General features: G+C 41.5%; 5 protein-coding genes across 7 annotated transcripts; 1 reads left to right on the forward strand and 4 right to left on the reverse strand.

The window, feature by feature from the left end:
* Positions 1 to 34,873: 34,873 nt before the first annotated feature.
* On the reverse strand, positions 34,874 to 58,153 carry LOC120320408 (transmembrane protein 182-like). 2 transcript variants are annotated; one of them, XM_039370057.1, is made up of 5 exons: positions 57,477 to 58,141; positions 55,246 to 55,369; positions 48,264 to 48,362; positions 46,997 to 47,134; positions 34,876 to 35,295 (listed from the first exon to the last, which is right to left on the reverse strand). In XM_039370057.1, exons 1-5 carry the CDS (start codon positions 57,627 to 57,629, stop codon positions 35,066 to 35,068), a joined length of 744 nt encoding a protein of 247 aa, XP_039225991.1. In that variant the 5' UTR covers positions 57,630 to 58,141; the 3' UTR covers positions 34,876 to 35,065. The 2 variants fall into 2 exon arrangements, with proteins under 2 accessions (XP_039225992.1, XP_039225991.1); XM_039370058.1 differs by lacking the exon at positions 46,997 to 47,134 and having other exon boundaries at positions 34,874 to 35,295; positions 57,477 to 58,153.
* A 2,181-nt stretch (positions 58,154 to 60,334) lies between these two features.
* Positions 60,335 to 80,336, reverse strand: LOC120320406 (sodium/hydrogen exchanger 2-like). 2 transcript variants are annotated; one of them, XM_039370055.1, is made up of 12 exons: positions 79,959 to 80,336; positions 78,340 to 78,803; positions 76,944 to 77,194; positions 75,316 to 75,533; positions 74,587 to 74,783; positions 71,776 to 71,865; positions 71,011 to 71,081; positions 69,265 to 69,429; positions 68,761 to 68,872; positions 67,283 to 67,417; positions 60,800 to 60,860; positions 60,335 to 60,523 (listed from the first exon to the last, which is right to left on the reverse strand). In XM_039370055.1, the coding sequence occupies exons 1-12, from the start codon at positions 80,254 to 80,256 to the stop codon at positions 60,387 to 60,389; spliced, it is 2,199 nt and encodes a 732-aa protein (XP_039225989.1). In that variant the 5' UTR covers positions 80,257 to 80,336; the 3' UTR covers positions 60,335 to 60,386. The 2 variants fall into 2 exon arrangements, with proteins under 2 accessions (XP_039225989.1, XP_039225988.1); XM_039370054.1 differs by having other exon boundaries at positions 67,259 to 67,417.
* Positions 80,337 to 92,429: 12,093 nt separating this feature from the next.
* On the reverse strand, positions 92,430 to 97,389 carry LOC120320403 (TLR adapter interacting with SLC15A4 on the lysosome-like). The gene is made up of 2 exons (XM_039370051.1): positions 97,192 to 97,389; positions 92,430 to 94,095 (listed from the first exon to the last, which is right to left on the reverse strand). Exon 2 carries the CDS (start codon positions 94,046 to 94,048, stop codon positions 93,179 to 93,181), a length of 870 nt encoding a protein of 289 aa, XP_039225985.1. The 5' UTR covers positions 94,049 to 94,095; positions 97,192 to 97,389; the 3' UTR covers positions 92,430 to 93,178.
* A 1,515-nt stretch (positions 97,390 to 98,904) lies between these two features.
* LOC120320405 (SH3 domain-binding glutamic acid-rich-like protein 3) lies at positions 98,905 to 103,882 on the forward strand. Its single transcript, XM_039370053.1, has 3 exons — positions 98,905 to 99,130; positions 101,899 to 102,066; positions 103,697 to 103,882. The coding sequence occupies exons 1-3, from the start codon at positions 99,083 to 99,085 to the stop codon at positions 103,796 to 103,798; spliced, it is 318 nt and encodes a 105-aa protein (XP_039225987.1). The 5' UTR covers positions 98,905 to 99,082; the 3' UTR covers positions 103,799 to 103,882.
* Positions 103,883 to 105,633: 1,751 nt separating this feature from the next.
* SH3BGRL (SH3 domain binding glutamate rich protein like) lies at positions 105,634 to 130,204 on the reverse strand. Its single transcript, XM_039370052.1, has 4 exons — positions 129,840 to 130,204; positions 111,988 to 112,173; positions 110,293 to 110,373; positions 105,634 to 108,259 (listed from the first exon to the last, which is right to left on the reverse strand). Exons 1-4 carry the CDS (start codon positions 129,882 to 129,884, stop codon positions 108,227 to 108,229), a joined length of 345 nt encoding a protein of 114 aa, XP_039225986.1. The 5' UTR covers positions 129,885 to 130,204; the 3' UTR covers positions 105,634 to 108,226.
* Between the last annotated feature and the right edge of the window lie 13,642 nt (positions 130,205 to 143,846).

Below are 143,846 nucleotides of genomic sequence, written 5' to 3' on the forward strand. Positions count from 1 at the left end.
CATGATGCATAGAATAATCCAAAGCACACACTCTGGAGAAAGAGGGAGAGGTTCCTGAGGATGGGTTCCAGCACGAATCCAGAAGTTCAGAAGACTAAATCTCTGGTCCCAGGGATCGGCCCAGATTGGATCCTGCAACTCTTTTTTTTAACCCCAATTCCAGTCTCCATTGAGCATCACCCAAAATCTATTCTGGCTGTGTTTTAGGATAGATGTTCTAAATTTGACAACTGTCATCAAATATCAACACCACCATCCCTGCAAAAGGAGAGGATTGTCAAGAAGAGGCTGGCCCAGGCTTCCCCATATTATTGCAGTCGACCCATTTGCATTTAGTTTGCAAAACTTTCCAGGAGGAATCTGTCAGTTCAAAAAAAATAAAATCCAAGTCATTTGGAGCTTGCCAACCATGTTGATCTAATTATGATGATCCACTCATATCCTTCAGCTTACCCCATCTTGCAAATCAATTTTGATTTTAGCTGAGAGGACTTCCCTCTCTCTCTCTCTCTGCTCCCGGCCCCCTGCTTTTGATAAAGCAGCAAAACATCTGTACGAGCATTTCATAGGTCATGTTTTCAGGAAATTTCTTTGCTTCCTTTTTTCCCCCCTCCCCCAAGAATAATTTACAGAGGGTTTTTATTTATATATACATTGGATTTTGCTGGTTGTTTTGTCTGCAGTCAACAGAACTCTGTAGTGTATGAAAAACAGAATGCAGGCCATCAAAGTATTCTTTAGAAATAGCTAGGAAGGGGCAAGAGAAAAACTAAAACCAACGGACTGACAGACGTGATTTGATGAAGAGGGATCACATACAGAGGCAGACAGATGTTGGCTTCAGACATAACTAAACCATAATACGTTGGGTGATTTTGGTTTAACATGGTGTATGAATCAAACTACTAAGGTTTGGAAGCCATTGCTGTCGACTTTATGGGTTGTGAAAAGCAAGCATTTTAGTTTAGCCAATAAACTCTAGTTAAACAAACCAATGGTTTTGTGCAAAAAGTGAACCTAAGTATGTTGAAAGTGTCATTTAATCATAGAATCAACTCTTTGGTGGTAGCCCAGCTAAAGACAGGGGTTGGGCATATACAGTGCCAATATACACAGAAAGGAAAACAGTTTAGCTTCTTTAAATGAATCTGTATAAATGAATCTGTATCTATCTATCTATCTATCTATCTATCTATCTATCTATCTATCTATCTATCTATCTATCTATCTGGATGGATAGATAGATAGATAGATAGATAGATAGATAGATAGATAGATAGATAGATAGATAGATAGATAGATAGATAGATAGATAGATAGATAGATAGATAGATAGATAGATAGATAGATAGATGTAGATATATTTGTTCTACTAATGGAGCTAATTAGGTACACTCTATTCATGGATGACATGAGCTCCTAATTTAGCTGCCATTTGTTGGCCAAGTGAAAATTTCAAAGCACTTCTGTATGTCAAAAATTATGGCAAACCTGTTCAGAGGCTTGGTGTCACATGCCTGTGTACTTCAACACCGGTTGAAGTACAATAGACTTTTTGGATAGTCAAGAGATGCAAGCTAAGCTGATGAATCTGCCTAGCTAATTAAAAAAAAATGGCTACTTCATAAAAGCAATGATGATTGGTGAAATGTACCCAGCCTATGCTTTTTCTCCACCCGTACCTCAAGTTTATCAAGATCCCTGATTGGATGCTTGGACCAGAACTTTCCCAATTTCCAGGTGGGTTGGCTGGGGCAGGGAATGGGTGAAACAGTTTAATTCGGCATGTTTCTGTAGGGTAGGCATGTGGGCCTGTGTGTGTGCAGGTATACCAATTGAGTCCAATGGGGTTTATAGTTGGTAAGCAAATCCGGGATTTCAGCCTTGGAGTTGGATGGGATGTCACATTTGCATTCCAATCCCATCAATTCTCTTAGGCTGCAGATTCTCTTCAGTGGCTGTAAAGTAAATTATGGGACACTGAAGGTGAAAGTTGTAAATTATCAAGCACTGTCAACTTCAATCTATTCTGTCTCGTGGGTACCTGATTTGACACTGATCAGCTTGTCAGTGACTCTTGCAAAACATTAACTCTCTCTGCTACTCTGATGTCACCAGCCAGAACTGAAACCTTCTTCCTGAAATGCACTGAATATTCTTTGCTGAGTCAAATGTTTGATCTTAAGAATGATCACTTTCTTAAGTGGGGGTCAACTTATTTTCCATAGCAGCAGAAGGCAAGACGAGAAGCAATGGAAGGAAACAAATCGAAGAGAGAAGCAACCTAGAATTGAAGAGAAATTTCCTAACAGCAAGAACAATTAATCAGTGGAACAGCCTGACTCCAGAAGCGGTGAATGCTCCAACACTGGAGGTTTTGAAGAAGAGACTGGACAGCCTTTTGTCTGAAATGGTATAGGGTTTCCTGCCTGAGCAGGGGGTTGGACTAGATGACCTCCAACTCTATCCTGTATTCTAAGATGAAGGGGGTTAGATCTTAGATTCTTGAGTCTCATTTCTGTCTGTTTGGGAGTGGTTTGAGTCCCATTAAGTTATAACATTGTCGGTCAGGGTTTGGTTTAGCACATTGTGTGAAGTCCACACTTATTATTGGTAAACCACAGTTGACAGTTTTAAAGACTTGGCCAAACTGGAGTTTATTCAACCAAACCTGTCTAAACAAACCATTCAGAATGCAGTTAAAAATCACAAAAATCTCTTTTTATATGTGAGACTTTCAAACACGGCTTTTATAAGATGTTTATTATAAAACAATATTCAATGTATTTCAAACAGCTTGGAAAGGACCGGGGTACTTAAACTTTACAAGATGCTTGTGGTTCCTTGGGGGAAAAGTACACAGGGGCATTCATTATGATGGGTGAAAATGGCAAGATAGCATGTGTACATGTGTACATACAATTGTCTTGGTCCTTTGTTACCTGCATTGCACATGCAGATCACGTAAGTCTATCATTTGGAGTTTTCCAATATCTGAGGGGCTGCCACAAGGCAGAAGGGGCCAGGTTGTTCACCAGAGCACCAGAGGGAAGGACAAGAAACAATGGTTGGAAACTGATCATAGAGAGAAGCAACCTGGAATTAAGGAGAAACGTCCTGACAGTGAGGACAATCAACCAGTGGAACAGCTTGCCACCAGAAATCGGGGGCGCTCCATCATTGGAGATTTTTAAGAAGAGACTAGACCTTCACCTGTCCGAGACACTGTAGGTTTTCCTGCTTGAGCAGATGGCTGGACTAGAAGACCTCCAAGGTCCCTTCCAGCTCTATTCTATTCTATTCTGAATTCTGATTTACTTTCAGAAAACTGAATAACGATGTTCAGGTTGGGGAAGGCAGAGATTTGCAAAGATCTGGTTCTTCAAATGTTTCTGGCATTCCTCTGTTCTTGAAGAGCATTCAGTTGCTTAAACCCTTCATAAATCTCAATGACAAAGACTAGGAAAATATCCCACTTCAATTTTTCAAGATGATTAAAGAGAAAGATGATAGATGCTTGCCTTTACATAACTTAATCAACTTCTTCTATTGGGTCCTTTGATTTGAATATGATGAAATGATTTTGGAGACCTTCCTAAAGACAGCCCATAAAGACACAATTTCTGTTTTGATCCAAGTCTTACCTTTATACTTCTAAGAAACACACACTATTTATCATCAATGACTTACTCAATCGCTTCGAACCAGCTTTGTCTCCTTTCGCTTATTTTAAGAAGTTTCTGGCATGTTCAGGAGAAGGTCACTTCTGCACATTCACTTCTCTTCAGATCTGCACAGTTTTCCAACAACTAGTGAATAAAACAATCAGTGGAGGATCATTACAAAATGAATGTAGCCCTAAAAGTCCAATTAATCTCTGTAGCAAGATGAAGAAGAATGGTAAAAAGAGACTCTATAGTCAAGCATCCAATTGTTTTCTAGTTTGGAAGAACAGAAAATAACTGTTCTGCTCAAGCCAGTTGTTCATTCAACTGGTTAATATGTATATGTTACTTATATGTAAAGGTGTAGGTCTATACATATGTTGTATATAGTATGTTTAAATGTCTGTTATGCATGTGTCTACTTTGAGAGCAAGCAACTAAATTTCATTTTTAATGTGTGCTGTTGTGCCCACAGTGAAAAATGACAATAAAGGTTATCTAATATCACACCTGCAGCAGTTGGGGGTCAAGCAGTTGCATCCCGTTCAGTTGTGAAATTAATGATCCATGATGAAGAGAGGTAGTTGAGAAGGAACTGGATGAGCCAATGTTAAGAGGTCCTGCTATATTGGAGTAACGTGTGAACGGTCTCCCATAGAGCCAAGTCTTACTGTAGGTGGAAAAGCAAGTTCTGTCCTTTGAAAAGTAAAAAAGGGAAGGGGCACTTTTTCCCTGCTCCAAATGTGCAAATCTCACCGTCTCTCTGGAGGAAAAAAATTGCACATTTGGGCTCAGATAAGTCAGCTTCTGTGTTTGCCACCAAGAAATCTCATCCATTTTCTACCGGTAATGACAGAGAGAAGAAGGGAGGGTGGGCAACCCTTTGCTTTAATTTTCAATTGGGCTGCCACTGTGAAGATCCAATTTAAATTGCATCAAGGGTGCAATCCTTTGAAGTCAAAACCAATGATGCAACATTGTTCGCAGGGCATCCCTAGGTTGGCAGCTCCGCAAAGGAATCAAACCTTCCCCCCCCCCCCCCGTTCCATCTCTGCAAGCGCGGAGAATGCAAAGAGAATGGAAAAGGATTGTGTTCCTGGATGGCAACGTATCCCAAATCTCGTTTAGAAACCTGACACAAAATAATTTGCCATAATTGCCTTTCCATGACTAGATGGCAAAGCAATAAATGAAGATAACCGCGTATAAAATGACGGATTAAGAGGCAGACTTTAGGGCAACATAAAATAATTGGAGGACTTTATTACGGCTTGCGACCACTGTGTTTTTAATGGGAGAGGACGATGGTGTGTTCTCACCACAGAGACAGAAAGGTAAATTAATCTTTATGTTTCATCATCAAGCAGTGTAAACATGACCAAGCTTAATTACATTATAATAGATTGCTAACTGCCTGTCCCCAAATGGGGTGCTTGCTTTCCTGCAACTGATTATACTCAAAGTTATCAGCATACCAAAGCCAGTTCTTAGACTATAGTTTAAAAAAATAGGACTCCCGCATCAGGTGGATTGACAAACTGCCAAGACTTGAGTTAAGTTCAAGGCAAAATAAAAATGGCAGAAAGAGGTGAATAGCTGAATAGCTCTTTTTCTTGGTGCAAATCGCCATTCATTGGTGATTTGCCCCAATGTCTGTGGAGATTCTCCATCATCCAGGTCATGCTGGTCCCAAATGTGCTTTTCTAAAAGGCAGCTGGACTTTCTTGGTTGTTTCCCTTGAAAACGTTTTTGCTGCTTATCCAAGAAGTTTCTTCAGTTGAGTTCTACAGCATTCCAGCTTCATTTCAATCACTAGATCTCTTCCTAGCAGGCTCTTTTAAACCAGGAAATGGAGGCAGACAGGGTGGCTGCCCAAATCCATGTTTGAATAATGATAATATACATTATTAGACTTATTAAGCAAAATGTTCCCTGAGTGATAAGGTTTTGAGATGGTCAAAGTTGCAACAAACAAGCAATGTGTCAGCCCTAAAAGGAAGACCTCATCTGTCATGACTTCATAATATAACTGTTCTTCTTGGGTAAAAGTGTCATAATGCACAAGTTCTTTTGACATCATTGTAGCTTGTTACAGATTCCCTATCAAGACATACCTCTGTTCTCTGAGCCCACTCAGAACCAGGACATGCTTACCCTGCATTTTGAAATACCACAAACTCAAAATGCAAGACTGACATGCGTTCTTGCTCACAGTATTTTTCCCCAAGCTATCGTGCCTTGCATTTCACCTTACTATCTGCCTACACACTGTAAAGTTATAACCCAAGGAAAGCTTATAGGCTCAAAGAACCAAGGAAAGCATATGAAATAACTTCCGAGTAGTGCTTTTATTATTTGCTTTAGACTCTGACCAGACTAAAGCAATTATCTGCCATAACTATAGATATAGTTTGTGAATTGCTAGGGAGGGTCCAACTTTGCTCTCTTCATGTCCACCAGATGTTCTAAGTTTGCTACGTCTTTTCCTTCTGGGAAAGGGTCTTCCCTCTACAACTCCAGATTACTTTCCATCATATCATTTGAGGAGGAGCTTTAACGAACCCCAAGGCTGTGTACAGGCCACCTCAAAGAGGGAAAGGGACTTGTGTGCAAACTCAAATCATTTCAGAAGGGGCAAAGCCAGAGAACCCAAGGAGTCAGATTTCCTCCTAATAAATTGGGACTTTGTCAGCATCACAATCACAAGCTTGTATCTTATTCCCCACTAAGCAAATTGCAATTAAAAAGGAATACGTTGAAAACATCCTTGGGCTTAAAGTTCTTCAGATGTTGTTAGAAAAGAGATATTTTAAATGTAGCTCAGATTTGTTGGCACTGACTAAACAGGATATGAAACGTTGAGTGAATGCTATGAAATGTAATGGATGAAACATTTTTATATATATATAATGGATGAAACATTTCTGGGGCAAACAGATTACCTAGCTGGCACTATCTGTGTATACATTTTGCCTCCTGACTTTAACTTTTTAATTATCTTTAATACCTTCCAATAGCATAAAATTCTATCAGCCAGAGAGGAAATTAGGTAGAATTTAACAATCGTTATGGTGAAGTCAAGAAACATATTCTTAACATTTCCATACGTGCCATGCCATCAGATTTTGCATGTGTGCACAGATGACAGCCAGGCATTGATCTCTGTGGCCAGAGGGAGAAACATTGCTTTAATTTATTTTGAAGTCAAGGTGCTTTTTCCAGCTTCTTTGAATAAATTTGTTTTGCAGCCAACAGATGCTCAGAGAAAAATATGACTTAGTCGTGTACATGCCAATAACCATTGGGGGGGAGAGGGGGAGGAGGGGAACCCTTCACAAATAAAATAAGGAGCTAGATAAAGGAGAACATTTCAAATTGGCTTCCAATATTATTTCGCCGTCACTTTTCCCCAGTAACCTTACAATTATTTATCATTTGTGGGAAAATTCATTAATATATAATGATGCCAAATGAACATCAACCAATGCATTGGTTGAATATGATAAAAGATTATACACAACAATCCAGACCAGCACTAAAATCTGCCGTACTCAGCATGTTCCAACTTTATTATTATTATTATGGATCATCGCACAGTCAGCCAGATGTTCAGACTGGATTTGGCATTTTGTCTACCTATCAAGTCCTTACCCAGGACCTGGGATAGGCAAATTTGGATGTTGACGGTATTACAGATATCGTCGCAGGATGGAAGCAGTTCTTAGTAAGGCCGTCTTTTGCAATTGACTAATAGCAAATTTGTCAATGCCAATGGTGTTCAAGTGGTGCTCCAGTTGTTTTGGGATTGCACCCAAGGCGCCTATTACTATTGGTACTACCCTTGCTTGCTTTTGCCTCAGTCTTTCTATCTCTATTTGTAGGTCTTTGTATTTTGCTATCTTCTCCAGTTCTTTCTCGTCTATTCTGCTGTCTCCAGGCACTGCCACGTCCACTATCCAGACTTTTTTGTCATCATCATCATCATCATCATCATCATTATTATTATTATTATTATTATTATTATTATTATTATTATTACTATGGATCATCGCACAGTCAGCCATATGTTCAGATTGGATTTGGCATTTTGTCTACCTGTCAAGTCCTTACCCAGGGCCTGGGATAGGCAGATGTGGATGTTTGATGGTTACAGGTATCATCGCAGGATGGAAGCAGTTCCTAGTAAGGCCGCCTTTTGCAATTGACTAATAGCAAATTTGTCAATGCCAATGGTGTTCAAGTGGTGCGCCAGTTGTTTTGGGATTGCACCCAAGGTGCCTATTACTATTGGTACTACCCTTGCTTGCTTTTGCCACAGTCTTTCTATTTCTATTTGTAGGTCTTTGTATTTTGTTATCCTCTCCAGTTCTTTCTCGTCGATTCTGCTGTCTCCAGGCATTGCCACGTCCACTATCCAGACTTTTTTGTCTTTCTTATCGACAATTGTTAAGTCTCGATATTATTATTATTATTATTATTATTATTATTATTATTATTATTATCCAAAGTTTTCATCCTTCATGCAAAACAGCCTCAGTCTTTGTACTTGGTTTTTAGAACCTTTGAAATTCTTTTGAAATTTCTCTTGTTTATGGTTTTCAGTTCAAGGTATTTCCATCGCTCTGAAATGATAGTACTTTCCTAGATGTTCCAGCTGAAAGAAAAAAGGAACTCTCCCAGGTGGTATACTCCATAATGCTGTCTTCTCATGGGATACAAGAAGGATAGGGAGTTAGGAAAGCTACCAAAAAAAAAAAAACCAACCTGTCAAGGTGACTGAAGTCTGAACATTCACAAAGTTAGTAACAACCCTTCACCTTCACAATTTGAACTTGTTCACTCAACTACACACTGCCTCCATAAGTCAAGAATATTCAGATCCAGAGTTCCAAAGATTATCAAAAAAGGGACAAGTATAAATAGCATTCCTGACCCATCTGAATAAAAAAGTAAATAATAACAATAAATACATAGCTTTTGCATATTGATTTATTTTTGCTATCTCACTTTTCCCTCAATTATTATTTTTTTTAAAAAAAATCCTAATTTCTTTCAACAATTCAATTTTTTCCTCTGCAGTTAAATAGGGAATTTCAATCTGTGGCTGCAAATATTCTAACAGGCCAATGATTAGAAGAAATCCCCAAATATGTATTAATAACAAATATGTTCACATAGTATCTGTGTGGATATATGAGTAGAAGAATCTTGGTAAGATGCCTAAGAACTTGATGGAGAGAGCATGAAACATCATCGCTGAAGATCAGAGAAGATACTCCTCAATCCATAAACATCCAAGTGGCCTCAACGGCTCTGTAAAAGAATGCAAATGACCAGCTGTCTGCAAGGAATATAAATCCTTCCATTCCCCACCATCCAGTCAGAGCTGAAGAAGCTTCTGGGATGAGATGCGAAATGTCTTCAAAGAAAAATCAGAAAGTCCAGTTGACTCTTGAAAAAGCACCTTTGGGACAACCATGACCTGGAATGACTGAGAATCTCCATAGACATTCCTCAGTCCACAGTATTTCATTGAGATTCCAACTGACCTTCTGCATTTTCAAGATCAAGAAATCCACAAGAGAAGGTTTAATAAATCAGGTCACTGAAACTTTGCTAAGGATTTATTCCTGGAGATAGCTTTTTCTACTGAACGTCTTCTAAAAGTAGACCTCAATTTACGGCCACAATTGAGCCCAAAGTTTCTGTTGCTACCCGAGACAGTTGTTGAGTTTTGACCCATTTGATGACCTTTCTTGCCACAGTTGTTAAGTGAATCACTGCAGTTAACAAGTGAGTGACGCAGGTGAATCTGACTTCCCTGTTGACTTTGCTTGTCAGAAGTTCTCAACAGTGGATCCCATGATCCTGGGACACTACAACTGTCCTAAATATGAGTCACTTTGCCAAACATCCAAATTTTGATCACAGGATCACCCAGTTAGAGGCTGCCATAAGTCATAAGTCACTTTTCTCAGTGCTGTTGTAACTTCAAACGGTCACCAAACAAACTGTTGTAAGTCAAGCGCTATCTCTACTCAGGATGTTCTGCCGTATTCAAAACATCTGCTGAATTTAAATGCCAGCAAGCATCACTGTGTTCCTGCACTCATAAATGCTTGTATCTTTCAAGTGGTTCAGGGAACCTCTGGAGAACAGAAAATGAAGAGAATGTTCTCTTGTACACCACAGACTCCAGAAAGGTCCTGTTCGTCTGATGCAAAATTGCCATTATTTCCCCCAGTATGATGGATTGGTTCGGCGCCCACCGTGGAAGGGATGCCTCAATTGGCAAAAGCAAAGCAAACAACTGATACGTTACTTGAGAGGCCTGCCATCTTACACTGACAGTTCGTGGTAATGGAATTTAATGGTTGGGGGGGGGGAGAGTTGAGAGAGAGACGCCTTATAATTTGAGCTGAATGTCATTCAGTTCATTCAAACTGGGAATCGGGGACATTTGTAACAAAGGTTTTCAAACTTCTTTTGAAATCAGGAAGCTGCTTCACACAGATAAGAAGGAAGGTTTAAGGATTCTCTATCAGAAATTTCAAGGTTTTTCCTTCCTACCCCACCACCCACCCACCCCCATCTGCTTTTTCACATTAACTGGTAATTATCCAGAAAGGCACATAATAGCTCCAAAATGGCAGAAGCTGACAAAAGGTTTCCCTAAGATATGTAAATTGTCAGTGATAGGCAAGATTCAACAGAATAGCTTTCTACAGCACAATTATGTATGCCAGTTTCATATGCTTTTAGGAAGGGAGGATAGCATGAGGCTTGGCGGCTGCTTATCGCATGCGCTGCACATTAGCTTCGCAACCATGCACTAAGAAAATATGGCATGCATATGCACACAAACACACATATAGTGTGTGTGTATATATGCACACCCATGCAAACATATGCACAGATACATACATACACTCAAGCACACACACACACACACACAAATACGCACACGCACGCATATGTACTTCCACAATTCAAAGGTTTTCTCTCTCCTAGCAATTATATGCTTTCAATAAATACACAGCTTACCTGCTGCTGTTTTTAGAAAAGTAAACCCCTTAATTTTTCTCTTCTTCTTTTTTTTTAAAAAAAAAGGATAATGGCAATAACACTTAGACTTATATACCACTTCATAGTGCTTTATAGCAGTCTCTAAGCAGTTTACAACATCCGCATGCTCGCTCAACAAACTGGGTCCTCGTTTTGCAGACCTCGGAAGGATGGAAGGCTGAGTCAACCTCGAGCCCCATTAGGATCGAACTCCAGGGTGTGGGCAGAGTTAGCCTGCATTACAAGTTTCACCCCACTGATTGCATTTAACATGTGAATTTGCTCTTCTTTGAGCTGGATTAGCCCCTGATGGCTAACTTTCCTGATGCTATCCGGAGCCTCTGTCATCTGTGCTTGGCTTCTTGCACACAATTTTTCACCAGCCTGGCCCTCAGATTTTTAGGAATTCCTTATAAACAGCCTAGTCCAGTCACAAATGTGGAGAGGGAAACTCACATGTGTTGCTTGAAAAGTAAGATTACAAGTCTACCAACTCAGTCCCAAGTTCAGGGGTATCCGGTTCCAAAACTGAGAAAGACACACTGAATCACTTCAATATTGTTTTTTGTATTGTTCCTCGCCTATAGATAGAAAACTTGCCAAACTAAAACAAACTACTTTCATCGTTAAAGATATACTCTGAGAACTTTTGAGGAGAAGCTATCTTGCTCCTCTTTGATGTCTTTTGCTCCTCTGGAATGCAGCCCCTCCCTCCTGGAAATCCATACTACATTCCACTACAGGGTTTTTCTTTTGGACTAATTTTTATGCATCCATTTAGTGAGATGACTCTCTAGAAATATAGCACCATTTGAGTATACAAAGGCCTTGAGAAATTCCAAATGTTCCTGATCCATTTAGTGCAGTGGTTCTCAACTATTTTAATGCCGCGACCCCCAACTGGTCGTAAGTCAAGGACTGCTCAACCGGTCGTAAGTCGAGGACTACTCAACTGGTGCAGCACCATTTGCAGAATGGGACTTTTGGCGGGCTCAGCAGGGCAGAGACAGCCTGGACAATTCCTATTGGCTTTTGAAAACCAATAGAATTAGACTCTATTCAAGAGAGTCTATTCTATCGGCTTTCAAAAGCCAATAGAATAAAAGGGAGTAGCACAGCTAAGGAAAAGGGGGGGGAAATGGCGGACTGCATTGTTTGGCGACCCCCGTGAAATGGTGGTTCGACCCCAAATGGGGTCCCGACCCACAGGTTGAGAACCACTGATTTAGTGTAAAACAACTCCTTGCGTGCTGTATATTATTTGTAATTTTATTGGGTTAGCTCTTCTACAACATGGTAACTTGGGAGGGGGGAAGGTTAGCCGACAGTGTTACATCAAATTAGAATAGAAACCAAAAGTTATATTACAGCATTGCAATAACAGTGGGGGGGGGAAACCCCCAAACATAGCAATAATGCCATGTTAACGAGGACTAGGAATAAAATTAACCAGAGTGAAACTAAGAAGCTTATTTCCAGCTACAGTAAGAATCTCTTTTTTGATAACAAGAATGACTGACTGCTTACTCTTGTACTTGCGTAACTGCAGCCTCTTTGGGAAAATCACTCTGAATGTGGTCTGTTTTAATCTTCCAAAATAATCACTGATTCTTTTGGGGGGAGGAAAAATTGTAAATTCCACTAGTTTCTTGTTTAAACCACAAGCTAGTTGAGTTCCAATGTATTTTATGATCTTGTGGCTATAATTTCTCTCCAGTACTAATACTTTCCAGAAGTCCCTGTCTGTATGCAAATAAAGAAGACTCAAACACAACCCTGAATTGCATTAAATGTCAGGTCAGAGAAGACCTGGTTTTGGATGCTTGGTTACTGAGTTTTTGCTGGGACGGGAAAGATCTTTTGAAACTGGAAAAGTAAGGAGGAATCAAAAAGAGAAAATGTTGTTCCATATGAATAGGTTGAGTTTTCTTTTATGCACTAGAGATCTGAAAAGAAAGACGTGGATATTTCAGATTAGTGCCAGGGAAGACATTTTCTGCATTTTCCTTATAGTCACACTCATGTTTATAGGGAAAAATTGCTTTAGAACTTCAATCAAAGGCGACAACTTCAAAGAATTTTCATGGTAGGGTCTGATGTTCTTACATTTATTTAGTGGCAAGGCGGGCAAGAAACATTACAAAAAAAAAGATGTTGAGACTTTGGAAAAAGTGCAAACAAGAGCAATTAAGATGATTAAAGGCCTGGAGACAAAAACATATGAAGAACGGTTGCAGGATTTGGGTTTGGCTAGTCTAGAGAAAAGAAGGACTACGGGCGATATCATAGCAGTGTTCCAGTATCTGAGGAGCTGCCACAAAGAAGAAGAGGGGGGGTCAACTTATTTTCCAAAGCACCAGAAGGCAAGACAAAAAACAATGGATGGAAACCAATCAAGGAGAGAAGCAACCTGGAATTAAGGAGAAACTTCCTGACAGTAAGAAAAATTAACCAGTGGAATGGCTTGCCACCAGAAGTTGTGGGTGCTTCATCACAGGGAGGTTTTTAAGAAAAGATTTAGACAAATCACTTGTCTAAAATGGTATAGGGTCTCCTGCTTGAGTAGGGGATTGGACTGGAAGACTTTGAAGGTCCCTTCCAGCTCTATTCTGATTGATTGATTGATTGATTGATTGATTGACTTGGAAAATAAAGTCACTGTGCTGATTCAATTCAGCTAGTTTCTTTGATCAATGAAAGAGACCTCTGTGCATGCACAGAAGCCTCCTGTAATATCCAGCTTGAGTTTGGCAACCAGGCCAAATCATCACTTTGAAAGAGAAAGTCAGAGAATGAAAGAGCTTTACCACTTGGAGTGAAATTTGGTTGAATTCTTTGATGCTTCATATCACTGCACTCTTGAGGGAAGATTCCAATAGCTCCATCTCCTAGGAGGTGCTTTGAGGATCACCAAAGGGAAATTCTGACTATAAGAACTGTGAAGATGTCAGAGCTTCTTCAGGCATGCTAATGTCTCCAACTTGAGACATTTTTCAGGTAACCTCTGAAAAGTTGGTGATTTGCCAAGAGTTATTGTAAACATAGTAAGTTGATGGACCAACGACATGATTTGGTAGCTTGCTTTACCAATTTTTTTTTCTAAGCAAAGATTCTAAGCCATGCCTTGTTAAACAAGCTATGTTTGGCAAGCTTCACATACTACAGTGTACCTGAATTTACAAGCTGTAGTGTCTATCCTCATTAAGCCACAATCAAATAAATTACCATTGTAAGGATTAGTGTGCACTGCTGTGTTTCCAATCAGTATAAAACAGCTTTCTATAGTCAGTAGAATAAAAATTGCTAAATTAGAGAAGAAGCATACAGAAACTAGGGGCAAGAACCATAACATATATTTAGATGTCTCACTTATACGCTATTGGATTCTCAAATGATACTGATAGAATATCTTCTGAATATAATTTCACTGCTACAGATAATTGGAAAAGCTCATCTTCCTGCAGGAAATCAAGGGAACAAAGTTCAAAATGATGGAAAAGGAAACTGGAAAAGACCAGAACAAAGATATTCTTGTCAATACAGGTAGTTCTCAACTTACGGATATGATTGAAACTAGAATTATGGTCACAAGTTCTTATAGTCATAAGTCAAGTCACCATATGACCAGACTCAATTTTATGACATTTTTATAGTGGTTATAGTGGTTAAATGGTTATACACAGTTGCCTAATCTGAATTAATCCATTGGAAGGAGGAGGAATTATCTGGGTACTTTACCCCAATTTTCTACAAGTCTTTGCAGCCAATAAACCTATTTTTCTTTTTTTGGGGGGGGGACCAGTGTCTTTAATCTGAGAAATCTAACTATCTGACCATCTAATTTAGGGAATTTCTCTTTTTCCTTTTCTGACTTCAGATTTAAAAAGAAGAAAACGTTTTAAAAACACACACACACACAACAGCACTGACTGAACCACTTCTATCCTTCTAATCATTAAAATGCCTGATGTCTGATTCCATTTTCAAAAACAAAATTGATTTTGTTTTAAAAAATGTAATAACCATAGTAATTCTGATTCAAGCCTAGATCTGATCAGAACGTTTAGCAGCCTATCTCAAGCAAGTCCTGTACCTCTGACATGTTGTAAAAGTTAATTATAAGGACTTTTTGTATAAATCAACCTATTAGTGGCACTCTACCTTTTTCAGCTAAAAGAATATTTGCCTTGGATATATTATTTTTCTTTATAGTTATCTATTCTAGGAGTTGTATTTCACTTTTGTTTTTGTTTTTTTAGAAAGGAAGAGAATTATATATCTTTATTTGTGTTTGGTTAGCTGTCTAGATTTTCAGCAACATAACGCCAGATCTTTTTTAAAAAAAATAGAATTAAATGATTGACTGTCAACCCTGAAATTTCAGCCATCCAGCATGATATTTTGTCTCCAAGCATTGGGACACCTTTGTACCTGGCTGAAAGAAAGGGCATGATGATGGATATCATTGATGGCTCAGAGTGAAAATTTCAAACTGGCAAACTTCCTTGAAAAATGTCCTTAACCAAAGAGTTTGTTTTCCTTTAATCTGTGAAAATGAAGTTTACATGTTAGGTTGAAAATTCAGAAGGAGGTTGATACTATTTCACACCATGTCCCAGAGGTACTTTTTCAAGAGGCAACTGGAGTTTCTTTGTTTCCCCTGAAAATGTTTCGCATCTCATCCAAGAAGTTTCTTCAGTTCTGACTTCTTGAATGAGAAGCGAAACATGTTCAAGGAAAACCAAGAAAATCCAGCTGCCCCTTGAAAAAGCACCTTTGGGACAACCATGACTGAGAATCTCCACAGATATTTTGCAACATGAAATCTTAAATTCTGCCAAACAGTATGGAAGATGTGGTATGAATCATTTTATGTCCTTTTGGCAGTGATCGTCAGAAAATTGGGGGTTACACACACACACACACACACACAAACAAACAAACAAACAAACAAACAAACAAACATTGTTTCATTTATGTTTTCTGGAATCAACCCCTTCTGGAACTGGTTTCCTGGATTTCTGAAATTTGTATCCTTCCAACCCTGATATTTACAATTTCATTTGTAAATTTCTTTAGCTGCCAAACTGCTAAGCTAGACAATATGCAGAACTCGTATCCTGCTCCAGTTATGGCATAGTTTGCAATCAGTAGAGAGAAGGAAATAACATTTAAAAGAAAGAGGATCATTTGCAACAAGAGTAGGTCAATTAGTAAAATAAGATGAGCACAAACGGTATTTCAAAATTCTCCATGTTTATAGGCAGAGGAATCAAATCATTTCCCTAAATTTGTCCAAAAGACCATTTTCAGTGAAGTTCTCTTGGGAAAGAGGGAATACCTCTTTTTCAGACTGCAAAATGCACCCAACTTGGGAGGCTGAAGAGTGATGACAGATGTGATTTAAAAAATAAAATAAAATAAAATCTCCAGCAGCAGCAGCAGCAGTAGCCTATGCTACCTTTGATGATCAAGACACTTTAGAAATATAGTTGAAAGAAACTCTCAGGCACCCAGAGAATAAGGTAGCGAAACAGACATTTCTCTCGCAGGGAAATTTTACTTCTGAGAAATTTCAGAGTAGACTCTGGCGCACTATTAATTTCAATACCACTTTCTGCCTTCATCTCTGTTCCTTTTTTTTTTTCAGTGAAGTTGTTCCCCTGAGGCAATGCACACTGTCAAAGAGAAAGATGGACAAAACACAATGATGGTGGACTGATAGACATTCAACAGAATCTTCAGAGGCAAAGAGAATCTATAACATTGCCTCTGCTTTAAGCTGTAAGTGTTGCTCTAAAGCCATCTTCTTTGTATACCTCTGAAAACTCAAATACCAGATTACACAAAACTGAAGTCTGTGAAAACAAGTTTCTTGTGTTTAGCATCTAATTAGCCTCCGATGTGCTGCTTTCTGCATGTAGACAGTGACATCAAAGATGGGTCTGTATCTCTTCCCTACAGCACAGTCAGACAGATAGTCAACAAGAAAGAGAGAGAATTTTCAATTACCCAGCCCTGTTCAACTTGGAGTAATGATATATCAACTTTCTTTCTCCCTTGAGTGCTTAAGAAATAAAATATCTGCAGTAATTTGTCACTGCTGTTGTCAAACCTAGCATCATTTCATGTTAAATGAGTTTGTATTTACCTAAACACCAATGACTATTGGGTCTAAGCCCAAAGACGAGATCCAATAGAGGCCAATCCTTTATTTGCTTACACCTAACAGACAGAATCTTGCCAGATTACATAGAGATCCAATAGAGGCCAATCCTTTATTTGCTTACACCTAATAGACAGAATCTTGCCAGATTACACAGAGATCCAGTAGAAGCCAGTCCTTTATTTGCTTACACCTAATAGACAGAATCTTGCCAGATTACATAGAGATCCAGTAGAAGCCAGTCCTTTATTTGATTACACCTAATAGACAGAATCTTGCCAGATTAAACCTATAACTTCCTAATCTAACAGATTTCCTGTGGGAGATTTTAGGATATGGTACCCTGAATCTTTTCCTCCCCACTCAATTGAGGACTCCTCAGTTTTTTTGTTTTCAGCCCCTCTTTAAAATGTGTTGTCTCCTTCTTGGGGAGTTGTGATGCTTCTGCTGGGCATTCCTCTCCCAATCTTTGCTGTTTGGGCATTTATGGGAGTCAAAGTCCACCCATCTTCGAGTTGCTAAAGTTGAGAAACCCTGGACTAAACTAGAATCCTATATGGATGTAACTTGTGAGTAAGCTCCACTGAACTGAGCAAGGTTCATCTTGACGTCAAGATGTGCTACTTGGTATGGAATCAGCACAAAAACCATATGCAATGTCATTTCGTTTTGAATTAAGGGTTAGATTAATTAAGCGCCTGATATAGAATTATACCCCGTGTGTTCAATAAGTTCCCTCATTAAAGAGGACAATTCTACACTAGCCTTTAGGGAAGGTTATTCAGATTTTAAGGAGGAGAGACGTGTGGCTCTGGAGTCACAGGTTGTGTAACTTTGCTTTAAGGGCAGGTGCCAAGTTGCAGACTTGTACAGGATTATTAGATGGGTTAGAATAGCATTTAGTTCTAAACATGCATACTTTCATCTATGGCACACATTTGGATGGAGCCTCAGGTTTCCTTTTTTTTTTTACACTCCTGTCTCTTTCTCTTTCAGATACAGATACACACACACACACACACGTACACACACGATCTCCATATGCAAGAAAATTGCAGAAAATTTCTTCCTTTTTCTTCCTTTCTCCCATTCTATGCGCTTAAGGCTTTTTCTCACCCTTCTGCACCCAGCCCTTACATTTTCACTAGCAAAAGGCATCTGTGATTTAGCACCCTCCTCAGGGCTATGAATCACCAGTCACATGCCTCACCCCTAGCGCTGGAGAAATGCAACACAAGCTGAATTTTTATGTACGAATTTGTTCAGTGATTCTAGGCAGCGCCTGTTTATGAGAAACGGGTTTTATCTCTCCCTTTCTGCTTTTCTCCTCCGCCTGTTGATCTTTAAGGTTTTTAATTTATTGCACAGTTACTTTTATGGTGCAGCTGACATGTTTTGTGAGAAGGGAGAGGAGGAACAAGGGAAGGGCTGCTCTGTAAAACTACCATTTTGGATCTGGAAACATCCTTCTTCTTCTTCTTCTTCTTCTTCTTCTTCTTCTTCTTCTTCTTCTTCTTCTTCTTCTTCTTCTTCTTCTTCTTCTTCTTCTTCTTCTTCATCTTCTTCTTCTTCTTCTTCTGCTTCTTCTTCTTCTTCTTCTTCTTCTTCTTCTTCTTCTTCTTCTTCTTCTTCTTCTTCTTCTTCTTCTTCTTCTTCTTCTTCTTCTTCTTCTTGTTACCGATGATGCTTAAGAAGGGAAGCAACTAGAAATATAGCCACGGATCAATGCAGTCAAAGCTCAGCTCTTCGCAATTCTATCCAACACATGCTTAGCTCTCGTTGTAATTGGTGGATTAAAAGCTCTGTTTACACCCTGTCTAAGTCGTCCATAATAAATGGAGCAGCAGAATTTGCTTCCCCACCAACAATCCTGGGCTTATAGGAGGATGCATCCCAAACACCGGCTCATAATAACCACAATGACTAAATTTACCCTTCACCCATAAAATCTTGGTTTGCTTAACCATGCTTTCTCAGATAAACCAGGGGTCACCAACCCCTGGTCCATGACCGGACACTGGTCCACATCCCATTGGGAACTGGGCCATGCAGGTGGCGGGGAAGCATGCGAGCATGTGAAGCTTCATTTGTGCAAGCAAAGGGCATGTATGCAAAACCATCCCCTCTTCCCCCCACCACCACTTCTGCAACTGCTGCTGGTCCATGGAGCCAGAAAAGGTTGGGGACAGCTGAGATAAACCCTAGTGACTGGTTCATAAGTCATGCTAAATCAAAGAGAATCAAACCTACATTATCCTTCCATGCAATATGCATAAGAATGTTGGAAGTCGTCAACTTTCTTGATACACCCCATGAAATGTCTTCCTAGAATATGGTGGTGAAATATCCAGACTGTTATTTTGATTTCCCACAGGTCACTGGCACCACATTATTTCAAACCTTCCAAACAGTGTAATAAATTTAGATTTGGGGCAGGCAGGCAGCCAACAGTATGGAGCAGCTTTGCCTTGATTATTTCTCTTCAATCCTAAAGCCAGTATGTGGGAGAAGTCCAGATATTAACCAAAGAAACAATAGGAATAGCACTTAGACTTATATACCACTTCACAGTGCTTTCAAGAACTCTGTAAGCCAGGGGTGTCAAACTGCCAGCCCATGGGCCAGATATGTCATGGCGAAACTGCACCCACCCCATTCATTATTTATTTATTAATAAAATTTATATGCCGCCCAATCCCTAGGGACTCAGGGCGGCGTACAAAATTAAAACAATAAATATAACAATAAAAATGAGTGCATTTTTGCTGGCAATGGAAAAAAAATGTCGAGATATGTCGCAACACATCACGTGACGTTGCGCGTTTGACACACCCCTGCTCGAAGCGGTTTACAGAGTCAGCCTCTTGCCCCCAACAATCTGGGTCCTCATTTTATCGACCTCAGAAGAAGGGAAGGATGAGTCAACCTTGAGGATGGAACCCCTGGCAGTCAGCAGAATTTAGCCTGCAATACTGCATTTTAACCACTGAGCCATCACCACTCAAGTAGACTAATTCTACTTATTTCCTTAGAACCAAATACCTTTTAATGGAGGGACTAATTGCTAAGGAACAATCTTAGAAGCATCATAATACATATGAAGAATCTGCAGGAACTGGGTATGCCTGGTTTAATGAAGAAAAGGACTAGGGTTGAGTTGTCAGCAGGCTTCTAATATTTGAAGGGCTGCCACAGAGAAGAGGGAGTTGACCTATTCTCCAAAGCACTTAAGGACAGGACAAGAAGTAACAGATGGAAGGTTATCAAAGAGAGAAGCAGCCTAGAATTAAGGAGAACTTTCCTGACAGTGAGAACAATTAATCAATAGAATGGTCTACCTCCAGAAGCTGTGGGTGCTTCATCACTAGAGTACCTCAAGAAGAGATTGGACAGTGATTTCTCCATGATGGTATTGGGTCTCCTGCTTGAGCAGGAGATTGGACTAGAAGACCTTCAAGGTCCCTTCCAACTCTGTTATTCTGTTACTGTTACAATCCAGCCTTAATGGAATGCCATTCAAACTTGTCACCAAGAATTGTGTGTAGAATTGTAGGAGAGACTCATCAGAGGTTGATCTTCTGGGACAAGGACCTGAAGATGTTGCTCCTTGGTGGCCCCTGATTTCCAGAAATTCTACACTCAAAAAATTGGGATGGCGGTGAAGAGATTCTCCTAGTATCCCACCAGAGGCTAAAACCAAACAGTTTTTAGAAACCAATCAAGTCTGGTTCATTCAGCTATAGAATTTTTTTTTTCTAAATTTTGCTCTAAACATTTTCAGACATGACCATGTTGGGTTTGCCATTCTTCTCAATACATGCACTCTTTTTACAAACATCTTGCCATTATAGAATGGCTTGATTTTGTATCTTATTTTCATGTACATTTTTATAATTCCCAATGTGTATACTAGAGGAAAAAAAGATGAAATACATCTCAAAATTCAGAAAACTACAAAATTTCAAATGTTCACTGCTATTCCACTCCATCATGAATAACTCATCATTCACAATTTCCAATTCAGATGTAACAATTACTCTCCATCAACAAGATTTATATGATAAATTACCTTCCTTTGTATTTAAAAACTCATTTTCTTCCTTTAAAAAATGGAGCTCCTTGTTGAGTTTCCAAAGAAGTAAAACCACCTTCCAATTCAATAAGTTGCATTATCATTCATCTCAAGTTGAGAGGAGATATATATCTATATATCTATATCTAGATAGATAGATAGATAGATAGATAGATAGATAGATAGATAGATAGATAGATAGATAGATAGATAGATGGATATGGATATAGATATAGATATTGTAAAATGAATGTCTGACCTTGCTTATAGCCAAAAGATGTTGGTTTATAATGCAATACTATTTTAATAAGTTTGTCTTGTTTTTTATAAGTACACCTTCCAAAAGGAAGAATCAAAAGAGCTCAGAGCTCAGACAGCTTATACTATAAGCAAATATAAGGTAAAAAGCACAACATGCAATTTAACTCTTAAACTTACTGAATTTCACTTATCAAGGAAAGCAACATAAGTATAGTAGGGACAAGAAACCACAACCTGCACTTTGCACAATATTAAAATATTAAAAAGAAAGGGAATGGGAAAGAAAGGAAGGAAGAAAGGGAGGGAGCGAGGGAGGGAGGGAGGGAGGGAGGGAGGGAGGAAGGAAGGAAAAAATAGAAAGGAGGGAGGGAGGGAGGGAGGGAGGGAGGGAGGAAGGAAGGAAGGAAGGAAGGAAGGAAGGAAGGAAGGAAGGAAGGAAGGAAGGAAGGAAGGGAGAGGGAGGGAGAAAGGGAGGAAGGGAGGAAGGAAGGAAGGAAGGAAGGAAGGAAGGAAGGAAGGAAGGAAGGAAGGAAGGGAGAAAGGGAGGAAGGGAGGAAGGAAGGAAGGAAGGAAGGAAGGAAGGAAGGAAGGAAGGAAGGAAAAACACAGAGATATTTTGCAAATTTGTGAGGAATGCAATTATAATTAACATTAGGATAAAATAGTGACTACACCCAGGAAGGGGGGGGGGAGAAAGAAGAAAGAACTTAAAGTATGGTAGGAACACGAAACTACACCCAGCATTTTGCACAATTTGTGATGAATGCAATTATAATTAACATTATGATAAAATATTAAGTCAAGATCATAGCGTGTTGATTGATCCTGATTAGCTGTATTATCCTTAATTAGAAATCACACCATCTTTCAGTTGGGGCTGGCATGTTTTGCTTCTGATGTCGCTTACAGCCCTGACAAGGGGAGAAGCGGGAGTCTGCTTTCCTGCCCGGCTTTATTTATGCATTTAATTGAGGCAAGGGATGGCTGTAAATACAGCAGAACAGGGCAAGCAGTAATTACAGCCTAACACTGAGAAATCTGCATGTAGGACCAGCTCAGCCATGCAATAAGTTAATTCACAAATACAGAAAACAGAGGAATTGGTTATCGTTGTTTGTATATACCCATCAGATGTCTGCTGGATATACAGTATGTAGAATGAGGTGGAAAGCTACTAGCAGAATAACAGAACAACAGAGCTTCAAGGGACCTTGGAGGTCTTCTAGTCCAGTGGTTCTCAACCTTTTTAATGCCGCGACCCCCAACCGGTCGTAAGTCGAGGACTACTCAACCGGTCTTAAGTCGAGGACTACTCAACTGGTGCAGCACCATTTGCAGAATGGGACTTTTGGCGGGCTCAGCAGGGCAGAGACAGCCTGGACAATTCCTATTGGTTTTTGAAAGCCAATAGAATTAGACTCTATTCAAGAGAGTCTATTCTATTGGCTTTCAAAAGCCAATAGAATAAAAGGGAGTAGCATAGCTAAGGAAAAGAGGAAAAAATGGTGAACTGCATTGTTTGGCGACCCCCGTGAAATGGTCGTTTGACCCCAAATGGGGTTCTGACCCACAGGTTGAGAACCACTGTTCTAGTCCAACCTCTTGCTCAGGAAATAAACCCTATACCATTTCAGGCAAATGGTTGTCCAGTATCTTCTTAAAAATCTTCAGTGATGGAGCACCCACAACTTCTAAAGGCAAGCCGTTGAACTGGTTAACTGTTCTGTCAGGAGATGTATTTATCTTTAGTTCTAAGGAGTCCTTGATTAGTCCTTGATTAGTTTCCATCTGTTGCTTCTTGTCCTGCCTTCAGGCTCTTTGGAGAATAGCTTATCCAAGAAGCTTCTTGATGGATGGTGGGGAATGATTGATTGAAAAAACTTTTTGGATGAGAAGTAAAACTCTTTAAAGAAAAACAAGAAAGTCCAGTTGCCTCTTGAAAAAGCTCATCTAAGATATTTAAGTGATTGTTCAGTTTCCACAATTTATCACTTTGGCTAATGCTATTTGAGGGTTGGGATGTCAGGCAGACAAGCAAGCAGAGCCACTTAGAAATAGACAAAGTAAGCAACTTTATTGTTCTCTACCTAATTTACAAGAATCTCCCCAGACTGCTTGCTTTCCCATGGATCTTGGAGAATGTCAAGCTTATGCCTCTTACAACTGCACAAAGATTCTAAGTTAGGCCCTCACTTGACTCCTCTTCCAGTCTAGCTTGCAGCTTCTCAACAGGGTAGACGTTATGTTAAGCAATATATCTAGAGTTCTAAACTAATAGTATTTCTAAAACACTTTTACTATCTATTTCTCTTTGCATACACTACAGATAGTCTTTGACTTGCTACCATTTATTTAGTGATGGTTTGAAGTCACGATGACATTGAACAAAATGATTTGTGATGGGTGCTCACGCTTACAACCGTTGTAGCATCCCCACAGTTGTGTGATCAAAATTTGAGCCCTTGGCGACTGGCATGTATTTATGATGATTGCAGCATATACTGGTGTTATATGTGTCTCCCTCAAGTCCACTCTTCTGCCAGTTTCCTTCTGACTTTCATTCCAGCACTACCAAAAAGCAAAATACCAGTCTCCATTTCAGGAAACTTCAGATGGGTTTTGTTCATTCACGGGCTGTGCAAAACTTTAGCCTGGGAAATTGATCAGATCCCTCTTAATTGGTCCAATCAGTTTGAACGCTTCTGTTCATGAGCAGAAACAGCTTTTTTTCCTCCAAATTACATTGATTCAATTAACTGATTCAATTCAAACGGCTGCATTTTCTGAATGACTCAAATTGGATTCTGCCTGATTCACACAGGCTAAGAAAGCACCCATTTATTGAAAAGCAAATCCATGCTTGCTCTTCCTAAAGTGTTTTTCACTAGCTTAGCATGAGTTAGTCTTGTTTCTTCAACAGATGGACCTGTTTCCAATCAAGATCCCCTCATTTTTATTTTTTAAGATTGCTTCTCAAGTCTATACATAGTTCAGAGATGTTTTTATACATAGAAAAAAGTAGAATGTGAAAGGAATGTGAAACTTAATAGGCTGGATGAGATTTATTGATTAACTATTACTTTCATGATTATTGCTATTTTTAGTGATTATAAGTGTTTAATACTATATTAACTACTGTTATTTAATATTTGTACCTGGACGATAGTCTGCTTGCTAAAGCATTGAATGACTACTGTACTTACGCTAACTCTATTTCCCAACCCTACTTAATACCCATACTGACCCTACCCCTAACCCTAACCCTTTCTTACCCTTATAAAACCTAATACAATTTAATAAAAAATACATAGAAAAAAGTAAAAAAAATGCATGTATAAGTATACCTCTGAATCACATATGTGTGTTTTTTTTATATATCCTATCTCTTGTAAACGGGAAGACCAGTGACAAATATATTCTTCTGCCTTTAGTTAGTCTCTTGATTTAATTTTATACTCCCCTTAATGATTTTCCAATAATTCCTGGTACGTTAATTTTGTTTTTCTTCTATAAATGCTTCTTGTGCTGAGATCACAGAGGTGTTTTCCAGCACAGTTTGGGTTTATATCTACTCCACATTCTCAATATGGAACTTCTAATAAAATGGTTTTTAGAATCCACATTAACTTGAACCTTAACCCATGCCATCCAAATCTCAGGTTGTGACTTCCAACTCTCAAAGTTTTTTGTTTCTCCGCAACATTCATTCACTCTTTCATCCAAACCAAATAACAAGCTGCAAAAGGTTCAAATCAGGTAAACCAAATCCCCTTCTTTCCTTTCCATCTTGTAATACTTTATATTTAACTCATGATTTCTTTCCCTTGCTGTACAAGTTTCATCTTTGTTTCTAAAGCAATTACTTAAGCAGGTTTTTTTTTAATTAGCATTTCCAAAAAAGAACTTCAAAGGAGAGTGTGAGGAATCTTTTGCTATTTCTTCTACAGTCTTACACACACACACACACTTTAATTAATTTTAAATGACTGAGAAGTGCTTCATGCTCTAAGATCCTGAAACCACCAGCATCAGCTGACACCAATGTTCTCAGCCTTGTCTTTTGCAGATGCTATGACAAGTCTTCCCTTTGATGTCTTATGAAGTTTCATGGCATAGGCTAAGGCACTACAAACTACAAAGGGAGTGATTTTTCTACAGATGAGCATATAGCCTTAGGATGGGCAAAGCTGCTAGTTCCATAAATGCAAGAAATGTGTGCTGTACTTTAAGGATGCCAGAACCAGGACTATAACTCCCTAGATCAAGAAAGTATGGAGTAATCACACCCAAATCAAGAAAGAAAAAGGACTGAAACAGATGGAAATGTGCTAGATTCATCATAACTGTTTGCACAGCTCGCAGATCACAAGAAGCCATGTTATATGGTTTATTGATCAAACTATGACTGAATGGGTTCACCCATCACAAGGAGCCATAAACTATGGTTTTCAAGTAACAATCACTGGATTCCCACTACAGATCACAGCTTACAAACCACAAGAGTGGATTCACACTAGGGCCAAAGTGAAACACACTAAGATAGTGGAACACGCCAAGACAAAATCAAATCACATCACAGTTTAGCACAGGGAAAGCTTTCATTTGACTAGACCTTTTCTAGTAGGGGAAGCCAGGTTTAATTTGTACCTCTTGCGTTCAAACGTCTATGTGTGTATATATATATATATATATATATATATATATATATATATATATATATATATATAGGTCTTTGGGTGTTCGGGTTTTCTCCCGCGTAAAATTGGAAGTGTCTTGGCAACGTTTCGACGAAGTCACATTCGTCATCTTCAGGCTGGTGTTTTTAGCTTCTTGCTTTGAGCAGCTGCTCAAGAAGCTAAAATCACCAGCCTGAAGATGACGAATGGGACTTCGTTGAAACGTCGCCAAGACACTTCCAATTTTACGCGGGAGAAAACCTGAACAACCAAAGACATATATATATATATATATATATATATATATATATATATATATATATATATATATATATATATATATATTTACTATTACACTATCAGAAGAGGTTTGGTGGGATTTTAGGAATGTTCAGATATGGCTTTAAGAATTCAATCCCTATGAACAGTTGGGGAAAGAGGTGGTAATAACATTTAGAAGTCCAAGGCTCTCTTAGAGCCTTTGACATAGCATATTTTCCTAAAAGAAAGACTATGGGTTTTTTTCCCCAGTAAAGGGGATTATCCACAAAGATTTGCTGATAATATGATAGTGAGACTGATTATGTTTTTTTCCTTACCAAATCTTTCCTTTGCAGTCGTTCTGTCTGTGTGTTGTGTAAACTTTAATTTAGTGTATCTTCTTTTTCAGGAAAGGAACAAAAAGCGATTAATTGAAATCAGCACCATGGAGAGTTCCATAGAGAACTAGGGAGCGGTCTTCCAGCATTAAACTGGAGCACATTGATAGCTGTTCTCCAACTTGATATCCTTTAGCCATGCAACATTACAGTTCCCATTACTTCAAAACCATAAAATCAATGACAACTAAACTGGGAGAGAGGGGAACTGCAATGCAGTCATTAGAGGGTATCAGTCAGTTTATAGACAGGGTGAGCTGCCTTATATAATCTGACAGTGTAAGATTTTGCTGAACATTATCTGCAATCCTTTGGCTTCTTCAATGGAATATAACTCAACTAAAGAAAGATTGGAGAAAGGGGTAATCAAAGTTACTTCTCCTAAAGCAAGAAGGGAGCCTGCTCATTACTGTTGTCATGGAGACCTCTACCTACAGTTTGGGAAATTGGTTTCCGATGATCTTCATGGATCCACTGAAGTTTAGAATAACTAAGGGGGCTCAAGATTCATGACCGTAGCAAAATCTGAGTCTAAGAACATAGTGACCCTCCTTTCCAAATAGCTTTACTTTAAAAGTTTTGCGTATAGGGTCTATGAGATTCCTATTGCTTTCCTTTATACAATAATTGTACTGATGATGCCACCACCATCTTAACACAATAAATGAAGCTCAAGCACACCTTCCAAAGAAATGGTAAAGAAATTTCAAAGAAAAAGAAATAGGAAAACAGAAACCACCACAGCATGGAAAAATAACTGCCAGGACAGATTTCTAGACGATATTAATCACAAACTCAACTCTATCTATTGCTTCTTAACGCCTTGAAAACTTATTCAAGTTAAGAGTCAGGCTGTCCTAATTCCACTATTCTACACAATTGAAATGTCCACCACCATTTCCTTAATATGAATTAAACAAATGTGCCCCCAAAACGCACCAGTAAGTTTCATTTGAACAATTAATTCTGTCTTGTTGGATTTTCCATAGATTCTATATCTGTGTATATGAATGCATGTTTTTAGCATGTACGTTTTAGGGGTAACTGCCAGGAGTAAGAAAAGGCTTGGCAATAATCTCAAGTAAGAAAAAAGAGGTGCTATTTTAATGTTTATCCTACCCTTCCAGTAATATTTAAGAGGAGTGATAATGCCTCTGACAATTTGCTCAACAGTAGCAACTGTGAGAGGGACCTCGGAGTCCTAGTGGATAATCACTTAAATAGGAGCCAGCCGTGTGCTGCAGCTGCCAAAAAGGCCAACACAGTGCTGGGCTGCATTAACAGAGGGATAGAATCAAGATCACGTGAAGTATTAATACCACTTTACAATGCTTTGGTAAGGCCACACTTGGAATACTGCATCCAGTTTTGGTCACCACAATGTAAAAAAGATGTTGAGACTCTAGAAAGAGTACAGAGAAGAGCAACAAAGATGATTAGGGGACTGGAGGCCAAAGCATATAAGGAAAGGCTGCTGGAATTGGGTATGTCTAGTTTAATGAAGAGAAGGACGAGGGGGGGGGCATGATAGCAGTGTTCCAATATCTCAGGGGCTGCCACAAAGAAGAGGGAGTCAAGCTATTTTCCAAGGCGTCTGAAGGCAGGACAAGAAGCAACGGATGGAAACTAATCAAGGAGAGAAGCAACCTAGAACTAAGGAGAAACTTCCTGACAGTTAGAACAATTAACCAGTGGAACAACCTGCCTCCAGAAGCAGTGAATGCTCCAACACTGGAAATTTTTAAGAAGAGACTGGACAGCCATTTGTCTGAAATGGCATAGGGTTTCCTGCCTGAGCAGGGGGTTGGACTAGATGACCTCCAAGGTCCCTTCCAATTTTATTATTATTATTAACTTTTAGAAAAGATGATAACCAATAGAAAATTCTACCAGTTTTCTGCAGTCATCTTTGCTTTGAAAAAAACATCAAAGTCACAATAAGTAATAGAAATACCAATCACCACTGCTCTCCAGAAGATTTATTTCTATAGCCACTTACAAGGAGAAAGCATTTTAATCAGGTCACATAACAGAAGGAAAGTGCTCTCCCTGATAAGGGGGAGAACCCCAAATGAACTAAAAGCATTGGGATAAAAAAAAAAAAGCTGTAATCAGACGTGAAATGAACTGGCAGTTGAATTAGCATCTAATTGCTGATTTCCCATCTGATCTACAAATCCATTTAAGTCTGAATGCTTTGATTGTATTTGATTTCGCTCCAAAGAAGTCAATAGAATTTCTTGGGGTTAAATCTGCATATGTAACTGGTTTGCCTATGGATGACTATATTGTTAATGTTTCTCTCTGTATCCAGCACGTTCTAAGAAGTACTCAATACTCAATGTTCATATGTATTTCTATTGTTTTTAATATCCTATTCATGGTGTTTTAGAACTTCCATTTTCCATTGCTAATGGGGATTATTGGGAACTGTAGTTCAGCAAACCCATGAAGGTTTTCTGTTTCTCCTACTACTTGAGAAGACTTGAGTTATCTAACTCAGGAAAAGTAGTTATTACGAGGAATTGGGAGATAAGAAAAAAAAAATCCCTGTCTCCTTTATTGTTTGAACTTCTCTGTTGCTCTACACAAATATGTTATATTTTATGAATAAATAAGGTAGGGTAAAAAATAAAATTAATTATTGGATCAGGCATAGGCTAAATGAGCTAGTGTATTTACTCAGGATTCCAAAACACAATGGAGGGGAAATCCAGTAGGAGACTGTGTGAAGAAGAAGCAATGGAAGGCTACATGAATATTAGTAAATTCTATGTACTCTGCTTTAAAAGTGTGATTTGCAAGACCAGTTAAGTTTCTTCTTCATCCTTGAGTATTTGGGGTAAACATATTACAATTTTTCCCTACCAATTGCCTTCCAGAGGAAATCTAACTTGCTGGTGCAAGATGAAAGAAAGAATCCACATTGTTCTCATCTGAAAGTAAGCATATTTTCATTTGGTGCATAAGTGTTGTGTGTGTGTGTGTGTGTGTGTGTGCGCGCGCATTTGTGTGTTATCCTGTTTATGAACAAATATATGTGCATTTATTGATTTGATTTAGAACCCACTTTTTATACGGAATTCAAGGCGATATACATGACATTCTCTCTTCTCTTTTCTCCCCATAACAACTCCATACATGGGTTGAGCTGAAAAAAAGTGACTGACCCAAAATTACCCACTGGTTGAAGGTGGCTTAGAATCTGGGTTTCCTCATTTGTAGTCCAATACTTAAGGTACTACATCACACTGTGTGTGTGCATGTGTTGCACTTGGGTCTTCTAAAGATTTCTTGCAGGCTAGTGAGTGGATAGCAAATCAAGCAGAAAGGGTTGCCAAGAAAAAAATGGAATTATTCATTGCTAACTAGAATCAAATGCTAATGGGGGGAAAGTATCCTTGAAGAGAACCTTGACTTCAATTCATTAGAAGGAGATCAAATCAGTTTTAATTATGCAGTTTTGAAAAAGTACACTTATTAGAATCAATTCCAGCCTGACCTCTTTAGCTTTTGATATTCCAGGGATGCCTCCCACTTTGACACAGTTGATATCAACATGCAGAAGGCGAAATCCAAATTTGTGATACTCTATCTCACTCCTTTTCTTCTCCCTTTGGGTTCAAACCCACTCCAGAACTCTAATTTTCCAGCCCCTTTGCTACATACGAAGGCCCAGACCATGACAAAGTGAAATCAGTTCTCCTAGATGTGTGCCAAGTTGGAAGCTGAATCAGCGGATATAATTTGTCTAGATGATCCTTCAAACATTGAGGCAATAACTATGACAAAATCAACAGGGTGTGGACCAATAGATATTGACATCAAATCGAAACAGCAACTTTAAGACTTGTGGACTTCAGCTCCTAGAATTTCCCAGCCAGCATTCTGGGAATTGAAGTCCACGGGTCTTAAAGTTCCCAAGGTTGGAGACTTCTGCTCTAAACCATTGTCTTTCCCAGAGACAGGAAGGAGATAGAGAGAGAGATTGAGAGAGATATAGAAAGAGAGAGACAGAGACAGAGAGACTGGGGGGAAGGGGAGAGAGGGGGGTAGATAATAGATAGATAGATAGATAGATAGATAGATAGATAGATAGATAGATAGATAGATAGATAGATAGATAGATAGATAGATAGATAGATAGATAGGGATAGATAGAAGGAGAGAGAGAGAGAGAGAGAAATACTGTAGATAGATAGATAGATAGATAGATAGATAGATAGATAGATAGATAGATAGATAGATAGATAGATAAATAGATAGATAGATATAGGAGAGAGAGAGAGAGAGATACTGTAGATAGATAGATAGATAGATAGATAGATAGATAGATAGATAGATAGATAGATAGACAGATAATGAGAGAGAGAGAGAGACAGACAGACAGACAGACAGACAACAAGACCCCAATATATAACTTCAGACAATTAGAACAATGTAAAGTTCTTCATATATTTCTTCATATATCAACATGCAGCTTGTTTTTTACACAATGATTCTTTCAACATAAATCATTCTTACCTTAAAAAAACCACAATGCACACAGGTCAGTTTATTTCTCCCCCCCCCCCCATATGTTCTGTATCAAAGGAAAGTGGGGATAGAGTGGGGATTTACACATTTCCATTGGTACCAACAATATTTGTATATTTTGCGACTGTTCCAGAAAGAGGAAAGTTTCGTTCTGAACCTTCAGAGGAAGGAACAGATACATTACCCATTTCAGTTTGGTAAAAAGAAATGTTCTCCATTGAACCATTTTATTTTACAAATATTAAACCTGGGTTAAATGTGATAGTGAAAAATGTTACATCTGCAGAGTAACAACTTCTGGCTTCTTCCAGCTGCTGTGTTGGATAAAAAGGGACATACAAAAAGGGTGATGAAGGATGCTCGGATCACTGTGAAACTCAGCACAAATTATCCCCTTAGGAGAGAATGAGACATTGCTTAACAAAATTAATTGACCATTTTATTGATTCAGTGAACAGATCTCATGCTAAAACTTATGCATCAATTAACACACTGAGGTGAAAAAATTTTATTCAAATTGGATAACATTTTAGCTCATATTATAATTGCACTTCAGTCAGCCATCATCTCAACTTCATGTAAACTTTTTCATGTAAAAATATTTCTTTATGTTCAGGTTGTTTGATGGAATCAATTAACAGTAAAGTGCTGTAAATCTTCTTGGGTTCCTGAAATCTCATATTTTACTCTATGCACCTCTTGAAGTCAGATTGTTAAAGGTTAAAATTTATCCAAAGGGGAAAAAAAACTTACAAAGTGAAATTATCCTGCAAAAACATGAAAACTATCAATTTTATCCAAATTTTCCCAGCAGGGATGCCCTCCAATGTGTTGAAATTTACAATCTTTGGAATTCTAACTGTCATCTTTGTTGGTTACAAATCTGGGATACTGTATGAGAGAATTATGGAATGTGATGTTTATTATAGCCAAAAGATACCATTCGGAAAAGTATTGATATAATCATCAAATCATGGCACTGGAAGGGACCTTGGAGGTCTTCTAGTCCAATCCAGTCCAAGGCAGAGGTCCTTATACCATCCTGATCAAATGGTTGTCAAGTCTGTTTTTGAAAACCTCCAGCAATGGAGCACTTCACAACTTCAAGAGGCTAGCTATTCCATATTCTCAATGTCAGGAAATTTCTCCTTAGTTCTAGATTAGATCTCCCTCTGACGATCTTCCACTCATTGCTTCTTGCTATTTCTCTTCACCAACATTTTACAACGATAATAAACAAACTGTGATATAACCAGAATTGTAGGCGGTAGTCTTTTTACACTATTTTTTTTTACTCCTTCAGCCTATTTTTCTCCTTAACTCTTCTGTGTATTGCTTGGAATGAGAATGGTGGATCCAAAGTTTCAGTCCAAGATTGTACAAAAATTATTTTCTTGTCCCAAAGTTACTCAGTGAATTTCCATGATTCAGTGAGATTTGAACATGATACAACACCTTCACCACTAGACTACACTCTTTTCCACTGAATCTAGAAGGGCTATTTCCATGAAGAATGATATGATGATAAGAATGTCACTTCAGTTACAAGGGCAATGAGTGAACCACTGGGATCCCTAGAAGTTAGGGATAGGTCATCAATTTGGAATATTCTTGATAGTTTGGAATAAATTGTCTCATTTTCAGAATATATTTTTGAAACATAAATTCAAATCTATTTTCGTGTTTAGTAGGATATAAACTGACGTGATGGCAACTAATCAATCAATCAAGAATGTCACTACAATTTGTGTCTTCATGAAACCATAGTTAGATGCATAAAAAGCTGCATCATAAATCTCTGTATATGGGATTAGATTAGAGATAGAATTCATTTGGTGTCAATCGAAGAGTAATCCAATGTAATATGAAGCATGGTTAATTTTATTTTTATAAAATTACACTGTGCCAGCTAAACCTTGTTTTGCTTCACGTGAAAGAGTAGCTCCACTCAAGCTTAGGATATCGTACTGATAGCTCAATTTCCAAATCAAAGTCTTATTTTTGCCTTGCAAACAGAACATCTGTTCACACAAGCAAGAATTCCTTCTTTTTTATCTTCCCGAGGTAATGTAATGCATAAAATATTTAAAAGATATGCTAAAACTATCCTTTTATATTAGAATGACTTTAAAAAATCAATTAGCATTTACAAATAGAGCTAATAGCATACATCAGCCCAGCCAGATTTGATTGCACTTCACAAAAAAAAAAAACCACCAAAATGAGACTTAAAATTGAAAACTTATCACTGTGCTTGAAAGAAATTTTGAAAACAAAGCCAACTTTTCACCAATCTGCCATCAGGATCAATTTATGTCTCTTCAAGTCACTTCACATTCATACATGTGCTTCAGTTCAGTTTCAATCAGGCCAATTATTATAAGCATCTATTACGCCATTTTTTTTTCCTTAGCTATTTCATTACTGTGAAACTTTGGCTATTCTGAAAGCCCAAAAAAACATAAATACTGTTGTGAAGAAGACAACACAAAGGAGAATATTTGTAGCTCAAGGTTGAAATGAGGGGTCTTTGGTGTTCTCTGAGCTTGGTTGTTTTCTTGCAGATGTTTCATTACCCAACTAGGTAACATCATCAGTGGCCCCGTAATGAAATATCTGCAAGAAAGCAACCAAGCTCAGAGAGCACCAAGGACCCCTCAGAAGAAGCCATATATAATCTTCTCATCCAACAATAAAACAGATGATAATGGATTACTCGGAGACAGGAGAACTGAGTCAGTGCATAGATTGGCATCATTAGGAACCCATCAATTCTCACAATCTTTGTTTCATGTCTCCCTCTCATTGCTAATGCAGGTTCATCTGCTCTCTGCAAGCTGGTAAGCAGTAAGGGGAATATGAAAAAGTAGACAGATCACTTTCATAACTCTAGAAAGGGGTAGCAATTGGGATCTCAGGGCAAGGACCCAGGAAATGTGATGGGACTCTCTGATATATCTAGAATCTCTCAGCATATATCTAGTAGGCTAGACAAAGGCTGTCATAGTTTGGCCATGTCATGTGAACTGACTCACTTGAAAAAGCCATCATGCTGGGAGTGATCAGCAGAAAAAAAGGAGAAGGGGGCTGCCCTAGGACCCATTGGCTGAACACCATGAAGGATGACACCAGGATGACCATGGAGGATCTGAAGACGGCAATGTGGGATAGAAGGGCATGGAAATGCTAATCCAGAGAGTAGCCAAAGATCGGACATGACTGAATGGCTGATGATGATGACAAGATAGCTGTAGCTTGGGCTTGATTGATGTCAGGCCAAGCTCAGAGGCAACACAGAGAAATCCAATAGGGTTCGATCCTTTATTTGTTTACACCAAATAGACAGAATCTTTTTTTGAAGGCAAAGTGATGGAGCACCAATAATCCAAGTCTCCAATAATTCCAGTTTCCAGCCAAGAAATCCAGGAACCATCAGACAGATTTACTTGAAAATCCCAAACCTACTCAGAAAACAAAATTGCTTACTTACTTGGCTCCTCTCAGAAATACTTATAGAAATCATGACCATTAAAAAAAAACAATGAAACAATGTAAATATTAGAATCTGTGTGCCTAATCTACTATTTGCCACTTGGGAGATTCCACACCATTACTTAATACCCTTGGCACAATATCACTCGTTCTAAAAATAAATAGGAAAAACATATGTCTATGGAGATTCTCAGTCATCCAGGTCATGGTTGTCCCAAAGGTGGTTTTTCAAGAGGCAACTGGACTTCCTTTGTTTTTCCTTGAAGACGTTTCGCTTCTCATCCAAGAAGCTTCTTCAGTTCTGGTCCAGTTCAATTCAGTGCGCAGAACTGAAGACTCTCCCTGGATGAGAAGCAAAAGGTCTTCAAAGAAAAACAAAAGAAGTCCAGTTGCCTCTTGAAAAATCACCTTTGGGACAACTAAGAAGACAGTTCTCCTTCCTAGGTGGTAGCTAAGGAGCATCCTCCTTGCCTTTACTCAAGCTCCTTTAGGATGGTGTGTCCAACCAGATAGAAGAGAAGACCTGAACTCAGCACTAATGGTATCCCAGCAGCCACAAACATAAAAGACCAGCCGTAATAAACAGATAGAGGAGTATCATCTGGGCACCTTTCACTTCTTTCCAGTAATATGTATTTACGGAGATCAGCCGCAAATTCCTTCCACACCACAAACATAAATACGAGCACGGTAAATAAGCTTCCTGTGTGACAAAATGAGAGAGAGGGAGAGAGAGAGAGAGAAAGAGGAAAAATCAGAGAGAAGAAAAAATATATTTGACAGTGACAGTGTAAAACATCCTAGCAAGAGAAAAAGTTCCATTCCCTGGATGAAACCAACAGAAAATTGAAGGTAGTCCTTAATGAAGGTTATTGGGACTGGCAACTCTGTCGCCTAAAGTGCAAGATCACGTGACTGTGCTGATTTATAACAGTAGTTCTAGCAATCCCAGTTGGCATTGTTAGATGAATCCCATGCATTTACAATGTCCCACAGTCACAGGGTTGCCATTTGCAACCTCCCACTGGCTTCTTGGAAGCCATCAATGAAGATCACAAGTAGCGATCACATGACTGTGGCATGTTATGATGACCACAGCTACAGAGAGCAATTGTAAGTCCCCTTGTTCTATGCTGTTACAACTGAATGAATGCTTATTGATGAAGGAATCCCTGTACATACCACTAGTTTGATTGGTGACTGTTTAGCTAGCTCCAATGTTTCCCTTTCATTAAAGAAGCTTTAAACTTGGACAAGTTGGTTCCTGTCCTCTGTAAAAAAAATGCCCCAGATCTGCAAAAGTTGCCAGATGCTTTAAAGGGGTGACAGAATTGAAGATCCAGTGTGTACATTCAATTTATGAAGCTTTTGAACCCTATTTCAAATCAAAGGTTTATTTTTTGACACGACTCTTCCTGTTGGAGAAAACCATAGAATCAGAGAAGTTAAAAGTAGTCACTGAGACCCAGAATGGCTTCATCTGCTCTGTGCTTGCTCCAAATATGTTATCCTTATCTGCTGAAATGGATATGATGTTAATTTCTAGATTTAAGTCTCTACTCAACCAAGTCTCTGCTGAATTTATGGGGTCCTTGGTGTTCTCTGAGCTTGGTTGCATTCTTGCAGACATTTCATTACCAAACTAGGTTACATCATCAGCGCTAATCACTGCTTGAATCTAGTCACTATCTTTTAGCCCAATCTGTCTCAGGTATTCATTGGTGAAAGGGTAAAATGAAGAGAAATGTATACACCCTCTTGGACCTATAGTGGAAGGGCAAGTTTAAAGGCAGTAAATAAATCAAATTAGGATGGCTTTTCTCACTCAACTTTATATTTGCTGCAAAGCTATAGATGCACAAATCACCTCACATAAAAAAAATTAGAACAAATAAAATGCCAAAGCCAGTTAAAAGCACCCAAAAGTAGCATGAAGAAACAGTTGGCCAAAGCAAGCCTTTACAGGATATAAGGTAACTGTCAGCTAATCTTCTGCACTTGAAAATAAAAGCTTACTTCAGAATTTCAGCTGAGTAGCAGAATGATCAAATGAAGAAAATTCCACAGAGATTATTAAAATGAGCTTATAAGTATGAATTGTATAAATTCATATTTCCACACCTTTGCTTGTCCTCATTTTTTTTTTCATTTGGACCACATTTCTTCCTATTGTGAAGCAATTGGGATCATTCTAAAAAATGCGCTTAAATTATTTTAAATTGTGCCTCTTTTTCATTGCCATTTTGCTTGATCCCACAGATCTGCATCAAACTCTGTTTTTACATTTCTTATATTGCTGTCTTTGTAGCTTTCTGACTTCTGAGATTTTTATACATACCGGTACTTACATACATACATACATCCTCTTCTCCAAAAGGTCTGCATTGGAATTTGTTTGATCCTGTGTGTTTAACTCACAATTTTCCCTCTCCTTTGTCATTTGCAAGATAGATGTTGTTCTACAAATATTGGGCCAAATGGATGTTGTTGCAATTTTGGATTTTTCTTTTTTATTTAGTGTTATCAATCGGTAATCTCCACCTCACCTAGCATTTTCCTTCCTTCCAACCAAAAGCATTTTAAAAACTTGCACAACAGGACAAAGATAACGAAAGCCTTCTTTTCAACAAGATCTGGTTTTCTGTAGACATCACGCTTTTGGGGGGGAGAGGAGACTCATGTCCTTATCTGACATCTCCAAACTAATGTAATTGGCCCTAGATAGGAGTAGCCTTGAAGACACTCAGAAGTTAGAGTTTATACATTCATCTCCTGATACGTGGGAGCTTCTATAGCAAGTTATATCTATTTTGTGCAACCAATGTAGGTTGCTTCCAGTCCAGTTCAAAGTGTTTGTTATTATGACTAGGTAATAATAAACACCCTTATTGAATCTCCTCCCCATGTAATCTGCCTGTTGTCAACGCTGCTAACATCGGATGTTCTTACTTTGACAATATATGAAGATGCAGCCATTTTCCCTTTAACCTGTGTATTACTTTTAGAGTTAGAATTAAATGGTGCTGGAGGGGAGGGGGAAGAATGTGTATGGGGATTAGTTAGACATAACAATATCTCAGTAGAATATTCTTCAAGGTTGTTTGAAATAAGAGACAATAAGAAATGGCCGGGTTATGGAACTGGAGGGAAAGTTCGCACTTCAAACTAATTGGAGATTAATGACTGTTAATTGGAGGAGGGAATTATGCTTCGATACTATGTGTTTAGGGGAGGAGAATTCAGATTTTGGCCGCACCTATGTACATGCCGAAGCTATGTTGCTCAATTAAAGATTCTTTAAGGTAAACAATGCCTCAAAGTTCTTTGAAGAGTTTCATCTTTCGGAACCGTGACACCTGTCCCGTGTATGTGAGCCTGGGAAAACAGGGAGTGAAGGGTATAGTTCAAAGCAGCTCATCTTTATGGTGGCCCCAACCTATGGAACAGCTTGACCCCCAAGCTAAGGTTGTGTCCATGTTATCTTAACCTTTTAGAATCAAAGCAAGATACTACTGTACTCCTCCATGAAAAATTTGGGGAGCAAGAGATAACAGTTCTTCTTCATGCCAGGTTTTAATTTTGCAATTGTCTTGCTTGACATGAGCTGCTAATTGTGGATTTAGCCTATGTACTTGTGAGACACCCAGAATCCTATCTACTTTAATGGATAGGATAGGATAGGATAGGATAGGATAGGATAGGATAGGATAGGATAGGATAGGAAGATAGATAAATAGATAGATAGATGATAGATAGATAGATAGATAGATAGATAGATAGATAGATAGATAGATAGATAGATAGATAGATAGATAGATAGATATCCTGCCACTGACCTTAAATTCACCTAATTTTGCTGGTTGATATTTCAGGGTGGAATAAATGAGAACACTTCGAGACTGGAAGAATTATTTATAAAACCAATAAAGGTGGGATAAAAATAAAACATATGAAAACAGAAGACAGATACATTGGGGCAGATGTATTGGGAACAAGAGGGAGGGTGGGATATGACTTCCACCCTTTTCTTTCAGAGATACCCACCATAACTGACCCAAATTTTCCCCAAATTTGATCTGCAGCCCACCGAGACGCACAGCATTCAACTTTGCTTTGCTCTCCCTTCTTTTCTTTTTTTCCTTTCAACCCCCTTCTGCCTGTATGCATGAAAGGCATGAGATTAACTCTATATTTGCATCTCAGTGCTTGATTCGGGTTAATTGTCTCTTCTGGAGAGAATTTAATGGTGAGAGAATTGAACCATGATATGAAACTTTTCTCCTTTCTATTCTCATCGCAATTGTCAAGGGGCTAACCAGAAGGCTTTCTAACTTCCAGGAAAGCAGCACCTTCATTCTGAGTAAATCGTGCAACTCAACCCTCCTACCTTCCTTTTGGGGTTCACAGCCTCGTGAAACCTCATTGGCTAATTGCAGAGGGATGTGGGTGAACTCCTGGCTTGCTTTGGAACTTGCGGAATTTATCTATAATTTGCTAATTATAGGGAAATGAACCTCAATTCCCCTTTCTTCTCACCTCCGTGCCTAGCTGAAACTTCAGAACTCTAATAAAAAATAATGAGATGTTGAGATCTTTCCGAGCAAATTTCGAGAGCGCCAAAGCACGTGAAACGCGAACAGTTTATAGCTGTCACCGTATGGAGCTTTTAGAGAGCAGCTTTGAATTAAAACGGTAGGCTATATTTTTCTGCTGATTCCGTTTAAACAACCTCGTGGAACTCTGCTCAAGAGCTGGAAAGAATAATTGAAGACCAAGTTAGTCGTTACCTACCGAGAAAGCTACCTTATCACGAACACAAACTGTTTTTCATTTGGATTGCTACTGTGGTTCAAGGCATATTCTTGGAGTGGACAAGAGTCCACCACAAAATTCCAGGAAGACCGTCTTCAATATTTTTGCTAAAAGAGATGATGGATTGATATATCCTGACTTTCATGATGGGGCTTTGATATGGCATACAGGGAGTTCTTAACTTTTGACCACAACTGAGACATTTGTAAGCGTGTTTTGCCCCATTTTACGACCTTTCTTGCCACAGTTGTTAAGTGAATCGCTGCCATTGCTCACTTGTTAACTGAATCTGGCTTCCCCAATGACTTTACTGATCTGAAGATCACAAAAGGGGATCACATGAACCCGGGGACACTGCAACCATTATAGAGATGAGTCAGTTGTCAAGTTTCTGAATGTAAATCACGTGACCGTGGGGATGCTGCAATGGTCATAAGGGTGAAAAACGGTAATAAGTCCCTCTTTTTCAGTGCAAATTGTTGTAAGTTGAGGACTATCTGTAACTAGCCAGCATTGCCCTGCCTGCTGTTCAAAGAGAAGCAGCAGTAGCATATAGAGAGAAAATTAAAGCATCAACATCTAGACAACACTAGACACAAGTCTCTCTGGCCTACAACCAGTTCATCAGAGATTAAAATCTAGGAAAAAGTTCCTTGGGAAGACTTTGAAGAATGTAGAAGCAGAGAGGATATATAGAAAGCTACAAAGAACCAAGACTGGGTGGAACCAACAGAGGAGATGAAAACTGGGAAGTATGGAAATTGTTGAATAGACTGTGCACGGGTACAACAAAATCCAGAGCAGTGATGAGATTCAGCCAGTTCGCACCAGTTCGGCAGAACCGGTAGCTAATTTTTTGTTGCCCAGGCCCAGAATGGACTTCTCAGAAGCGGCATCCACAGAGAGAACCAATTTGTTCGCATATTTGAATCCCACCACTGATCCAGAGATACTCTGAACAAATGGGGCTGTCCGGTGGCTTCTGCCCTTTGCGATTGTGGTGACATACAGACAACAACACATATGCATATCTGTCTTTTGTGCCCACTTGAGAACCTGCTGGCTGGGTGACCAAACGCAATTAATATTGCTAGTTTCTGGGCAAGATCTGTTTAACTTGTACATACTTTAATCGTGTATTTTATATTTTAAATTTCATGTCGTATGGTAGTATGCCTTATGTTAATTCTGATGCTACCAACACAAACAAACATTGGCTCTCATTGCCTATGTGTGTGCACAACGGTGTGTGAGATAAAAAGACAGAGAGGAAAAGAATGAGTTTGGAAAAGAAAAAAAAAGCAAGCTGCATTTCTCAATAAATTCCATGGAATACTGTTGAATTCTTGAAAGCCCCCTTAGATAGTTCGTTGCCCTGGCTTAGACATCACTCCTTGACATGTGGAAATTAGCCTTTAATGAGGCTGCTTCTTTTTCTCTCTCTCCTGGATATACAAGCCAAAAGGAAATCCTTGCAAACTAAGCTTCATATGTCAAACATGGTTAAGAACATTTGGCAGGAGCTACTGTTGGGCTGCTGAGTTATACTCCTTTGAAAGGCAAGTTGGCAACAAAGCCAACGAGGAACTTGGTGAGGGAAATGAACCAGAAGCAATCAGTATCAAACAGCTTTTACTTTTTTTCAGTTGAATAACCTTCAAGCAAGATGGTCATTTTTTCCCCCCTTTTTCTTATTCTTTTTCCCCTGAAAGACTTTTCCAAAACAATCTCCCACAGCAAGACTTGTTAAGTTAGCTGGACAACGGCCAGATGGATATGCTTAAAATAGCATAAATAACTGCGGTCCCGTTCTTAGAAAGAAAGGATCCAATGCAATCAAAACTGCTTAAAAAGAGGGAGTCTAATGTGATAACTTCTGAAATCTGTGGTTTTAATTGGGGAAGAACAGCTTTCTATATGCTGACTGATCCAATTTAGCCACTGGGAACATGACATTCCACAGGTCTTAAAGCTCTTTTTTTTTCTTCTTCTTCCTCCACATTTTGGACAGAGAGGACAGTTGGTTAGAAAGAGGGGGGAAAGAATCAATCTATGGTAGAACTGAACAGCCCTCCCTCAACAGAGGGGGGGGGAATAAGGCAGCCCCCCATCTCTACAATGCAGCCCTTACAGCAATTCCAAAAAGTTTCCAAAGCCAATTTCACCCTAGTTCAGGTGACCCCGAGGGCACACAGATACACCTCCAAGTGGCCTCAAGAGCTCTCAGGGAGAGTGTTAATGACCAGATGACTACAAAGAAATATAATCCTTCCATCTCACCACCATCCAGTTTCAACTGGTACCTATCCTTCCATCTCCCCCCCCCCACCCCCACCCCGCCATCAGAACTGATGAAACTTCTTGGATGAGAAACAAAATATTTTCTTCTTCCACCTCAAGGGGGAAAAAACAGCCCAGTTGCCTTTTGAAGGAAAAAAAAAAGCATCTTTAAGGCCTTCTCAAAAAGATACCCCTCCAATTTGACCACAATCTGATTAGCGTTGACATGTACCATATTGTTTCATGCCCACTCCCACTTCACATCAATTTGCTGAGCTTTCTTGATTAAAATCAAATTTTAAAAATCCCACAAGGGGATACTTTGAAATATGGCTCACCTGCTCTGCTTCCCTACGAGATAATACAAATAATATCCCAAGGTCTTCGCTACTGTATATTTTGGATTTCTTGTACACAAGCTTTGCAAAAAAGGATCTCGATTGTTTATCTATTTATCGATCTATTTATTCGTTTAATTTATTTGCCACCCATCTTTTAAGGAACAACTCTGGGCAGCATTAAAACATTAAAATCCTAATAAATACAGTTCTTTAAAAGAATAAAAATAAAAGTTCCGATCAAGATAAAATATAGTTAAAAGATGGGGAGGGTGGGATTGCCTCTTAATTAAACAACCACCTCCAATGTGATATTCCCTCGTTAGGGCCCCAAGCCATCTTAATTTAGCAATCTTTGGGCAGGGGAGAGTTCCAGGATAAATCTGGAATTCTATGAAAGCTTATCATAGGTATCTTCATAAAATGGCTGTTGGCTAGGGCAAGCATTTTCATTCCAAAGCTAGCCAAAACAAGATGACAAGTCTGCTTTTCAACATCCCTTCTAGCCATCCAGCATAGTCTCTATGACCCAATGCTCCATTCCAACTTTTCTCTGTTTTTTTTTTTAATTAAAATCATGGGCCTCACATTTCCAATTCTCTAACTTGGAGACCCAAGCAATAAGTAAACTCAGAAGACATGTAGGAGACACCTTCTCAAACTCTACACTCCAATTAGCAAAACCCAACTGTTGCCTTCACTTAATGTATGACATCCAATGGGGCCACCGAGTTCATACAACTTGCTAAGACAATGCAACCCTTTCCTCATCATAAAGGTAAACGTTTCCCCTGTCCAGTTGTATCTGCCTTTAGGGCAGGGGTAGGCAACCTTGGCTCTTTTATGACTGGTGGACTTTAACTCCCAGAATTCCTGAGCCAGCCATGCTGAGGGGAAAGGGAGAGGTTTCCAAGCTGAGCCCTGTTGGCCCAGGAATTCTGGGAGTTGAAGTCCACGAGTCATAAAAGAGCCAAGGTTGCCTACCCCTGCTCTAGGGGGTGGTGTTCATCTCTACTTCTTAGCCAAAAAACCAGCTTTGTCCAAAGGCTGGTGGTCATGTGGCTAGCATGACTACATGCCAAGGTGCACAGGATGCTGTTACTTTCCACCAAAGTGGTACCTATTTATCTACTTGCACATGCATGCTGTTGAATTGCTAGGTGGGCAGGAGCTGGGGCAAGCAGCAGGAGCTCACCCTGTCACCTGGTGCTTGGGTCTCAAACCTGGGATGTTAGCTTTCCACTGACAAGCTAAGTATCTTTAACTACTGAGCCAGGGCACCCCTTCTTCCCTCCACATACTGATCCCCAAATTATCAACCCCAAAAAAGCATCCTGGGAAAACCTGTCCAAGGGGATTAAAAAGCATCCCAGGGTGAAAGGCTTCTGGGCAGCAAAGAAAAAAGGACCATTTGCTAGCCGAGTTTGGGAAGAGCTCTACTAAAGTTGAAGCGCCAGAGTGCTTAAAAACTAGCAGCTTTTACTATTTTAAACATTTGCCTGAACTTTGCCTTGTACATCTGGTTTTTACCCCAAAGGCTTAACCCTTTCCCCAGAAGAGGTTTGATAATGAGGCCACCAAATTATGGGAAGAACATTCCAGAATATTATTTCAGGGCAGAAAGCTTTACTTCGAGACTTCAAAGGACAGCCTCCTGATTTCCTGCCTCAGAACTTAATTCTCCAGACAAATTTCCCTCTTGATGAATTATAAGCACTTTCACCTTTTTCCCAGGAACAATTACTGGGATACAAAAGTTAATTACAGCCGATCTGCCATCCATAGCAGATGACAAATAAGGCTCTCCCATTGCAACTACTGTACCAAGTAAGAATATAAAGACAGACAGACACACACACACACACACACACACACACACACAATAATTAGCAAAACTACAGTAACGGCTAGAGGACTAAAATGTGGAGCTGTTTAGTCCATCTGCAAAATATTATCTTGTCACTCTGATTTATTTATTTGCTTTACATTATGTGGTGCAAAGAGTCCTGGAAAGACACATGCTCAACATTACAAGGCAAAAGAGAAAGGATCTAGAACATAGAATAATAGAGTTAGAAGAGACCTTGGAGGTCTTCTCACACAACTCCCTGCTTGAGTAGAAGACCTTATTCCATTTCAGATAAATTATTGTCCAGTCTCTGTTTGAAAGCCTCCAGGGAGGAAGGCAAGTTGCTCCATTGATTGAGTGCTCTCACCCTTAGGAAATTTTTCCTTAGTTCTAGATTTCTTTTCTCTTTGGTTAGTTTCCATCCATTGTTTCTCATCTTGCTTTTTGGTGCTTTGGAAAATAGTTTGACCCTCCTCGTCTTTGTAGGAGCAACCAGTGCTTTTTTTCTAAAAGAAAAAAAAAAGGTGCTGGAACTCACACACTTCATACAACCCGCCTTGCCTACCCTACAAGGTTCCATCCAAAAAAGGTGCTGGAACTCCGTTCTGGGTGTTCTATGAGAAAAAAAGCCCTGGGAGCAACTCAGATATTGGAACACTGTTGTTATGTCTTCTTTTCATTAAATTAGACATGCCCAATTCCTGCAACCATTCTTTGTCTTAGCCTCCAGCCCCCTAATCATTCTTCTTCTCCTTCTCCTTCTCCTTCTCCTTCTCCTTCTCCTTCTCCTCCTTCTCCTTCTCCTTCTCCTTCTTCTTCTTCTTCTTCTTCTTCTTCTTCTTCTTCTAAGAGATAAGCAACCTGGAATTAAGGAGAAACTTCCTAACAGTGAGGACAATTAACCAGTGGAACAGCTTCGCCTCCAGAAATCGTGGGCGCCCCATCACTGGAGGTTTTTAAGAAGAGACTGGACATTCACCTGTCTGAGACAGTATAGGTTCTCCTGCTTGAGCAGGGGGCTGGACTAGAAGACCTTTAGTGTCCCTTCCAGCTCTGTTCTGTTCTATTCTATTCTATTCTATTCTATTCTATTCTATTCTATTCTATTCTATTCTATTCTATTCTGTTCTATTCTATTCTATTCTATTCTATTTGATTCTATTCTATTCTCTGCACTCTTTCCAGAGTTTCTATATCTGTTTTTTATACTGTGGTGAGCAGAACTGGATGCAGTATTCCAAGTGTGGTCTTAGACCTGCCCATGGATTACAGAACAAATGCAAGTATACAATATCATCAAGAGAGTAAAAGAATGGAAATGGAAATGGACTGGTCACATAGCAAGAAGAACTGAGGGCAGATGGACCAAGACAGTCACAGAATGGATCCCACTTGATAAAAAGCATCCACCCAAGAAACATAAAACCAGATGGAGCGTCAACATCAGCAAGTATGGTGGGCCCCATTGGCAAAAGAAAGCCAGGACCCTATTGGTTGGAAACAGGTGGAAGAGGCCTTCGTCCTGCAGTGGATAGACTGGCTAAAATGAGGATGACTATGATTTCTATATTGCCTCAATTCAGAGATTCTGGGCTCTGTACAAAAGTTCATATTACTGATGTTGTACTATATCCATATTTAAATATTGCTCATCATAAAACTACATGGCCACCCCCAGTTCCTCATTCTGCATCAAAGTACTATAAGGCTACTAGTCACACCAGATGTAAAATTTCCTAGAAGGTGCCCACATATATTCTCATCACTCATAACTGTATATTTGAGTAAAATATCGGTATTCAAATAAACACTTTTAAAATGATTGGGTCCAAAGTGCAAGGTTTCATCCCAACCTATTATATTTTTAGGATATTCTTAGGAAAAGAATCTGATCCTGTAATTGGCAGTTATATATGAAACCAATGCAGAACAATAACGCCATTTAAATCAAGGGTGTCCAATCTTAGCAACTTTATGACCTGAGAATTTCTTCTCTCAGAATTCCCCAGCCAGAGGGAATTGAACGCCTATTCTACTTGGAAGGTCAATCCAAATCCTCAGACTGATGATTCAAATTATTTCAGTTCCAATTCTGTTTTAAGGAACCCTGATACAGCAAGACCAAACTAAAGAAGAATTCCATTTAACACACTAGGCACAATGTTATGTTCCATTGTTCCCCAGGAATGTTCTAACACAAATATCAACTTGGGGGGCCTCCAAGAAGACAGAAATGTTTCTTAAGTCAAACAGTGTTGTCCATGTCTTTTGCAGGCTAGAACAGTGATGGCGAACTTTTTAGAGACCAAGTGCACAAACTGCAACCCCAAACCCAAAACTTATGTATTGTCAGGTGCCAGGTGGCAAGTGGGCATGGCCCATTGGGTGTGTGTGGCCCATTGGGTGGGTGTAGCTGTGGTGGTAACGGCAGATGGGGTGGGACTAAAAAGTTCAATCAATCAATCCCAACTTTGCGAGATCTTTTTTTTCCCGCAAGAAGTTGAAATTGATTGATTGATCGAACCTTTTTTTTTTTTTTGCACATGGTGGCAGAAGCCTAAAGCGAAAAGGTTTTATAAAACCCAACTAGAGGCCTAGGACTGGGGTGACAGTGTGCGTGCCCACAGAAAGGGCTCCGCGTGCCACCTGTGGCACGTGTGCCATAGGTTCGCCATCACAGGGCTAGAATTTCTTCAGCTCTGCTTCTTAAGAACTTTGGAAGAGAAACAATCTAAGCCCTCCTGCTTTTAGAATATCTGCTTTACCCTTGTCTGCAAGAATAACAAGTCAGATAATAAGCTTAAATGGTAGTGCATTCCCTTCAAGCAAGCATTAGGCAACTAAACTAAAATCCATATTGCTTCCTTGAAGCCACAGCTGCCCAAATGCGCAGAGACTACAACTCCCCAAATTCACAAAAACTAGCCTAAAATTCTAGAACTTTTCATTCCAGTATTTCTGAAGAGGGATGGGTAAGATTAATAAAAACATGCAACTGGCCTTGCTTGTTAAGTGCACATTATGTGTCAAGTCTCTTGCACACATTTGCATGCGGTTATGCATGCATTCTCAGGATTTTAGCAATCCAGGCCACTAAAGCAATGAACACTGCAGTGGTCGCTTACCAGCAGCAATAAGGAATCCGCCTCCAACTTTATAGAATCTCGCATTGACAAAGGGCACACCGCACACCAGCAAAAACACTCCTACAAGGCTGGCAGTGATGGCCAGGACAATCAAGACTGTCCAGAATCCCCTGTACACTATGCACAGAGGAAAAGACACACCACAAGTTGAGTCAAGCAAGCTATACAATCAGAGTACATGGGAAAAAAATATCAATGCAAGGAGATCAACTTTTACTCCCCAGATGTTTGAAAAGGAAAAGAGAGAGACAAGCTGACAGGCATTCGAGTTTTGTCAAAAATAATTTGGGATTGGATTATGTTGGATGCGAAGCTCCAGTGTGCAGAAAGCTTTGCACACTTATACCTTTTAGCAGTCATAGTTATGCCAGATAGTTCAGAATGTATAATGGGGTAGATGTTGTTGTTAGTTGTGAAGTCATGTCCGACCCATCACAACCCCATGGGCAATGTTCCTCCAGGCCTTCCTATCCTCTACCATCTTCTGGAGTCCATTTAAGCTCATGCCTACTGCTTCAGTGACTCCATCCAGCCACCTCCTTCTCTGTCGTCCCCGTCTTCTATTGACCTCCATATTTCCCAGCATTAGGCTCTTCTCCAGTGAGTCCTTCCTTCTCATTAGGGGGCCAAAGTCCTTGAGTTTCAACTTCAGGATCTGGCCTTCTAAAGAGCAGTCGGGGTTGATCTCCTCCAGGCCTTCTGTCCTCTACCATCTTCTGGAGTCCATTTAAGCTCACGCCTACTGCTTCAGTAACTCCATCCAGCCACCTCCTTCTCTGTTGTCCCCTTCTTCTCTTGCCCTCCATCTTTCCCAGCATTAGGCTCTTCTCCAGTGAGAAGATAGGGGGTAGATATAGCACTATAAATGCTGGGCAGATCATAGAATCAAAGAGTTGGAAGGGACCTTGGAGGTCTCCTAGTCTAACCCCCTACTTGAGCATGAGACTTTATACCAGGGATAGGCCACCTTGGCTCTTTTATGACTCATGGACTTCAACTCTCAGAATTCCTGAGCCAGCCATGTTGAAGTCCACGAGTCATAAAAGAGCCAAGGTTGTCTACCCCTGCTTTATACCTTATGAGGGGCTTTCCCTTGTGTCTCCATCTTGACATTTTTGACCACCTCCCCCAAATAGGGATAAGGAGAGTTTGCATATTGCCATACAACTACCGTACATCTTAGCACCATTAATGAAGCCTAGGTATGAAGAATATATTATGAATTCAAGTTTTCCTCAGAACGTACCTGCAGTTGCATCATAAGAGGGGTGAGGATGAGGCCCAGACACAATAGGCATTGGGAACAGGTAGGCGTTCATACAGTGCTTAGGATGGGCTTGGCTGGCTGGAGAAGGAAAGAAATGAGACATCTCTTAGAGTCTGTTTTTTATTGAGCTGAACAGCTACACGTCAATTCTACACATACAGGTACTCCTCAGTTTACAACCATTCATTTAGTGACCATTTGAAGAACTGAAAAAATTATCCTCATGATCACATAGTCAAAATTCTAGTTCATGTTTATGACCGTTGCAATGTTCTAAGGTCATGCAATCAACCTGTCAATGGGAAAGCCAGATTCACTTAACCACTGTGTCACTAATTTAACAGCTGCAGTGGTTCCTTTAACAACTGTGGCAAGACAGGTCATAAAGCAGGACAAAACTCACTTAACTGTCTTGCTTAATAACAGAAATTTTGGGCTCAATTGTGATTGCAAGTCAAGGACTATCTGTATGTTAATATAGGACTTGGGTTTGGCTAGTCTAAAGAAAAGAAGAAACAGGGGGGGGGACATGATAGCAGTCTTCCAGTATTTGAGGGGCTGTCACAAAGAAGAGAGGGTCAAATTGTTCTCCAAAGCACCAGAGGGCAGGACAAGAAACAATGGTTGGAAACTGATCAAAGAGAGAAGCAACCTGGAATTAAGGAGAAAGTTCCTAACAGTGAGGACAATTAACCAGTGGAACAGCTTGCCCCCAGAAACTGTGCGCGCTCCATCACTGGAGGTTTTTAAGAAGAGACTAGACATTTACCTGTCTGGAATGGTGTAGGTTCTCCTGCTTGAGCAGGGGCTGGACTAGAAGACCTCCAAGATCCATTCCAGCTCTAGCCTATGCTATTCTATCAGGCTTGCTTCTGTAAGGCAACCTAATTGTTTTAATATTAGGCCCAATTCTTCCTTCCAGTTTCCTGATATTCTTTTCCATTGTGAAAAAAAGTGTTTCATTTTGCTTGGCCTCCTCAGAATTTCAAAATCTTTTGATAGCAACAATGGATCTTACCTTTTTATGGGTGTTTTAATATTATCTTTCTAACACTCTGCAGCTGCCTTGCCCTTCTTGGCTTCCTCATCTGTAAAGGTCCTGTTGAAGTACTTATCCAGGTATCTTGGATCAACAGCTTTCCTTGGGACTCAACCAATAGGAAGCCAAGACAGGTGCAGCCTATATAATGATTGCCTCATCTAATTGGTGATTGCGACACTCACAAACCTCCTTCAAGTATCTCACAATTAAGGTACACGAGAGAACAAGTAACTGCCTTAATATTACAATGATAGTATTTTCTGAGGACCAACTTCAATCAGCCCTCTTAAACAGGGGTCTTCAAACTTGGCCCTTTTATGACTTGTGGACTTCAACTCCCAGAATTCCTCACCCAGGCACGCTGGCTGAGGAATTCTGGGAGTTGAAGTCCACAAGTCATAAAAGGGCTAAGTCTGAAGACCCCTGCTCTTAAATCTCTTCTTACACAGTCTTGAACCTTTTCCTTTGACACCAAATTATCCAAAATAATAAGGGGCTCAGTTGTGGTCATAAGACTATCTGTAGTAGTTTTTACTTGTGAAGCAAATAGCTAGGTGAGGGTCTTTAGTTGTCTTCACTAAACTCATTATAACCTTTAGCAATAAAGGAGAATATTTGTAGCTCAGGGTTGACATGAGGGGTCCTTGGTGCTGTCCGAGCTCGGTTGTTTTCTTGCAGACGTTTCATTAACCAAACTAGGTAGCATCATCAGGGCTAGAAGGGAGTGAGGTTTGCTCTCTGCTTATATACAACAGTTCTCTGCAATTACAACTGTTTATATACAATAAACAGAGAGCAAACCCCACTCCCTTCTTCCTTTCTAGCCCTGATGATGATACCAGTTTGGTAATGAAACGTTTGCAAGGAAAACAAGCTCAGAGAGCACCAAGGACCCCACAATCCTCCTCCTTCCCCCCCCCCTTCTTCCTTTTCCACAAACCACACTCCATTCTAGCACTGATGATGCTCCCTAGTTGGGTAATGAAACGTCTACAAGAAAACAACCAAGCTCAGACAGCACCAAGGACCTCTCATCATAACTGAGTTCCTGTACCACATTAAGCTGTGGTTTGCTTAAGCATCCTTTCTTGGATAAGGAACATCTTTACCCATAAATGCAGAGTTTACAAGCCCTAATTCACCCAACTTGCTGTGAGATATTATGGTCTGGGAACTTATTTACACTTGCCTGGGGGCTCTGTTTGATGACCACTGAACTTCCAAGTAGTTCTTTCCAGAGAATAACTTTCTATAGCGCATCCAGGCCGTTCAACCACACGTTAATAACCATGTTACAGGCTAAAAGAGAACAGATGCTGGCTTTCTGCACATTTGCTAAGGAAGCTTGCAATTACAGACCTAATTCAGAACTGATGACTTCGTTGTTCCTTGCATGTGTGAAGCATTAAGCGTCACCTACGCCTTCATTTTCCCCAGAGAAGCAAAATAAAGAATAGAAAGCCCAGACCTGCTTAATGAAACACTTGGTGCAGATTGCAAAACGTAGCCCTTTCAATAGGAAACCTAAGAGAGGATTTGGCAGAAAGCTGAGTTCTCAGCACAACCAGCCGTGTTAAGTACTCACGTTGTCTCTTTCTAATTGCTGCTCCTTATGTAGCTAGCATGAAACCAACACAAAAACAAAACTGGATGATCGGCACGTTCAGAAAATTCACAAAACAAAAAAATAAGGCCCGTGTACATGGGCCCCAGAATGGTGATCCAAGGTAGAGGAAAGAAAGAAAAGCATATGACACAGGGAGTCCTTAACTTACAACAGTTCATTTAGTGACCATTCAAAGGTACAACGGCACTGAAAAAAGGGACCCGTGACCGTTTTTCACATTTACGACCATTGCAACATCCCCAGGGTCACGTGATCAAAATTCAAAGGTTTGGCAACTGGCATGTACTTATGACGGTTGCAGTGTCTCGGGGTCACGTGATCCCCTTTTGAGAACTTCTGACAAGCAAATTCAACGGGGAAGCCACGTTCACTTAACAACCGGGTTACTAATTTAGCAACTGCAGGGATCCACTTAACAACTGTGGCGAGAAAGGTCGTAAAATGGGGCAAATTGTCTCGCTTAGCAACAGAAATGTTTGGGCTCAGGTGTGGTTGAAAGTCAAGGGCCGTCTGTAAAAGAAATATTAAACGGAATTATTTCACACTGTATGTACCCTACACTACAATAATAAGTCCTTGACATACAGCCGTTCGTTTAATGACTGTTGACTGATGAAAATTCTGGCACTTGGTAACCAGCATGCATTTACGATGGTTGCGGTGCTCCAGGATTGTGTGATCACAGTTTGTGACCTTCCCAGTTGCTTCTGACAAGCAAAGTCAACAGGGGAAGTCAGACTGACTGAATGACAGTGTGATTTGCTTAACAAGTACAGTGATTCGCTTAACAATTGTGGCAAAAAGGGTTGTGATTCATTTAACATCCACTTGGCTTAGCCATGGAAATTCTGATCCCAGCCATCAATAGAGGACTATCAGTATTTTCTTGCAGTTTCTACACTCGATTTGATGAAATAGACTTTGTGTCATTTGTTGTTGTTAGTTGTGAAGTCATGTCTGACCCATCGCGACCCCATGGACAACATTCCTCCAGGCCTTCCTGTCCTATACCATCTTCTGGAGTCCATTTAAGCTCACGCCTGCTGCTTCAGGGACTCCATCCAGCCACCTCATTCTCTGTCGTCCCCTTCTTCCATTGCCCTCCATCTTTCCCAGCATTAGGCTCTTCTCCAGTGAGTCCTTCCTTCTCATTCAGTGGCCAAAGGACTTGAGTTTCAACTTCAGGATCTGGCCTTCTAAAGAGCAGTCAGGGTTGATCTCCTCTAGGACTGACCGGTTTGATCGCCTTGCAGTCCAAGGGACTCGCAGGAGTCTTCTCCAGCACCATAGTTCACAGGCCTCAATTCTTTGGAGCTCAGCCTTTCTTATGGTCCAACTTTCATAGCCGTACATTGCAACTGGAAAAACCATGGCCTTGACTCAACGTACTTTTGTTGGCAGGTTGATGTCTCTGCTTTTTAGTATGCTGTCTAGATTTGCCATAGTTTTCCTCCCTAGGAGCAAGCGTCTTTTAATTTCTTGGCTGCAGTCCCCATCTGCATTAACTTTAATAATAATAATAATAATAATAATAATAATAATAATAATAATAATAATAATAGACAGCAGAATAGACGAGAAAGAAATGGAGAAGATAACAAAACATAAAGACCTACAAATAGAAACAGAAAGACTGTGGCAAAAGCAAGCAAGGGTAGTACCAATAGTAATAGGGGCCTTGGGTGCAATCCCAAAACAACTGGAGCACCACTTGAACACCATTGGCATTGACAAATTCGCTATTAGTCAATTGCAAAAAGCGGCCATACTAGGAGCTGCTTCCATCCTGTGACGATACCTGTAATACCATCAAACATCCACATCTGCCTATCCCAGGTCCTGGGTAAGGACTCGATAGGTAGACAAAATGCCAAATCCAGTCTGAACATCTGGCTGACTGTGCGATGATCCATAATAATAATAATGATGATGATGATGTACTGATTGAATTTCCCTCATTTTATCACTAAGTCAACAAAGCTATGTTACATCCGCCACACCGCTGTGGCTACTATTTCAGAGTTACTGACAACCTTCCCAGAACAGGAGCTTCATGATTCTTGAGAAGTCCCACCGGTATTAATGGCCCCAAAGCTTATCGTGACGAACAGTAATAGGATGAATGTTAAACAAATTAATTAATGATTATCCACTTTGTTTTAGAATGTTTCCCACTGAATGAGAGCCCTTCATAATAAATGGACATTCGTTCATGCAAAGTGACTAATGAAATTTCTACCACATTAATTATTGCAACTGCAGAAAGAAGGGCGGGCGGGGGGGTAAATCCAGCCGAATGAATTTGCCATGATCGGTCTCATTAACACAGACACCAAAAATCATGAAAGATCTCCTAGTTATCTCAAACCGTGGGAATGCATCTCAAGTGAGGTTTAATTTGATCATTTGACTTAAGGTAACATCCTGTTAAACAATGCATTATAATAATTAGGCTTTGGGAAGCCTCCATTATTACATGAATGTGCAATCCAGAATGATCGGCGTTTGATCAGATCTTTCCGGAAGTTCAAGGCAAGGAATCGTCTTAGACCAGTGGTTCTCAACCTGTGGGTCGCGACCTGATTTGGGGTCGAACGACCATTTCACGGGGGTTGCCAAACAACGCAGTCCAGCATTTTTTTTCCCCCTTTTCCTTAGCTGTGCTACTCTCTTTTATTCTATTGGCTTTTGAAAGCCAATAGAACAGTGGTTCTCAGCCTTTCTAATGCTGCGACTCTATAATACAGTTCCCCATGTTGTGGTGACCCCCAACCACTTATACATCACCGGGTGCCAGGGGTGTGGCCAAAGAAAAGGGGGAAAAAATGGCAGACAGCCTTGTTTGGCGACCCCCGTGAAATGGTCGTTCAACCCCAAATGGAGTCCCGACCCACTGGAACAGAATAAACTCTCTTGAACAGAGTCTAATTCTATTGGCTTTCAAAAGCCAATAGGAATTGTCCAGGCTGTCTCTGCCCTGCTGAGCCCCCCAAAAGTCCCATTCTGCAAACGGTGCTGCACCAGTTGAGTAGTCCTCGACTTATGACTGGTTGAGTAGTCCTCAGCTTATGACCGGTTGGGGGTCGCGGCATTAAAAAGGTTGAGAACCACTGTCTTAGACTCTATTGATGTGCTTTGCACATTTAGTTATGGGGATGCTCCAGGAGGGTGTATGTCTCACAACTCACAACAGCCAACTCACCGTGGCCAACGCGCCATGGCCAACTTGCTGCAGCCAACTTGCCACAACCAACTCACAAAAGGACAACTTGCCATGGAACACAAGTTTCACTAATATCGAAGAAGTCGTGGAATAGAATCGTTACAAAAAGGAGGCCAAAAGGAAGGACAAAACAAAAGGTGACTGACAAAAATTAAAATGTTTTTTAAAATTATTTTAAATAATTAAATTGAATTGTTGGATTGTCCCGCAGGGAGCTGTCCCGTGGTGAGTTGGCCACGGTGAATTGCAGCAAGTTGTCCCATTCCTCTCCAGGAGGGATGTGCGTGAACTTTCAATCTACATGTGCACTGACTGATAATTAATCCAAAGAAATCGTATTGATTCATTTGTGGGGGGGGGAGAATGAAAAGTTTTGTGGCGTTTGGGGTTTGACAGATGTAGGGCGTTAGCAATGCTATTGCCTCCCTTTCCCAAGGGGATTGGACTAGGGGTAGGCCTTGATTTATGATCACAACTGAGCTCCAAATTTATGTCGCTAAGCAAAAGAGTTTTTAAACGGGTTTTGCCCCATTTTACGACCTTTCTTGCCACAGTTGTTAAGTGAATCACTGCAGTTGATAAGTTAGGAACACGGTTGTTAAGTGAATCTGATTTCCCCATTGACTTTGCTTGTCAGAAGGTCACAAAAGGGGACCTTTTGTGCAGCTGTCGTAAACATGAGCCAGTTGCCAAATGGCTGAATTTTGATCACCTGGGGATGCTGCAATGGTCGTAAGTGTGAAAAACAGTCATATGTCACTTTTTTCAGTGCTGTTGTAAGTCGAGGACTACCATAAGTCGAGGACTAAATGAACTGCCATAAGTCGAGGACTACCTGTATAGTGACATTTCAATCCTTGCCCCTCCTTCACCCAATCTCAGGGCACCAGTTGGGGAAGTGTGAGCTGAGCAGAGAGATCCATGATGACTTTTTGAGGAAGAAAAAGCATACAGCTGGAATCCTAAAGCCGGATAAGCCAGACAAATGGGTGAGAGCCTCAAACAGATGACTTCCATTTAAGAGATCAGAATATACCATAATTCAGATGTTGTCTCTTCCCATACTCACTAAACCAGAAATTCCATATAGTCGCTTTGTAATCTTCGCCAAAGAACCAGCATCGCCAAAAGAAACCTTCATGATGGAAGGTCAGAATCCCTTTATCACCTTCTTTCCAGACGTGCTTTCCATCCTGTTTTCAAAACAAATCAGAACCGTTTAGAAATAGGTTGCAAACTCTCTGGGTTTCATCTTCAGCTTTCCACTTGGTGCCCAAGCTACCTGTAATTTCAGAATGGCGTATTCACAGGCTAAGGGTGACAAAATGGAATTTGCAGCCCGACGTAAAACACAGCTATATAAGGAATGGCAAGAGATAGCTGTTTGATGTCCTCCAGGATTGGGCTAATGGGAATTGAAATAGCAGTAGCACTTAGACTTATATACCACTTCACAGTGCCCCACAGCCTTCTCTAAGTGATTTATGGAGTCAATCTATTGCCCCCAACAATCTGGGTCCTCATTTTACCCACCTCAGAAGGATGGTCCTCATTTTACCCACCTCATTTTACCCACCTCAGAAGGATGGAATCAAGTTTGAGCCGGTTAGAATCGAACTGCCTAACTGTTGGCAGCCGGCAGACAGCAGAAGAAGCCTGCAGTACTGCATTCTAACTGCTGCACCACCATGGCAAATTTACAAAGCATGAGTTTGCAATTACCTTTTATACAGAGAAATCCGTGATTTTCCTTATCTATTTAGGGATCAGATCAACAATCTGAATCAAAATCATCGCTCAGTTCAAATCAGAGCCCATCCAAGCATTCCTATGTCTAAGTCAAATCTGCATTCAAAGAGAAAGAATGTGTTTTCCAAAGTTTAATGTGGAAGAAGAGCAGGCAGAGCTTGGGGATGGAGTCAAGAGAGTAATCAGCCTAGAGTCATTACATTCCCACACACAGTCTAAGTCCAGCCCCTCTTGAATTCTGTTGATTCTTATCTAGTGCCAGTTTAGTAATGACCATTAGTTGACTAGATTCTTGTGAATAGGCGTGAACAATAAATCATCTTAACCGGAATTTAGTGTGTGGTGCACATTTCCAGAGGAACTTTACAATAGATCTGAACTGCTCACTCACAGTCAGTTTTTAAGATTAGGTAAAGAGTGGCCTATGGACTTCAGATTACTGGTTCCCCATCCACATCTGCCCTGCTTTAGTACTATAACAAAGAACCAGAATCCACCCAGAAGCAAACTCAGCTGGGTGCCAGTCGCATTGTCTCCACTTCTCCTAGGTCTCTTTAAATGATTGTCACCACTTCTGAATTTGCATCTCGGCTTGTAAAATTGTAAATGTACATTTTCTGTCAAGCTTCATTGTCTTTGGGGAGAAGGTTGGATTCATTAGCCTGGGAGGCTAATAAAATAGTTCCCTCTTCCCAACGTATCAGGCAGAAATATTTTATACCTAAAATGTTCTTCCTGTTCCTCTTTTCCCAGGAAAAACAGTTAAGAAGTCAAAGAAGAAGGGAAGGATAAGGAAGGAAAGGACAGACGGCTACCTATTTGTTTTCTGCGGGAATGTTCCTAATTTTTAAATAGAACAATGGATGAATTAATCCATCAACCCTCGCGGGTTCAATCAATTAAATCTACAATATTTCATATGTAAGATTGACCGATTACACACTCTGTGATCCAGCTGCTTAAGAAAGCATTCTATCTCAAGGGTACGTAGAGTATACTGCTTATTTACAGAATACAGAATAACAAAGTTGGAAGGGACCTTGGAGGTCTTCTAGTCCAACCCCCTGCTCAGGCAGGAAATCCTAGACCATTTCAGACAAATGGCTGTCCAGTCTCTTCTTAAAAACCTCCAGTGTTGAAGCATTCACAACTTCTGGAGGCAAATTGTTTTACTGATTAATTGTTCTAACTGTCAGGAAATATCTCCTTAGTTCTAGGTTGCTTCTCTCCTTGATTAGTTTCCATCCGTTGCTTCTTGTCCTGCCTTCCGGTGCTTTGGACTAGGTTGACCTCCCTCTTCTTTGTGGCAACCCCTCAAATATTGGAACACTGCTATCATGCCCCCCCTCGTCCTTCTCTTCATTAAACTAGACATACCCAATTCCTGCAAACGTTCTTCATACGTTTTAGCCTCCAGTCCCCTAATCATCCGAGAATTAAATTCCCAACTTCTGAGTTTTCCTTTTGTTTCCAGAAGTATCCTTCAAATCATGCTCCTTTGCATAATGATATTCTGGAGTTACACAGTTTTCGGTACTTTTGTCCTTTTACCTTTTCAGAGGAGAGATTGCTGTTCTTCGCTTCGAATCCTCCACACTTTTCCGTCACCAGCAGCCAGTAGTCTGTCCCGAAGGCTACTAGAAAAAGGAAGATGCTGAGGACGCCCAGAATTGCGGCTAAAAGGGCTGCTATTTTGATCTTCATGGTGGAAAAAGGAAGGGGAAAGAAGGGCTTGAGCCAAGGAGTCTAGAAGGGGGAGGCTTTAAAGAAAATAAATAAAGCAAACATGCAAGAGTTGAGTGCGTTAGGAGCTGAAAGGAAAGGAGACCTATTTTAAGAATGGGACTGGCAGCGATTCACGAGTGTATGCATTTCACAAGGCAGCAAGGAGACAGCTATCAAAAGCAAATGGGTTGAGTTTCCAAACAGCTGAGGCATTTCAAGTAGGATTAGGAATGAGGGCTGGACCAAAGTGCTTCACTCCGGAGCAGTCATGTTTGGGGGTTTTCTGCTTCATGCATCCAGCCAGATGATCTATTTCAGGTTACAACACAACTGATCTGGATGGACAGGCACCACTGCTACTTGCTGTCCAGCAGTCCAGATAGGAGAGGCAGGAAGGCAAAGGCCCCTTGGCCAAATGCAGAGAGGTTGGCAAGCTGACAACTAGGATAGGTGAATCTATTGATTTTGGCTTCTCCTGTTTCTGCAAATGTGTCTAGTTTAGTTTCTCAACCGGATGCTTTTAAAAAATAAAAATAAAAACACTACTACTACTACTACTACTACTACTACTATTATTATTATTATTATTATTATTATTATTATTATTTAAGTTAATGCAGATGGGGACTGCAGCCAAGAAATTAAAAGAAGCTTGCTCCTGGGGAGGAAAGCTATGGCAAATCTAGACAGCATACTAAAAAGCAGAGATATCACCCTGCCAACAAAAGTGCGTATAGTCAAGGCCATGATTTTCCCAGTTGCAACGTACAGCTGTGAAAGTTGGACCATAAGAAAGGCTGAGCACCAAAGAATTGAGGCCTGTGAACTATGGTGCTGGAGAAGACTTCTGTGAGTCCCCTGGACTGCAAGGCGATCAAACCGGTCAGTCCTAGAAGAGATCAACCCCGACTGCTCTTTAGAAAGCCAGATCCTGAAGTTGAAACTTAAGTACTTTGGCCACCTAATGAGAAGGAAGGACTCACTAGAGAAGAGCCTAATGCTGGGAAAGATGGAGGGCAAGAGAAGAAGGGGATGACAGAGAAGGAGGTGGCTGGATGGAGTCACTGAAGAAGTCGGCGTGAGCTTAAATGGACTCCAGAAGATGGTAGAGGACAGGAAGGCCTGGAGGAACGTTGTCCATGGGGTTGCGATGGGTCGGACACGACTTTGCAACTAACAACAACAATAAATATATAAAAATGTTCCCACTATAATTTTTTTTTGTCCATATCTATGGAGATTCTCAATCATCCAGGTCATGTTTGTCCCAGAAGGAAGGGCCTTTCAAAAGGCAGCTGGGACTTTCTCCTTGGTTTTTAGCTTCAAAATGCTTTGCTTCTCATCCAAGAAGCTCCTGCACTGTCTAGCGAATTTGTTTGGCCCTACAAATCACATTCCACTTACTCTTTTGTGAACGGATTAATCTCTTTCACCAATCTTTTAATGATGAGATCAGTGGTGGGATTCAAATAGGTGAACAACCGGTTCTCTGTGTGGATGCCGCTTCTGGAAGTCCATTCTGGGCCTGGGCAACACAAAATTAGCTATCGGTTCTGCCGAAGTGGTGCGAACTGGTTGAATCCTACCACTGGATGAGATGGTACAAGGTAGCTCTACAAACCACAAGGCTTCACTCCCGTTGCAAGGTTAACTCTTTGGGATGCTTTGCACAGCTGACATATTTCCACAGCGGGCCTGGCTGAGGAATTCTGGGAGTTGAAGTCCACAAGTCATAAAAGGGCCAAGTTTGAAGACCCCTGTTCTAATGCATCATAACATTTACTTGGGCTGGCTTCCCTTGAAGGAGAAAGATGACAAAAGACATAATGTGCTTCAACAAGAGACCCGTTTATTTGCAAAGAGACACAATGAACATAGGAGGAGGAATCTCTTAAGATGAACAACACTTTCCAGGGTCCTATAGAACAATCTCACAGAGCAGATCTAAGCCTGAGATTCCCCAGTTCTGGCCTGACATATGAATTAGTCAAGAATTAACCTCCAGCATCAGGAAAGCTGAAGTCTAACCCACTGTATTATGTCAAGAAAGATAAGTCCTTTGAACAGCACAGGGCTCATGGGAGATGTTCATTGTACAGTGTGTGCCAAGAAGAGCACAGCAGACTGGGTAATTCTGGGAGTTGAAGTCGACAAATCTTTAAGCTGCCAAGGTTGAGAAACACTGCTCTAAAGCACGCGCCTTGTTCACAATCATTTAAGCAAGGCATAATTATTGATCTAATATATGCAGATTCTTGGATAACCATACACTGGGAATGTACTCTGCTTCCAATCCCCCCAGGATCAGCCATTTCTCCTCCTCAACAATTGGATTTAAGTTGACTGCAAAGCATTTTTCACACACCTTGAACCTTCTTCAAGGAAAACAAGGCTTCTTCAACTACTTTGAACATGAAGGGAAGGGGAGGGGAAGGGAGGGAGGGGAGGAGAGAGGAGAGGAGGGGAGGGGAAGAGAAAGAGAAAGAGAAAGAGAAAGAGAAAGAGAAGGGGAGGGGAGGGAGCGGAGGAGAGGGGAGAGCAGAGGAGGGGAGGGGAAGAGAAAGAGAAAGAGAAAGAGAAAGAGAAAGAGAAAGAGAAAGAGAAAGAGAAGGGGAGGGGAGGGGAGGGAGGGAAGGGAAGGCAGAGGAGGGGAGGCAAGGGAAGGCTACGGGAGGGGAGGGAGGGAGTGAGGGATCAATTAAAATGAATGAAAAGAAAAATATACAACTGTGTGTGCTACTTCTCCTTAGAAATCACTGCTTGTTCAGTTGCTCCTTCCCCCTGCTGATTTGCATCGGAGCACCCAAGTGAAATAAAACCAAGTGACTTTGAGCGACCTGGTTTCAGTAATGACACTTTTCTGGAATGTTTGTCTGGAGAAATAAGGAAAGATAAGAATCCCGTGAGAAAGCTGTGCGAATATTGCTCAAAAGAGCCCCAGTAAAAGAAAACTAGAGCCAGGATTTCAGCATCCCTCCCCAGCAAAGAACATGGCCTGGGTTTCTGTTTCCCCAGCCCAGCAAGCAAGCAACACTTGGGCCACTGAAAAAAAGGAGCAAAGGCAGCATCGATGGCCATTTAATATATTCCCCATTTTTTTTAAAAAAAAAAAAGTGGAATTCAAACAAGAATGAGGTATTCCAACCTACCAGTAAGAGACCTGGGCAGGTCTAGTTTGGGATCTGTTTCCCCAGTTGACGAGTCCTCTTCCTACAACAAAAAATGATTCAGTGGAATCGTTAATCACTTAGAAATCATTGCAGCCTAGAGAACTAGAACTGGCTAGTAGGGAAGTAGGGCATTTTGGAGAGTTGTAGCTCATATACTAGAGCAGGAGTCTTCAAATCCTGGCCCTTTTATGACTTGTGGACTTCAACTCCCAGAGTTCCTCAGCCAGCGTGCCACAAGTCATAAAAGGGCCAAGTTTGAAGACCCCTGCTATAACCCAATCCACCCACTCTGTTACTTATAATCCCCTTTTTCTCTTTCCTTCCATTTGTTTTTTCATTGACTTATCAAGGGAGCTGAATCTTTGCATAGTATCCCTAATATAATTTGAGCTGGGTTATTTGTGCCTCAACTTAGGCTGGGCCAGGAGGCAGTTATAGCTGTGTTTGTTTTAGTAATACAAAAAAAAAAATAAAGTTCAATCTACCTTGGTTATAACTGCCCAATCTAGTCTTGGAAAGCAGCATATCTAACAACTATACAGAGAACAGAAACTTGGCCTGTTTATGAGAAGGTAACGTTTGGCTTTGGACCAAGTTGCAAAAGACAGGCTTGTTAGGTAGATAGACTCCTGCTAATGAATGCTTTGTCCTTTTGATAAGCCCTAATCTACATTCATCAAGAACGTCTGTTTTGCTGGTTGAATGCCTTAAGATGCCTGTAGTGTTTCCAAAACTGAAAGCTGTTGTCTGATGGAGATACAGTCTGGCAACTAGAATCCTCACAGCTAGGCCACCAATTAATTCTGGATACCTCCCAGTCCAGTCTTCTGTGTGGCTTTGTTCCTTTTTTTTTTTTTCTCCTTGCCACAAAAAGAACTTGTGCTCTTTTCCTTGGTTTGATTCTGTAGTTCTTCAAAGAGGACAACGGGTTTTGCCGTTGTAAAGAAGTTGGCTGATTCTGAGAAGGGTAGCCAAAGGGATATGGCAGCAGAAAACACACGGAGATCAATTGTTCCTAAGCAGCAAACGTCTCCTTTACTCTCCAGGTAATAACATTTTCATAGCCTTTCTTCTGGGCATGATGAAAAGGTCAACAAGGACCTTGAAAGGTGTGTTTTGTTATGTTTTCCTTGGTTTTGAGAACACTCCAAGTGGGACATTTATGTTGCCATGGGCTTTCTTCACTTGGACTGTTCTTTGTCCACTGACACCAGAGAGAAACTGAGTTGAACTGGGATTTTTTTTCAGCCTCAGTACCAAAACCAACATCTGAAAGAAGAGTACTACTTTCTTAAACTTGTATGTATGTGTTTTTAAGTCAGTGTTGACTCCATGTGACTTCCTGGACAATTTCTAGGTGAGGTTTTTTCAAAAGCAGTTTGCCATTGTCTCCTTCCTAGGGCTGAGAGAGAGTGACTGGCCTAAAATCTCCTGCTGGCACCATGTTTAATGGGAGACTAGAGTTCAGATATATGGGTCCTAAAAGACAGAAGGTCCATCATTGGAACTCTTGTTTTATCATCCTCATCCTCATCATCAGGACTATTGTTTTAATTTAGCAGTATTGGTACAGATGTTCATATTAGAATTATTTGGACTGTATCTGTTGTTTTCATGTAAAATAGGCAGTAAACCATGAGCTTGGGGGAAGGAGAGATTTACATTCTCTGATCTGACTTATCATTTGCTGGCATCAACTGCTATTGAGCTCACTGAGAAAATGAAGATGCATATAAATACATTTCTGTCTCTGTCTCTCACACAGAGAGAGAGAGAGAGAGAGAGAGAGGGAGGAGAGAGAGGGAGAGAGGAGAGAGAAGGGGAGAGGGGAGAGAAAGAGAGGAGAGAGAGAGGAGAGAAAAGGAAAGAGGGGAGGAGGAGAGAGGAGAGAGAGAGGAAAGAGAGAGAGGAGAGAGAGGGAGGAGAGAGAGGGAGAGAGAAGGAGGAGAGAGAGGGGGAGAGGGGAGAGAAAGGAGAGAGTGGAGAGATGGGAGAGAGAAGAGAGAAAAGGAAAGAGGGGAGGAGGAGAGAGGAGAGAGAGAGGAAAGAGAGAGAGGAGAGAGAGGGAGGAGAGAGAGGGAGAGAGAAGGAGGAGAGAGAGGGGGAGAGGGGAGAGAGAGGAGAGAGGGGAGAGATGGGAGAGAGAGAAGAGAGAAAAGGAAAGAGGGGAGGAGGAGAGAGGAGAGAGAGAGGAAAGAGAGAGAGAAGAGAGAGAGAGGGAGGAGAGAGAGGGAGAGAGAAGGAGGAGAGAGAGGGGGAGAGGGGATAGAGAGGAGAGAGTGGAGAGAGAGGAGAGAGAAAAGGAAAGAGGGGAGGAGGAGAGAGGAGAGAGAGAGGAGAGGGGAAAGAGAGAGAGAGGGAGAGAGAAAGGAGAGAGAGGAGAGAGGGGAGAGAGAGAGAGGAGAGAGAGGAGAGAGAGAGGAGAGAAAAGGAAAGAGGGGAGGGGGAGAGAGGAGAGAGAGAGGAGAGAGAGAGAGAGAGAAAAAAACCAGGACTAATAGCAGATTTGGGGACATGCATTAGCGACGATAAGACTAATAGCTTTCTCCATTTCTCAGTGTTGCTGATCATTTCAAAATTAGAGGGCCCCGTCCATGAAAACCCTGTGCTTAATCAGATAAAACAGAAAAGGCTTCCAGATATTTTTTTTTCTTTACATCCTTGTCAAAAGAGAAAAGAACAAGGCATGAACCAGAAGCTCACAACTAACACAACAAGCCAGCTCCAGCTCAACTTCTCTCCTTACCACAAAGACAGAAGTTTTACCCCCAAGTAATTTATCTTTGTAATGACTTTTTTTTTTTACAGAGTTGGCTTAGATTCAACTGAGCATATGATACAATAAAAGAGACAGATGAAATTATTTTGTCATCTAGTCTTCCTGGTGGGTAAAGTGGGAGCATTTTAAAATTCAGGGTCATTTTCCCTTTGAGTAAATGTGTAATATTTACTCAAAATCTGCCTACCATTTCCGAAACGTGCTCTTAGCCTGCAAAAGGAGACATCATTTTCCTACCACCTTTTGCAAAGTGCTTTATACTTTCTAAATTTCTGGGAATTGATTTGTGTCTGATTTTATTGTTGCAAGATGGTGGAAGATGGTAGCGATGTTTCCCCCCCCCCCTTATATATCTCTCCCCACCCAAACTACGCAGTCAGCTAGATTACCCAGTTTTCTGATTAAAAAAAAACACACACAGCACAGACAGAATTCTGTTGGCATTGATTTAAAGCCAGGAGAATGTGGGTTGCTAGAGAAAAGATTGCCCATTGAAAGGTAGGACACTCTCAGCACACCCTTGGGCAAATTGTTAATAAATAAGTTTCGGAATATCACATTCTACCTATGAAAATTGCATCAACATTCTCTTTTGCATTACTCGTGGGTTTTCTACCCCTGGACTTTGAAGAAGCAGGATAGAAGTATTGAATGCTTTTCAACTTTGGTATTGGGGAAGACTTCTGAGAATACCATGGACAGCAAATCTTTCTTTCTTTCTCTCCTTCCTTCCTTCCTTCAATAAATTCTTGTTCAGTTTGAGAAGGAAGGAAGGAAGAAAAGAAAAGAAAAAAGAAAAGACATGGGAAGGGAAGGGAAGGGAAGGGAAGGGAAGGGAAGGGAAGGGAAGGAAAGGAAAGGAAAGGAAAGGAAAGGAAAGGAAAGAAGGAAAGGAAAGGAGGAGGAAGGAAGGAAGGAAGGAAGGAAGGAAGGAAGGAAGGAAGGAAGGAAGGAAGGAAGGAAGGAGGAAGGAAGGAAGAAAAGAAGGAAGGAAGGAAGGAAGGAAGGAAGGAAGGAAGGAAGGAAGGAAAGGAAAAGATGGGAAGGGAAGGGAAGGAAAAGAAAGGAAGAAGGAAGGAAGGAAAGAAGGAATAAGGAAGGAAGGAAAGAAGGAAAAGATGGGAAGGGAAGGGAAGGGAAAGGAAGGGAAGGGAAGGAACCAATGGATCATCAAACAAATCAACTCAGATTTCTCACTTGAGATTCACATGACCAAGTTCAAATGATCATATTTTGGACACCTTATGTAAAGACCCAGCTCTCTGGAAAAAGGGGAAGGAAAGAGAAGAGGATGAGCAGCATCTCGATGGATAAGTGTACCACCAAAGGAGCAGGTTAGGGACAGAGCATTGTGCAGGAAATCTATCTATGTTATTGCTAAGAGTTGACAATGGCTTCATGGCACACAATCAACCAATCTACTCCAGAGCTGGTGGTGCAGGGGGGAATTGGGGCATTATGCAAAATAGGTGGGCAAATCCCTCTTTGGAAGTTTTCTACTTCGAAGCCTGGGGGGAGGGGAAAGAAACAATCTAATAATCTCTCCAATCTGATCGCCAGTAATATCACCACTTAAAAAAAAACAGACAGTAACTAAAAATGGGAGAGATTCTCAAGGGATAATAAAAGTTTATATCATTAAATTATTTTATTAATAAATTACATATTTGCTTCCCCTTTTAGATTTGGATACCATTTTTATCCGAAAATGCCATGCGCTGTTGTGACCCTTAATTAACAGAAACAGCTAATGAGGGTTCAGTTGGTAGATATTAAGAAAGAAGCCCTTCAGATGTTCCAAAGGTGCTTTTTCAAGAGGCAACTGAGCATTCTTTGTTTTTCCTTGAAGACGTTTTGTTTCTCATCCAAGAAGCTTCTTCAGTTCTGGTCCAGTTCAGTTCAGTTCGCAGAACTGAAGACTCTCCCTGGATGAGAAGCAAAAGGTCTTCAAAGAAAAACAAAAGAAGTCCAGTTGCCTCTTGAAAAAGCACCTTTGGGAAACCATGATTCGGATGACTGAGAATCTCCATAGACAAGTTCTTCAGATATATCAAGAGTTCTGACGATACTTGGTATTCCTAGCAATGGCCCTGTGGGAACAGTCCAGGGAAAGAAATATTTTTGGGAATATTAAAAAGGCAGAAACTTCTCCACATACACACACACACACACAGCCAGACAATTCAACAGAAGCCAGCTTTTAGAAATGCAGAAGTAATAATCCATTCAGGAAGGTTGAAGCCCTCCAGCTAGAAGTTGAAGAGATCAGGAAGACAAAAACCCTTAAAATCTACATACCCCACCCAAACTCTAAGACAGAACATAATAGGATTAACCCACCACCATCAGAATACCAGAAAGGCACACTCAGACTCAGGTCAAAGTTCATGATATAGGAACAACTCCAAACAAAAGCCCAAGAAGGTATAAAAACCCACTCCCTACTATATGTGCTCTCTTTTTTTCCCAGAGCCATCTTTCTGTCTGGTTCTCCTCTTCAATAAACTACAACCTTCTTTCTAAAGCAGTCGCCATGTTGCTTCTTCCCGGCTTGGACTGGACCCTGATGAAGATTTTTCCTTCAACAGCTCCATTTGTGATTTTTCTTCCCAGGCAAAGCCCATCTCAGAATTTAACTGATCAGACTTCAGGACATCTGGCCAATCGATGTACGTTTGATTAAACTTGCATTTACTCTAACTTAGCTCTGTCATACTAAGATTATCTGGAGAGCTAAAGATGAGCTGAATTGGGGTGATCAAATGTCCATTGAATTAATCCCATTAGGATCAACCCATTTGTCTTTTCTTCCTTCCTTATCATAAAAAGAAAGGCTCCAAGTTTTCCATTTTTGTTCAAGGCTGAGAAAAAATGATGACCAGATTCGGACAGACTAGGATTTTTTTTTTTTAAAAAAAAAATGATCCAAAGTTGAATCCTTGCAAAGCTAGTAATTAGATTTCCTTGACTCAGATGGAATTGAAAAATAAACTTAATAAAAGATCATTGCAGCTTGAGTGAAGGGCATTCCCTGAGCTGAGGAAATCATTTAGGACCATGGAGGGATTACCCAAACTCTAATTTTATTGTTGACTTATCATTTAATATTTGCTGTTTTCAGCCAATGATTTTTGTCTCCTTCCCCACCTTAAGTGCCCTATGCCCTTCCCATCCAGAAGGTTAACTGATAAATTCACATTTAACATGTCTCTCTAATTTTTCAAATTATGTTTCTCTTTGCCTCCCCTCCTTTCCCCTCTTTTTCTCTTGTAAATGTAATTATATTGGCTCCATCTTGTGGCCAAATAAAAGATAGATCTTTAGCTATCATATCATAAATACTGTACGTGCAAGAGGACCATACTCAGTGGCGGGATTGAAATAGGTGAACAACCGGTTCTCTGTGTGGATGCCGCTTCCAGAAGTCCATTCTGGGCCCGGGAAACAAAAAATTAGCTGCCGGTTCTGCTGAAGTGGTGCAAACTGGCTGAATCCCACCACTGACCATGCTCCACCAAGAGAAGATCACTAAAATTCTCTTCTCAGTTGAAACCAGCTGTAAAGCAAATTCTGACATTGTATGAAAAGTGCAAGTCAAGAAGGTTGGGAAATTTAGCCCAGAGCAAATGCTGAGTCATCTGACCGTAATCCGAATCTACCTCCACCTCCTCACAGCCATGTACCTCCTTCCTGAGGTAGTCTGAGGCACTTCTCTCCGGGCAGATTTGCAAACTTTTGTGTCTGAGGATCACAATCTCTTTGACTTGTTCCGCTGGTTCTGGCTCCTGAGGAAGTGTGTAGCGATTATAGGCCGATACCTGGTTGTGGCAATGTAAACAAACCGATATCAATAAACATTCTTTCTTTCTTTCTTTCTTTCTTTCTTTCTTTCTTTCTTTCTTTCTTTCTTTCTTTCTTTCTTTCTTTCTTCTGCGCATCTACCAACTGAAAATTGCCTGCAAAATCTTTGTGGATATTAGAGCTGCTTTCATCTAATTCAGTGGTCCCCAATCTTCAGATCCAGTAAATACGAACAGGGCATTGCAGGTCATCCATCATTCAAGCATTATTATTCAGAATAATAAAGAACGACCAAGTTTTGGAAAGGTATTAACATTCTCACACGGTATGCTGTAAAGTTTGAAAACAAGAATGCCAGCGTTTCAACATTTTAGGCAGCAGCACCAACATTCTTTAGGTCTTGTGAGATTTCAGCTGTTTAAAATAAGCCAGAAAACCTTTGTATTTTATTGAGGGGAGGCCTTACAAACACCATGTAAGAAATTCACATTGCTGTGGTGCATATAGAGGTAGTAACTATTAGAACTGGAATTTCCATTGCTGATCAACGCCATTGTATAGTGCGACTTCACACGACCACATGGCTTAGCAATGGCAGCGCTAGCAGTGAAGGTCACAAATAGCAATCACATGACACTAGTGAGGGGTCCCTGGTGCTCTCTGAGTTTGCTTGTTTTCTTGCAGATGTTTCATTACCCAAACTAAGTAACATCATCAGTGCTAGTTGACCCGCATTGATGATGTTACCTATTTTGGATAATGAAACATCTGCAAGAAAACAACCAAGTTCACAGAGCACCAAGGAACCTTCATTTCAACCCTGAGCTGCAAATATTTTTTATTGGTACATGACTGTGGGGATGCTGTGATAGCCAGAACGTGGAGAACTGGTGATAAGTCCCACTTGTTCAGAGTTGTTGCAAATTCAAACATTTGCTGAATGAGTGAATGTTAAGCAAGGATCACCTGTAGGGCCAGGCATTATCAGTACCAATAGAATATTTGTAGCTCAGTTGAACAAGGTAACTTATTCAGTGTTAGAAAGTAGTAAGGTTTCTAACACAGATGATATTACCTAGTTGGATAATAACAACCAAGTCAGTGGTGAGATTCAGGCGGTTTGCACCACTTCGGCAGAACCGGTAGCTAATTTTTTGTTGCCCAGGGCCAGAACAGACTTCCAGAAGCGGCATCCACACAAAAAACCAGTTGGTCACATATTTGAATCCCACCACTGAACCAAGCTCAGAAAACACTAAGGACCCACAGCACCAAGTCTCTAGCTTAGGTGAAACTCCTCCAATGCTTCCTCTGATCTTTTCCCTTCCTGGAAAATATTCTCATTGGAGAAAGATCTCACCATCTTCCTTGTTTTGTACAAGTTCTTCTCCAGTATCTTCTGGATGTCATTCACCTCATCTTGACTGAGACTCTCTGTGTCATCAGTTACGGTGACAGGATTGTCCTTATGACTAGAAAAGGAGAGGGGAAATCAAGACATCACAGAAAAGGAGTAGCATTCATTTATAAGTCAATGGACCAGCAGGTTTTAGAAAGATGAATTCCAAAAGAGCATAAAAGTTTGAAACTGTACTGTATCTGTCAAAACAAATGGAATGAGGAATTGTAGTTTAAGGTGTTGGATTAGACTTTAAGGAATGCTGACTCAAGTCAAACCTTCAACCACCAAAAATTCAATGGGCGGCTTTGAGTCATTCAGGCCAGTTTATATCTCAAGGTTGCTGTGAAGATAAAATGGAGAGACTAAAGTAAATCTCCTTGAGTTTGTGTGTGTGTGTGTGTGTGTGTGTGTACCACAATGAAAAGGTAATCTCACTGTCAACTGAAGAAAGGAAGGACTCACAGCAATACTTTACGGGAAGGTCTCCACGACAGCTGACCTGCTTCAGCTAACTCAATGGCACGCTTCCTCTCCAGTTTCTCATGCAGAAGAACAATGCTTGACTTGGGCTGCATATATTCCCGGACCAAATATTTCTGCAAGTGTTTGCTGTTGAAATACTCTAATCTGTCCGAGAAAAGAAAATGGGAAAGAAGACAGAGACAGAGAGAAGGAAAGATTTTAACTTCACTCATCCAAAAAGAGCCATGTTTTTGCTGAGCACTGGCTAATCGTGTCACCTACTTGGCTTTTGAGTTGCACATTGTGACTATGCCCAGAGCAAGGAAGTAGTTGGGCCAGGAGAAAAACTTTCATTTAATTTAATTTGTAAAGAATCACTAACATGATCATTCCTCGTACGTTCAACAATTCTATTGTATTAAAAATTTCAAATTTGGCAGAAATTTACGCAAAGGTCCTTTGGTCCATACCAGGGGTAGGCAACCTTGGCTCTTTTATGACTCGTGGACTTCAACTCCCAGAATTCCTCAGCCAGCCATTCTGTGGAGAAATGGAGAGGTTTCCATGCTGAGGCATGTTGACTCAGGAATTCTGGGAGTTGAAGTCCACGAGTCATAAAAGAGTCAAGGTTGCCTACCCCTGGTCCATACCGTGAAAACCTTAAATCACTGATTGTACATTTCTGTCTCAGCATGAAATACATAATGGGCTGATGGAGGCAAACCAATATCAGCGGTAGCCCTTCTATCACCCACCTACCACAGTTAGTTTGGCTCAGAAGCATCACCAATGAAAATTTTCAGGCTTCATGAAAATAGGCTAAAGGACGAGGACTGTGATTGCTAAAATAGTTTGGGGGATCCAGAAGCAGAGAACTTTCTATGCACAGAGGTTAAATATGAGAATCTTTCTCATTAGGAAGCCCTCTGATGCATTGGAAGTCAATTCCCATTACTCCCTTGCCTCGTTCTTTCTTTCACAGGAGCACTCTAAGTTACACAGATCATTTTATACATTGAATAGCGTCTCTCTGTGTTCCCAGTTTAGTCTTGCTTGGTTGAGGAAAGAAGGAGAGGATAGAGGAACAAAAGAAGAGAAAGGGAGGGAGGGAGGGAAGGAGGGAGGGAAGAAGGAAGGAAGGAAGGAAGGAAGGAAGGAAGGAAGGAAGGAAGGAAGGAAGGAGGGAGGGAGGGAGGGAGGAGGGAGGGAAGGAAGGAAGGAAGGAAGGAAGGAAGGAAAGGAAGGAAGGAAGGAAGGGGGAACAGGAACAAAAGAAGAGGGAGAGAGGGAGGGAGGGAGGGAAGAAGGAAGGAAGGAAGGAAGGAAGGAAAGAAGGAAGGAAGGAGGGAGGGAGGGAGGGAGGGAGGGAGGGAGGGAAGGAAGGAAGGAAGGAAGGAAGGAAGGAAGGGGGAACAGAGAAACAAAAGAAGAGAGAGGGAGGGAGGAAGGGAGGGAAGAAGGAAGGAAAGAAGGAAGGAAGGAGGGAGGGAAGGAAGGAAGGAAGGAAGGAAGGAAGGAAGGAAGGAAGGAAGGAAGGACAGAGGAACAAAAGAAGAGGGAGGGAGGGAGGAAGGAAGGAAGGGGACGGTTTCTCATTATTGTGAAATAATAATCTGCTTTGTAACACAAATATGAATAAAGCTAAGTCATCCCTCACGGGAACTTTATACAGTCAGAAAATTCAATGTGCAAGTTTTTTTTTTCCCTTTATACATGTAGAGACTTGTATTTTTAACAAATCCTTACTTGTCTTTCCAATAATATTGTCCCCAGTGTCCTGATATATCTTCAATACCAGCCAACAAATGATCCAGGAACTGAACAAAGAGGGAGGGGTGGAAAGAGGATTTTGATTTACGTGTTTGCATTGTTGTCGAATGAACTCCAGGCACCTGAAGCCTCAAGACAAAAACAGAACCACATTGGGTGGCAGAAGGCTTCACGCTGCTCTGTGTGTCTCGGTCTGTGTGCCTGAGTGAATAAATCACAGAGAAAATTCTCCCATATCTCTCGCACTCGCTTTGGTGAAAGAGAATTTCCTCTTGAAATTCATTTCAAAGAGCAGAATTTTCTGGAAAACTCTGAGGAGTAAAATCAGTTGAAAAGCCACTGATAATTTTTGATATATAAGGAGCATTCAACAATAGCTATCCTCAAAACATGAGGACAAACGTCCAGGTCTACTATGCCGTTGTTTCAAATTTAAAAAATAACATTCTAGATCAGTGGTTCTCAACCTGTGGGTCGGGACCCCATCTGGGGTTGAACGACCATTTGAAAGCCAATAGAATAGACTCTCTTGAATAGAGTCTAATTCTATTGGCTTTCAAAAGCCAATAGGAATTGTCCAGGCTGTCTTTGCCCTGCTGAGCCCACCAAAAATCCCATTCTGCAAAGGGTACTGCACCAGTTGAGTAGTCCTCGACTTATGACCGGTTGGGGGTCGCGGCATTAAAAAGATTGAGAACCACTGTTCTAGATAGCTTTCCAGTCTCCTTACTGAGAACTTACCCGGATATGAATTTGTTCTCCCACCGTGGGGCCGCTTTCTTGTTTTCGAGTGACGTGTAACCAGCCAACGAGGGGACGGATGGTCATCCCCTGCAGCATAAGAGAAAATACTGTAGAAGGCGGAATGTGTAGCGCCAATTCAAACACGGGTTCAATCATTAGATAAATCACAAGGATGCTGGCTGGACAGGATTGAATGATACAAATTATGGGGAAGGATGGAGCAGACTTGAATGTAGATCTTGAACTTGCACTGGGAACCATGTCAAGATGCAGCCTCTGTAGTTTTTCCTAAACTGTAGGAATTGTCCCTTGTATTCTGACTCTCTCTATATAACCCATAGTGAAACTATTTCCCGATTAGATCTCACCACTATTTTTTAAAATTTCTTTGACTAGAGGGAGGAGGAAGAGGAGGAGGAGGAGGAGAGGAGGAGGAGGAGGAATCTCAACAAACTGCTGATCTCAAAAAAAGTCAATTTTGAAAAATGAAAAAGAGCTACAGTTTTCTTAGGAAGAATGATCACCTGTCAGAAAAGAAAGCAAGATGAGCTTTTAGTTTGCCCTTCAGTTATTAGGGGTTTTTTAACAGTGACAAACTCTTGCTGTTATGCAACAACCCATACATGGTTGATGTTGGTTAGATGTCAAATCTGGAGAACCATCATTTCTGCTGACTCCTCTAAAGCAGCCTTCTCTGTTCTTGAGTGTCCTCCAGGTATGTTGCTTTAGACACACAATTCTCAGCAGTGGTCAGACTGGCTGGGAAATTCCAGAAGTTGATTAATCTATCTGGAGAGAACTCCAGGAAGTTGGGTAAGGATATTCGAACAAAATACTAGCTTAGAAAACTTCAGAAGAGCTTCAGGTAGAATAACCATATGGGGACCAAATTAAACAAGGCAACCAACATGCAGTTGAAGTCCTGTTGGACTCTCTTCCAGGTGCACAATGTCCTCTCCAGATGTGGTTGACCTTTTAGCAAGCTTTAGAGCCCCAACTTTCTGATGTCATCAATTTAATTTTACCGCAAGGTGGCACTAGACGTTAAAAAAACTTCAGCAAATTCTCCTTCCCCCAATTTTGCAATTTTTATTATTAGCAATGCTGAGTGCCTGCTGAGCAAAAATACAAGCTGCAGAAATAAAATGAAAATCCTATAAACAAATCACCCAATATAAGCTAATGTGTTGCTAGATCACAATCAGTGACTAACTTGTGTATTCATTGAACATTTAGTTTCAAGAAACGTGGGAGAGACAACTTGGAAGTTTTTTCCGGATTCTTGGAAAAAGTTTCTTCAGAGAAAATTGGAATTTTTAAACAGAAAGAACAGCAGCCTTCTGCCCGAATTAAAGGATGCAACATTGTGAAACAGCCAGTCCTTATTTTCCTAAGGATCTTGAAGAAAGGTCTTGAAATGCAGCCCCTATTTTTGTAACTTTGAGGTGGGGGATACTTCTGGAGACCGATCACAAAGAAAACCTCAAAACTGCTGTTTATTGCAATTTTATTGCTCACAATGTATTGGCCAGAAAATAAAGCTGAGTTTTTTTAAAAAATGGGAGAACATTCTGGATAGAATAGAATAGAATAGAATAGAATAGAATAGAATAGAATAGAATAGAATAGAATAGAGCTGGAAGGGACCTTGGAGGTCTTCTAGTCCAGCCCCCTGCTCAAGCATGTGCATGATGCCGTTATCAATTGCATACACAGACATGCAAATCCAAAACATGGCTACCAAAATCCCTCCTTCCACTTGAACCCTGTAGATCAGTATTTCCCAGCTTTGGCTCCTTTACGACCTGTGGACTTCAGTTCCCAGAATTCCCCAGCCAACTGGGACATCCTGGCATCACACGTCTTCAAATGGTCAAAGTTGGGAAACGCTGCTGTAGATCAGTATATATTTTCACTACATTTTATACACAATGATTGTACCTATTGCTGCATCTGTGACTAGCAGCCTGTGAGGCAATTCACTAATGGGAAGAAATTACCCAAGAATTACTCTATTCCAGTAATCGTGCTCAGCTGTTTCAGTTCCCCAAATTTTATATTTTCATATTTCACAATTATTACATTTTTTATATAAAATATAACTGCGGTAACTGTTTTAAAGTGATAAGAAGGTTTTAACAAGGGAGGGCATTAGTCATCTCCCTGGAAATGCTAGCCAATTTGCAATTCCATATCTCTTACTTCCCCTGTTGCTTCTCCCTGAATGGCTGGCTAATAATGGTGGGTTTTTTGCTCAGATATTCTTCAAGTGGCATGTTGATCCAGTTTTAAAAAAAAACAATAATTCACTGATTGTCTATGCATACATGCTCCATTGACACCTCTGAGAGATGATATATCATAATCTGTAGGAGAAGAGGAGGCAAGGCTGGGGGCAGAATTAAGCATGTCATCAGCTTAGCATTGTTACATTGTCATAAATGGTCTAAGTTCATTTATCCATTTTGAATTCCATTGACCCTTATCAATGGAATTTAGTACTGAACTTTAGTTAACTAGATTCTTGTGTATAAGCTTGAGCAATAAATCTTGAACTGCAACTTAACTTGCATCTGATGTAGCCTTCTACAATACGCTACCTTCCCAATATCTGGAGACTAACATATCTCAGAATTTCCAAAGAATGTGTCTGCTGACCATTTTAGATCAGAATTCTGAGAGTTGTAATCTCAGCCTGTTGGTTAAAAATAAACATCAGAGCAGTTATTTAAAGATACGTTCCAGATCTGTGTGTGTGCCAACAGGTAAGAGAATTCAGCCCACCAAACTCAAAATTTGCTTGAATACCTGTACAAAGACAGTAAAGAGAATAACAACTGTGGTTGCCGCAGTGAAGAGCTTCTTCCTCTGGAAGTCAGGGAGCAAAACCACCAAGGAGAAACAGATGGCCCCTCTAAGGCCGCCATATGCAATAATGAACTGGTCCTTGTGTGTAACAGCGTTGATGTGTAACCTGTTGATGATGAAGGTCAGGACCAGAACACCTAAAAGAGATGAAGAAAGGCAATCAGTTTTTAAAAAGATGGGAAAACCAAGGATCACCCACTAAGACCACCATCTAAGACCACCCACTAAGACCACCAAATTGCAGGACCATGTTTTTATATGTGTGTGTGTGTGTGTGTGTGTGTGTGTGTGTGTGTATTTTAATTTCTTCCTCGATTTTCCCAGATCTACCTGTCTCTTGCTAAACTACAATCTCTCAATTGCTCCATAGTCCTTCCTTGCCAGCACTAGGCCCCCCAAAGCTGTATTTGGAGGTCTACTCAACGTTGCTGCCAATTTGTAACTTCAAACATCACAGAGGGGAAAAAATTTAAATCCATGCGGAGTGCAGTATTTCATTGAACTGAAACTTGATGTTAATTCAATTGAATCGTAGAACAAATTTGTTCCTCCTGCTGGCACCGCTGCCTTCCCTCTCCACTCTGTTTGCATGCCAGCTTCAAAGCAAAGCTGGCTTCCACCAGGAAAAGTTGCCCGTTCTTGAAGCCGATCCTTTTTCCTCCTCCTTACCCAGTGCTCTCCAAAGGAGACAGAAAATTAGGGTGAAACAAATGTAGGGCCAGTTCCACTCGTGATTGTCCCTAATGGTGGAGACGCCAAGGAAGATGAAGATGAGAGTGTCGCTCACACTGCTCCACATCTTCATGAAGTATTTAATGGTGGTGTGGGACTTGAGAGAGATGTTGGCTTCCACGTAGCGCTTCATGCCCAAGGCACAAGAAATGATTCTGAGGAGGGAAAGAGAAGCAATTTACTACAGTCCTTTTCCAACTGGTGCATAAGCATCTTATTGGAACAGGATGGGGAAACGACAAGTTGAACCAAATGAAAATTCTTAACTTACAAAGATAGTTCCTTCTCAGCTTGCAATCATGCGAAGAGACAAAACAAGGATTGAAGGCAACTTGGGGGGTTTGAGCCTTTTATAATTGGCAAGTCTTGGACAGGCTCCCATTTTTATTTTTGACATATAGGTGTCAAAAACTGGGAAGATGCCAGCAATCTCAGTCAGTTCATAGAATCCTTAAGTTAGTTTGAGGTCATTAAGTGCAATCTCCTGCAAGGAGAAAAATGTATACACACACACACACACACACACACACACACACACACACACAAGGAGGTCCAATAAAATAAAACTCATCACCTCTCTAGATAGATGATGGTTCTACCTCTTCTACAGCTAGAAAGCTTCTTCTGACGTTCAGTTAGAACCAGCCTTCCTGTAACTTTAATCTATTATTGCGTCTCCTATGCTACATTCTAGATTAGTGCTTCTCTACTTTAACAACTTTAAGAGCTGTGGACCCCAACTCCCAGAATTCCCCAGCCAGCAGTAGACAGAATTTAAAGTATGCTGCCTAAGGAATTCTGGGGGTTGAAGTCCACTCAGTTTAAAGTGGTCAAGAGTGAAAAACACTGCTCTAGAACAGGAGATCTTCAAACTTGGCCCTTTTATGACTTGTGGACTTCAACTCCCAGAATTCCTCAGCCAGGCACTCTGGCTGTCACAAAAGGGCCAAGTTTGAAGACCCCTGCTCTAGAATAATAATGAATAGGATTTAGCCTTCTTCTCCTGGGATCATTACAAGTCCTTGGTGAGGACTATTCTAGCCTGCCATTTATTCTTTTTTCCAATATATATTTTATATTGGAAATATATGCCTTTTGACAAGTAAGGTCATCAGGGGCCATAGGAAGACCAGCAAAAGGAATGTAATGGAAATTCTAAAGCAGTCTGAGAAGGAACCCTTTAAAAAAAATCAACAACTCTCTTGTAAGGGGAAGAAAAATTGGGAGGAAACAAAGACCAAGTCATCAAAATATCCCTAGAATTTAAGGGAGTGAGAGAGTTCAAAACACAGCTGAAGCACTGTAAACTGAAAGTAAGTTCTCACAGTCTTGAGTTCTGTGTTTCTAGTTTTCAACAAAAATCTGATGAGAACTGCACTTTATGTACAGTAGTCCTTATCTCTGCCTAAATAAATAAGAGTTTTTGTCCCTATTTTTTTCCCCCAAAATATTTTGATGCTCAGACCTTAATGGCTAGCGAGAGCAATGGTGCTGAAACTTTCAATCTAAGATTCATTCTGGTCAATACCGCGTCTCGGAAGCCATCAAGCTTCCATTTTACTTACGCCACAATGCCAGAGAGATGAAACATTTCTGCAGTGAGATAAGATAAGTAGCTGTAGAGGAAGACGAAAAGAGGTTCAATCACCAAGATATTTTTGGTAAAGCGAGTGGTGAAGGCTGCAGTCACAGCATAGAGAAGGCCCACCAGGAGCCCCCCAACGCCCACCACAAAAAACTTCCCAATGCCAACAAACACATCGGCAGTTCTGATCGTCGGCATTTCACAAAAGGACCGGAACAGCCTGTAAAGCACCTAGAAAAAAAAAACAAAACAGAAAATATGTGGGGGGGTTTCCCCTAAGAAAAATAAAATGCCAGAATATATTTCCCAGATTTCTGCAAAGTTGTCTACCTTGGAGAAAAAAAATCCTGTTTCTAGACCTTGTTTTTAGGATGTCTGAAAAGAGTTAGTTTAGTTTGGTTTGGTTTGGTTTGGCTTGGTTTGGTTTGGCTTGGCTTGGCTTGGCTTGGCTTGGCTTGGTTTGATTTGGTTTAGTTTAATTTAGTTTAGTTTAGTTTAGTTCAGCTCAGTTCAGCTCAGTTTAGTTTAGTTTTAGCCCATTTTTTGCATACAATTTATTGTTGCAAAGTGGTAGAAGTATGTTTGCCATTTCTTTTATTATATATTTCTAAATCTTTATGTAGGTCCACACCTTTAAATCAAAGAAAGCTCTATGAAAAGGAATCCTGGAATCTAATGGAAGTATGAGAAGCCATGGAGATAGTAAATCATTGAAGAAGCATCTGTTTGAGCTCTCTTTCACAGACATATACACCTCACAGTTCACCTGTAACTAAAATACATGGAACAAACTGCACTCCAGCTTTTAAGAACCCTGAAATGGTTTTGAAAGCATTTATTTTCCCTTCAGCTGAAAGACCACAGGGCTGAAATATGATTCCTGATAGGTTTTTTCAAGGCTGGCTGTACCATCAAGCATGAAGAGGAAGTAACTTTAGGTGGCATCTGCTGGCATTACGGCAGCATCAAGTTTAAAAGACTGCCCTAACTGTGATGAGATAGAGGGAATCTCCAAATATGGACTGAATCCAGGGTGCAGAAGACAAAATTTCTGTATCAGATCCAGTGGGAAAACAATATCTGAGCTTGGCCAAGATGCATTGACTTTTATTCAAGTAGATCACTTTCAGTAGCTTCATCCCTGCACAGTTGGGGGGAGGGGGAGAGACCAGTCAAATAAATACCAATTTCTAAATAAATATCCATGTCTCTTCATATAAAGCAGGGTTTCTCAACCTGAGGAACTTCAAGACATGTGGACCAACTCCCAGACTTCCCCGCCCAGCATAGAAAGGGTTGATTTAAGAAAAAGGACTGATCAAGTCCTTGGAATAAGTACTTTGGTATGCATTGAACTGTAATAGTTTGATACTTACAACACTCACAGCATCGTTGAGGAGAGACTCCCCAAATATCAAAATGTGAAGCTTTTCGTTGACATGGATCTCCTCAAAGACTGAGAGAACCGCAACTGGGTCAACAGCCGCGATCAAGCTACTGAATAAGAGATTATGAAGCAAGGAGATGTCCCCCAGCTGGAAAGCATTGGCTTGACATATCACATAGAGGGAAAATCCGATGCCAAAGACATTCCAGATTGTTCCCACCACAGCATACAAGAGGATGGTTCCAATGTTCTCAAAAAAGGGCCGACTTGGCATGAAATAGCCTGCATCCAGGACAATGGGGGGCAGGAGATAGAGGAAGAAGATATCACTGTCCATAACTGGAGGTGACTTGTCATTCAAGCCAAAGATAATGCCACCCACGATGAGGCCAACAACAATCAATAGGCAGCTTTCAGGGACAACCGATGGTAGTTTGTCAAACAGATGGAAACCTGGCGAAGACAAGACAAAATTATTGAGAAAATCCAAAACTCCAACATAATTTAGCATTGTTTGATGGTCAGTTGACCCTGCTGCATCTCAACTGTAGTGTGAGGTGAAGGCTAGCAAGTTCTAAATTCAAATTTTCCTTGAGTTATGGGTGAATTCATTCATAGGACCTGGCTGGAGGAAGCTGGTTTTGAAACACAGTAGTCATTCAAAAGCCTTGGGGTTCTTTTCTAAGAAAAACCAAATTCCTTAGGTCATAAAATTTTGGAATTAGTTGAGTGAGAAACAATTTGGAAGCTTAGAAGTCAAGGTTGCGTAATTCTGTGCAATTCTGTATCTTTGCTTCATCTTACGCAAATCAGCTTAACAGGATTTCTAGAAAAGATTTTTTATGCAACAGACTGTTTTTGTTTCTAGCCAGCTTTCTAGCCAGCTGTCACAAACGTTCCTAACTAAAAAAAAAATGTAATACACAACCCATGAATAGAAAACAATAATATTTATTTTACACCACCTGTATCGTATTAGTATAAAATCTTGATGTAAGACGAAGTTCCTGGATTTGCAGCAGTTGTAAAACAGCATAATATATCCGTGCAAATCATTGTACACAAATAACTCATTACAAAGATATATACTTACATGCTTTCCTATAAATGTGCATAAACTTTTGTTAAATATGGGGCTCTTTGTGTACATTGACTACAGAAGCTTACTGTGTGAGAATACAGTACTTTTCCTGGATCACAACTGGATATTCCAGAAGAAGGCAGTATCAATAAAAATTTCTCTCAAATGTTACATCAGCTGTAAATTTCAGTCTCATAAATTTCACAAACTGTACATCAACTCTTTAAGATACACCAATATTGTTCTTTTAGTCTAAAACAATAATTTTATCAGCATATTAATACACATCATGAATAATACCTAAATAAATACAGGTGGTTCTCAATTTACAACCACAGTTGAACTTAAAGTTTCCATTGCTAAGCAAGGCAGTTGTTAAATGAGTTTTGTCCCATTTTACGACCTTTTCGCCATAGTTGTTACTGTCCTGTACTGTAGTTGGACTGTCCCCCCCCCCAACCTCTGTTTAGAAATCACTCTTTGAGTTTCAGATTACTTTCCCACCACTCTGTCCCACGGAAACATACCTATTTTGGCCAAGGAAGCCAACAAGATCCACAACGTAATCTCGAAGGGAACCTGGACATGCTGATAATCAAAGAAGTCTGCAGCATCCTTGGATTCGTTTGTCCAGCTTGTCTCCGAGTTCATTTCATGCTGATAATCAAAGACGTCTGCAGCATCCTTGGATTCATTTGTCCAGCTTGTCTCCGAGTTCATTTCACCCAGAGATTCCAGCACTGTAATGTTCTGGAAACTGGCAGTTCTTGGCATTGAGAAGAAGAAGAAGTAAAAGCCTCGAAGACAGAATCTGAGAGCAGCCATCTCACTCAGGACAAATCCCGTCTCCTTCCACCTGCTTGTCGTCCTGTCTGTCTGAGGAAATTCAACATTGGCAGACTATCTATCTCCTCACCCAGCTTAGATGTGTCTGCTTGCATGTTTCTCTGTAGGGCGTTCAAGTTGAACGTACCCTCTATTGTCCTCTGAATTACATAAATGGAGATGCAGCACTGGACTGGGTAAAACAATGAATTCCCTCAAGGCCAGAAGCGTACAATTCCCAATTAAAACTAGATTTCCAGTAGGCATCCTATGGTTAATTGAACTAGGATTACTAATTGAACTTGTCAGAATATCAACCCAGATTGGAAGAGCATCAATGTCCTAAAACATGGACGAGGTTCATGTCAATGAGTCATAAACAAACCAACTCCATTTTGGCTTTATATATTGTGTAAACTGATTATCTGAAGCATGTCCAAGTGTTGCTTCTTTCTGAGGTATTTCTGAAGATTTTCAGTTACAGAGAGCATCGCTTATGATCTCTGATATGGAAATCCCAGGGGAGGGAGCCGAAATACATTCTGGGATTAAATGAATTCTCCTCAAAACCCCACCCCACTTCCTCCAAACAAGTTCCAATCATTCCAAATCTTTCATGTCCAAACTCTTGTTTTAGGAAATGTCACATCTGCTGGTCAAATTCTAGAGCTCCAGTTCTTCCTGGAATCAGACAGGAGAAGATGACATAGTTAACATCTCTGAAACGTCACGGAAGGTACCAGATTTTCCATTTCTGTTGCCTTTTTACTGGAAGGGGTAAGGCCACTTTCTGTTTTGTGAACCAAAACTGCACAACTTTCTTTCACTGTCCTGCACATTTCAGGAAACTAGCATTTGCTACTTTCTGATAGATAGGAGCATACCCTGTCGAGGGACAAATTCTGAACTTATACACCCATGTTCTTCTGCACCATCAGAAAGCAACTGGGGCGTGCAACTAAGCAGAAGCAGACTTCCCAATGTCAGTCAGTCACCAGATCTAACCCTCTTACTCTCCATCACCAGAGGTTTGCTAGCAGTTGCAGCTCATGATCCAAAATCCAGTATTTTGGATCATGCACCAGGTTGTAGCCCCAAAATAGTGTGTCCTCAGATCGCTCTGCTCCCCCCTTTTTTTTCCCCGACATTGGATGGTTCAATAACAGCATGGCTCAGAGGAAAGAGACTTAATCAGTGGTGGGATTTAGCCGGTTTGCACCACGTTGGCAGAACCGGTAGCTAATTTTTGGTTGCCCAGGCCCAGAACGGACTTCTGGAAGCGGCATCCACACAGAGAACTGGTCGTTCACATATTTGAATCCCACCACTGGACTTAATCCTCTTGACATCTATTCAAGCATCTCTGTGGTGCATAAATATCAGCTTATAAAACATAGAGGAAGCAGCCTATCTATTTTCATCCTGGATTAAGGATTGTTTAAGTGAACTCTGACTCAGAGCCTAATGCTACACTGTGTTTTAGCAAACTACAATTGGCTGTCTTTGAACAACAGTTGAAGCCAAAACATTAACTATGACTCACCAGTGTTGAAAAGCTGGACGTTGTCATTTTAGAAAGTAGGAATCACATTCCTAATAATGAGCTGATGCATTAATATTCACTTCCAGGTATCTCAAACTCTGATTTGGATCAGGGATTCTGAGCTAGCTCACTAATTATAGCAGTGGTTCTCAACCTGTGGGTCGGGACCCCATTTGGGGTCGAACGACCATTTCACGGGGGTCGCCAAACAACGCAGTCCACCATTTTTTCCCCCTTTTCCTTAGCTATGCTACTCCCTTTTATTCTATTGGCTTTTGAAAGCCAATAGAATATACTCTCTTGAATAGAGTCTAATTCTATTGGCTTTCAAAAGCCAATAGGAATTGTCCAGGCTGTCTCTGCCCTGCTGAGCCCGCCAAAAGTCCCATTCTGCAAACGGTGCTGCACCAGTTGAGTAGTCCTCGACTTACGACTGGTTGAGTAGTCCTCGACTTACGACCGGTTGAGTAGTCCTCGACTTACGACCGGTTGGGGGTCGCGGCATTAAAAAGGTTGAGAACCACTGAATTATAGGGACCCACCACCATCTTTTGGCGTGTCCTATATCATACCTTTTAGAGGTTTTTTTTTAAAAAAAATAAATTTTGATTTTGTTCACCTCTTAGATAGATTGATTTATCTGCCCTCCCCTGAAAGGAAGGAAGGATGAAACCTATATCCATACCATCGATCTGTATGACTAAGAATGTTGTATTGTAGAAATCCTTCCTTTCGAACAGAACAGAACAGAACAGAAGAGAACAGAACAGAACAGAACAGAAGAGAACAGAACAGAACAGAACAGAACAGAATAGAATAGAATAGAATAGAATAGAATAGAATAGAATAGAATAGAATAGCAGAGTTGGAAGGGACCTTGGAGGTCTTCTAGTCCAACCCCCTGCTCAGGCAGGAAACCATATATCATTTCAGACAAATGGTTGTCCAATCTCTTCTTAAAAACTTCCAGTGTTGGAGCATTCACAACTTCTGGATGCAAGCTGTTCCAAAGAAAGTTTCTTTCTTTCTTTCTTTCTTTCTTTCTTTCTTTCTTTCTTTCTTTCTTTCTTTTTTTTCTTTCTTTCTTTTCTTCTTACTTCACCCTTTTACTATCAATAACACACACATCTGACGAGAGGCCTCTTTCTCATACACATCAGGTTTATAGGGAGATACTAGATTAGGTTCTTCTGAAAGACAGATGAAAGAAGTAAGACCAGCCACGCCATTAGCCTAATGCAGAGAGGTGGGATTAAAAAAAAAAAAGTGCAGACAGAGAGAGAGAGCTTCTGAAAGAGTTTCAGCCCTCTTGCCCCCACTGCTTTCTCCCTACAAAATGCTTTTGTTAAACAAAGGCATTTCAGATGAATATAACCGATGCTGAAATCCAAGAATCAATATTTATCTCCTCTAGCGATGCATTTTCATCCCGATCCTTGCTAAATCAATGACATTACATGCATATAACAAGAGAGAGAAAGACACAGTGAGAAAGGTTGTGTAATGTTCTTTAAAAAGAAAAAGAGAGAAAGAAATAATGATAATGTAATCAATAGCCATTTGGTCCATGAGAGACACCAACAGCATAGAGCACAAATTCTGTAAGCAAACAAGGAATGCTGTAAACAGCAGCCTGACATAAATTATCATTTTAAAAAAAGGGTATTTCCTCTGAGCGGCTTCTGTTTGCTTATTGACCAATATAGTGAAAGGGAAATCACCCTCACAAAAGCTTGTGCAGAAATTGACATGTATACACGTAATACAAACCTGCAAATATAAGTAATAGTGAACTGGGCTTAATTTTTTTTTTTTTTCTTCCTCCCGTTTCGTGCAGGTTTTCGCAGTGTGCCCTCCAGATTGCAAGTTCCAAACTTTCAGGAGAAATACGGTGAGCTGAAGAAAAATCTGTGAAAGCAAAGCCAGTGAGTGTGGTGAAGAGCAAGGAACTGGCGAGTAGACGGATCCCTTGGAACCTCTCCACTTAAGGAGAGGACAGGAGATTGCCCCCGTGTGCTCTGGACAACTGCTCCTCACAGAGCGACTGCAAGATGACAGTTTTCTGTGGGCTTGAACACTAAGTTCACAAATCTCTCTTTCTAATCACTTTCATAAACTGCCAATGAATTATCTCAAAGTTGTTAGAGACCTACAGAATGACAAGTTCGAAAACACTTTATCGGGTTAATTTATATTCCACTCTGGAGCACTGTGACTAGAGTGTTTAGGACCCTGGGTAGGAGGTTAGCAAGTCCATGTTTGAGATCCGAGTGTCGCTGTGGGGAGGGGTTGAGCTCCTGTCCTTCACTGTAGCTCCTGCTGGGAACATGAAAGGAACCCCCAACTGGGTGTCCCCAGGGCAACGGTGATGTCATCAGCTAATCCTTTCAACCCGGAAGCGCTTCCGTGCTTCTGACATGGGTGCTATGCTATGTTCAACTCTGAGCAAAAGAAAAATACATTTAAGCCTAAGAACTTAACAAATGTTGAAATAAGCTCACATACACACACACACAAACACACAGTAGATAATCTTTATTTAAAAAATTAATAAGGAAGCTAGAAACTAAAGCAAACTGATATAAAGTAAGAAAATGGAGGAGCATTAAGTATGTTCATAGTTATTTATAAAAATAATGAAGTGGGATGGAAAACAAATAAAAATAAATATTTTGAGTAGACTTCATCATATCATAGTCGTTATAGTTCAAATGAACACAGAAAAGCAGGGGAGGGGGTTAAAAAAAAGGATGATGATATATCCCAAAACTAGTGGTGCATACTAGATTTGGGGAAAATAGGAAAAATAAATCTATTTTAAAGAATAACCCAAATGCCATCACCTTTCCCTTAAAGCTCTGTTCTCTTCATTTGTTCACTGATGCCAGAACTGAACTATGGGCGCTTTCAGATGCCTTAAATTCCAAACTCCCATCTTCCCCAGCCTGCCCAACAGGTCAGCAGATCCCTTGACCCAACAGACCTTGTGAGACCCTTACCAAGACTGCCTCATTATTGCCCGAAATGCAAATATGCTATACTGCTCGATGTAATTTTAACCAGATTGCTGTTTGTCAGCCTTGTTTACCAACACGCTTGTGCTCAATTGGTCTGTTTAACATAAATATGATTATGTATGCAAATCAGCACTTGGCTTCCATCTGGCTGGTTCCAGGGAAGCCGTTTTAGAAAGCGGGCTCCAGTGGGGGGTCAGCAAACCCATTCATTTCCCAGAGATACTGAGCGAATTTGTAGCTGTCACATGGCCATCCATTTTCCAAGGGGGTTATTTATTTAAACCAGTCCTTTTCTCATAGGTTCAAATCAGAAGATTCTAGATCGGGGTGTCCAGCCTTGGCAATTTTAAGACTTGTGGCCTGGCTGGGGAATTCTGGGAGTTGAAGTCCACAGGTCTTAAAGTTGCCAAGGTGGGATAGCCCTGCTCTAGATGAATTGCAGTGGTGTAGAACTAGCAGTAGGAAACCTAAATAAATACATAAAAGCTTCTCGTTAAATTTTGTCCCTTTAAAAGTAGGAAAAAAAATAGGGGGATCCCTCCTGTCTCTGGATTTTTTGTCACCGCAAATGGACATGTCTGTCATTCTGTTGCAAGGACACCAGGAGCGTTCTTGTGAGTGAGAACAAGGTGTGTGTAGCCTAACAGAGAGAAGGATTGGGGTGACATGATAGCTTTCTTCCAGTACTTGAGGGTGTTGAAGGAAAAGTCTTCATCATGATTCATCCAAGCCGGGAATAAACAACATGACGACTGCTTTAGGAAGAAGGTTGCAGTTTATTGAAGAGGAGAGTCAGACAGGAAGATGGCTCTGGAAGAAAGAGAATGAGCACATGTAGGGAGCGGGTTTTTATACCCTCTGGAGCTTTTTGTTTGGAGTTGTTTCCTGTTTGAGGCTTTGTATTTCCTGTGTCACGTATTCTGACATGAGTCTGAGTGTGCTTTTCTGGTATTCTGATGGTGCTGGGTTAATCCTATTATGTCCCAAGGATCATATCCTGCTTCCCTGTGGCTGTGGCTGATGACTCTTAGATTTTTTTGGTGTTGATTCTAGGGATCTTTCTTCCTAATCCCAGTTTCCTGATTCCAGCCTTTGTGACAAGATTATCTGCAATTCTGCAGACTTGGTTTCTATTTGAGACAGAGAGACTTGGGGGCAGGGTTGGTTTCTGCTTTTAAATCCTTTAAGGCAGTGGTTCTCAACCTGTGGCTCGGGACCCCATTTGGGGTCGAACGACCATTTCACGGGGGTCGCCAAACAACGCAGTCCGCCATTTTTTCCCCCTTTTCCTTAGCTGTGCTACTCCCTTTTATTCTATTGGCTTTTGAAAGCCAATAGAATAGACTCTCTTGAATAGAGTCTAATTCTATTGGCTTTCAAAAGCCAATAGGAATTGTCCAGGCTGTCTCTGCCCTGCTGAGCCCGCCAAAAGTTCCATTCTGCAAACGGTGCTGCACCAGTTGAGTAGTCCTCGACTTACGACCGGTTGAGTAGTCCTCGACTTACGACCGGTTGGGGGGTCGCGGCATTAAAAAGGTTGAGAATCACTGCTTTAGGGAAATATATTCTGCCTTTTAAATATTTCCAAGAATATTTCTTTCTCTGGGGAGGGGCTGACTTCCCACAAGGGGCAGTGGCAGAGGTGAGGGATTTGACTTATTCTCCAAAGCAACTGAGAGGGCAGGTCAAGAAGCGATGGGTGGAAGAGATCCATCCTGGAAATAAGGAAGAAATTCCTGACGGTGAGAACAATTAACCAGTAGAAGGACTTCCCTCCAGAAGTTGTGGGTGCTCCATCGCTGGAAGTCTTCAAGAAAAGATTGGACAGCCATTTATCCGGGGTAGCATAAGGACTCTGTCATGGGCAGAAGATTGGACTAGAAGATCTCTAAGTCCCCTTCCAGCTCTCTGATTCTATGACAGCATACAACAAAAGAGATTTTTGTGCGTCTGCATTCTGTACTGCCCTCTCGTGTTCACAGCCATCCATGCAACACTAACAAGCTCTTCACAACAGGACCAAAGGATCAAAATAATAGGAGTGTGGCAAATCCGTTTGGAAAAGCAGATTAGCCTCTGAACCCCCAAACGTGAAGGAGCGGAGAAAGGATTCTATTCAGGCTTTTTCTCAACTGAATCTCTTTCAGCTCCCGGTGGGACCCCATTACTGGAAACAGCAGCATTGGGAGAGAGAAAGAAAAGAATACACAAAATGAATGACTTCATCCCACACACATGGATAGTGGTAGGGTATTTAGTTACCTTCCTGGAGCGAATTAAGCTTTTGTTTTTCTCTTATGGGAGACTTTCTCTAGAGTTCTTGCTACAGTTGTTAGTGCGTTCACAGCCTCCAAAGGATGGGAAAATATGTCGGTGATTTTCCAAAAACCATTGGCTGAAATCGGGAGACACTCCATGCAGGTCACCAAAAGGGATTGGCCACGTTTTAACCCTTGGGAAGAGGGAAGAAGAAAGTGTGTGTCTTTCAAGACAATTCAGTTTGAGAAGGGCTCCCAGGCAACTCACACAATAAAGGAGATGTTGATGCCCAAAATATGTAATTCTCTCTTTCCTTAGAGAAGATCTGTTCTGAGCTTGTTTTAGTATGAAAGAAATGGATCTCGGAATCAGATAGCTGCTTTTTTTGGGGGGGTACTGGCAAAGTGTTACTGGTTTAATAAAAAATTACTGTTATTTTCTTTTGACGGGCAAAAGAAAAATCATGTGAGATGGGGGAGAACTAATGTGAGAAGAAAACCAGTTTGACGTTGTGGTTGAAGGATTAGGCTAGAAACTGGAAGACCATAACTTTGAGTCTTGCCTTAGGCATGGCAAACCACTTCCAAAATTTTGCCAAGAAAACGGTTATCCAGGTTGACTTTTATTTATTTTATTAGTCTCTCATAGTTATCTTCTTTTAGTAATGAATATTTTGCTGTAAGATAGATACCTAAATATTTAACTTTTTTAACTATTTGAAGATTTGTCTTTTTGGCGAGTTGAGTTTTCTGTTTATCAGTTAATTTTTTTGTTAACACCTTAGTTTTTTCCCTATTTATTTTCAATCCAGCCACTTCTCCAAATTTCTCAATTTTCCACAAAAGTTTAGGGGCTGTTTCCAAAGGCTCCTCTAAGATAAAGACCAGATCGCCCGCGAAAGCCTGTAATTTATATTTCTGGTCTTTAATCTCAAGACCTTTAATTTCTATGTCTTGCCTGATGTTTCTAGTCAATACCTCCAGAGTAAAAATAAATAGCAGGGGTGAGAGTGGACATCCCTGTCTCGTGCCTTTTTTAATATCAAAGCTCTCTGTATAATCTCCATTTATAAGTATCCCTTGCTGATTGTTTCTTGTAGATCGCTTGGATTGCTTTAATAAATTTATGTTTCAACAACTACAGGCAGGGACTTATCCATGTGATTGCCAGGAGTCAAGATTGACTCAAAGGCACACGGATATTTTACCCAGGCAGGATCATCTTAACCAAATACTGTTAACAGAGCTGGAAGGGAACTGTGGAGGTCTTCTAGTCTAACCCTCTGCTCAAGCAGGAAACCATTTCAGACAAGTGCTGTCCAGTCTCTTCTTAAAGGTCCATGCATTGATCTCCATCCACCTTCTTCCCACTTCATTCCATCCCATAATGCTTTCTTAAACAATGCTCCCCCCCCCCAAATTACCATACAGATTTGGGGAGAGGTCTGTTTTACCAGGCTGTTCCTGAAAGAAAAAAAAAACCAAGTCTTTTTACGGGTCTGTTCCAAGCTGCAAACAACTACGTTTTTTAAAAAAAAAATCCATTTCACTTGTAATGTGAATTAAAGCTTCCGTGCTCTGCTTTTATTTAAGTTTTACTCTATTCTGTCTTTGGGGGGGGGGGAGAATAGAGTCTAATTCTATTGGCTTTCAAAAGCCAATAGGAATTGTCCAGACTGTCTCTGCCCTGCTGAGCCCGCCAAAAGTCCCATTCTGCAAATGGTGCAGCACCAGTTGAGTAGTCCTCGACTTATGACCGGTTGGGGGTCGCAGCATTAAAAAGGTTGAGAACCACTGCCCTACAGTTTTCTTGGTAAGGTTTTTTGGAAAGAAATTTGGTCTTGCCTTCTTCCTAGGGCTTAGTGACTTACGCAGCTTGAGGCAGGACTAGAACTCAGTGTCTCCTGGTTTCTAGCTTGGCGCCTTGAACCACAACACCGAACTGTCTGGTGCTGCGTTTATTATTGTGTAAACACCGCTCTGTGGAGAAATACATGGGTTAGAAACACTTGAAATGAATGAAACATCTGTTCTGAATAATCTGCATTGTTTATTCATTGTGTTTGGTTAACTTGGTTTTTTGTTGTTGTTGTTTCTTTTTTCTTTTTTTCAAGTCGCTTTGAATTTATAGCGTGAAGGAAAATGAAGAACGTGTTACGAATGTAGGGTAGTGCCAGACTGGCTCAGATGCTCCAGAGCAAAACACAAGGAAGAGATGTTCTTTGCCACATATAAATTATTCCAACTCTTTCCAGAGAGAGAGGGAGGAAGGGAGGGAGGGAGAGATGGAGAGAGGGAGAGAGAGAAGGAGGGAGGGAGAGAGAGGGAGGGAGGAAGAGAGGGGGAGGAAGGGAGGGAGGGAGGGAGGGAGAGGGAGGGAGAGGGAGGGAGAGAGAAGAAGGGAGGAGAGAGAGAGAGGAGGGAGGGAGAGAGGGAGAGAGGGAGGAAGGGAGGGAGGGAGAGGGAGGGAGAAGAAGGGAGGGAGGGAGAGAGAGAGGGAGGGAGAGGGAGAGAGGGAGAGGGAGAGAGGGAGAAGGAGGGAGGGAGAGGGAGAGGGAGGGAGGGAGAGGGAGAGAGGGAGGGAGGGAGAGAGAGAGGGAGAGAGGGAGGGAGAGGGAGAGGAAGGGAGGGAGAGAGGGAGGGAGGGAAGGAAAGAAGCCCCTTTATTTTAAAACAAGAGCAGAATTCTTGACAAACTGGAGAAAGAGGCAGAAAAAGAAACAGGGATTTTTCATCATCCAACCAGCCTCTGGGGGGGGGAAAAATTGGAATCTCCAAGGAGCTGCAGCAATCCAAGAAGCATAGATAAAATATTTTTGCTTTGACTTTGGTAGAAAATAAGTAAAACTGTCTAGAGCAGGAGCATCCAGATGTTGATTTCTATTTACTGTATGGGATAAGGGTAAGATTCTTTTAGAAGAAATTAAGAAGATTCTTTAGAAATTAAGAAACAAGGTAGAACTTCAAGTACTAGGTTGTTTTCATAAAGACCTCTTTCATCCCATCTTTCCCTCACTAACAATTTGAACCTCTCTCCATTTGGAAATGTGGAGCAGCAAAGATTTTCCCTTGCAACCTTTAGAGGCAGATAGCAACAGAACAGCCCCATCTTGTGTTTTGCTTAGAGAAATATATTTGTGTGAATGTGCGTATTTCCTTTTCTTTCCCTCTGTAACTGCCCCTCTTCGACAAATGAACGTTGTTTCAAATTAAGAAAGGCTTTTGATATATTTCTTTAATAAAGTTTTCATTTTGTTTAACCTTCCGTAAGATTGCCTTATCTTTCAGAGAGATGGCCAAGGGCTCCCATGCTTCTAACAGTCAGCAGTCTGGAATTATGGAAATTATTATGGAAATTATTTCACTTGTTAAAATCCGACCTTTGAATTGCTACAAAGGGAGCAGGGAATTTGAAAGCCCTCCCATCTCATCCATTCTCAAGCTTAGGGACAGATGCCCAGTAAGGTTCCAATATCTCAAGGCCTGCCACAAAGAAGAGGGAGTCAAACTATTCTCCAAAGTACCTGAAAGACAGGACAAGAAGCAATGGATGGAAGCTAAGCAAGGAAAGAAGCAACCTGGAACTAAGGAGAAATTTCCTAACATTGAGAACAATTAACCAGTGGAACAACCTGCCTCCAGAAGTTGGGATGCTTCATCATTGGAGGTTTTCAAGAAGAGATCGTTCAGAATGGGTATAGGGTCTCCTGCCTGAGCAGGTATTTGGACTAGATCTCCAAGATCCTTTCCAATTCTGTTATTCTTTTATCAAAGTGTCACCTGGCGCAGGAGATGAGACCAAAGTGTAAAGACCCAGAGGGTTTCAGGGGACATAAAATGAGATCTTCAATCTTCCACCCTACAATCTCAGCTATTCTGCTGTGGTCACATTGGTTGTTGTTTTTTTAATAAAGAGCAAACATGCTGGAGGCTCTTAAAGGGAATATCGTTACTTTAAAAACAAAAATCTATGAACCATCTCGATTATTTACTCATTGTATTTTATGCATGCCTTCCTTCTCTCCAGATTTTTAACAGAATAAAAGGATTTCTAAATAGGGAAGAGATACAGCTAAAGGGAAAACATACTTACGTCTCCCACTAATGTGGCATTTTATATTGTGGTCCTAGCAGGCTATGAATTAATATTATTATGGCTAGCATAATAATATTGACAATGAAAAAAAATGCATCCAGTTTCCTGTTTTGATAAATGGAGAGACATTTGTCGGCATCTGAGATCCTTGCGCAGCTGAAAGGTATCTGTCTTTCTCTTAACAGTTTCCATCTCCATTTTATGGTATATTTTAAACTTCTAAAAATTCTAACAATTACAGCAAGTGAACTCGCCTACATCTAGCACAGTGGTTCTCAACCTGTGGGTTGGGACCCCATTTGGGGTCGAACGACCATTTCACGGGGGTCGCCAAACAATGCAGTCCGCCATTTTTTTCCCCTTTTCCTTAGTTGTGCTACTCCCTTTTATTCTATTGGCTTTTGAAAGCCAATAGAATAGACTCTCTTGAATAGAGTCTAATTCTATTGGCTTTCAAAAGCCAGTAGGAATTGTCCAGGCTGTCTCTGCCCTGCTGAGCCCGCCAAAAGTCCCAGTCTGCAAACGGTGCTGCACCAGTTGAGTAGTCCTCGACTTACGACCGGTTGGGGGTCGCGGCATTAAAAAGGTTGAGAACCACTGATTTAGCAGAAAACTGGGAACAGCCGAGTAAGGAGAAGGCCTGGTACACTTAAGAGCATAATTATTTGCCTTCTAATCCTGCAGAGTTTGAGAGATCCTTGGTGTTCTTTGAGCTTGTTTTGTCACAAACATTTCATTACCAAACTAGGTAACATCATCAGTGCTGGTGCTCCAGCAATGATGATGTTACTTAGTTTGGGTAACAAAATGTTTGAAAGAAAACAATCAAGTCTGGCAGACTTTGGCAGGTATTTGGGTGTCCCCCCCCCCCAGAGATTACTATGGATCCCTTCATTCAAAAGTCTAAAAACCGTTTTGTTAGTGTCTAAGAACTTTCCATTATAATTGTATAATGTCCTGAGTCATATTTCCGTTTCAGAAAAAAAAATGGATCAGCAATGAGTTATCTTAAGTGGTTAGAAACTGACAAATCAGAAAGCAGAAATCCAGTTTGTTTCTGTTCCCCTATCTTTTTTAATCAGAAAATTAATGTCACAACTTTTTATATCATGTAATGGTTTCATAAATATCTTGCAATGAAGAATTCTACGATTTCCACTAGAATCCTTCAGAACGTTCTCCAAATGAATTTCACTTCTCCAGAATGTATTCCTGATTATTTTTTCCATAGAATATATAAAGTAAAAATAAAGCTGATCTTGAGAAATATATGAACTTTATAGGACAACATCTTTGAAATGTCAAAATAAAATGAGGGGATGGAATCAGATAAGTTTATAAACCAACCCTCACACAATTACAGTTCCCAAAAGCCAATAAGTCTCTTACCACAAATGTCCTAGAGCCTCTTAAGGTTGTGCACTTTTAGAATTAAGCCAGGGTCAAAAATAGTTCCTAAGTCTATTTTTCTACCATTACTATTACTACTTCTCTAGCATTCCTACTGCAATACTAGAACTAACGAGAAATTTCCTGACAGTCAAACAATTAATTAGTGAAATGACTTGCCTCCAAAAGTTGTGAGTGCTCCAACACTGGAGGTTTTTAAGAAGAGACTGAACAGCCATTTGTCTGAAATGGTATAGGCTTTCCTGCCTGAGCAGGGGGTTGGACTAGAAGACCTCCAAGGTCCCTTCCAACTTTGTTATTCTGTTGGTCTGATGATTTATTAATAGCTAAAAATCACTGATACACGGGGGGGGGGGGAATGCAGCATAAACCCTAAAATAGGCTTAGTAATGCCTAGGTTTCTGTCAAGAAGTTTTCAGATTTTTTTCTATATATACATGATAAGGCTTCACTGTATATGGGCTGTTGCCCTGCTGACTGGTATACTTGTCACCTTCCAAAAACTTTTTGAGTGTGAATCTCGACCATCAAAACTTGTCTACTCTAGTATTGACCAAAGACTATCCCACAGCTGCTTTCTTTCATCCTCCATGTTGCATCAGAGACATTTTCTCTTGCAAAGCGGGGCGGAGATTTGTAAGTTTGGCGTGCTAAATTCACTGCTGTTTCCACTGCTAGTGTTGTGCAAGCCCAGACGAGCCAGAGAGTGCAAGAGCGTTTGTTGGTGTCCCTGAGACAGTGGGTGATGGGTCTCACCCATGTTACTCGTCAGGCCGTTCGACGTCAGGAAGTGGGTGATGGAATTGCAGTGAGTCAACTTCTCTTCCCAAAACTGTTTATAGAGTTCCTGGATTTCGCGCTCCATGTGTTTGTTCAGCAAGGAGTTAGAAAGGGGCTCTTTGTGGGGAACCATGCTGCTCTCCCCAACGTCATCCCCGTGCCCCAACTTTAGCACTCTGGATTTCTGTAATGGAAAGGGAGTATCTAAGGGGATATCGGTGGACAAGAGCATGGGCCCAGGCAATTCGTTGGGAGTCTGGTCCACGGTGCGATCTGAATCACGTGTATGGTCAGCGATGTGATCTCCTCCGATATGCAGATCAGGATAATTCTGATAAAGGCTTTGGTTTGACCAAGATCTGTACAGGTCCAGTTCTTTTCCACAGTATTCCTCTTGAATTAGTATGTGCTGAGGGGCGCATAGAGGTGTTTTGTGGGTTTTCTTTCTTGGTACATCTTGACCAGGGATCTGTTGGTGACCTTTTAGATCCATGTTACCGCCATGAATCTCCGCCATCTTCTCAACTGCTGCTTGATCGGATTCCATAAAGAACTGTTCATTATCATCCATATTTGCAAACTGGCTTTGCCAAGTTTCCTGCCCAACAGGTTTCAGCACTTGGCCTGGACGAGAGTCAAAAGACTCACCTTTATAGGCAAAGATGGATATGAAGCTTTCTGCCAGCATGGTTGGTCAGAATACGAATCTTTGAAAAGAGTATGCAGAGCAAATGCCTTTAAAAAAAATACACGGAGAAGTTATTTAGAGAAGGAAAGAGAAAACACATTCTGGTGTTTAAGTCATTGATATTTGATCCTTGGTTAATAGAACAGCAACATATCCTCAGCCTTCTTCAAACTGAGATCTTCCTGGTTTATTGGATTCCACAATTCCCACATCAGTATGTAGGAATTCTGGTATTTATAATCTAAAACCTCTGGAAAGAGTCTCTTACAATGCTTAAATTTTTACTCTTCCTTTCTGCATTGCCCTCATGCTAAACAAAATATATTCTATAATCCCATTAATTTGGCAAGGCATTACAAAACACCAAAAAGGTAAGAAGGTACATTAAAGAACCAGGATGTTAATCTAAGTCATCCAGAAAAAAACACTACAAACCTACAGTATTCAGTTGCTCCACAAACATGGTTTGTAGCTAAGCAAGCAAATGAAAAAGTATTGCCCTGTGGCTATTGACTCCTAGTTCATAATTGGCTGAGATCATACATTCTAAGCCATGAACTATGGTTTGCAGATCATAATGGTTGGATTCACACCACACGGTACACCCTAAGCATGAAGGATTTGTTCAAAAATTGGATCACAACTTGAAAGCTCTTACAAAGATATTTGCTTTGCTTTAGCTCAATGCATTCTGTGAGTCCATGTTATGATTTGTAGATTGTATTTTACTTATTATTGGTCAATTAGTCAATTATTACTCAAACACAGACACCCATCTGACTGCAGCTTGCTCAAGGAAGGCTGATTAAGGAAGTCATGTTGGTGCAACGTGTATGATGTTTAGCCTCTGATTCATTTTCTTAGCTGTGTTCCTACTGCACGTATACATCTTTCTTCTTCTTTTAAAAGAAATTAGAAAGTTGGTACATTAATTTCTTTTGGCAGCAAAACATATAAGTCAGGCAAATTACAGTTTCTTCTTTAGAAGAGAAGAGGTTGGTCCTTGTGCTCGCTCAGCTTGACTGCTTTCTTGCAAACGTTTCATTTCCAGACTAGCTAACGTCATCAATGTTAGAAGGAAGTGGGGATATGCTCTCTTTTTATATAGTAGTGGTTTGCACTGTCAAAAAACAAAATAGGAAACAAAAAGACCAAGACACTTTCCCACCAACAATCAACACCCAGATAAGAACAGATTATCATCAGATTGATACTAGACCAGGGGTAGGCAATCTTGGCTCTTTTATGACTCGTGAACTTCAACTCCCAGAATTCCTGAGCCAGCATGGCTCAGCTTGGAAACCTCTCCCTTTCCCCTCAACATGGCTGGCTCAGGAATTCTGGGAGTTGAAGTCCACGAGTCATAAAAGAGCCAAGGTTGCCTAACCCTGCACTAGACCAACAAACATGAAGTAAACAATACTTCAATCAAGTAACTACTCACTCAGGCAAACAAACAATAAACAACCTAATCAAGACATCACCAAGAACATTCCCACCGACATGGACAGGGCAAACTATTTGTATATAAAAAGAGATCAAATCCCACTCGCTTCAGCATTGATGATGTTACCTAGTTTGGTAAGGAACAATATGTAAGAAAACAATCAAGTTCAGAGACCACCAAGGACCCCACTGTTTCTTCTCCGCTTTAATAATTTTCCTTCAAGTATTTAGGAAAGCAGGCCAAATGTGTCCATTCCGTCCAGAATTGCTCTGAGGGGCAGCATATGCAGTTAACAAATTATTATCATTAACTCTCACAACTAATTCATTGTGATTCTCATTTCTCAAAAAAAAAAAAAAAAAGATTAACAGGAAATTGTACTTGAGCATATGAGCCTCACCCAAACCATGTCCTGTGTCCATAACAGTGGTAAACCTAAGTGTTTCTCAAACCTGGTCAAAGGTTTCTCAACTTGGTGCCCTGTTCTGACATCAGATTTGAAGGACCCCCTAGTTGTGCAAAGTCCTGCAAGTTAAACAACCGCAATGAAATATTTTTCCATGCCCAATTTTATGCACAGCCTACTCTTCCGATCCTAGATGGCATAAAATTAAAAGAAATAAAACTCTTAATTAAAGTATAAAAACATCTATAACATTAATATTTTTTCCAAAACTATTAGAATCTATAAATCAACATTTAGCTGCCATTAAAAACAAGTTGGAAGGGTCTCTTGAAGAGGATTATTTTTGGTCAGCTTCTGAAACATCATCAGGATGGGGCCAGACTAAACTTAGAGGGGAGAATACTGCAGTCCAGAGGGATGGGACCACTAGGGTGAAAATTTCCCCGTTTTGATTCAAGATGAGTATTGAATATCCTCTATTACACTGTGTAGGTTGGGCAGATTCTATATAATCTGTCCTGAATGTTTACCTGTGGTCCAAGCGATAAAGCCATATACTGTAGGTCAGGGGTAGTCAACCTTGGCTCTTTTATGACTCGTGGACTTCAATTCCCAGAATTCCTGAGCCAGCTTAGCTGGCTCAGGAATTCTGGGCGTTGAAGTCCATGAGTCATAAAAGAGCCAAGGTTGACTACCCCTGCTGTAGGTCATCGCTAAAATATTACAGGAAATTCTACAGCATTGTCTGATGGCAAAAAGATCTCTCAGGATAAAAGAACAGGTAAACAGGAGGAGGCAGGGTGCAGAGGTAGATTTTGTACAATATTAAAATAGTATAATCCAACAAGGCATGACAGTAGGAATATGAATGGCTTAGTAGGAGTATGATTTTCAGATAAGCTTAGATTTATGTTTGTCATCGACCCTTTTTTGCATCCATGTGATACTGCCGGTATAATATTACATTACAAATAATATTTTTTAAAAAGATTGTAAAACGTTCATTCCAAAATGTCACTGATACTTGCAAATCTTACCACGAACTACATTAAGCAATTGGATCTCAGAATGTCATAGTTTTGAGCCATCCCAAGGTGGCCCCTTCAATAAAACATATTCCCAGTTACACTTTTGTTATTTGTATTTATTTATTAAATGTATATGCTGACCTACTCACTAGTGGGCAATTCTGAGAAACTTGCAACAAAGGCCCTGGACTGTAGCCTTAATATATTTAAAAGTATATATATATATATAAAGTTAATCTTTCAGTGTTTGCAAAGAACATACCTTTGCTGGTTACATGCTGGGTGGGATCAGAGAGAAAAACAGCCACAAAACAGAGACAAGGATGGTTCTTTTCTGAACTTTTTTTTCAAAGATTGCCCAGATGTGGTACTCTCAACAAGCCATGGTTTAATCTCTGGGATTCTGCAATGTTCATGCATTTATCGCCAAGCCACTTCCAGTGAGGGGAAAAAGAAACTGTCCGTGGTCACCCCTCCTGCAATAGTCAATCCAAATAAGGATCTGACTTTTAAAATCTATATTGTGTAACCAGGCAGATAGCGCTGTTCTCTCGTGACTGGTAGGTTTCGTAGAAGTGCTTTGGAAAGAGGAAGAACGACTTAATTAGGAAAGTGAAAATGTAAATTATTCCCAGGCAGAGGTCTTTTCTGCAGGATGCACAGAAGAGGCTGAATCTTGGAATTATTATGATGTGTGGTGGAGGATGGAGAAGGAAAATATAGACCGTCAGGATGAATTTCCACATTTCTTGCAGATCTTTCGCTTGGCCCATTCCAATGCTCACCTGAATTATTCCCATGACAGAGTTAGCAGAATAAGAGAGTTGGCAGGGACTTAGGAGGTCAGTCAATCAGAACAGAGCTGGAAGGGACCTTCACGGTCTTCTAGTCAAGCTCCCTGCTCAGGCAGGAGAACCTATACCAGTGATGGCGAACCTTTTAGACACCGAGTGCCCAAAAACTGCCTCACCCCCGCAGCGTCCCACTCCTGCTCCATCGCTGCCCCGCCCCCACCCACCCACAGGGCCACCCGCCACCTCCACAGCCCACTGCAGATCGCCCAGGCGGCCCAGTAGCGCCATGGCAGCCACGCCCTTCACCTGTGCCCGCAGCATCATCTGCGATGGGGTGCAAGGGCGGAGTCTTGTCCCCACTGCCCGGCTGTCATGTCCTTGATTGCACTGCTCCGCATGGGTCACGCTTGGGGGCGACTCTCCTCCAGGGGGGCTGCTGGTGAGGGGGTCGGGAGGCAAGGCTGGGGCAACAGCACGTGTGCCCACAGAGAGGGCTCCAAGTGCCGCCTCTGTCACACGTGCCATAGGTTCGCCACCACTGACCTATACCATTTCAGACAAATGGCTGTCCAATTTCTTCTTTAAAACCTCCAATGATGAAGCACCCATGACTTCTGGAGGCAACGTTCCTTTGAAACAGGCCAGATTTCAACTCAGCAGTAAGATTCAATGAAAGAATGACTTAAACTTGAACTGGAGAGTTGTTATGGAGACCAAAATCTTGTCGTGAAGGATTAAACAAGAGCACATTAGCTAGAGCAGATGCTCTCTGAATCAAGCTTGACTCTTGCATACATTCATACAGAATTCAGAGTTGGAAGGGACCTTGGAGGTCTTCTAGTCCAACCTCCTACCCAAGCAGGAGACCCTACAGCATTCCAGACAAGTGGCTGTCCAATCTCTTCTTAAAAACCTGCAGTGATGGGGCACCCACAACTGCTGGAGGCAGAAGGATCTTTGTCTTTGACAAATACAAAGACAGGTCTTGACTCCCCGCCCCTGAATCCCAGACCTTCTGCACCCTCCTGCATTGCCCAGAACTCCCAGCCAGTCTCGGTGCTGTACTCCAGCTCCTATCATTCCCTTCTGGCTGGCCGGGTTGCGCAAGTACCGCAACACAACCCATCTTAAAGGTCGACAAAGAAGGGGGAAAAAGTCTCATTTCCAGGCGCGTTGCCCAATCGCCGCAGTTCCCCGCCGGCCCGCAAGGGGCGCAGAGGAGCAATAATCAAGGGAAAAGAGAGGCCCGGCGGGGAGGGAGGAGGGCTGTTCTTTGAATGGCACCGCGAGTGACCATTCCGAACGCGCGAGCCTAGCTGGTGGTTGTGTTCCCATAGCAACGGCGGGCCCCGCGGGAGCATGGCCGCCATTCGGGTGTATTACACCAGCGTGACGGGCTCCAGGGAGGTGAGGGGCGGCGTGGGGGGCTGCCGCGCCCGAGAGACCCTGACCCGCCGAGCTGCTCGGGAGGGCGAGCCGCCCCGAGCCCTTCTGCAACCCGTCGCCCTCCGGGGGTGCGGACACTGCAGAGCTCATCGTCCCCAGCGCCTTCCTTGTGGTTGGGATTGCAGGTCCCTCTCCCTCCAGAGACGTGGGGACCACAAATCCAATCGTCCCCAGCGCCTTGGGCCTGCCTTGGAACCGCCCGTCGGATCACAGCTCCCATTATGCCCAGCCATCCCAGCGCTGCCTGGGGGCTCTCAGGACTACAAGCCCCTCCCGAGATTCTGGGATCCCAACTCCCATCGCGCTCTCTGTGTTGCAGCCACACCCGCCACCTCTTCTCCAGACTCTGGGATCACATCTCCCATCACTCCCTGCCAACCAAGCATCCCTTGTATGTCTTGGAACTACAAACTCCAGGACCCTTCCAGAGACTCTTGGATCGCAGTTCCCATCGCTCCCAGCCACCCTAGCATCCCTTGTGTGTCTCAGTTCAAGCTCCAGGACCCTTCCAGAGACTCTTGGATCACAGCTCCCATCGCTCCCAGCCACCCTAGCATCCCTTGTGTGTCTTGGAAATACCTGCCACAATGTTCTTCCATAGACTCTGGGATCCCAACTCCCATCTCCCCCAGCCAACCCAGCACCCTCATTGGGTGTTGAAGTAGAACCCCTAAACCCCCTCCAGAGACCATAGCTGCCATCATCTCTGGCACTAGGCTGGGAAAGGCTCATCCAGGGCATCCTCTGATGCAGGGGTCTTCAAACTTGGCAACTTTTAAGACTTGTGGACTTCCAACTTCCAGAATTGGGAGTCGAAGTCCACAAGTCTTAAAGTTGCCAAGTTTGAAGACCACTGCTCTGATGAGATGCAAGCATCCTGAGGAGGGGTGAAAGTCGGGGAATGTGATCCCCCAAGCAGGCTATTTTGAGCTCAAAATATCAATGAAAGGTTTGCAATGAGATCCAAGATTGAGTAAGTGTTCTGAAAGGCCCAAACCTGAGTCTGCAGGGGTGCCTGGAGAACGGGCTCCAGGTCCTTCTCTCTGGGCTTTTTTTTTTTTTTTTTTTTAAGCTTTGCAATATTGGCAAATATCTGTAGCTCGGATGTAGGACAGAGTGAAGGTTTATTCATGAAGAACACTAAACCTCGCTAAAGATTTTACCTAGCCTGGTGGCGAAACGTTCAGAAACTGACCACAGAACCTTCACCGTATTCTTTGGAGCTGCTGAGAATGGGGATGAGGCAGATCTGCTTCATCCACGATGGTTTGCCATGCCTGATTTCATTCTCAAGCCTTGATTGACAGAGAGCAAACCCCACTCCCTCTTAGCACTGATGCTACCTAGTTGGGTAGTGAAATGTCTGCAAGAAAACAACCAAGTTCAGAGATCAACAAGGACCCCACAATTCAACTCGGAGATTACAAATACACTCTTCTGAAATGCTAATCCCCATTGGAACCTTTTCTTGTGCAAACCCACTGAAATGGGGCAGGCAACATCAATGCCAGAAGAGACTGTATATAAGAGAGCAAACCCCAGTCCCTCCTGGCACTGATGATGTTACCTAGTTGGATATTGAAATGTTTTTAAGGAAACAACTGAACTTGGGAGAGCACCAAGAACTCCACAGTTCAAACCTGAGCCACAAATACTCTCTTCTGTTGGAACTTGGACTGACAATTCAAGAGTGCCTCTGTATCTATATATCTGGCGCATTTCATCTGCCACCTCAGTTCTTAAGGACTCCAGGCAGTTTACAGATTTAAACAAGTGCCAGTTGTGCTATGTTTTTAATATAAAAAGACATCTTATTCTATAATTGTACACCATCTTCCATCTGGTAGAAGCAAAACTAATTCCTAATACAGGCGTTCAGTTCAAGGCACATTTTTTTAACATTCAAAAACTGCCGCTCTTAAAAGTGGAAACACATAAAATAGGGCTCAAAATAAATTGGGTTTCAGAAAAATCAGTAGAAATAGTACTACAAGAAAGCTGTGCCAAGACTAAAATATCAAAATCTGCAGCTGGTAGTAGTAGTATACAGGGATGGGCAGACTTATTAAAAGGCATTTCTGCACAAGTTAAAAAAAATACTAATTACTTGTCTGGATTCTTTCTTGTTCCTGTAGCATAAGAATCCATAAGAAATTTGTAAGCTCAAATTTGCTTAAGGAAACATGCTGGGAATTGTAACCTATATGTGGCGTTGTTAACAGATGCACCCATGTTCTCCACCGTGCTATCAAACTTTTAATTTAAAAATGATTCCATTGTGAGGGGTCCTTGGTGCTCTCTGAGCTTGTTTTCTTGCAGATGTTTCATTACCCTAAATAAGTAACATCATCAGAATCCATAGTGATTTAAACAGGACTTTACCTTGGCAGAGGGCAAGGAGGGAAATGCAAAATTACTAAAATAATAGGGATGGGGAATTTGGGTGGCGGGAGGGACCCTGTATTTAAGGACTTTGCTCAAAAGTGGGCATGAACCCTGAGGAAGCTGCATCTTTAGCCCCAGGCTAAAGTCACCCATTTTTGAACTAAATCTTTTAAATATAAAGTTAGCTTCCAGCACTTCTAACTAAAACCCGCAGTCCTAAGCAGAGAACTAGGGCAATCGCAGGATAACCCCTGGATCTGAAGTGTTAAGAGGTGCTCTCCCATCTGTGACGTCCCAAAATCTCTACCATCTCTCTTCACCAAATCTGTCGGTATCTTATCTAGGTGAAGCAGAGGCAGTCTGAGGTTCTTCGTATTCTGGATGGAAACCGCATGAAGTACCAGCTGGTGGATGTCTCCCTCAGTGAAAGTTTGCTGCAAGAGATGAGGGACAAAGTTGGCAAAGCTGATGCGGTTCCACCCCAGATTTTTAATGGAGATGAGTATTGCGGGGTAAGAAAAACCAGACTGGGGGAGGCAAACCAAATTATGGATTGGGTTATAATGGCTGGAAAACAAGTTGGACGGCACCGACTGAAGGTGAATAAAAGCACAGTTATTCAAAATGTATTTGGGGTGTGAATATGTCTTACCCTTCCCTTCTCCCCCCCCCCCCAAAAGGAATTTATTCAGTTCCTTCCATTCTTGCTTTTTTTCTCCCCTCGTTGGCACCATCTCCAGCTTGTTTCTTCAAACATCAGGATCATCCCCAGCACAGGTTACATATTGACTATCCTATTATTTTCAAATGGGAAAAGGGGGGCGGGCGGAAAGGGTTGGGGTGGGAGCGGAAGGATAGGGAAAGTACAGCGTGTGAACTACATTACATTAACAAGCTGTTATTCAGTAATCCAAAGTGCACAAAAGAAGCAATGTTCCCATTTTTAGGACTGACCTACCAATCAGATTTGCAGGAAGGGTAAGCTATCCCAACAGAAAGGATAGCTGTTGTTGGTTTTTGATTGGAAAATATTCTTGTTTGTTGCATGTAGTGGAAATCATCTTTTTAGCATTTTAGGAAAAAAGAAAAAACTTTGTCCCACTCTAGAGCTTTCTTTTCTGCTTTCTCCTTCCAACAATCAGCAAATAAATAAATAAATCAGCAAATAAATAAATAAATAAATAAATAAAAAAGTTGGGAGAGACCTTGGAGGTCATCTAGTCCAACCCCCTGCTCAGGCAGAAAACTCTATACCATTTTGGACAAATGGCTGTCCAGTCTCTTCTTAAAAACCTCCAGTGTTGGACGCTTCTGGAGGCAGGTTGTTCCACTGGTTAATTGTTCTGTCAGGAAGTTTCTTCTTAGTTCTAGGTTGCTTCTCTCTTTGGTTAGTTTCCATCCGTTGCTTCTTGTCCTGCCCTCAGGTGCTTTGGAGAATAGCTTGACTCCCTCTTCTTTGGGGCAGCCCCTGAGATATTGGAACACTGCTATCATGTCCCCACTCGTCCTTCTCTTCATTAAACTAGATATACCCAATTCCAGCAACTGTTCCTTATATGTTTTAGCCTCCAGTCCCCTAATCATCTTTGTTGCTCTTCTCTGCACTCTTTCTGGAGTCTCAGCATCTTTTTTACATCGTGGTGACCAAAACTGGATGCAGTATTCCAAGTGTGACCTTACCAAGGCATTGTAAAGTGGTATTAATACTTCACGTGATCTTGATTCTATCCCTCTGTTAATGCAGCCTAGCACCGTGTTGGCCTTTTTGGCAGCTGCAGCGCACTGCTGGCTCATATTTAAATGATTGTCCACTAGGACTCCGAGATCCCTCTCACAGTTACTACTATTGAGCAAGGTACCCCCTACACTATACCTGTACATTTGGTTTTTGATAAGAGTTCTCGGACTATGGTAAACTATAATATAGTTTCGTTCAGTTTAGCATGTTTTGTGGTTTGATGTGATGTATGTATTCAGTGAGTGATTGGCATAATCCGGTAATCTTAGGAATGGAAGGGCTCTTTGAATCCAGGAGAATCAGATCCAAGTTCAGTAGTAACAGCATTCTGAAGAAAAGTGACGTCCAGCTGAATGTGGCTTTCACTCCTTCTGATTAACATCTCCCTTTTGCATTTCTTTTAGGACTTTGAGATGCTGTATGAAGCAACTGAAAATGAAGAAGTTAAGAAATTCCTTAAGGTAGCAGCTGTGGATAGGGTGGCAAAAAACGTGGCAACGATTTGAAGATGTTGCTTTATATAAGTGTTCAAGGCCTAAAGCATTTTTTTTAAAAAAAAAAAAAGTTTAAATAAAACAGGAATTTTGTATGTCAAAGAAATTCAACTCCCTATGAAAGACATGGAACTTGCAAAAAATAGTGTCCGCTGTATCAGCTTTTTGTACAAGGTTTACTGTGAGGACAAGGCAGTAACACTTTTCTCTGAAAGCAGAACACGAAAAGTGAGGCACCACCTTAAACATTTACTTACTTGAAATCTCTCCTACCAGATAGAAAGATTTTGACTCGTTTAGAACGCCAGTGTGTGAAAGACCAAATGAAATCTTAACTAGCTTTTGAAGTTGTGGCTTTGGATACGATATTATCTGGATGAATACAATAATAAAGAAGTTACTCAGAGCTGTTCTGTCTCCTTTAAGCACATAATTCAGATATCCTGCAAATGCATGTGTTGCCTTTAGGCTGAATCAATCCTTGAATTGATTTGGAAGCAGGGTTTTATTCCCCAAAAGTTTTTTGTAAAGGCATTTCTGTACTGTAAAACCCAAAAACATACTGACAAGCTCCCTTTAGTTTTCAATGGTCCCCTTTTTTGTTGGCTTGTATAACCTCAGTTACTTACGGTAAGTTATTGAAGATAAAGAAAATGTTCAAAGTATAAAGAGGATTCCTAGGCATTAGAAAGCTGCTGATCGCCCTATCTGAAGCGAAAGTAGCAATTAAAAATAACAATGATTATTTTGAGTGTAAAAGTAGAAAAAATTATTATGAAATCGCACAGTGTTATAACAGAAAACAGCCAGGTGAACAGCAGCTGTGCAGCTTTTGTTATAGATTTTGGGAATAGGAAGCTGGTACAATGTCCTCATGGCCATGATTAAGCCCAAAGTAACAGACAAAATGAAAAAAGATCTATTAAAAAATGTGTGATTCGTATTAAATCCTTTAAAAAAAAAGATTTCTGATTGAATTTTCCTAATTCAGAGCTCGCAGCAATCATGAAATAGGGAAAAGAAGGGTTTTGAGAAGTTAATTGTGAGCCGCTACCAGTTAGGAAAAGAAGCGGGACTGCCAGCCATAGAGACTCAAGTGCAGTGGTATTATGAGAGAAAAGCTGAAGTCATGAAAGAATGGCAATAGGCCAGAAGGTGAGTAATCAAAGGCCTGAAGAAGAACTAGAAAAAGCCAGCAACAGCAGGCCACTAGCGCCAGTCATAGAGTTGCAAGATGGCCTAAGGAGCAAGGAGCCCTGGTGGCGCAGTGGTTAGAATGCAGGATTGCAGGCTAACACTGCCCACAACCTGGAGTTCGATCCTGGTAGGGCTCAAGGTTGACTCAGCCTTCCATCCTTCTGAGGTTGGTAAAACGAGGATGACCCAGATGGTTGGGGGCCATAGGCTGGACTCTGTAAACCGCTCAGAGAATGCTATGGGACGGTAGATAAGCCTAATGTTATTGCTAACTACCACAACTCCACAACTAGCAGGCCAAGCAATGGCACTAGTTCAGGATAGCAGACAAAACAAAAGGACAAACTGGGAATGACAATCAAGCCGAAACCACAAGGCTCACCGAGTAGGTCTGTTTAAGAGGAAAAGGCCATAGGTTGTAGAGCAGGGATGGGCAACTTTGGCAACTTTATGACCTGTGGACTTCAGCTCTCAAAATTCCTAGGAGTTGGGAGTCCACAGTTTGGAAAGTTGCCAGAGTCACCCACCCCTGTTGCAGAGTATAAAAAATGCAGAAGAACAGATATATCACAGAGGACATCTATAAAGATGGGCTTACAGGGTAAGTATAATAACAAGAGACAACTTATAAAAAAATAGAATATAACAAATTTGAGTTACAATATATTCATTTAATGCAAAATTAATGAGATCTGAGCATAGGATTGCTCCAACAAAAATAGGAAATAAAACATTAAGACTATAGGAGATAAGATGGAATAGGTTGTCTAACATAGGCTTTCCAATAGCAATGAATTAAGAACACAAGGTATATTTAGATCAATATATCTGAGTGAAAAAACTTTAATTTTGGGAACTGTTTTTGGGCACTGGGTACAAGATTACAGGATACACTGTCTGAATTTCTTACCATCAAATACCATCTCCAACCTGCAGGCTATTCTCTATCCAGTCTGAGCCCAGAGCCAGGAACAACTAAGAATGATCATTGGTGCAAAAGCATATAATATGAACTACGCAGAGATGGCCCCAATCCAGAACTTGTAAAGCCAGACATTCTATATTAGCATTTCTCAACCTTGGCAAATTTAAGATGGTGGACTTCAACACCCAGAATTCCCGAGCCAGCCATGATGTGGAATTCTGGGAGTTAAAACATCTGCTCATCTTAAAGTTGCCAAGGTTGAAAAACATTGCTCTACACACTGCAGATTTCCAAAGAAAAACACCGTACTAAACATTTTCCAGAAAACAACACAGGTCAAGCTGTCACACAAAAGAGAAGTGGTGACGGTACTTTGACTCTCAAAGGCCATGAAAGCCAACACAGATAAAATCATGTAGGCATTACAAAGTTAGCCAAGTCCTACAGAACCTGGATTCTGGAAGGAACCCCGTTAACTGGTAGGAATCTTAGTTTAAAAAAAAACTCATGTTGGTTTGTGTATTTATCTGCATGTATTATTTTAAGTGGGTAAGGAAATATTTGGATGGAGTCATCTACATTAATTTTGGTCCTCCACATGGGCCGAGCAGACCACATCTATGAGATTAAAAAGGCAACATACATCTGTCTATCTGTGGGCTTCCTGTGGTTCCGAGCTTGATTATCTGATTGTATATGATTTGTTACCTGACTAAATAACATCATCAATACTCCTTTTCTATACAGCTTGCCCTGCCAATGTGGCTGGGGGTGTGGTTTTCCCCTTGATACTTCCTTGATTAGGATAATATTTTCTGCTGGATTGTTTCTCTGGTATGAATCCCTGCTTATCTAGTTCTTGGCTGTTGAAGCGGATATACTAATCAAAGAATTGCCAAGACTGGTAGGGCAAGTTGCTATACCTAAACAGAAAGCAAACCCCAGACTCAATCTCACTGATGAGGTTACCTAGTTGGGTAAATAAACATCTGCAAAGCAAACAGCCAACCAAGGACCCCACAATTCAACCCTGAGCTATATATAGTCCCTTTTATTGGATATATCTATCTTGATATAATTTGATTAAGGCTTTGAGATTCAGTTGCATTACTACATCTTTCCAAATCCATAAGAGGGAGACACACATATTTTTCAGTATTATTTGTAACTACCATGTTTCTTGGGGTGGGGTTCTTGCCTAAAACTTTGATCATTTTGTTGCACGTAGTGAAAATACCAGGAGCTTGACAAACTGCTGAAGGTAACTTCACAGCATTGCAAAACCAGACTGAAAAAAACCAGCTGAACTTCCTGTATCATAGAGACCTATAAGCTTCATTCCTGGGAGTGACTTTTATTCAGTTTTATTTCATATTGGACCCTTGACTTTAATATATTTAATCTTATACAGAAACATTTTACAAACTTAAATGTGTCAAACTAAGTTTTATTCTAATTCGTAATTACTTGAACTCATTTTTAATTAAAAAAAAAAGTATTGTGGCCCCATATTACATTTGCTTCACATTTTAGAGAAAAAAGAACTATTTTACTAAGCAAAAATATTTTACTAAGACTGCCAAAAAAAAAAAAATCTTACCTTTCCCTAAGACAGTTATTGTGTTCTGATCAACCCTGGTAAATCCTGCCCGTATTCCATCAATGAGACTCCAATGGCTACAAGATAACAAAAGAACAAGTCTACAAATATCCTAATCACAGCAAGTAATTGCAACTACAGCCATGCTTCCTTGCAACTTTTAGAAACAATAACCATTAAAAGAAAAGTCCACTTCAGGACATCTTATTTTTCATTTTTGTTTTTGAAGCAGTAAGAGGCACTGGGGTTTATTAATAAACATTTTTGCAGCTAGATTTTCTATGCATCTGCAAGTATAATTATAGTTCTGTGTTGCAGAGAGCAAAAATACAATGCTTTTGTTAAGTTTACCAAAAAAAAAAGGGGGGGGGTGGCGGTGAGGACTTTTGTACAATTGCCAGGGAAGAAATCATATCCATTGCAAGAGTCAAAATTCAATCAAGGGTCTCTAGAAGCTCCATTTGATTTCTTTCTCTCTCGATTGTGGCACACTTGTTATTTATTATTATCATCCATAATGATAATACTATTTGGTGTGGCTTCCTGTTAATCCTATGTGGCAGAATATTGTAGAGAGCAGCCAGTAATTTGGGGGGAAAAAACAAAACCTTTCGTTTTTTTTTCCTCCAAGCGCCTTGTTTTTTTGCTATTGTAAAGGGGGAAAGCTGCAGAATTTTTCTCTTTGCAGAAATCTTGAGGCTGGGAAGGAAGGAAGACTTCACGCCTCTTGTTTTGCTAGTGCTTCTGCTTCCTGGAAAGACAACAAGTGAAATGTTAGCTGGAGGGGTATTTTTCATAAATAAAATAAAAGACATACCCACAATTTGGTCACATGTATTAGTTTCAATAGCTGCTGGAGCAGGACAAGACCAAGTAAACGGTGTGGACTTTGACAAATTATAAACTTGCAACATCCCAAACGTATTCTTCCTGTTTACAATGCAATCCACATTTTTATTTTGGTCCCAGATCAGCTTAAAAGAGAAGGAAGGAAAATTACATCCGTTTCAGCAATACCGCTGAAGCTTTTAAGACAGTGGTTCTCAACCTGTGGGTCGGGACCCCATTTGGGGTCAAACGACCATTTCACGGGGGTCGCCAAACAACACAGTCCGCCACTTTTTTTCCCCTTTTCCTTAGCTGTGCTACTCCCTTTTATTCTATTGGGTTTTGAAAGCCAATAGAATAGACTCTCTTGAATAGAGTCTAATTCTATTGGCTTTCAAAAGCCAATAGGAATTGTTCAGGCTGTCTCTGCCCTGCTGAGCCCGCCAAAAGTCCCATTCTGCAAACGGTGCTGCACCAGTTGAGTAGTCCTCGACTTACGACCGGTTGAGTAGTCCTCGACTTACGACCGGTTGGGGGTCGCGGCATTAAAAAGGTTCAGAACCACTGTTTTAAGAGGAAAAGAAAGATAATAAAAAGCTAGGATGCTTAACGCAATATTATATATTGGAACAGTAAGCTATTTCTCTATTAAAAATGCTTAATATTCATCCTACGACTAAAGGGGCAGTCTCCGAATAGATGAAGATAAAATAAACAAGGAAGCTCATCAGCCTTAAAAATAAAGTTTACCCATGCTTAGCATACCTGAGTATCTTTTTGAAAATTTTAACTGCTGCCAGAGAAAATCTAGCACTGTTTCATGTGATAAATAGTTCCTTATCTGAGAGGAGAAATCAAGAAAAAAGTTCTCATCTTGTCTTCTACCAGGTGTCAGTACAGGAAGAATGAATGTTTCTCGACTACACAGGTAATAGAGGCAATGCCAAATCACATGCATGTTGCTCTCATTAAGGTTTGTGCTACATGGATACTGAATACTAGCACAAATGCTACCTCTGGCAGGGCTTTTCAACCAGTGGTATGGGTACCACCTGTGGTACACTGGCACCTGGCAGGTGGTACACGACCATCCCAGAAAAGTGGTAGCGGGGGAGGGGAATGAGCTGAACCGGTGGCAGCACTGCACAAGCCTGAGCGAGAGACAGCTGGAGCTGCAGGGCTGTCAGGGCTCAGTGGAAGCGCCAGGGTCAGTGCAGCTTTCCAGCTGATCGGCACTTCTTCGGGGCTGTCAGGGCTCAGTGGAAACACCAGGATCAGCGCCAGGCTCCAGCTGGAGCTCGGCGCTGATCCTGGCGCTTCTGCTGACAAAGCACCGATCAGCTGGAATGTTGCAGCATACCCAGGGTCTTGTGATTTACATTCAGATGCTTGGCAACTGATTCATATTTATGACGGTCACAGTGTCCCAGGGTCATGTGAAGTGACCAAAACCTGCTGCAGCCACCCAGCAGACGGGGGGAATAAAAACCAAACACCCCCCCAACCCACCCCCGCTATCAATCCCCAATAGAAATGCTCACAACAATAAAAACCTTGGATAGAAGGAAGAATGCTGCTGGGCGGGCAGGCAGGTGTCTTGTTCGGCTGTGGCTTGAGGGGCACTTTTTTCCGTGCCACTGTAAATTTGAACAGTCACTAAGCAAACTGTTGTAAGTCGAGGACTACCTGTACTTTATCACTCTTTTCCTTTTTTTTTTTTTTTTTTTTTTTTGGGTCATCAAGTTTTTGACCCCTTGCTAGGCGACTGGTGGTACTTGGATGCTGCCATATCCTAAAAGTGGTACAATGGGTGAAAAGGTTGAAAAACCCTGACCTATGGACCCAATTTTGAGTATTTCACCCTTGGCTGAAGAAAGGGACAAGAGAAGAAATAAACTCAAAATGTAACACTTGCATTTAGACTTTCAAAGCACAGGAAACTGTAGCAATACTTACCTTTGAACCAGGTGGGGCAGTCAAGCCTAAAAAAGCATAGACGGCATTATTCTCTCTAGCTTCAAAGAAAGCATCATAATCCTTTGGGATGGGGCGGGGGGGGGGGGGAAGAAAAGAAAAATTAGTACAGTCAAATCAAATCAATTTATTATTACAGCTGAAGGCCAACACATAAATTAAACATTCAAATAAAACAAAACTAAACAGAACCAACACAAGAAGACGTAGCAATATATTACCATTAATGATGTAATCAATGGATGACCAAGGGCTACCTAGCTCTACAGACAGTGTAAAAAAAGCTAGCTAGCTTCAGAAAAACCTAGTACAGTCTATATTACAGCCTTGGACCACACGTTTCCTGAATAGTTTTTATCCTAGAGCTATAATTGCACTTAATAATGAACTAAAGGGCCGCCATCAGTGAACTGTTGCACAGTATTACTTGGTCTGTTGGGTGGATGTTTGGGCAGTTTTAGGGGTGGGGAATTGTGGTGGGTGGGAGTGTGTTTGGGGATTATGTGTGTGGAACCTGGTCTTTGGGTGTCACGTAAATTTCGTTGTATGTGTATACTGTGTATACACATACAATGACAATAAAGTTTATTATTATTATTATTATTATTATTATTATTATTATTATTATTATTATTATTATTATTATGGAACCAATTTGAAATAGCTGATTTTTTGGGAAAAGGAACTCATAGAGAATGTTTCGTGAAGATCTATCTATGCCTGTTTATAAATATTATTATATTTCCCATTTTTCATGGTACTCAAGGAAGCAGAGAAACCTATCCAAAACTCAGCTAAGCTTTGACCAGAATCTAGATAGTTGGCTTTTTCAAGAGATGTCCTAGAACTTCATCTTAATACTTTTCTTTAAATAAATTCTTTGCTGTCCGTTATAGCTGACTTTCCACAAACAGGTTTTTGGGATATTAGTAAGAAACAAGGTGGTTGTGATAGGGGATTCATCCCTTGGGAGATTCAGTTACATATATTACTGGCTTCAAAAATCAACACAAAATCCAGCTGGTTTGGCAAGAAATCTGATCATTGTATTAACACTGGAAAAATAAATAGGCTGAGTATTTCTGAGTTAGGAAATGCAGCCAATTTCAAATATATTTGACTGCTGTTCCCTAGATGGCAAAATCTTTATATTACAAAACCTTCCAACTTTTAAACTAGTTCTAATTGTTGCATCACATAAGTAGAACTATGACTAGGACAGGAATCTTTAGAAAAAGAAAGCACCACCTTTTTGCAGATGTAAAAATGAAAATGTCGGTAGACCCCCATTAATCCAGAAATATCCAGAAATGTCCTTGGTTCTGAACAAAAGCGTTTGTGTCTGTATTTCTACTATCAAAAATATTTTGAACGTTCTGGAGTTGAAGTCCACACATCTTCAAATTGGCAAAGTTGAAAAATACTGGCTTAGCTTACAGCTCAGGGATTTCTAAGGATAGCCTGGAAGAAAAAATCTGTCCAGTGTTTTAAGTTCAAATGAAGTAGACCAGGCATTTCTCATCTGTTGTGACCTTCCACCTCACTCCACCTCAAAAGTTGCATGCAAAGGATGTGTCCAACTGGGGCAGGGACTCTCGATTTGAGGCTTATACAATAAAGCTTCCTAGCAGATTTTCAACACAAATGAAAAAAAAAAAAACAGAGGCCGTTGCTTACCCCAAGGTACTGGTTGTCCTTAAAAATTCTAGGGGGCAATGGATTCCCGGTGGCTGGACGACAGTCTTCTGGAACGTTCTCCCTCATCCATTTGCGATTCTCTTCGTTGGCCGCAATGTCTTTCTCTTCATACTCAATCTTATTGACTTCCAAGAAGCCGATCACATCTTGCTGCTGCTTTTTAATCTAGGACAAAGATATGTGAACCAATGAATCTTTAGTTCCTTCCCTCTGTGAATGTGGAGAAGAACAAACTATCTCGCATATGCTACCGTGCATACAACGTCCTTCAACATGTACAGAGGCAGAAATCATGCTGGTGAGAGAAAATGCTGTTGATGTGGACTGATACTGGGTGAAGGTCATTTAGTTTTAAATCCTATTTATTCTTCATGCTTTTTACATGAACTATATTTCTATGTCTATTTTACTTGCTCAGGGTTGAATGTTATACATCTACAATTTGAAGGTGCTTCTGACACAAGTAAAGTTGCCTCTCGTTCTCTCTAGTGTTCAACCTTCAAAATCTCATCTTATTTTTTTTTTAAAAGAGAATTCAAAACAAAAACTTTTTTCCCCCATGGGAAGGATTCTTATAATTAATTCCAAAATCTTACTTAAAATCCATCTGGATCCTTTGTCTGTTTGCAACTTTCCAAAATCAAACTAATAACCATTTTGCTGTTTATTTCAAAAGAAAAAAAAATCCTTGAATTCTTTAAACCTGTATTTGAACCTTATTTTGCTGAGAATTGAAAGGAACTCAACCTGTATCATAGGGAGAGCAATAGAAGGAACCTGGACATATATATGTCCCACCTTTCCTCCACAATCACAAGGCAGTATGGAAACACAGCCACTGTGTTTCCATTTTTCCCACAACTACAACAACTTGTGAGTTTTGAATCTCAGGGTTAACCAAAGCGTGAAAATCCCCAGTTTTGGTCCAATACCTTTCCCATTCTATCACATTGTTTACCTGATAATTAAAGAATCACACATATTTGCTTGGGTTTTCTATTATTTTCAGAGTTTATGCATCCTTGCCCATTCAGTGTCTAAGCCTGCATGCATCTGTTCATCTGAACGGAACCTATGCTTAACATACACAACTATCCAGTTTCTAGACAGGAAGACTTAACTGTTGCTTTTCCATTAACAATTTCCTCCTTGGAATAAAAACATTCAATTACTGTCTCCAACCTTTCCTTCCATTGCTTCAGAGACATGAATGATTATAAGGAATCTGGTTGTTAACAAGGACATTGTGGACCAAGCCACATACCTGATCCCTCCGGATCGGCCTTATCCCCAGGAAACCAGAATAAAAAGTGGCTGGCTAGAAGCTAATGAGAAAATCAGAACTGAAGAGGTGACATTACTTCTAATTCAAGCCAGATGCAGGACTTCTCAAGCAGCTTTTCCATATATGGGCAAGCAAAAACATTCTAGTCCTCCAGCAAACAGATATAAGAGCAACAGACAGGCAAACTAACTCCAAATATGGTTGCTGAGCTGTCTGGTATGTAGGAAGACAAATTGAAAGAGGAAATGAGAAGAAGACATGCAAGCCAATTCTTTGGCTTTGCAATGGACAGATGCAATGGACAGATCTTGGATCCATGGGCATTTTAGCAATGTTAGAGTCAATGAGAAAGACATGTAGACGGATGAGAATGTGGACTGACACCACTTAAGCCTAGAAGCACACACAGTCTTATGGTGTAAGAGAACTTGTAGAGTACTTGTGTGTGTATTTATGTCTATGCCAGTGGTGGTGAACCTATGGCACGGGTGCCAGAGGCGGCACTCAGAGCCCTCTCTGTGGGCACCCGCGCCGTCGCCCCAGTCCTAGGCCTTCAGCTGGGTTTTATAAAACCTTTTCACTTTAGGTCTCCACCGTCGTGTCAAAAAAAAAAAAAACGTTCAATCGATCAGTCAATTTCAACTTCTCGCGGGAAAAAAAAATCTTGCAAAGTTGGAATTGATTGATTAAACTTTTTAGTCCCACCCAGTCTGCCGTTACCACCGCAGCCATGCCCACCCAATGGACCACACCCACCCAGCACCCAACGATGCGTAAGGGGGTTGCAGTTTGGGCACTCGGTCTCTAAAAGGTTCGTCATCACTGGTCTATGCCTTTGAGTCATTGTTGACTCTTGGCAATTGTCTGGACAAGTCTCTGCAATTTGCTTAGCAAGATTTGCCATTAGCTCCTTCCTAGGTTGAGAGACAAACTGCTCCAAGGTTACTGCCCTTAGGTTTTGTACCTAAGGCAGGACTAGAACTCACAGTCTCCTCCTTTTGAACTAGGGGTCTTCAAACTTGGTTCTGACTGTCTTATTCCTGGCAGAACTGGAAGAGGTGAGATTGAGCAAGGATGCTCCAATTCATTCCAGCTAAAATGCTCTTGCCTAGCTACAGATCTCAGGGCTTTCTCCAAATGGTGTTGATATACCTGAACATATGCCAACCCTTGTTTTCAAGACAGGGGATCGGTTTTTGAAATTCAGGAATTACACCTAGTTCCTGACGGTCTCGTTCAAATGTCTTTGGTTGGAGCCTGCAGCATCCGTCCATTCAAATTGCTTGGGCTTCTGCTGATTGAGCTCAAAACAGGCCTTCATTTCAAAGGGGGGGGGAGAGAGAGAGAAAAGGGTGACAACAGGGAACAATGGACTGCTGCCAGGAGAAATTAATTTATCTGCAGGGAACTGAGCCAGCTTGCATGTTTTGCCTTTGTTTGACATTTAAAAGAACACTAGGAATGTGCTTACTGCTCCAGTTTGAAAGTGCACCCAGCAAAGAGTGCAGCTGAGAACTTTGGTGCTTCAGAGGAGAAGACAAGAGGGGAGATTAGGATGGCATAAAGCAGTGGTTCTCAACCTTTTTAATGCCGTGACCCCCAACCGGTCGTAAGTCGAGGACTACTCCACCGGTCGTAAGTCAAGGACTACTCAACTGGTGCAGCACCGTTTGCAGAATGGGACTTTTGGCGGGCTCAGCAGGGCAGAGACAGCCTGGACAATTCCTATTGGCTTTTGAAAGCCAATAGAATTAGACTCTATTCAAAAGCCAATAGAATAAAAGGGAGTAGCACAGCTAAGGAAAAGGGGGAAAAAATGGTGGACTGCGTTGTTTGGCGACCCCCGTGAAATGGTCGTTCGACTCCAAATGGGGTCCCGACCCACAGGTTGAGAACCACTGGCATAAAGTCAACCAGTATAGGCTGCAAAATAAGCCGAGAGCCTCATTCTTCCAAAAAGACATAATCTTAGTCATGTCCTTAGCCACTAGATACTTTACCTGACGGTCACAAATCACAAGGAGCTCTTTGGAATTAAAAGAATCTGCCTGAATCTATCCATGGCAAGGATATTTGGGCATGAACTTCTTCAAAGTTCTTGACTTCCTGGTGTTATGTACACATTACTTGCATCTTGCTGTAAGCAAAGCACACACAAAAAAATCTAAGGAATTTATTTCTGTTAATGGTGTACAAAGGTTTACAGGCCAGGAATGCACGTAGGCTTCAACTCAATGGCGGGGGGGGGGGAAGCTGACTTTAATTAACATTAAATTCATTCCTATTAGACTGCTCACACCAATAGTTTTCCCGGTTGTGTCAAAGATCATATTATGATGGCAATAGTGGATGGAAATCTGGCAGCTATCTCCAAGAATTTAGGGAGCTGAAATCAATGCTAATTGTTGTAGGTCATATGCAATTAGTCCTTGACTTACAACAGGTTCAAAGTTTTAACAGCACAAAAAAGGGATGAATAACCATTTTTCACGCTTAGGACTGTTGCAGCATCCCCATGGTCACATGATTAAAAATCAGGTTCTATTTATTTATGACCGTTGCAGTATCCTGGGATCACGTGATCCCCTTTTGGAACATTCCTATAAGCAAAACCAATGGGGAAGACAGATTCACTTAACAACCGGGTTACTAATTTAACAACGGCAATGGTTCACTTAATAACGATCTCCCTTAGCAACAGTTTGGATTCAATTGTGGTCGTAAGTCAAGAATTTCTTGTATTCATTCCAATTAAGCAAAATGATAGTTTTTATCTACCTTTAGGCCAGAGGTAGGGAACTTGTGGCTCATCAGATGCTATGGTGATTATAATTAACTCACAGCCTACCTCACAGCTTAATTCACGGGTGGGATTTTCAATGCTACCTGAACATCAGCAGGTTTCTTCTTCCTATCCTAGGCTTTTAAAGCAGGGGTTCCCAACCCCCAGTCCATGGACTGGCACTGGGCCACAACATGCCACAAACCGGTCCACGCAAACAAGCCCTATCCACGGGATGCAGGCAGTACACAAAACCACGCCCCTGTCTGGTCCGCGGAAAAACCTCTCTCCACGGAACAGGTCCCTGGTGCCCAAAAGGTTGGGGACCTCTGTTTTAAAGGATTTGATAGTAAAAAGATACATATTTTATAACTTTTGATCATATACAGGCTACTACAAACACAGAAGTCTCCATTGAAGACACAGAATCCTTTTGAATGGTTTGAAATCTGTATGCAAAACAAACCGCACATTTTTTGGGGGGGGGAGAAGTGGCAATCTTGGTAGGATTGAACTGATTTGTGTAACTGACACAAAGGTTTTTTTTTAAATGCCTGCTTATTATACATTACAGATCAACTTACAAGTATGTAAAAAAACAACAATAAACCAGATACATCTAAGCTTAAAAAGAAAGAAACACAAAGTATGTTTATTATAGCTACAATAGCATTTGGCTAAGATTTTGAAAGACTATCTAGGTGTCCATAGTAAAAGCTTTGAAATTGTTGCAGCATTCACTGGACAAACTTTTATTGGCCTCTGTAGACAAATGCTGGTCTGGATAGACTTTTGATCTAATCCAACCAGGTTCTTGATATGCTTCATCTATTCATGAATTAGCTACATTGGTGAAGTAGCCCATAGCCTAAACAAGCTCTTCCTGCTATGAAAAGGAGATCCTTTAAGTGTTTCTAAGATGCCACAAGATTTATGCATTTAATTTTAGGTTTCTTGGAAATTCCAAAGAAATAATATATTCAACAGCCTGTTAACTTTAAAAGTTTCGATCCTCCCTAAAAAAAGAACTTCAATGAACTTTTTTTTTTTTTTTTTTTGGTCTATCAAGGCTCACAGTTCCCAAAACATTGTGAGAAACTGAGACAAAGTATTGATAAATCACGAGCTAATTCTGGTTCTCCTAAAGAAAGTATTTTTGGGTAGCAGGGTTTTTGTTTTTGTTTTTTGCTTTTTGCTTTTTAATTTTAGCAACCAAAGTAGATGCAAAACAAATTTAAAACAAAATAATAAAACAAAACAATCATATTCTTTAAGATTTAAGACCCTTCCCAGAATCAGTTTAAATTGGATAAGCTAGTATGGAATTACATGCTGGAACGTATAGAGAACTTAGCATTGCATAACAGATCATCTGCATGGCAACATAGAGCAAGTCCTTCTTTTAACTGCAAGACAAGAAATAGCAGCTACTGCTTGCTTTATCCAAACCAGCTCAAGTAATGATAGCATCTATGGCCATCCAAACTATAAAAAAGGATTAATCAGGTCCATTGCAGAGGGAGAGGGGACAAAACACCAAGGAGATATTTGTGTGCCACCTTACTCAAAAGATTCTAGGCAGCTCAGTTTCAAAAATCTAGTGTCAAATAATATATGCCAAATAATAGAATCACAACGCCAACAGTTGGCAATGGAAAACCAGTACCAAGAATTCTCTCCAAAGATGAGTGAGCTTTAATCAGCTTCTGAAAGGTTAAGAGAGAGAGCTAATCTAAAACTTGACTACAAATTGATCCAAGGTAACCATTAGACTAGAACTTCAGTATCAATCCAAGGATTGGTGTCTTGCCTAAAATAAGGCCACGATAGCATTCTGTCTTTGCTTGATTAGGAAGACATGCTCTGGATTTTCTTCCCCGCTTCTACAACTTCTTCAGAACAAAGAAAATAGAAATACATTTGCAGGATCCAATCTGGGTCGGTCACTGGGACCAAAGGTTTAGTCTTCCAAGCTTTCAGACTCATGCTGGAGCCCATCCTCCTGGAACGTCCATCTTCCAGAATGTGGTGACCAACCCAGGTTGGATCCTGCAACATTATCCCGGGACACATATATTTGCATCCGTTTGTGAGACATCTATTTTCTGGATTTTACTGAGTTGGCTCAATTCAGAAATCACAATAAACTTGTTCATCAAGTTTTGACTATTGCTCGATCTAATCGCAGATTGCACACATTGCACTAAAACCATAATAGGCTTTGCTTATTTTGAAATTACCGTTTGGGCAAACTATATTATTTATAGCTTGATCAGCAGTCATGGCGAAAGACCCTGATTTGCTGTTGTGTGATTATAGTTAATATTTGCACTGACAAGCTTTAGCTCCAGCTGTTACTCTTCTTTCAAAGATCGGGCTCTCTGTGGGAATATAACTTATGAAATAATCCAAATAAGTAAGGAGGCACTATGATGTCATCATATGCTAAAGATTTATCAGATAAATCTGATTTGGATAGTTTCCCACAACACACTAAGCCAGTCAAATGATAATTGTTATCCCAAAGTGGAAGGAATCCAGATTTTGTTGGAAAATTCTTCTGGGTAATTTCCAATCGAGTTTGCTCTCAACACACTCCCACTCAATTTCTGATACCCAGTTCTGAGTAAGCAAACAGCTAGCAAAAGGATACTTGTTGTTGTTTTTTTTAAATTAAACTTTGACAAATATTAAAAAAATGCATTTATTAATCAACAAATATCAAAAATCTGTCCTGTTGTGTCCTGTTTTTAATTTGCAAAAACAGGAGAGGTGACAAAAGAAGGGGGAGAGAAATATATGAACAGGTAAGAGATAAAAGGAAGGACTCACTGGAGAAGAGCCTAAGATGGAGGGCAAGAGAAGAACGGGACGACAGAGAATGAGTTGGCTGGATGGAGTCACTGAAGCAGTAGGAGTGAACTTCAATGGACTCCAGAAGATGGTAGAGGACAGGAAGCCCTGGAGGAATGTTGTCCATGGGGTCGCGATGGGTCAAACATGACGTTGCAACAAACAACAAAGAGATAAAAAGTCAAAGGACTTATTCACAACGATCATCCATCCATCCACCTACGGACACATCGTTGATGGCCCATAATCCACAAGATGTCAAGATCCTCATCGAACTTGATGGACGAACATCATATTTGTGGCCAATTAACAGGCTCAGAACTTTTCAGAGCCCCTGGAAATAATATTATGGATAATGTGTACAGAGAGTCCCAAATGGAACAGTTCTGGGTTATTCCAGCTTTAACTTGTTATGGTACACAGTAGTAGCAGAATAGATACTTAGAGTAGGACACCAAATTGTCCTTCCTCTGTTCTGCATCAGGTAACAATTGGGTGGACAGAGATGAGGTGGCGCAGCGGTTAGAGTGTGCAGTACTGCAGGCCACTTTAGCTGACTGTGTTCAGCAGGTCAGCGGTTCAAATCTCACTGGCTCAAGGTTGACTCAGCCTTCCATCCTTCCGGGGTAGGTAAAATGAGGACCCAGATTGTTGGGGGGCAATGTAATATATATATATATATATACACATTGCGTACTGGTGTACACCGCTTAGAAAGTGCTTGCACTTAAAGCAGTATATAAGTCTCATAAATAAATAAATGATGTCCCAGGTCCGAATTTCAAAGCGCAGAGCCAAGAATCTTAAATGCAAAGCAAAAGATCCATTAACCTTTAGGGAATTCCTGTTTCCCCAGTATGCATTAGAAAAATCCCTACATTTCTCCAGGATGCTCTGAACCCAAGCTTTTACTGACCGGAGGACAGGAAAGAAAAAAAAAATTGAGAAAAAGTCAGTGTGTCATTTCAGCCATGAGACCGAAAGATGGCTCTGCTTCTGATAACTTGACAGGACAGTAAGCCAACAGCAGCTGGATTTGCTCAGATGGGCCCCCTCATTTGACACGAGTTTCCAGCTGCAAACACCAGGAAGGCTGACAACTCTGGAGGACTGAGAAGCCAGCAGTATTTCATTCAAGTTTAGGGTGCTCCTTTTCCAGCCCTGTGAATTTTACAGCTTGTAAGAAAGGGTGAATCTGAAGCAGCTGAATTTTGAAAAAACAGAAGGAAATCTAGAAATGTCAAAAATTAGGGAGCATGCTAAAGATCTCCAAAATGGCAGTTTTATCCACTTTAATCAGAGGCCAGGCTAAGGAAAAATCCTTTAGCAGCAATGCAACCGGTTTGTACGGGACATTTATTTGAAGGAAGCATTGTAATCTTTCTCCACGTTTACTCTCACAAAAGGTGTAGGTAACATATTTCCCTGTATACATAGCAGATTGTTGAGGGTGGCCGACAACTTAAAACAATACTCCAACTCTTCTCAGATCTGTTGATCTATGCCTGTGCATGTGTGTGTTTGTATGAGTCACTGTAGCAAAAGAAAATAAAGAAATACTACTGCTCATTTAAAAATCATTACATGGGGTTTTTTTGTATCTTTTTTTTTTTTTTTTTAATCTCCACAATCTTGTGATGCAGATTGCTACCATTGTGGGTTCTGGAAATAATAAATCAGAGCAAAGAGAAAATGTGGTTTTTTTCTTCTTTCCAAAGTCATCCAGAAAAAGTCACAGCTGGGTGAGAAACTAAATCTAGGATTATATCCCAAATGTATTCAGTGCATGCAGAAGCTCCAGCACTCCATGTGCAAATCCGAGAGATTGCCTAACATTCTTCTTTCCAGGCATTCCCAGGGTTAAACTGGGTAGATGTGAATGGAATGGCTGTTTTCCAAGCTAGCCTACGGGATCTCCATCTTCACTGAAAGAGAGTGGGTGGCCATATAAATTCTCTCAATGTATAAATAACGGTGCATCAGCTGCCTTAAACATCACAGAGGTTTAAGGATCCCGATCCCGCAGTAGCCTTTACAATCCACAAACCAGAACAAATTTCCAGTTTTGGAAATGGATTTTAAGTAGCAAAAGGGTATTTTAATATCCTGCAAGATTTAGCAAGTTCATTCTGCTCCTTAACTCCTACCCACCATCCTCCCCAAAACACACACACACACACACACAGGAGGCTGGAAATATTAAGTCCACCCATTTTGGTAAAGTCATAGCAACGCCAGAACAAATATAGTTCCCAATCCAAAGTAGATTGTCCATTTTTGATCCCAGTAGAAAAGTTAGGATGCTCTGTGGTTTTACTCTTTTACATTCCAGATTTACTCTTATGGACTTACTGCTAATCAAAGGTGATTATTTTTGAAAGTGGATGCTATGTTTAATTCTCTTTAGTTACACCATTTATCCAGTCTTCAGCTAGAAACAATCTTGAGCAGCTTATCGATATGTGCAAGGATTTCAGGGGGTTGTACAATTAAATTTGCAAACAAATAACACTGATTTGAGGGACCAAGATAAAAGCTGAACAAATACTGCAAAGCCACATAGATCCTATTTCTAATAACAAAAACCTATAGAGATTCACACAGAATTTGTGTGGTCACAATCTAGACCGAAACCTCTTTAGGGTGACTACCACCCCAATACCATAGTTGGCAACAGAAGACATGCTTTTATTGCTACCAGAGTAAATAGTTTTCAGATTGAAAGCAATTTGTTTTAGAAAGCTGTTCCCTAATATCTAACAAGGGCCGCATTGTCACTTTGCTTTAAAAAAAAAAAAAAAAGAACCAATTTGCCTTTCCTTTCCTAAGGTTAACTAAATGTTTCCACCCAGTAGCTCTTCTGCTGAAATCTAAGAGAATAAACAAGAGCGGAGGAGGAGGAGGAGGAGGAGGAGGAGGAGGAGGAGGAGGAGGAGGAGGAGGGGAGGAGGAGGAGGAGGAGGAGGAGGAGGAGGAGAAGAAGAAGAAGAAAAGGAAGAGGAGGAGGAGGGGAGGAGGAGGAGGAGGAGGGGAGGAGGAGGAGGAGGAGGAGAGCTACTCAAATTAATACAAAGAATTTGTTGTAGAGTGTTTGGTTCATTAGGTAACATCATCAATTCCAAGAAGCTTAGTTAGAACTGAAGAAGCTTCTTGAAGGAGAAGCAAAACATTTTCAAGGAAAACAAACAAGAACCTTTGGGACTACTGATTGAGTAACCACACAGTTTTTGATAAAGTTGCATGGGTTATCAAAAAATGCTTGACCGCTTAACCTACTACAGCACTAGCAAAGCACATGCAGGGACATCTAGCCATCTGTTTAGATCCCCCATGAAGAAGGACCTTTGCAACCACGGTTCCACCAGACTGCTTTGGGCCTCAGCCAGAAACTGACTATTCTGTCCATTTCAGCTTTCTTCTCCAAGATTTTCAGTACTGTGGCTATTTTCAAGTCTGAAATGTTAAGATCTGCAAACCTGTCCATTATAATTTCGACAAGGCACCAAAAGTGACGTGGCCATTGTAGACTTGAATAATTCTGAATAGGTCTCTCTTGAGGATTGCAACTCCAGTTGGCTAAAAATTGAGATCTCCTTGGAACAGAATCGCTACCCACTCTGTAAAATGTGAGTTGGGGAAAAAAAATTGGATGTCAGCCACTAACTTTAGGCTTGCAACCCAGCGAAAAGCAGCGTGGTGATCAAGTCTGAAAAGAATGCCTTATGGCCACAATTTGAGCTCCTTCAGAAAGCAGTGAGCCAGCAGTTATCCAAGAGACCACCCAATTACTGCCTTTCAGTGGGAAACCCAGGATTCTTGGCAGGCTATGAAATCAGCCAAACAATGTTTGACTTTTAAAGCTCTGAAAATGGCTTTTGTATCGTCCAAAATAAACACAGAGGCAACTTCTCCACTGGCTGGAGAGCAGCAGCTTAACGTGGTTATCCATTAACTGCCAAAGGTCCAGCAAGGAAAGTGAGGAGGGGGGGAGAGCCCTAGTTTGCTTACTGAGCTTGCCTAAGACTGTTTGATTCACATTTTCCCTCTGTTATTTTTAAAGGCATTTAAAACATCACATTTGCCAACTACAGTTCAAGGGTTAACAGCCAGAATAATTCAAGATGAATAGGGTTGTTTTTTTTTTTTTTGGCAAGGGTGCTTCCATTCAACCGGTATCCCATTCCAAAAAGAAAAATTAGCATGAAATACAAAAGTCAGTACCTTGGTTGTCCCACTTCATTTAGTTGAATGTTGATTTGCTAGTCCTTATGATCACCAAAGAATATCTGTAGGATAGTCCAGCTAGCTGCCTTCACCTTTCCACCCATTTCCTTTAATTGATGTTCTAGTCGTTTGGTCGAAACACCAACATCTCTTTCCACTTGTCCGCACTATTAAGACGCCACTGATTCTGAGTCTTCCCAACAATTTACAGGTTCATATTTTTAGGGTAGTTCTCAGAAAGGCTGCTGGATGAAGCTTGCCAGGAAACCACAGAATTAAAGAATTATGTCTCCCTAAAGACTGATTGTTATGATTTTTCCTTTAGAATTTTCCAGCTTGGTTTGGAACAACAGATGCTGCCAATTATAACTTATTATACACATCTAACCCATCCTTTTTAAAGATGATATCCAAGCAGGGTCTTATAGACTTTTATTTTATCCAGCAAACCCCAGTGCCGTGATTAGATTTCCTGTCTTGTATGATCATTAAAAGAAATGCTCAGGGCAGATTTTAGCATTTAGCCATGCACAACCTCTTTCGCTATAGTGTGCACAAATCCAAACTAAGAGCACTTATACAACAACAACAACAAAAATTAATTGGGAAGTTCCAACACATTATTAGCAAACCAGAGACCTGGAAACTACTTAAACAGTTGGTAACTCCTGGATTAAGCCTTTTTTGTTTTCTTCCTTCTGTTGAATTGTGTCTGATTCTCAGAGACTGTCTGAACAAGTCCCTGACGTTTTTCTTGGCAATGTTTGTTGTTGTTGTTGTTGTTGTTCAAGTGGCTTGCCATTGCCTCTTTCCTAGGGCTTTAGAGAGTGACTGGCCCAAGGTTACTCAACTGGCTTTGTGCTCAAAGCAGGACTAGACCTTAAAGTCTCCCAGTTTCTAACCTGGTGCCTTAACCACTGCCCCACACCACACTGGGTCTCGCCTACTTGAGCTGTACCCTCCCCTTTAAAGGTATTTGTTCAGATTGTTCCAAAACATAAACGCCTTTTAATGGCCAGTAGATGAACGATTGAGTTGAGAACCACAGATACAAGGTCTAAAATAAAGCTAAAAACAATTTTTAAAAGAACCAAGGAAGGAATCCGAACAGCAGGAAGACTGGACTTTCAGGCCTCATTCCTATGAATGAGACCATCCACCCACTTCCAGTCCTCAAAAAATATTGAATATGATTCCCCAATCATCCAACCCTGCCCTCAACGATGAATCACAGCATATACGAACAACGATGCTTGAGTTCATACAGCACACTGAGACCCTATGAAACAGATGGCTTAGAGCAGGGATCTTCAAACCTGGCCCTATTATGACTTGTGGAGTTCAACTCCCAGAAGTCCTCAGCCAGCGTGCCCGGCTGAGGAATTCTGGGAGTTGAAGTCCACAAGTCATAAAAGGGCCAAGTTTGAAGACCCCTGGCTTAGAGGGGGTGAATCCAACCTCTAGTGACTCAGACTCTTCAAGGATCTTCTCCGCTAGGCGATTCCTAGGACTGGCCAAACCAGTCTTGGAAAAATCAGAATGTACAGGCTGTAAGAAATCTGGACTAGCTGGGACCTAGACATTTTGCAGGCCCTTATAGGTAGTCCTTGACTCACAACCATCTAATAACCATTCACAGCGCTGAAGTGACTTTTGATTGGTCCTCACACTTACCACTGCTGTAACCCGACAGTCACGTGATCAAAACTTGGGCCCTGCACAATCAATGTGTATTTACGATGGTTGCAGCCAGGGCCATGTGATCACATTTGCCCCGTTCCCAGTTGGCATATGACAAGCAAGTCAATGGGGGAAACCGGACTCACTTAATGACTGCATGATTCACGCAGAATCATGTCTCCAGAAGCTGCGAATGCTCCAACACTGGAAGTTTTTAAGAAGAGACTGGACAGCCATTTGTCTGAAATGGTCTAGGGCAGGGGTAGGCAACCTTGGCTCTTTTATGACTCGTGGACTTCAACTCCCAGAATTCCTGAGCCAGCCACGCTGAGGGAAAAGGGAGAGGTTTCCAAGCTGAGTTAAGCTGGCTCAGGAATTCTGGGAGTTGAAGAACACGAGTCATAAAAGAGCCAAGTTTGCCTATCCCTGGTATAGGGTTTCCTGCCTGAGCCGGGGGTTGGACTAGAAGATCTCCAAGGTCTCCTCCTCCTCCTCCTCCTCCTCCTCCTCCTCCTCCTCCTCCTCCTCCTCCTCCTCCTCCTCTTCTTCTTCTTCTTCTTCTTCTTCTTCTTCTTCTCCTTCTCCTCCTCCTCCTCCTCCTCCTCCTCCTCCTTCTTCTTCTTCTTCTCCTCTTCCTCCTCCTCCTCCTCCTCCTCCTGCTCCTCTCCTCCTCCTCCTCCTTATCATCATCATCATTATTATTATTATTATTATTATTATTATTATTATACAACTGTGGCCAAAAAAGGTCATAAAATGAGATGTCACTTAACAACTACTTTGCTTAACAATGCAAATTCGGATGCCAATTGTGCTTATTATGTCAAGGACCACCTGTAGGTAGGGCATCTTTTACTCTAAGTCAGTGGGTTTTTTTTTCAAACTTGCCAAGTTTTAAGATGTGTGGACTTCAACTCCCAGAATTCCCCAGCCTCCCCTGCCACATGAATTCAAAGTGCACTTGTTGGGACTCTCTAAATGGCCACCGAAACAGCTATTTTCAACTGGGTTTGTTTATTATGGATGTTGCTCAAAAAAGAGGTGAGGCTCTTTTAAAGTGGTATACACGACAGAAATATACCTGCCTCAGAGGTTTATAGTCCAGTTATGAAGGGGAAAAGGAAAAGGAAAGGGTACCAGTAAGGTGACCAACTTTTTTACAATGAAAAGGAGGACACAAATAAATTGAAGAAAAAAATATCGTAAACAAAAGAAACATTTTATTCATTGCAACAATAATACAGACAACTTGCATGTGCAAAGTTTGCCAGCCGGGTGTTTTGGTGCGCTCAGCAGCAATTCCTATTGGCTTTCGAAAGCCAATAGTGGGAGTAGCACGGCTCATGCAAAAGTTGAAAAAAAAAACCCATCAAAAAAAGGTGCCGCGCCGTTCTGAGCATTCTATGAGGGGAAAAAAAGCCCTGCAGATTAATCTTCAAATGTCGAAAAGGAGGACATGTAGGAGGACACTTTTCGAGGGAGGACAGAACTCACAAAAGGGGGACTGTCCTCCCTAATGGAGGACGGTTGGTCACCTTAGGTACCAGTAAGAAAGGATAAAGCAGCAGCTGCAATTACAATAATAGTTAAAACATTTCAGTTGGGAATACTGACTAAAGGATGAAAGCTAATTATCTCTATTTGCAGAGATGGCTCCCAAAAGCTTGGATGCTTAAGGACGAGAAAAGGCACAGAACGGTCTCCTCCCCTCCCCCTGTTTATCATTTTGTAGAGTGAAATTTCAGGAATAATTTCAACGCCAAGACAAATTGCCTACTACGCGTTGTCTCAGCCTGGCTAAAAACAGTTTTTTTAATGATAGACTTTGCCTAAAATGGGTTACACTTTAAAGCAGTGACTACTGAAGTCTCTCCGCTAAACCTCCACTCCGTGAGAGCACCCACGATGCTTTCACACACACATTCATTGGCTTAGCACCCTGTGTGAATTTAATAAGACTAATTCTGCAAAAGAAATTCTGCACAAAGGCCTTTATGTTAGTGTCCTTGAAACTCTCAGATTTCCTCAGTGCCTTTAAGCTAAGCTGCAGCTCAATAAGAGTTTTCCACATGAACTTTAAGAGTCAAACCCCCCCCCACTTGTAAAAGGTCACCAACGCAAGAGGCAAAGTGGCTAAAATTTCTGCTTATTTAAAGGATCATACACAAGAATGATATATTATGGTATGGAGAAGATGGATAGATTATATTCAGAATAAATATGGAACTCAAAAGTTGCATTTATTTTATGATTAAAATTTTATAACAAATGTTTTATAAGAGATTTGTTTATACTATTATGATGTTAAAGTTTAAGGGGAGTTAAGGGTTAAGTATGAATTTGTTTATTATATAATATTTTTAAAGTTATGTTGATTTTGTTATTAATAACCCTGTATTCTGCTCTGGGAAGTGAGGGGGGTGGGTGGGGGGGTTGGGGTGGGTGGGTAAGTAGGTTAGGTAATAGAATTAAAATAAGATATAGATAGGGTAATTTATGAGAGAGGTATTGCTTGGGCCCCGGTACTGATCCGAAGAGGGATGAAAGTGGAGGAGGAAGGGTAGGGAGGAAGTAGGATGGTAAGAGAAGAGGGGGAGGGGAGAGGGAGGGGAGGGAAGAAAGAGGAGGGAAGTAAGGGAGAGTGTTAGAGAGGGTGGATGCAGTTTGGGGGGAGGTGGGCAAGCAACACCTATGGTTATGTGTATGAATTTATTTTATTTTGTTAAATGCGCATTTTTATATTTATGTAATTGATAAATGGAAAATAAAACTTTTAAATAAAAAAAAAGAGGCAAAGTGGCAGATGATTGACTCCGGAAAGCATTAAGCAGCCCCCAAGATTCATTTTAAGGCTCGTTTCTCAAGTGAGAACTATGATTTACCACTTTAAGTTGGCATTTAAAAAGTTTTGTCCAAGCAATTGCTTTCTTTAAAGCAGTGGTTCTCAACCTGTGGGTCGGGACCCCATTTGGGGTCGAAATGACCATTTCACGGGGGTCGCCAAACAACGCAGTCCGCCATTTTTTTCTCCCTTTTCCTTAGCTGTGCTATTCCCTTTTATTCTATCGGCTTTTGAAAACCAATAGAATAGACTCTCTTGAATAGAGTCTAATTCTATTGGCTTTCAAAAGCCAATAGCAATTGTCCAGGCTGTCGGGTGCTGCACCAGTTGAGTAGTCCTCGACTTACAACCGGTTGAGTAGTCCTCGACTTACGACCGGTTGGGGGGTCATGGCATTAAAAAGGTTGAGAACCACTGCTTTAAAGCATAAGAACAGAGGACTTGGAAAGATTTTCCTCGCTTTGTTTTCTTAAGTGATAGCCCTGCCCAGATCTAGACAAGAAGCACAAACAGGAGTGCTAGCTTGATCTTTATTGCAAGTATAATATTAACAGATTCTTGCAAGAAAACCTGGGAGGGTCTTTTCAGAAATGTTTCCCATGCCTTCTTCCCTGCTTCTGTGGGCTGAGACATCTTTTGCTTGCTGCTTGTCTAGTTTGCAGCTCTCCCTCCTGTCTCCCAAGGTCATCTGCGCATAGCATGACTCTTAGTGATCCAAGAGATAGATCAGGCGAGTCAGATAATTGACAAACCCCTCCCACAATTCGCTAAGTTTGAAGACCAAGCAGAGCTGCTGCCTCAAAATCTCCCCTCAGTACATCTCCCTACTCAATGCAATATTTTGGTCATCCTTCTGCATTGTGGGAAATAGCCCTTGGTTTTTCTCTAGCTTTGCAAGTCCCTCATCAACGCTGAGTCACAAATTTCATTTACTGGATTAAAGCGCACAGTGAAGGCATTTTGGATGAAAACAGAACAGAACCGTAAGAAACCTGTAAACACTCAGGTCTGCAGGACCGAATGCTTGGGAAAACCCGCCAAGTGAAAATAAAATTTGGAGCGAAACAGAAAAGCAACTGGGAACGCACTAACACCTTTGCTGAAATCCAAACAAAGACCCAAGTTTTGTGTTTCAAGCAGCAGGATCTTTGCTTTGAGGGAGTGCTGCTGCGACCTAAAGCCAGGTGCTAAGTGGATTAAAGAGATGCTTATTGTTTGGATAATCTTGGCAACCTTTTTTTTTTTAAAGGTGAATATGCAAACAAGGAAAAATGACAAACTGGGAACTTGATTCCTCCAGGGCGAATTTTATCACCTGAGCCTAGAAGGCACTAAGGAAAAAAAAAAAAAGAATTCTTGCACAGAGAAAGAATCGGTACATTTTTCCAGAGGCAGATGCTCTCCAGACTAGCAAAAAGCTTCACATCAAAGCTTCCTCTAAATTAGAAACAGGGCTGCATACAGCTAGGAAGCCTCAAGCCTGTAAGTAGGAGATGGAAAATGGTTGTGGTCCAGCCTTTGAGCAGGAAAGGGTTCCATCCAATGAAGATATACTGCACTATTATAGCCAGAGGGAGAAACTAAGCCACCAATCTATTCTTATTTACCTAGGAATAAATTGCCCTGACCAGGAAGGTCTTACTAAGAGGAGACCCAGCCAGCCAGCCTGCCTGCTCATGAAAACTAAGAGGCCACAGCCACCTCCTATGCGCCCTCCACAGCCAGACAATCATGCATTCATTTTAAACCGAGAATCTCCCAATTCCAGTGCATGGAATTAACCAGGCACATCTCCTCTGGCCCCAACCCCAGAAACCCTCTGCCAGAAGGGCTCCCACACCAGCTCCTTCCAGGTGTGTGTGTGTGTGTGTATGTGTGTGTGTAAGGAAAGAATTAGGTGAGGGGGGGGGAACTACAGCCCCAAAGCACCAGCCCTGCTAAAAGTTGAGCCCTGCTCCCATTTGGGGGAGAGGGAGGAGGGGCCACTGGAAAAAAAGCGAGGAAAGCAAGGGACCCTTTCCACGGGAGGGGAGCCTTCCCTCTCAGGAGGGGGGGGGAGAACAGGGGGGAGGGGGGGAGAATAGGGGGGAGGGGGGGCGGCTGCGGTTGCAACTTTCCTCCGGGACAAAGGCGAAGAAAGTTGGGAGGCAGTTGGGGCGGTTTACCTTGGTGGAGCCGGAGGAAGAGGCGATGTAGACGTTGATCACCATCCTGCGGACCAGCGCGGGCGCTTCCTCGCCACACAGGCCAAGCGAACGGCGGGGCTGGAGAGGCTGGAGCCGAGCCGGGCGGGTCCAGCGGGCCGAGCGCTCCACCTCCCCGCGGCTGCCGCTGCTCTTAGACCCGAGCTTCGCGCCCTGCCCACTCCCCCCTTCTCTCTCTCTCTGCCCAGCCCGGACGATTCGGGCGGAGCACGTCTTGCAACGCGCCGTGCAAAAGGCGGGGCGGAGGAAGCCCCCCCCCCCCGCCAAAGGGAGCCGAGCTGCAATCCGGAGCAAGCCCGCCAACACGGCGGACGATGGATGGGCTGGGAGGCTTGGCTTCGCCTCCGCCAGCGCTGCAGCCTCCCCCCCCCCCCGGCCCCTTCCGGGCTCCGCCTTTTTGAGATGCGCCAGGTTGCAACTCCCACCTTCCGGAATTAGTAGCATCCCAGTTCACACCAGGCTGGGGAAGGAGCCGGACTTAGTAAGAGTAGTAAAGTTGGAAGGGACCTTGGAGGTCATCGAGTCCAACTCCCTGCTCAGGCAGGAAACCCTACACCATTTCGGACAAATGGCTGTCCGGTCTCTTCTTTAAAAACTTCCAGTGTTGGAGCATTTGCCGCTTCTGGAGGCAGATTGTTCCACTGGTTAATTGTTCTCACTGTCAGGAAGTTTCTCCTTAGTTCTAGGTTGCTTCTCTCCTTGACTAGTTTCCATCCTTTGTTGCTTCTTGTCCTGCCTTCAGGTGCTTTGGAGAATAGCTTAATTCCCTCTTCTTTATGGCAGCCCCTGAGATATTGGAATACTGCTATCATGTCCCCCCTTGTCCTTCTCTTCGTTAAACTAGACATACCCAATTCTGAACAGAACAAAGTTGGAAGGGCGCTTGGAGGTCGTCTAGTCCAGCCCCCTGCTCAAGCAAGGAGAGCTTAGGCCTAGTATTGTTCCGGACAAGGGGCTGTCCAGTCTCTTCTCAAAAGCCTCCAGCCATGGCACACCCGCAGCTTCTGGAGGCAAGTCGTTCCACTGGTTAATTGTTCTCACTCTCAGGAATTGTCTTCTCATTTCCAGCTTGCTTTGGTCCCTGGTCAAGGGCATAAAAAGGTCCCCTTTTGATTTTGCCTTTTTTTTCTTTTCTTTTTTTTAATAAAGCCAAGCTTTTACAAAATGCTCCAAATATACTGCCACCTTGTTTATGGTGGCTTTGCCTAATCAAAGCCCTTCAAATGCACTGGCTGAATTTGAGCTTTAGGTTAAATCAGTGGTTTTTGAACTTTTGGCCTCCTTCTTTTAAAGATGATGGGGAACGTACACACACACACACACACACACACACACACACACACCCCAGCAGCTTTTGTTTGTATGAGGTCTACTTATCAATATTTACCATATTAAATATTAAAATGGAATGATTGAGCTGCCACTTGTGATGACTGTATGGAGGGATTTTAATAATGTATTATTTGCAACAGCCTGGCAAGTAATTTTGATTTTGAGGTGGTCTGTGAGGGTCTTAGGGGATCCCGAGGGTCCTAGGACATTTTAAGAAACTCTGCATTAAACCATAATTCATTTTACCCCTAGTTGACTAAGTTAAAAGTGACTGGGTCAGCATACCAAACTAATGTAGTTTGTTTTGTAGTTTGTTCAGAGTCTGTGTAAAATCAAGTGTGTCTTCTCCAACAAAGTGCACACATAAGATGGCAGTCAGGCATGTATTTCAGCCAGAGTTCATAGAACTTAGCACATCCAAATGAGATGTTTGAATTTGGTTTAAAGTGTTGCACATACAGCAATTGTGGGTTGTACTGTGTTGTATGAACCCAACAAATTGGCTAGTGGTACAAATAATGGTTAATCAAGTTGCTTTGGACAGTGAGATGGGTGGCATATACATTTAATTTTTTAAAAAATCTCAGCATAACCTAGCATCTGCAGAGTTCAGATTTAGATGTAGCTTATCACATTTTCTACAAGGCGATGACTTCTTAGTTGCTTACACCCAAGTGTATCCTTTGCAGGAGACCTACAGGGCAATATTTCTCAACCTTAGTCATTTTAAGATATGTGGACTTCAACTCCCAGAATTCCTCAGCCAGCATGAGTTGAAGTGAACACAACTTAAAAATGGCTAAGGTTGAGAAACACTGCACTAGAGCATCATCTGTTCCCTTTCTAGATCTTCAGCCTTTTGATCAATCAACAATTTGAGGTAACCAAGAATGGGGTGTTGTAATCCCAGGAGACTTGTCTTCACTTCATGTGTTTTTGTTTCTTTCAACAAAAGGAAACAACTTTCTAACCATCTATTTTCTCTACCAGCTCCATTTGCATAACACACAAAGTAGCCAACCTCATTATACATTGTGCAAATCCAGTTTGTGTGTTTGTAGTTTTGGGCAGTGTTTCTCAACCTTGGCAACTTTAAGATGTGTGCACTTCAACTCCCAGAATTGAAGTCATGCTTAAAGTTTAAACAGTTTAGAATATTGCATAAAGCTGGAAAACAAAGTGGGGAAAAACATGGTTTGGGTATCAGTAGGCAGGTACAAATAGCCTACCTTACAATCTCAGTGGATTGTAAGAATTCTACAAAGAAAGGCAAGTAGGACATAGGGTCAGGCCCATTTTAAGAAACCTTAAGGTTTCCTGGTAGTGGTGATAATAACCCCATTCTTTCCCCATTTTTCTAGATGGACATGTGTCAGGTCCTATCATCTAGCAGAACCCAGATGATGGGACCTGTCTTTTCCATTGGTGCTCCTTCTTGATAGAAGTGAATATTTCTAGCTTAGGACTGAACTGTGAGGTCTTTGGTGCCATCTAAAATGGTGGGTTGTTTTTTTTTGCAGACATTTCATTACCAAACTAGGTAACATCATCAGTGCTGATGCCCTGATGGTATTAACTAATTTGGGTGTTACCTAGTTTGGTAATTAAATGTCTGCAAGAAAACAACCAAGCTCAAAGAGCAACAAGGACCCTAGGATGGTCCTTCTTTTTGGAACAGCGCCAATTTTGCCCAATCCTGCCTCCCAGGCTATCTTTTGGAAGGTATGAGTCTGGGAGTGGTAGGACCTGCTGAATAAGTATTTTTTTTCCCCAGCAGTTATGTGTGTATTTATGTTGCTGGTCTGGACTGTGTGTGAATGTGCTTGTAAGTATAGTATAGTCTTCCCTGAGGAAATACGCTGCCCTGAGACATGGGCCAAGTATAAATTGATGACATGTAATGACGTAAATGAAGCCCTGGAGTAAAAATACAACACAGAGGGCTTTGTGGGGGTTTTTAAGAACGGCTAGCACCATCCCCAGGGATGTGCTAGCAGCCTGCTGTACCGAGCCCAAGAATCCGTGGCTTCTTAAGCTTTTGCTAGCCTTGGTTGAATCCTTTCTGGACCATCATAGCCACTTAAGAGAGAAGAGAGATGTAGAAAATAGATGGACGGACAGACAGATAAGCAAGCTCGTCTAGTCTGAGACACTTAGATGGTTTAGAGCAGTGGTTCTCAACCTGTGGGCCGGGACCCCATTTGGGGTCGAACGACCATTTCACAGGGGTCGCCAAACAACGCAGTCCGCCATTTTATTTTCCCCTTTTCCTTAGCTGTGCTACTCCCTTTTATTCTATTGGCTTTTGAAAGCCAATAGAAGAGACTCTCTTGAATAGAGTCTAATTCTATTGGCTTTCAAAAGCCAATAGGAATTGTCCAGGCTGTCTCTGCCCTGCTGAGCCCGCCAAAAGCCCCAGTCTGCAAACGGTGCTGCACCAGTTGAGTAGTCCTCGACTTACGACCGGTTGGGGGTCACGGCATTAAAAAGGTTGAGAACCACTGGTTTAGAGGGTTTCCTGAGTTTCAAACTTTTTTTTTTTTTTTTGCAAAATGTCACAGACTTTCAGTACTTTCAATATGACCGTATCTATCTGAAGGAGTTGGGATTTGAAAATAGTGGGTGTTGGTGTTCAAATTGGAGTGTATAAGAAGCATTGCTATACTTTGCAACTAAAGAGAGACCCTTGCTGGAAGAGCTGTTGTCTTTTCAAGACAATTAAAGGGACCAACTCACTGTTTTTCAGCCTTGACAACCTAAAGATGTGTGGACTTCAGCTCCCAGAATTCCTGAGACAGCATGGCTGGACTAACTAGTTCCAGCAAAAAAATGCAAAATTCAATATACAATGCTCCTCCTCCTATTCTTTGCAGGGAAGGGATGTGCAAGCCACCTTAGTTCTATTTTTTTTTTAATTAAAAAAATGCAGATATCTATAAAATGTGTCAGTGCTATTTCTATTGGAAGCCTGGGGGGCCTATGCATCAAGTAACCAACTGTTTAATACAGGGGTGTCAATCTCAATTTCATTGAGGGCCGCATCAGCATTGCAGTTGCCCTGGGAGGGGGAGGGGGGGCGTGGATGGAGTGGGTGTGGCCTACTGGGTAGGTGTGGCCAGCTCTACATTATTCGCGTCAAGGATGCCTGTGGGGGCAGGAATGGGACAGATTTGAGGGTCTCTGGCAGAGCCCATCAAGCCGGATACGTGAAGTAGGTGAGGGCCATTTGCTGGCCACTTCCAGGCGATGGTGCATTTTTTCATTCCTCACAAAGGGTGACACCTCCCCAGCATGCACCCAGGGGCCTGGTTCCTCGCTGTTTCCAGACGGCCTTGTGGAGCTAAGACTGAATGCATTTGAGCATAGATGGCCACCACAAAATTGTACATTGGCTCCCGGCCCCAGGGCCAAGGCAGTGGGGACTGTTCCCTCATTGTTTCCAAGATGGCTTCACGGGCCACATGAAACCACTTCATGGGCCACATCTGGCCTCCGGGCCTTGTGTTTTGACATGTCTGGTTTAATTAATAACCTGCAACTAAGAGGCATGGCAGAACCAACTAGGCTGAAAGTGAACAAACTACATATTGTGATGCATAAATCCAGCCACTTTTAAACTTTCATTTACATAATTTTGAAATACTTTTAATTTTAAACTGCCCAATAGCCAGAGCTTTCTTTACACCTCATTTGCAATAAAACAGGAGCTCCATAGGTGCTTCACCCGTTGATCTGGATCCACAGCACCTTGCTATGAAGAAGGCCCCTCTGGGATATCAGCAGCAAAGTGGCCATGACAACTGGTGGAGCAACAACTTAACAACTGAGATGTGGATTAACAGGGACTCTTCAATTGCTACCTTAGAAAAGATTGTGAATAAATAATGAAACCCCACAGGAAGGAAGCACAATTCTATGCAGTGTGGGTGGACTTTATATTTTATCTCAGTCGCCACAGACCTATTATGGGCAGTGGAAAAGGAAGGGGGGAAAAAAACTGAAAAAATGAGAGGGAGTTTGACAGGCAATCTGGCCCTCTAGCCATGTGACTCACGTCCCAAGTGTGTTTTTACTTCCGCAAATAAACAGCGTGCAATATTTCTTCCATTGTCTCAAGAAGGCAGTTCAATGAGAGTTGGTCGAGATGCTTCTGGGTTTAATTTGATTAGCAAAGGGGTGCATGAATTAGGGCAGAGCAATATTTACAGGCCATGCAATAACTGACTATATTCTTGGGCAGTGGAGGGGGGGAAATGGGTGGAGCTAAAGGCAAAGTGGGTGGGGCCAGACCCCAAGGCAATCCATCCAGATGCAAGACAACCAATAGACCAGCACCTTCGCTTCATAGGGCTCTCTATGTCCATCCCTTTTACCCCCATCCACCCACCCCACCCTTACAAAGTGACATGCCCTTGTTGTATGTCCTTCTTAACAATGCCAGTTCCTTCACTGTCCTCTCCATTAAACCAGCCAACGCTTTTCTCTTTCCATCAAAAAGCAGCTGGAGAGTCAGGGAAAATTCATTAGCATCTTACCAGACCACTGCTGGAAATTCAGCCCTGCTACCTGACTCCAGCAAATCTAGACAGCATTCTAAAAAGCAGAGACATCACCCTGCCAACAAAAGTGCATATAGTCCAGGCCATGGTTTTCCCAGTGGCAATGTATGGCTGTGAAAGTTGGATCATAAGAAAGGCTGAGCGCAAAATAATTGAGACCTTTGAACTATGGTGCTGGAGAAGACTCCTGTGAGTCCCTTGGACTGCAAGGCGTTCAAACCAGTCAGTCCTAGAAGAGATCAACCCCGACTGCTCTTTAGAAGGCCACATCCTGAAGTTGAAACTCAAATACTTTGGCCACCTAATGAGAAGGAAGGACTCACTGGAGAAGGGCCTAATGCTGGGAAAGATGGAGGGCAATAGAAGAAGGGGACGACAGAGAAGGAGGTGGCTGGATGGAGTCACTGAAGCAGTAGGTGTGAACTTAAATGGACTCCAGAAGATGGTAGAGGACAGGAAGACCTGGAGGAACTTTGTCCATGGGGTCGCAATGGGTCGGACACGACTTCGCAATTAACAACAACAACCTGACTCCCACGGGGAAGTTAGAAACTGTTTGGTTTGCTCAATAAAGCCTCTTTTACCCTCAAAACAGAGAAGGAACTGGCTTTGCAAGATAACAGGTGACCAAAAGGCTGGTCCTGAGATCATTTGTTATGTTGCAAAGGTTTGGAGAGGGCCATTAAACACACAGTATCCTCATTTTGTGACAACAAAGAAGAACAAAGGTGCTCTATCATGGAGAGGATAATTTGGTCAGCTGAATTGGTTCTGCTTCGGTTCAGTTCGAAGTACCTCAGTTATTAAGTGATGAAGAGCAAGATATTCACTGCTTGCATTTGTTTTGTTTAAAGCGAGATATTTCGTAGCCGGGACTTTGATGAACATACAGGATGAATGAAACCAGAGGATATGCAAGTATTTCACCACTCCCATGCTTCCATTACTGCGCTTTGTAATGTATTGTTTAGTTGAAGCATTTACATTTACACCTTATTCACCCTCTGAAAAGGCTCCTAGTGTGTCTTCTGTAACAATTAATACAAAATAAGGGCATCTCTACCTGAGGTAGAGATGACCCCCCCCCCAAAAAAAACCCCTTGTGAGGACCCACCCCACTTTGCATCTTAAGAAGACAGAACTCTTGGAATAATTCTTCCAACAGGAATCCTTTATTAAGAGAAAATGGTTGCAGGCACGCTAGACAGGACTTGGGGTTCAAGCTCTCCCATTCAAGGTTTTAAGGGGTTCCCCAGTAGTCCCACCCAATCAACCCCCCTTCCAGTGATAGTTTCAAGTATCACAATTCCATCCCCTTTCTTCTTCCGTCTGGATGGAGACTTCAGATAACTACATGACAGGCAAGTACTCTTCTTTGATATGTTAAAGCTTAGAGGCCACAATAAACACACATTCAGTCCTTTGAAGTGTGCTGAAGGAAGTGAGGGCCATAAAGCCCCTTTGCTCTCCCCCTTTTCTCCCTCTTATGGCAGAATCCAGAGAAGGCAGAATTGGGAGTTTCTATGTTTGATAATTAAAGATGAAATATAATTGGATTCTGACATCCGGCCCCTCTTAACAATAAGAGAGATCCACCTGAAAGAAAACACAAGTAAAAATTTTAGTTAGGCTTGTTAGGATACTCTGTGTGAAACTTCTTCAATAGCTTCGGGGCTCTGACGTGACGTTTATGGACCCACTCATTTTGTGAGGCAGGGAGGTGTTTCCAGGCAACTAGGTACTGAGTTGTTCCACGATATCTCCTAGAGTCAAGGATCTCTTTTATTTCGAAGTGTTGTTCCCCCTCCACCATGATTGGAGGTGGTGGGGGGGGGATTTTTGGCCGTAGAGGTGACTGATGCTCTCTTTTCAGCAAGCTGCAATGAAAAATTGGGTGTATTTGCCTGAGGTTTTTGGGTAATTCTAATTCTACTGTTACTGGATTTATGATCCTTTTAATTGGAAAAGGTCCTATATATTTTGGTCCAAGTTTTTTACAGGGCTGTAGGGACTTTAGGTATTTTGTAGATAAGTACACCATTTCTCCTATAATGAATGGTGTAGGCTCAACCCTTTTTTTATCGGCTTGTGCTTTGTATGCCCGCCTAGCTTCATCTAGTGATTTTCTGACTATTGGCCAGGTGTTTTGTAGGTTTTCCATCCATTCTTTCAGTGAAGGGATCGTTGGTTCTTTTGGGGTTAACTCTGGCATAGGGTTGAAACTTTGGCCGTTGGCTATTTGAAAAGGAGTGTAGCCTGTGCTGGAGTGGACTGCATTATTGTAGGCAACTTCTGCAAAAGGAAGTAAGTCCGTCCAATCACTCTGTTGGAAATTTAAAAAACATCTCAAATATTGCTCAAGTACCGACTGGCAGCGTTCCGCTTGTCCATCTGTCTGAGGGTGATGGCTAGATGTCAGTCCCTGAGTGGTCCCTAAGAGGGATAAAAATTCCTTCCAAAATGTAGACGTAAATTGCACTCCCCTATCAGAGATGATGCGTTGGGGTGCCCCGTGCAATCTGTAAATGTGCTGGATAAAAAGTTTTGCTAAGGCCTTTGCAGTGGGAATTTTTTGGCAAGGGATAAAGTGCACCTGTTTGGAAAATAGGTCCGTGACTGTCCAGATAACAGTATTCCCATTGCTTTCAGGCAATTCCACTATAAAATCCATGGCTATTTCCCTCCAGGGGGCTGAGGGACTTGCCACTGGTTGTAACAGCCCTGGCGATTTCCCTTGCAACCTCTTTGCTGATGCACAGGTTGGGCAGCTGGCAACATAACTTTCTATGTCCTTTTTTATTGATGGCCACCAAAATTGCCGTTTAATTAAGTGTAAAGTTTTTACAAATCCAAAATGCCCTGCTGATTTTGTGTCATGGCAAAGTTGCATGAAAGTTAGTCTTTGAGTTGTTGGTATATATAACTTTTCCCCTACCCAAGGCAATCCGTCTCTCATTGTGCACACATGTTTGTTTTTCTGGAACCAATCATCTGTTTCCAAACTTTTTCTGAATTCAATCCCAGTTTGGCTGTCCAGTTGTGGTTTTATTTTGGCTTGGGTTCTTGTGGTTACTGGCGCTGCCAGTTGTGATTCTGCCATTATTGGTCTAGAGTCTGTGGTTCGTGCGCTGTTATATTGGGGCATGCGAGATAGTGCATCTGCCAGGAAGTTCTTTCTTCCTGGTAAATGTTTGAGCTTAAATTGGAATTGGTGAAAATGCTGGGACCAGCGGGCTTGTTTGGGATTGAGTTTCCTGGGAGTTTTCAGGGCTTCTAAATTTTTGTGATCAGTCCATACCTGGAAGGGGATTTTGTTGCCTTCCAGGAACTGTCGCCACGTGAGTAATGCCCAACGTATCCCATAAGCCTCCTTCTCCCATACGGGCCAGCGCTGTTCTGTTTCCGTGAGTTTCTTAGATGTATATGCACAGGGTTGCAATACTGCATCATCATTTTCTTGTAATAGCACAGCCCCCACTGCCACATCACTTGCATCTGCCTGTATTATGAAGGGTTTGTCCATGTCTGGGTGCCTTAGTACTGGTTCGGCAGAAAAAAGTCTCTTTAGTCTCTCAAACGCTGCTTGGCACTCCATTGTCCATGTTAGTGGCTGGCTAGGTTTTACTGAGGATGTTCCCTTCGTTTTTAGTAAGTTAGTGAGGGGCAAGGCTATCTGTGCAAATGAGGGGATGAATTGGCGGTAAAAATTTGCAAAGCCCAGGAAACTTTGTAGTTGCTTTCTTGTGCGGGGTGGTGCCCATTCTAATACTGCTCTGACCTTCTCTGGGTCCATTTCAATGCCCTGTGGGGATATGCGATAGCCTAGGTAGTCTATCCTTTCCTGGTGGAATTCGCATTTTGAGAGTTTGGCATATAGGTGAGCGGCTCGCAGCTTCTTTAAAACCGCTCTGACAAGTTTGACGTGTTCTTCTTTTGTTTCGGTAAAGATAAGAATGTCGTCCAAGTAAACAAGGACCCCCTTAAACAGGTGCTCCCTTAGAACGTCATTGATTAATTGCATAAAGACTGCAGGGCCCCCTTGTAATCCAAATGGCAAGACTTTGAATTGATAGCACCCCATGGGGCAGTTAAATGCAGTCTTCCATTCGTCCCCTTCCTTGATTCTTACTCGATAGTAAGCTTCCCTTAAGTCTAGTTTAGAAAAAATTTTCCCTTTCGATAGGTGTGACAGCATGTCTTTCATGAGGGGCAGCGGGTATAGGTTGCTTTCACTGATTGTATTCAGGGCCCTATAATCCACGCATAAACGTAAGGAGCCATCCTTCTTCTCTCTAAAAAGGACCGGGGCAGCCACTTTAGGCTTGGCTGGCTCAATGAAACCTCTCTCCAGGTTTTTTTTTATAAATCTTTCCATTTCCTCCTTCTCCTTTGGGCTCATGGAGTATAATCTGGGCTTCGGGAGTTTTGCCCCAGGCTTGAATTCAATGGTACAGTCTGTGGGTCGGTGGGGGGGAAGCTCATTCGCCCTCTCCTCACTGAAGACTTCAGCAAGGTCCCTATATTCCTCTGGTATTTCTGTTAATCTTTTTTCCTCTCCTATGGATGCTTTTTCTATTCTTGATTCTGGTAGCCTCCCTTGGGGTTTTAAGTCCATAGGGTCCCCCTTCGGGAATTTGATTTCTGTCGTCCTCCAATTTACCCAGGGGTTCCATTTTTTCAACCATTCCATCCCTAGAATCATTGGGCATTCCATACCTGGGGTCACCACAAACGTTAAGTCCTCTTCATGGTTGCCCAGGGAGAGATGTATTGGCAAAGTGGCTAGGGTAGCTGGCACCCCCCCTGCTATGGATCCATCTAGCTGGCCAAATGAGATTGGTTGTTCCAGTCTCCTGGATGGGATGCCCAGATTCCCCACTAGTGTTGGGCTAATGAGGCAGCGGGTACAGCCAGAGTCTATTAAGGCTTTCACCTTCACAGCTTCGGGCATGGGGGGATTAATATAGTCACTGTTTTGAAGATGGGTGTGATGCATCCACTTACCAGGGGTTCGCCCTCCGAGCTGTCATCTGAGGCATCCACCGGCCCTGTGGTGTAGGCTGGAGTCCTTTCCCCTTGGTGAGCAGAGGTGGGGGTTTCTGCAATTTCCATCATTCTCATGGCCGTTTCTTTTGGCTTAGCTGAATACTTTCCGGGTTTGTTGATTGGGGATCTGTCTGGGTTGTGCTGGGGGGCCTTTGAGCGGCATTCTACAGCTCGATGCCCTTCTCTTCCGCACTTGAAACATCTCATTTGCTTCTTGGCTGTATCCGATGATTTCACCGGTTGGTGTGTCAGCTCAGGCGGGGGGCGGCTCCATTGTTTTCCTCGGCGATGCCTCTTCAATATGTCGATCTCTGCTTCCTCTGCCAAGACGTACCATTCCTCAAGTCGATGTGGGTCCCCTCGGGGTAGGCAAGCATCATATAGATCATAGTTTAGTCCGTCTTTGAAATGGCCAAGGAGGATGTCTTCTGGCCAATTCAGTTTGCTGGCAATGGCCCGGAATTCTTGTGTATACTCAGCCACTGGGCGTTTGCCCTGCCTCATCGTTGTTATTTTTTCACGGGCTTTGCGATCAGCCAGGGGGTCTTCAAATCGTCTTCTCAAAGAGGACATGAAACGGTTGAAGTTACTGAGTTCTGGGGCATTGGAGTCATGCAAGTTCACTACCCAATCCGCAGCTGGTCCATCCAGGGCAGATTGCACGATCCGGATGCGGGCTTTGTCGCTGGGAATATCCTGCCCATATTCCTCCATGTAGCTGAGGACTTGGGTTAGGAAAAACCCCAAGCGTGTTGGCTCCCCTTTGAATTTCACTTCCAACGGTGGACGTCTTGGAATGGATCGGTGCCTCTGTTGTGGGTGGTAGTGCCTTCCGTCCAGATTGCCATCTGTGGTCCGGTAGGGGGTGGGAGCTCCTGGATCAGTAGATGTCCCTGGGGTTGCAGGTTCCACGTTCCCCTCGGTGTCTCTCCCTTTGCGGCTCCAGGAACTGGGGCAGCCGTAGGGTTCAGTATTCTCCTCTCCTAGGGAGCTGAGAGTTCTCTTCATCAGGTCAATAGCTTTCTCTAGGATCCAGTCTGAGTACGGTGCCCAGCTTTCTCCCTCTTCACTTGCGTGCAGGGATTTCTCCATCTCCTGCTTCCATTCTGGTTGCTTGGTCCCCCGTCTCAGGGTCACCTTTCTTGATTCCTTTCCCCACTCACTTTTCTTTCCAACGCCCATTGACCAGCGAGGCTTGTGGTCCTGTGTCTCCACCACTTCTTCTCCTGAGGAATCTGGCCTCTCGGATCCCAACATCTGGCAAGGTTCCAACTGGGTCAGCGGCTCTCTTTCCAGGGAGTTTTCCCCCTCTTTTGCTCCATTGTCTGACATGGTAAATTTTTGCAAAATCCCCCGGCAAGGGTCTTCCTTCCAGGTGGATTAATTTTGCAAGTCCTGTCTAATGTGAGGACCCACCCCACTTTGCATCTTAAGAAGACAGAACTCTTGGAATAATTCTTCCAACAGGAATCCTTTATTAAGAGAAAATGGTTGCAGGCATGCTAGACAGGACTTGGGGTTCAAGCTCTCCCATTCAAGGTTTTAAGGGGTTCCCCAGTAGTCCCACCCAATCAACCCCCCTTCCAGTGATAGTTTCAAGTATCACAATTCCATCCCCTTTCTTCTTCCGTCTGGATGGAGACTTCAGATAACTACATGAAAGGCAATTACTCTTCTTTGATATGTTAAAGCTTAGAGGCCACAATAAACACACATTCAGTCCTTTGAAGTGTGCTGAAGGAAGTGAGGGCCATAAAGCCCCTTTGCTCTCCCCCTTTTCTCCCTCTTATGGCAGAATCCAGAGAAGGCAGAATTGGGAGTTTCTATGTTTGATAATTAAAGATGAAATATAATTGGATTCTGACACCCCTTTAAAGAGAGGATCATACTGTATCACTTCTATCACGCTCATAATCACCCCATTAACCTTTCAAGCATAATAAGCAAGCCTCATGCCAAGCATCCATATAACAAACAATTCTATCGTGGCAAAAGACTGGCGACTTTTTCAATCTGTTTTGATTGAAAAAAATATTTGTCCAAGCCCAATTCTGCTTTACCCACCGCGTGTATTGCTTTCAGATCTGCTGGCGTTTATATCTCCAGAACAAAGATTAAGAGAAACTCAAAAATATTACCGTAGACAGGTGGCAACTTCTGCTAATGTACAAATTCCAGGAGAACTTGAAAATAAAGGTGTACAGCAATAGGCAAAGCCAGTATGTTAGAGAAAGGCCAACTCAAAGAGAAGACAGGGGCGCAGCTCGGCTTACAGGCTCTTTAATGTGTACATCCAGTTTCTTGTCAATTAATTTGGTGCATCATCCCTCAAAGTTAGCCAATGTTGCAATTTTAATTGTATACTGATGATGTGAAACTTCAGTGAGAACCATGAATTGGATTAAAATGAGCTCTGGGCATTTTAGCCACTAATAGTTCTGAGGGAGTACTTTAAAGATAAACTATAGTAAAACCAACACTAGTTTTGGCAAAGCACTCAAAGGGAACTTGGTTTTGTTTTTTTGTTTTTTTTTTAAAGGCCGGTGACTTATAAGCGAAGTTCCTTGTATTGTACAATTCGACTTCAAGCAATTTTGTTCCAGGAGCAACAACTGATTGACAAGAACAGGGCATTTCAACCAGTGGTACGGGTACCACCTGTGGTACATTGGCACCTGGCAGTGGTACGCGACCATCCTAGAAAAGTGGTAGCGGGGGAGGGGAATGAGCTGAACCGGTGGCAGCACTCCACAAGCCTGAGCGAGAGATGGCTGGAACTGCAGGGCTGTCAGGGCTCAGCAGAAGCTCCAGGATCAGTGCCGCTTTCCAGCTGATGGGTGCTTCTTTGGGGCTGTCAGGGCTCAGCATAAGTGCCAGGATCAGTGCCAGGCTCCAGCTGGAGCTTGGCGCTGATCCTGGTGCTTCTGCTGAGCCCCGAAGAAGTGCCGATTAGCTGGTATGTTGCAGCATCTCCAGGATCTTGTGATTTACATTCAGGTGCTTGGCAACTGATTCATATTTATGACGGTCA

This window comes from Crotalus tigris, unplaced genomic scaffold (assembly GCF_016545835.1).
Source record: "Crotalus tigris isolate CLP2741 ecotype Arizona unplaced genomic scaffold, ASM1654583v1 scf7180000021358.389521, whole genome shotgun sequence".
Lineage (NCBI taxonomy): Eukaryota > Metazoa > Chordata > Lepidosauria > Squamata > Viperidae > Crotalus > Crotalus tigris.

Bases quoted from the DNA above. Each gene is read 5' to 3' on its own strand.
- LOC120320406 (XM_039370054.1), bottom strand. From the start codon at position 80,256: ATGGCTGCTCTCAGATTCTGTCTTCGAGGCTTTTACTTCTTCTTCTTC. The intron at 71,082-71,775 runs GTAAGTTCTCAG...CTCTTTGTTCAG, and splicing joins GAGAACAAATTCATATCCGG to TTCCTGGATCATTTGTTGGC. The intron at 60,524-60,799 runs GTAGGTTGGAAT...TTATTTCTCCAG, and splicing joins CCTGCCCAGGTCTCTTACTG to ACAAACATTCCAGAAAAGTG.
- LOC120320408 (XM_039370057.1), bottom strand. From the start codon at position 57,629: ATGAAGATCAAAATAGCAGCCCTTTTAGCCGCAATTCTGGGCGTCCTC. The intron at 55,370-57,476 runs GTAAAAGGACAA...TTTTGAAAACAG, and splicing joins GCAATCTCTCCTCTGAAAAG to GATGGAAAGCACGTCTGGAA. The intron at 48,363-55,245 runs GTGAGTATGGGA...TTCCTTCTCCAG, and splicing joins TATATGGAATTTCTGGTTTA to CCAGCCAAGCCCATCCTAAG.
- LOC120320405 (XM_039370053.1), top strand. From the start codon at position 99,083: ATGGCCGCCATTCGGGTGTATTACACCAGCGTGACGGGCTCCAGGGAG. The intron at 99,131-101,898 runs GTGAGGGGCGGC...TATCTTATCTAG, and splicing joins GCGTGACGGGCTCCAGGGAG to GTGAAGCAGAGGCAGTCTGA. The intron at 102,067-103,696 runs GTAAGAAAAACC...CATTTCTTTTAG, and splicing joins ATGGAGATGAGTATTGCGGG to GACTTTGAGATGCTGTATGA.
- LOC120320403 (XM_039370051.1), bottom strand. From the start codon at position 94,048: ATGCTGGCAGAAAGCTTCATATCCATCTTTGCCTATAAAGGTGAGTCT.
- SH3BGRL (XM_039370052.1), bottom strand. From the start codon at position 129,884: ATGGTGATCAACGTCTACATCGCCTCTTCCTCCGGCTCCACCAAG. The intron at 112,174-129,839 runs GTAAACCGCCCC...TCTTTGTCCTAG, and splicing joins CTTCCTCCGGCTCCACCAAG to ATTAAAAAGCAGCAGCAAGA. The intron at 108,260-110,292 runs GTAAGTATTGCT...TTGTCTTTCCAG, and splicing joins CTGCCCCACCTGGTTCAAAG to GAAGCAGAAGCACTAGCAAA.